The sequence below is a fragment of the Mastacembelus armatus genome, chromosome 5 (assembly GCF_900324485.2).
Source record: "Mastacembelus armatus chromosome 5, fMasArm1.2, whole genome shotgun sequence".
In the NCBI taxonomy this organism is placed as follows: Eukaryota; Metazoa; Chordata; class Actinopteri; order Synbranchiformes; family Mastacembelidae; genus Mastacembelus; species Mastacembelus armatus.
The window spans coordinates 10,910,477-11,018,478 of NC_046637.1; the positions used below are offsets into that span (position 1 = coordinate 10,910,477).

Below are 108,002 nucleotides of genomic sequence, written 5' to 3' on the forward strand. Positions count from 1 at the left end.
CACACACACACTACCAGTCAAAAGTTTGCACACACTATACAACTGGATTTAATGAGAAAGTGTATCGAAACCTTTGACTGGTACTGTGTATATACACACACACATATATTTATATATGTGTAGATAGATGCGTATTCTTGTGGCATTTTATCAGTGATTGTAAATTATCCAAGTAGCTCAAGGTTTTGTTTTTTTTTTTTTCTTTTTAGTTTATCGTGAGAGTTGGCAGTAGCAAAAATAATGAATTTCAACAGGCAATTTCATACTTCATCCCTGTTTCCTGTTTGGGAAGATAGTTTGCTGCTCTTTGTAGGTCTGCATCCACAGTATTCATACTACGAATTTTAGACATAACTGTAGTATCCACAATGTCAGTGACTCAGTAACTCTTTTAAACATTCAGTAATAGACTGGATCACATTTGGGAGTGACAAGTTATAGTCCATTCTGTAGTAACAGAGCATTTGTCAATGAAAACTTTAGTTCACTCAGGGATAAATAATACCTTTTTTTTTTTTTTTTTCTTTTAATGCTGTTACCAGATGTGTCATATTTTGAGTCTGTGAAGACAACAGATGGAAAGGAGAGGGTGTTGAGAGGGTGCAGTGGCTTCAGGATCACCTGCCCTCCCCACTTTATTTTTATTTTCCGTATTCATCTGGTTTGACAAAAAAAAGTGCGGGTAAAAAAAAAAAAAAGCTTTTTCTGCGTCAACTGAAAACAATAAACGGGTCGAAACATGATTTGTAAAATAGGAATTCTAATATCTCAGGTTTATGTTTTCTTTGACTGCTGAAAAATCCTCAAAGCTTGATCTAGCAGTTCAATTTTTCACTTTGCATTTTGCACTGATATGCTCTGGCTGCTAAGCACAAATTTGCTGATAGTTTATTTGCTTATAGTGTCTGTTTATAGTGTCACCATTATGTTTGGCCAGTTGTTAATGTTAATTTTTATGTTTTTGTTACAAGAATGTTTGATCATTACAAAAGTATAGGGTTTGGTGACAGTGTCATTGTTAGCTCACAGCAAGAAGGTTCAGGGTTTGAATCCTCTTCAACCCCAGGGCCTTTTCATGTGGAGTTTGTACATTGAGTCTGTGTGGGTTATCTCAAAGCAGTCCAGGTTCCTCCCATGGTCAAGAGATATGCAGGTTGGAGCTAAGTTAGCTGTGACCCTGAACAATGAGTGCTAAATAAGACTTAAAACAAGCTTTTGTTTTGCTTTATGATGATCTTTGGCTGGCTTATTTTTGATGTAGTTCATTTGCATACAAAATGATTGAGCCCCATCACTTCTCTAAAATGTCAAAGTTGTGGAGTAGTAGTACTGTTCACATTTCAACATTTACATTGTTGTTTTTTTTGTGTTAAATGTTGTACAATGTGCTGACCAGGTACCTGTAACATCCAACCAATTCAAAATGGATTGCTTTATTTGATTTATGGACTTTAACTGAAAAGCTAGAGTTGTAGCAAATGTAAATCCAGGTGACTTTCAGAAATTTGTGTGCCAACAAAAATTAATTTTAAACGTTACAACATATACCGCAGTTTTACCACCGGAACTGGCCCAAGTGCCGCGTAAAACAACTTTTAGCATCGGAGGGGGAAAAAATGCATACAAAAATTAACCTCTTTGTTGAAACTGTGACAGTCAAAATGTGCTATGGGTTGTATTTGCCTGAAGACAGCTTTCAATTTTGTACTTGCAATAGATTTTGTGACTTTATGTTCATTAGGAATTTAATTATCAGCTATTTTTAAATAAAGAACTGAATGCTGCAAGTTGAGTGACTTTTATCAGCCTTTTTGATTTGTATGTCTCTTTTTGATTTGTATGTAATGAAGATCTGCAGGATAAAAACAACCTACTGGCCAATAACTATAGTCTGATGGGAAGCCCAAACAGGCTATTGAATAACATGACAACGTTGGGCTGGGATTACTATTGCAACAACACATCATCAGTAGGGTAAAACTAACCTGTCTCACGACAGTCTAATCCCAGCTCAGGTTCCCTATTAGTGGGTGAACAATCCAACGCTTGGTGAATTCTGCTTCACAATGATAGGAAGAGCCGACATCGAAGGATGACAAAAGTGCCTGACTTTTGTGCAGAGTCCAGAGATTCAAACTTAGAAATGCAAATGAAAAATGAACTTTGCAGAACAAACTGTAATTCTGTTATTAATTTAACTTATTTACAAATAAAATAGTTCTGTACAGTATATACTTGTATTGTGCCTGAAAACTTCAGGAACATGTATTTTCTGAGCTGCTGACGATGTCTGAGGGGGCTGAGTGGTTCTGAGCAGAGGACAGGTTCAGGTAGCCCATCTCTGCTGATCGAGACAGGACCGCAGAGATTAAACAGTGAGGGGAAGAAGTCACATCTGTTTGCACCGTGCGATTGCCTTGAGTATCATCCATTAAGGTCTGACTTTTAAAAGGCTCAGGCATCATCAATCTGGGGACACAAAGTTAACATACATTTGTTTTTGTTTTTTTTATTGTTCCAAACAAATGGATTTTGATAAAGTTCAAGACTGTGATCAGACTTACTGTGAAGTTTGCGCAGAGGGAGGTGCAGAAATCTGAGGATTACAGATTTTTTTCAGTTCCTGATAAAACAAACAGTTCCGTTAGAAAAATACTACATGCCTAGACTCAGTCTTCTTAATCCATTCAACTATTTTGTTTTCTGGTGTCTATAAGGCATTACAGGGGCTACACGGCTTAAGAGATTTTAATTATGTCCTTAGTTAGGAAGGCTGTTGATCTAAACAATTGAAGCTACAATGACAAAAACAACAGGATCATAGCATGTATATAAAGATGAAGCAGGTTTTAATTGTGACCAGTACCTCAGCAAAGTGAAGTGACTGCATGTTCTGCAGGATTCGTTCCAGGACAGCTAGCTGATTGGACATCTGAAGTATTTTGTTTCCAAGTTTCTTGTTTTCTGTCTCCAGAAAATCCACCCTTAAGACCAAAGCAAACTTACCTTAAATACAGTAACTGTTAGCTCTAGAAATTACTTTTGCTATTTGTTTAAATGTGTGGACTCGTGCAAGCGAAGTGTTTAGGCCTAGTACCTGCATTTGGACAAAGAAGCTGTTCGATTACTGTCTTTCTTCTTGTGCTCCTCCTCATTTAGCTGTTGTAATAACCTTCTCCTCTCAACAAGTAGTTTATCATTTTCCACAGTTATACTTATGACAAGCTCTTTCTCCTGAAAGAGAAGAAAATTATCAAGTGAATCATTTTCTCATATTATTTTGTGAACATAATTTAATTTGTATTCCAATTGTGCTGACCCCAACTTTACTGTCCTTGCTATAGGACAAAGCTGCAGATTTACCTTTGTTAATGAATGGGAACACAAGGACAATTCTCGCTCCAGACTTCTTATCTTCTCATCACGCCATGTGATTTCATCAGCAAATTTCTCTTTTGCGTGGCACAGTTTGGCCTTGTGTTTTTCCTTCATCTCGTGGTATTTACTATATGCAGATGGACAACAATACATCCCCATTCATACAATCAGTTCTAAATATAAAATGCTGATTTCATCGTGGAAAGAGAAAAGCTATGCATTACGCACTGACTGTGTGTTCTGTAGTTTCTGAATAGTCTGAATATTGGATACAGTTTTTCAGCTGGCATTCACAGTGTGGAACGGTTACCTCCGCTCTTTGTCAAGGCGTTTCAGGGTTTCACAGATCTCCTCCGTAAGTGTCTTGCATTCATCCTGGCTGGACAACAAAGCTCTGACTGCTTCTTGATAATCAGGCCACTTCTGTAGTTCAAAATGCAAATATCTGCAGTGAGCACATTTTCTCTGACACAGCTATTTCTGGCCCTTACTAACTCATACTAAAAGGAGTAATGAGTTTTAATATTTCAGATCAGTTCTGATATATTACTGGCTTATTTAAATAATATACTGAGAAGTCAATACATTATAACCAGCATACTGTAGGCTCTCTTGGCCAGTCTGTATAAGCAGTTACCTTATGCAGTGTGATTTCCTTGTAAAGCTGGGTCTGTGGCTCTTTATCCTCTGTTTTGAAGGAGTGTTCCAGCTGCTGGACAGTGTTTCCACATTGTGAATATGCCTCTTTTTGCTTCCATAGCCTTTAAACACAAATGCCATTAAAACTCTGATAATATAATAGTACAACACTAAGTCCTCTGCATACAGTATTTGGAATAAAGGTACCATATCCTACTTTAGATCCTGAAGATTGTTCTGTTTGGTGAAGGAAGTAGTTATAAGGTTATCTGTATCATCCAGATGCTGCGTAAGGGAATGTATCTAGAAAGATAGTTAGGCAATAAGTAAAAGGAAACAGGCACAATCAGGCATGTTCTGAGCACAATTACATATCATGAGCTTTGGTTAATAAGATTCCCTAAAATTCTTAAGTCAGCAATAAATCCTGTTTGGTTAAAAAAATATATTTATATTCATACTATACCATAGTAACTCTTTTGTGCATGAAAAAGTATATTGTGGTGAGTTGTACTAGACAGAGTATATATAACAGTATATATATTGTTAGATATTGAAATAAAATGCTTTTCCAGTTATGATTGATTTAATCGTCTCAGGAATTTTCAAGAGTTTGTACAACGGGACTTACTTTTGCTAACTCATTAACTTGGTTGGCCTGAATGTGCACGGTCAGGAGCTGCTGCTCAGCCTGCTGCTGTTGTTGCTGCTCCTGTAGAGGTGACTCCACCTTCGTCTGCAGAGATACAACCTGAAAAGTATCAAATAAAAACACATGATCAAATAGACCATATACTGTATCTGTGTTTCTGAACAAGGTTCACTATCCAGAGAGTTGGTAGTTTGATCCCTGGTTTCTCTGGTCTACATATTTAGGTGTCCTTGCAAAACCACAAGCTGCTCTCTGTCTCTCCATCAATGTGTGTGTGGGACTGCCTGTTGACCACAGCTGCACTGGCATCAAATGGGTGAATGGGAAACCGTGTAATGTGCACTCTAGTTTAGAAAAGCAAAAAGTAAAACACCAAGATCATTTGCCATCTATTCTTTACAGTTTTTGTAACTCTTGTACAAGCTGTATTTTTGAATGGGATTATACCACTACTATGCATTATTGACAATAAATTGAGGTGTACGTAATATATATACACTGTGTTACAGTGTATATAATATACTGTAATGTTTGCTGTGGCTGTATTAGTGTTTTTAATCCCTGCAGTCAGGGGGTATAGGAGTAGGCACTGAGAAGAGGAGGAGAGGCTTTCCTGAGAATCAGACAGGGATATTAATATGTTTTTTGTGCAGTCTCTGTTCCTAATATGAGGCTTTGTCTTCCCAGTTTTATTCCTGTATTTGCCTAAATAAATGCCTAAATAAGTCTAAATGCAAAAATAACTTGAGAAATTAGTCACAAAAATTTAAAAAATACAATGGAAAGTGCTAAAAGTGAAGGGGTCTAATTACTTTCTGAAGTCACTGTATACTAAGTTCTGACTGCACAAACATGGCTCTAAGACTTTAAATGTTATTTTAATCAGTAGTGATTGAATTTCACTATAGCTCTTAAACCCTGGGCTCCTATTCTGAATGACAGAGTTTACACATATAGCAGCAATTTTGTTTCTATTGTTGAATTCTGGCAATGACATTTACTTTAGTGAGCTCCATAGCCTGTTCGGCCTGAACCTGCACAGTGAGAAGCTGCTGCTTAGCCTGCTGCTGCTGCTCCTGCAGTGCTGACTGCAGCTGCTCCACCGCCTCCTGCAGAGGTACAACCTGAGACAAACAAACCTACAGTAGTACAGTTGAATTGCAACAAATTGTTTTAATTACTGACTAATCTGACAATTATTTTTTTCATAGTTTTCCTTACAATTTCCAATAAGACATGTTTTTATATTCAAAGGTTTTCTTTTATACATCAGTTTAAAATTATCATTGAGAAAAAGAAAAACCCAGAAATTCAAAAAACTGAAACAATGAATTTTTGGTAAAGCATGTTTCTATCAACAAATTAACTGGCACAAATTATTAGGAGAAAGTATAGTAGTAAAAACTAAAATGGAATTTTTTTATAATGCACAGTTCACTTTCAAACATTTTGTTCCACAGAGGTGTGGAACAAATCAGTTCTATTTCCAGCTAATGTTTCACTAAACAGGAAGACTGGGGTCAGCAGAATTGGTTTTAAGTTCACACCGGTTTAACTGTCACTGTGGCAGGTTTCATATCTACTGAAAGAGTAACATTGACCTAATCGTAAAAAAAACACACATACACAAAACAAAGGTTACAGCACCTACCTATGAACGTCTTCAGGGTTAATTGTAAATGTACTTTACAATACGAAGATCATTCCAATTTTAATATTACTATACATTTTACATTTTTGACTACTCATAATTTATGACGTATGACTTACCAACTCAAAGCAACAATAAGAGTGAAGATCAGAACCTGTTTTGGGTACTGTATGAAGGTAAAATAACTTTAGTAATATACAACATTAATACACAATTACCAAGTGTACAGCTTTGACCAGTACTACAAATTTAAGCTTATTCCATTACTGAAAGTCTGCGCTGCAAAACAATGTGCAAAATAAAAAATAGCCATGTGTTATATTATCTCACAATCATTATATCTTACCATCTTCTCTAGAGAACTTCTCTCAGCATCCAGACAACGTACTCTGTTCCTCAAGGCTCTTATTTCGAGATCCAGACGATCATTTAGCTCTTTGGCCTTTCGCAATTCCACCAGTTCTTTTTAAATAAAAATCAGGTAATTGACTCATGTTAAAAGATTTCAATGTTAGGACTCATTCTTGTGTGTAATGACATTGTGAGGGTTGTTAAATATTGTTACTTAATGCAAACCAGACCATACAAATAGCAAATTTAAAACTGAGGATTAAAAAGCATTTTTTGAGGATTCTTTTTCTGATTTAAAGGACAGTCCGCAGTAAAAAATCTTACCATACTTCTTCAGTTTTCCTACTTTCTGTCTGAGCTGCTCTACCTCCTGCTGTGCTGCCTGAAGCTCCGGCTCTAAAAAAAAGCACAGGTGGTAGAATAAACACCAATGATTTTGTAATACTGTTAACAAAATTGCTGGCATGCAATCCTCTGCAATAAAGATAGATAAATGGAAGTATGTGGAAACTTCAGTTTTAGTTCAGGCACTGTTTGGGTAAAGTACGAGGATAAAATAAGGTGAACATTGTAATACATATTATTTATTGAGGACGTTTGTGCTGAAGTTTGTAATGTTTTATTTAATAACACCAATGGCTTCCTTGATTTTATGATAAAATTAAACAGAAGAAATACTAGGGTGTACTAAAGGATGTCATCACCATGTAACTCTCTCTATGAGAACAAAACAGTAATAGCAGCTGATTAATATCATTAACCATAAGCTCTTTGTGTCAAATGAGCAGACTCCAGCTCGTCAGTCAAACGACGGATCTCATTGTGGGCCATGGCCAGACGGCGGGAACCCTCCTCCACATCCCGCTCCAGACGGGAGCGCTCCTTCTCCACGCTGCTCACCTGGCCAGTCAAAAGTTGGGCCTCAACCTAAAGTGAGAGAGAGAGAGAGAGACCCAACTCACCAGATGACCAATATTAACAGTGATCACTCTGAAGGGAATTCGTGAATATACACAAGTATGTTTTGAAATACATGCATCAATAGACAAGTGACCTTCAGAAGTGCACTGGGTCAAGATCAGTGTTGTGGTATCTTGAAATTCTTCTGCCATGCAAACCTTCCTAGATTGTTGTGGTAAGACAACTTAAAAATGCTGAAACAAAATAAGGGTGCAGTTAATGTCAATGCTGCTGAACAGGAGGTTTGGAAAGACAACATGCAAAAAGATCCTCACATTCATACATCTGCCTCAGGATACACAAAAATGTCAGTGTCAATTCCAGCTGACCTGATTGCCGTTTTTAGTTTTTGTTAGTATTTAATTGAGATGCAAGAAAATTATTGTAGATACTATAAAATAACATACTGGAATAAAAGTATGTTTGCTCTGTGAAGTTTTGTGGAGTCCAAAGAGTCTCCTCCACGGACTTTGGCCATGACGTGGTGCCCCCTTGTGGGGAGACTGTGGAATAACATTAGATCACAGAATAAGTCACTTTCCCACAGATAATATTGCATGAAATGCATGCTGTTTTTAACAACTGGAAATAATCTCTTAAACATATCAGGATATGCAATTTGTCAGTGAATCGGACAGACCTTTGCTATAACCATACAAACAATGTTGCAAAAAAAAAGAAAGATCACATTTAAAAAGCAAAAACGAACAAAGAAAGTAACTCCCACTGAATTGTGCATTTCTAATAGTGATGAGAGCTTTGTGTATGTAAGTATAAAAGCTAAAATTTTCCACTTTAACGACAATACTTTCAGATCATATTTCCCACCTCTCTGAACTGTTAATTATGAAAACAGTTAATGTTCTTCTACTAACCTCATGAGCATTACTGTTTTTTACTTGTGTCTCTGTCCCGAGTGTGCTGGTTGTGTATCCATCACCCATCCGGCTGTCAGGATCCCCACTCAACTCAATTAGGGAGGCCCTCTCCACCAGCAGGTATGCCACCTGCTCACTGGGACTGCTGTGAATCAGTTCTGTGAGACCCTGCTGGTACAGCATTTTAGCCACCTCACTTATCTGGATATCTATCAAAATAACAAAGGGAACAGAAGTGAGAAGATTTTTTCTTTCTAATTCAGTAATGTTTTTTTTTAATACTGCTAAAAATGTGTGGTCCGGTGATAAGTGCTCCAAGAAGGAAGCCAGTGAGTTTAACTAAACCTACTGCACTAATAGCTTTACTTATACAAGTACTATACTTAAAAATTGTATCAAATCAGTCAGAGGAGCATGGTGGAGTGGTGGGTGGTGCCTCACAGCAAGAAAGTTCCAGGTTCAAGTCCCATTTTGACCAGGGGCCTTTCTGTGTTGTGTTTGCATGTTTTTCCCAGGTGGGTTGTGTAGGTTTTCTCTGGGTACTCTGGCACCTTCCCACAGTCCAAACACATGCAGGTTGGGGTTAGGCTAATTTGTGACTCTAAATTGCCCATAGAATGTTACTGTGAGTGTTTGTTTGTCCATATGTGCCAGTCCTGTGTTAGACTGTCCAGGGGTCCATGGACATGGACAGCTACCATGATTATGTATTACTGACATATACAATCAAGTAATTTTAATCAAGTGCCCTTTTGATTTATAAAATAATGAGGGAACCATCATGTCCTCAAATTATTTGAAAATATATAATATACTGTAATATTTGTCAATGGGCAAATACAAAACTTTGAAATAGTGTGCAGGTGACGTTTCAACATTTGTCATTACTACTCAAGCTTAGGGATAGTTCTTGTTTGTAGTAGTGTACTGATTAACATTTCTAACCTTGAATGGATATTAAGCGCCGCAGCTGGTCTTTGAGCTGATCATTTTCATCTTGTATCTCCTGAGCCAAATCATCCTTGTGCTCTGTAAGAATACGGATCTGCTCCAACGACTTACGTACCTTACAGGCAGACAAAAAGCCAACATTTTGGTGACAAACAGAAATAGGCTTTCATTTATTCTTTCTGAAAAATTCTGATGGGAATGGTAATTTAGCAATGACAACTTACCTCTGCCATCTCTGCTAAGTGCTGTGAGCGCTGGATGTCAAGATCCCGTGTCACGCTGCTTAGATGGTTTCTTGTGCGCTGGTGGGCACGCCATAGCAAACGCAACTGAGCATCCTTAGAGGAATCAGGAGCAAGTCCCTCCTGACTAAACCATGTGGCAATCTGCTCTAGCTCCTCCTATAGACAGTATGAGTGACATGTGGATATGGTGACCAACCACAATCGTATTTTTAAAGTAATCTGATGATACAGGGTGAAACAACAGTTCAAACATGGTTTTGTGGTGGAAATGGATTATTACACAGTTTTCCAGAGAGTGACAGTGCTTTCATGTTCCATCTGAAAAACTTTATGCGTGCATGTGTGCCTCCAACTCTGAATTACACTAACATATTCATCCTGGCAGTTACTAAAGTTGTTTACACATTTTGGGGAACAGCTGCTGGAGTGGAGACAGCTGCTTTGCCAATAAGGATCTATTGAGCTGCCTCTTCTGTGGTGGTCTAAAACCAGAAAAAACCACTGTGCAAAGAAATAAAAGACCTTATATTGTATGTACATTGATTAACCCCTCAAACCTGACTCATTATGACTACATTTTTTTTCACATACAATTGTGTTGCCACATTCAGAATTATTCTGGTGATACTGCAATTTTTGCATGTATCAGGAATGGACAGGAAGAGGAGTACAGAGGCCTGATAAAAGCCTTCAGGAACTTGAGTCACAAAAACACCCTCCTACTGAACACCTCTAAAACCAAAGAAATGGTAGTAGATTTTCGGAAGTCTAAACCCCCTCCTTATCCAGTCAACATCTGTGGTGATGAAATTGAAGCGGTCCCAGCCTACAAATATCTAGGCATGAACATGGACAATAAGTTGGACTGGTCACTCAACACACATGTACAATATAAAAAAACGCAGACATGACTTTTCCTACTAACACGGCTCAGGTCCTTAGATGTCTGCAAGATGCTGCACATGTTTTACCAAACTAGGGTAGCAAGTCTGCTGTCTGTCTGCTGGGAAGGCAGCATAAAGTACAAGGATGCAAGGCAGCCAGACAAACTGGTGCAAAAAGATGGTTCAGTGACTGGAATGAGGCTGGACTGACTGGAGGCTGTGGTGGAGAGATGCACACAGAAAAAGGTAGAGGCCATCCTAGAATACACTGATCTTCACTTTCACAACATCCTGATGGAGCAGAGAAGCAGCTGCAGTGGAAAACTTACCTCACTGTGCTGCAGGACTGAATGATACAGGAGATTCTTCATCTCCACTGCCATCAGGCTTTACAACACCTTAACCAATGGCAGATGACAGCTGACTACTGACTACTCTCAATACTGAACTACGGATTAACTAGCTACAAGTCTACCTGAATTTCCGCTTGGGTATGAATCCTTGGGCATAAATGAAGTTTATCTTATCTTATCTTATCTTATCTTATCTTATCTTGCCCACTTCATGAGGAACTGTAGCGACTGGGAAGTTCATTCAGCCACAGACTAATTCCTCCTAACGCCATGACCGAGATTCAGTGAATGTGTGTGTGTGTGTGTGTGTGTGTGTGTGTGTGTGCGCGCGCGCGCAGTACAGGAATAGATATTTCCATAAGAGGCGACAAAACTAAGACAGTGTTAAGGGACTGGGATGATTTCACCACCAGATCTACAGGAGTAGAACATAGTTAGCTGCATATACCAAACGTCACAGGATTTAACTAAAGGCTAGGTTTTAGCTAACGTTAGCCCTTTGGTAACGGTAAACTAACGTTAAGTTACACGAACAAAACGTACAGTGTGGCGTTACCTCTGTTTGATCCATTTTGTTGCGGTGATCAACAACTTTCGCCTGTAACGACCTCACAATCACAATTTACTTTTCGCTTTTTGTCTTTTCCCAAAAAAGAAACCGTCGTTGGCATGGAAACGGAACGTGCCCTCACGTCCCAGAACACCGCGATGTAAACACACGAGTACACCGCAGTTTTCTCCGTTCTCAAGTTTTAACGGTGCGTAACGTTACGTTTAAAAAAGTACGTACGTTGTTTTCTCGCGGTCGTTTAAAACGGTTATGACATAATAAACAAAGAAAGACGCACTCACACCTCACAAATTTGGGGATTTAATGAGCAGATACCCGAAACAGTCACGTCATAAACTAGCGACGTAGAATGAAAACATAATGTAGTACAGTGAAATATCGCTTATTGTGGGGTTTCCGAGGGACCTTGAAGGAGTCTTTTGCAACGAGTGAGTAGTTTAGATATCCTGGTCAACATTAGTAACAAAGTGACTTTAGGAATAACATTTTTATCTAATCTTTGGTATTTCGTTTAATATTCAAATGTTTCAGAGCAGCAGTCGCATGATATGTTTATTATTGAGTACTGCATTGTAACTAGGTTAATAGCGTTTGCTAAACTTTTTAACAGTAACTTAAAAAAATGGTTTTTACAACAACATATAAAATAGTTAGTTTTTAACACAGAAAATAGTAATATTACCACCACCCAGATGTGTAAAATGCTGTTTACACATTTATGCATTTATTCATGCATCCATGTATAATCTGTAATAGTATAACTTAGTGATAATTTCCTGCATTGTGTTCTTTACCTTAAGTATATTTTGCTATGGTACTTTTACTTCAGTGACATTTTAATGTTGAACTCAGTCTGGTATTGCTACTTTTACTGTGAAGTAAAGGATTTCAATTCCATCCCCACCACTTCTGTGTTAATGAATGAAATATTCCTTCATTGTTGGTGCAGCTATCAGTAAGAGTCTTACAGAAACCTAACATAGTTTGAATAAGTTGCACATTTTGCCTTTGATTTGCATTATGTGTTGTGCTTTAATGTTCTTAATTGCTTTTACTGTGTTCATTATCTTAGTTTTGACAGACACAAATAAATATTCTTTTTGTTTCTTTAACTTTGTGTGTTTGGTCTTGGGTGGTTGTAGATTTCCTGCACATTTATAATCAAGCAATCAGGGCTTATTTCCTGTCTCTCCATCATCACTGTACTATACTCCGGTGGTCCGCATGCTATACTACATAGCTGAACATCATGAATATGTAGCAACACTGGCAATAAAGTCTGGATTTAATAATACAAAATGATTCTTTGTCAGCACACACACCCAACACACTCTAAGACTCATCTCAAACAAATACAGTTCAACAGTCATTTCTCTTGCAGTAACATCTGGATAATGGATTGAGGCATGGCCTACCTCATATTTTGCTCCACATTTTAATGCAGAATGATTATCTGTTGTATACGTTTTGAGAAAATGTTGTGTGTTGTGCAGGTCCAAGGAAAGTTATTTTTGGTGCCGAGCTGGTCCAGACCATAGATTTGAGGGGGAGGGAAGGGAAAGTTTAGAGGAAATGGGTGTTGAGAACTCCTCCTACGTCAAACTCTACATTCCTCGTCTGTGCCCTTCTCTCCAAGTTTTGGATCTAAAACGTCTGTAGGGAAGAAGCACAGAGGGTGGATATCCAGAAACTGAGAAAAAAAAAAATCAGAGGATCACCGAAGGGTTCAGACTCCAAGACACTGAAACGAACAGGTAAGAATCTAATCAAAAATGTTAGTTTTGTTGAATTAAACTGAATAGATATGCGTAGATGTGCTTATGCTGGTTCCCAGTGATCAAATGCTAACAAAAGACTCATTAACATCAACATTTATTAAGAAACTCTTCTGTTCTTCCGCCTTGATATGTCTGTAGTTTATGTGCTTTCCTTCTGTCTGCGCCAGCTTCCTCAGACTTGTTAGGTAAGTCAAATTTATTAGTAGATAAACACAAGCCTCTCCTAACTGCCCACAGTGTCCTAGTAGTTTTCTCTCTATGAGCTGGATGGGAAGTGCCCACTCCTTAAAATCTTAATGCACAGTCAAAGGGAGCAATGAACAAAGATAAGTTTTTAAATGTAGCACTTTTTATTTCTAGTAGTTGCATTTTAAGACTCATCATATAATTTGTGAAACCAAGCAGCAGCCACAAAAACAAATGTGCCAAATTTTGGTATTTTACACTCAGCTTTTGCATTTAATTTGCATTTAATTTTTTATACCCTTTCTAATTCAATTACCCATAACAGAGGTTAAAAACATAGCAGGCAACACTTTGGTATTAATTACTTTGGTATTTCCTGCTGTAAGTGGGCAAATTCTGCATTTACTCATTTTACAAGTTAGATCTGGGTAAACAGAAATCTAAAACAAACAAATCTTATTTAAATTTAGTTTTTTATACTTGTTGAAATTCACATCTAATAGTAAGTTATGATCTTTTTTAGATACAAAGCTTCTTCCCAGGTTTATTTAGAAAAACAGTATGTCAGGCCATTGTTAGGTAGGCTACATGCTTGTTTACAAGGGTTATAGAGTACTGATGTTTTGATATATTCCTCAGAGACTAGATGTGCTCTGAAAATTGAGTGAATTCCCCCCTTGTCTGGCATGTTTGATAAATGAGGAGAGCTTGTTAGAGCTGATGTTGAAATGCATGATGAAAGTGTCAGAGTTTCCTTGCTGACCATTTTAAATGACGGTGGTCTTTAGCAGCGGCAAGTAGGGTTCCAAATGGATTTTATAGGTTTAGCACTCTTGTGAAAACTATAGTCAAAATAACAGCGTAGGATTGTTTGTTCACAGGACGTTAAAGTCTTCACTCATCTCCAAGCAGCCATGGTCTTTCTCCTTGTATCCCTAACTGTGCTACATCTGGTCACATTGTCCACGCTCCTCATCGCCACCCTGGAGAAGGTGAGATACACAGGATACAAATGGTGTGGTAATTCATGTTGCCTTTTTCTACCTGTAGATGTCACTGCTAATCCATGTATAATATTAAAAAAAAAAAACAATACAAAAATAGTGCATCAATATACTATATATAGCGGTTTTGCACACTGTGGCTTTCTGAGCAACTGTCTTTGAAATCTGATCTTTCAGTGCTTATAATTTATATGCCTGCTGAGTTTACCCAGTTTAGGCACAAAGTGATAACAACTGTCTTTATTTCCGTAGTCTTGGTGGATATGGGCGGATACAGAAATCACAGACCTTTGGTATAACTGTTTCCGTGATAATGACACAAACACATGGTTGTGTGCTACTGCCAATGAAAGTGGTAATGTATCATAGTATCTGTACCTGCGAGATGGTTTTACTCTGTAGCCATATTAGCCTTTCTGCATGATTGATTACATAACCTGAGGCTCTTAGTTTTACTTATGAGTTAGAGTCTTACACTCCTTCTCTGACCCGTCCTCCCAGATTGGCTGCAGTCTGTCCAGGCCCTGATGGCTCTGTCTGTGGTCTTCTCCTCAATCTCCTTCCTGGTTTTTATGGGCCAGCTGTTTACCATGGCCAAAGGGGGGATCTTCTACTTCACAGGGCTCTCTCAGGCCTTTGCAGGTGTTTTGAAGGCTTACTCCTTATTCCACATAAAACTGTATAAATGAAAACCCGACAAAAATCTAACAGTGTGTTAAGTTTTATTCTTTGTAGGAATGACAAAAAGCTTTTAATTTGTTTTGACAGTGTGACAAGTTAAATGCCTGTTATATTTTTATATTAGTTGTCAGCATGTGAGTAGATCAAGGCATAATGTGATGAACAAAAGTAGTCTATATTATGTGTTTAAGCTATTTTCTAGTTTTCATGAATCATAACTATATATATACTCATATGTTTTAACCCATATTTAGAATTTCAAAGATAAAGCTGCCAGTATTCAGGATACCATTTATTGTACCTTCCCATAAAAAATATCAAAATGAACAATGAACTTATTCTACTAACACTTAATATGTGTGTAAGTCCTGAAATGGCTTATTCCTCTGTACCATAGACCTCCATTGTTGCCCAGAAACTATTCAAATCAATGAGCCACAGCATGTGTCATGTTCTTTCATTCCCACAAACACTGTCCTATACTTGTAAATACTCAGTAGAGTATGAAACTGTGTTACTCCACAGCTACAGTGTTGTATCTTTTTTTTTTAAAAAAAATTAAACTATATATTTATGGTCCATTTTTGAAGATATACAGCCATAAAGAATTTATCCTTTTTGGGACATTATATAATATGAAATCCTAATAGGTACTTAAATATGACTGTGGAGAAATAAAATAACTTGAACTAAAACATTTACTATTATTATTACAGGTTTCACAGATTTTGCAGCCTGCCTCATCTTCACTTTCCACAGGAAAGAAATCTTAAGTGACTCCAGAGATCTGAGCAAAGGACACTTTGGCTACTGTTTTATCCTGGCATGGCTTTGTGTCCCTCTCCTCCTGGTCAGCGGAGTCCTATACATCCACCTGCGCAAAAAGCAGTGAGGCAATAAACTGGCAGGATAATATGGAAAGTGCAAAGTTCTTCATTCACTTCAGTCACTTCCCAGTTAACAGTAAGCACACCATAGCAAAAAAAGAAAAAAAATGGTGATACACTTCTGTTTGTTCGTTCACTGGATATCCACCCTACAACTCTTCACAGTATGCAGGACCTCACATCATCATAGTGGCATTGTTGTCTGTGAACACTCACTTATAAGCAGATGAAGAAATGCAAAAGTCATTGATGCTGTAAAAGCTCGAAGCTTATATTAAACATTTTAAATATTAGATAATAAATGCAGAATTTGTTGTGCTTAATGTATGATTGTGTTTATGGTGGGGCAATCCATCCATTTTCTATTCCCGCTTATTCCTTAACCAGTGTCACAGAGATCTGCTGGAGCCTATTCCAGCTCTCTTTCAGGTGGAAGGCAGGGGTACACCCTGGACAGGTCACCAGTCCATCACAGGACCACATATAGACACACAAAGACAAACAACCACACACACTCACTCCTATGAGTGATTTAGAGTCACCAATCAACCTAACATATATGTTTTTGGACTGTGAGAGGAAACCAGAGTACCCGGAGTAAACCTACACAAGCACGGGGAGAACATGCAAACTCCACATAGAAAGGCCGGGTTACAAACCCGCAACGTTCTTGCTGTGAGGCAACAGTGCTAACCACTCAGCCACCATGCTGCATGGTGGGGCAATATGGAGCTCAAATAACATGTTTTCGCATGTTGTACTTATGTTATTAAATCCACAATTCACTGACTTTCACTTTATTTAATAGTTTAACAGTTACCAAATGGCTTTACTAAAGAGCATTTCCATGGTTTACAGGGCTAAATCTATGTGAAGCCTGTTTTGTTTGAGGGCTTTATGTGTAAAAGTGCAGCTGCAATCATAACACAATCACATATCACTGCAGTTGTGAAGGGTGTGGTCTTTTTATTTAACCACTGATCATGTGTTTACTTTATTGAAGCATGCTCACTATTTTCTACAGAATGGAACTGACCTGTGATAATCAACAGATAACAAACCAGGATAATTCTATAGTATCAGGCTCTACAAATTCCTTTTCAAAAGGTATTTCCAAAGAAGTGAAAAAGAAACTACTGTGATTGCACTTGACACCTTTAGAGAAGAAATCTGATATCATATTGTGTGCTACGCTTCCCCACAAACCAACCTGTCAGGCTAGACTAGTCCAAAAACAAAACTGTTAGGTAAGCAGGAGCCTTTTTGAAAAAAGACTGACAGGCACGTTTTCAACACACACGTCACACAAATTATATGTACGCATATGCAGTGAAACCTGAATGTGAGACTCTGATTTCATTTAAATATCACAGTAAGGAACACCTAAGAGAGGAATAGCATACACCTAAGAGAGGTGTAGTAGGGTTGCGACTGTGTGTATGGGCAGCTAATCGATCACAAAGCTGCACAGAATCTTTGGAATCCTAAAACAATGTCAGCAACAAGGAGTGGAAGAGTTCAAAGCAAAGAGATGGTGCATCTGGGAGGGAACAAATCAAGAGCCATAGCCACAGAGCTTTAGAGTAATACCTGAGCGTGAGAGAGAAGACACTGCCCAGAAGGTGAGTTTCACATTATGTTGATTTTTGTGTGTTCAAACCAAGGATTTTTAAAGCTGACAGACACATTGACTACATGATCTTTTTCTCTTTTGTCAACATAAGCTTGACGGACAAGGCTGCTGTAGAACATGAAGTACTCAGGACTGAATTAAAGTCATCGTCAAGATTGCCAACATCATCGAGATATATCTGGTGTTCTGTTAAAGTGTTGCATGGAAATAGTATGACTTTTCACCAGACTGGTAAATTACATGATCGCTTTAGCTAGACCGAGTGTGACATGAGTTGACCTGGGGTAGTCGCGCTGTCACGCAACTGCAGTCAGAAGTGAGGAATTTGTTAATTGGCACATACATCCAGAGACACGTTAGGCTGCAGCATGTCGAAATACCAAGATCAGAGCCTCAATGAGGATGTAGTTTTCCTGCCTGTGAATGAGTCTTCTCCCAAGTTCCTCCACTGTGAGAAGGAGCGCCAAGCAGTAGAAAGACTCCTAAGTGCAGGACCAGAAGCCTTCTACAGCTCTATCAGCACAGAGCCCTCCAGCTGCTTCTTATCTTCTGAAGAGGTCAGCCAGATAACCAACTGGGCTCAGGAAAATCGTTTAACCCACGTACATGTGCAGAAGGAGGAGAATGGAGTGGAAAGTAGCTCAGACATGGAGGACGTCTGTTCTACTTACTTCCCTTGCCAATCAGATATACCACCACCAGACCTGGAGCTGGGTTGGCCAGAAAGAAACCCCTGGAGACAAATAGGAGGCATTAAAGTCTATACCAGTCCTCCTGCTGAGGGAGAACCTTCTGTAAGAGAGGTCATCAGATGGCACCTACAAATGGCCAGCCAAGTATGAAAATATGAAATGGATTTCAATTTGAAACAAATGCAATGCATTTTTTACTTCTGCATTTTACTTTCATGCTAATACATTTAAGAGCAAACTGTAGCTTTTGCTTCACTGTACATTTTTTTATTTGATGGTTCTACTTCAAACTTAAAATTTTATATTGAGATTTTACACTAAACATCGATATGATATTGTTATAATTTTATTTCAAATTAACATTACAGAGTGCCCAGACTTGTAGGATCCTCATAAATACAAGATTTAAAATCTTATTAACACTAAAACAAAGCATTCCTCCAAATAAGTGCTTTCAGTTTACTACATTTTGATTTCATTGTTACTTGTTCATTGTACATGATCACTGATTTTCCAAGTTAAATTTCATCCATACATAAAAAAGAAAAGTAGGTTTTGGGTTTCCATAAGTCTCTTTCTAAATTATACTGCCAATTACAGGTAATTGGTGTTGTGACAGACAGCTTGACGGATGGTGCAATAATTGGCGATTTACACAATGCTGCCTCCCGGGGTGTCCCTGTCTACATCATTTTTAATCAAAGGACCATCCAGGACAGTTTAACATTCGGCAGACTCAGACATCCGGTGAGTCACCTCCTACAAAAACCAGCACACACCTAGCAGCCATCCTCTTGTGTATGTTGACATGGTAATAAATGACACTGAGATTTGTATCTAGCCGAGCTCAATCATCACCAGTCTAGCTGATGAACACATTATGTAATGAGCTTATGTTAAACAAATGTCACATCTTTGCACATCAGTATCATTAAGACTTGCCATGCTGCATACGTACTTTTGAGATGTATCACATACACCCTGTGTGTTTTTTACTGTGACATCCTTGTGTGAGGAATTTAAAATGCAGCACAGCTAAACTGGTTACACACCGTTCAGCCATTCAGGATGGTCTGATTTTTTTTTTTTTTTCACAAGATGAAAGACCTGTCAACTGTTGAGAACAAAGTTAGAAAAAAATGTTATGCTACACATGACATTTATGAACATAGAGGATTAGTATTCAAATTAACTGAGCTGCAAATATTTAGAATTCACAATGTCTTAAGTTCATTTTCTTGGGATATATTTCATGGCGTTATTTATGTCCACTACAGTATGATTTGTAACAACTTTGGTGATCCCTTAACTTTTTATCTAGCGTTATCAGTTCAACTTGTAAAAATTTCTAGTACTTTGGTTAATGAATAAACAACTGCAAAACTAATTTCAATCCCTTTAAACATTAGTGTAGCAGGTTGAACTAAAATGGCGAACGTGTTAAAGATTACCTGCTAAACACCAACATATTAACATTGTCATTGTGTGCATGTTGGATTAGTGTTAGCATTTAGATCAAAGCATTGCTGTGTGTAACTACAGCCTGACAGAGCCACAGATATGGCTGCACACTCTTGTTTACATAAAAACCTAACAAGACCATTACACACAAAGTTGACCATCCACATTCTGTCACAGACAAACACCAAGCTTCAGTGTTATCTGGTCTTGATTTTCAACCTAAACTTGTGATCTGGCAGAACATGCGGGTCCGTCTCCTTGGAGGGAGAACTTTCTGTTCGAGGGCGGGAAAAACGGTGGTTGGTGAAATGAAAGACAGGTTCCTTTTGCTGGATTCAGAGATTGTGATTCATGGTAGCTACAGGTGAGCAATTATGTTTTTCAACTTATTGCTCTGCAGAGAAAAATCAGTGACTTGAATGTTATGTCACAAGCTGTCTGTATGCACTGCAGCCTCACATGGACAGATGCTCACCTGCACCGTCAGCTGATCACTGTCATAAGTGGTCCAGTTGTTGACTCATTTGATAAGGAGTTCAGGACCCTTTATGCTGCTTCGTTCCCAGTCCCAGACACATGGTGGGTTGCAGGTTCCCATGTAAACATGAGACATCACCAAACAGACTTCTCAGATGTCCCGTTCCAAAAACAACTCTCTTTGGAACCTGAAATTCCCAACCCTCCATCCCCTCCTGTTGATTCCAACCTGGACTGGGAAGCAATGGGTGTTCTCCCAAGAGACTCCTGTTTTCCAGACAGTCTCCTTGATCAGCATGAGGACATTGCCACCAAGGAAATGTCACTGCAGAACAACATGCCAATTGATAAAAATACACCTGCCATCGACAATTTTACTAGCAATGGAAACCAATTTTTGGATGCAAGAAGGTACAAAGACAATTTCAATGCTATATACATTACAGATATACATTACTGGTGGGTCTTTACTGATTTCTCTTGGTATTTGACAGGGTATGTGAAAACACCTCTTCAGTGACAGACCATGTACTATATAAATCAGCAACTTTCAAGTGAGTGTTGCTACAACCAGGTCTGACATTACACTGATTAATGTGTGATAGCCATCTCTGTATTTTTATCTGCTAACCTTTCCTTGGGATTTTGATAATTTACATAGCAACACACAGCCCTCGCCAACCAACCCAGTAACTCAAGAATCAACCACGAGGTAATACCCAGAAAATAAAGACATTGGATTAATTATTAGTCAAATGTTGAAAACAGAGTGTATTTTTTTCTCCTGCAGGGTAGAACATCTATTAGAGAAAGCTTTTTCCAGGCAAACATCCACAGTGAAGAACACCACTTTAGATGGTGATAAAGCAACAGAGTCAATGCACCATAAGGTTTCACTTTCCTCTGCTGGGAGAAAAGAGCACTTAAAAAGGGAGCCCATTTTGAAGGAGGAGAGCAGCACTAGCCCTAAAGTGGAGATCACACCTTCTAGAGTAAGTACCTGGTCTTCGCTGCCCATAACTGATACAAAAGCTCCTGGAGAAGCTGAGATGCATTTTTCTCCTCACAGAAACCTATAATCCTGAGGGTGTTGCAGTCTGAGAGCCTCAGTAACATTATGGAGAGGCTTCAGACTAAGCCAAGCACTTCAGGATTGTTGGAGAGCGGGTTGAATGCTGCTGTGCCAGAAGTGAGCCAGTCCATGATGGAGCTGAATATAAAGAAAACAGATACAAACTATGATGAGAGAGGAATCCCAGTGCCAATGTTTATGGTCAGTGTACATTTTTTGCATTTCTCTCTATAAGAAAGGGATGGTGGAGGAAAAAAGTTTCCAGCTAACAGAGATTGAAAGCAAAAACAAATGATTGATAAAAAAGTTGATTTAATAAGCGGTCAATTAAAAATAAAAACGCTAACTGCTTATTGTCTGCAAATAGTTTTATATCCATTTCCATATACTCCAAAACAGTGTAAGTAAATGGAATGTAATTTATGGTGTTCCGAGCATTGGTAAATATTATTTAATAATATCAAAAGCAATTGTTGTTGGCTATTTTCAGAAAAAGACCTTGTTAGCCTTGAAATCCATAGTACAGAGATCCAGTTTTAGCACTGAAATAGCTTCAGTATTAAGTTGTAAAATTATATGGGGCCTGTGGGCTAATGGGGATATTGATTACTGATTTGATCATATCGACTGTGCTTAAGTACTGTGAAGTCCACCAACAAAACTGAAGCTTTTTTTAACATGTGACCTCTTAAAAACAACCCAGTCTTCTAGATTAGGTTTAGGCTATTTAAGCACTTTGGTTAAGCTGAAGGAATGTATTTTAACATTTTGGTTAACTGTTAATAAACACGTCTCAAGTTAAACTAGATACTGATCTTCACATAAACTGAACCAAGTGCAGTGAGTGCCTAAACATTATTATAAAAAAATACTGCTATATACACTATAAACTATTGAATATTTTGGTGGAAAACAAAACAGTTGTGTTTTCAGAGAACATTTTTCCATTTTTTGTCATTTTCTCATTATGTTTAAGAGAAAATAACCTGGTCAGCATCACATTACCTTCAGTGTTGCAAATAAGTTGTGTCACGGTCATCTTAGTCCCCCTGGGCTGGGAACCACTCTTCTAGAGATTCATGTCAGAGCATTTATTAAAAATGCACTAACCTATAAGAAGTAATTTAATGCAGAAGGTAGTCTAGATGATCAAATAAAATTTCCTCGTATTCATGTTACTGTCAATCTCTGTGTCATTGGCAGTCATTTGACTCAACTCACGTGACACCTGCTTCTGCCCTGATGAAGAGGAGAAACAGTGGTTCGAAATCCTCATTTCTCAGAACTCCAAAGAACTTTATGGTCGGAGAGAGGCCTCGCAGCTCCAGTTATACTCTCAGTTTGGACTGGAGGAAGTCACTGACACACAGGGAAGAAGCGCAGGAATGATGAACAAAGACAAGTTTCCTTTAACGCTATGTGAGGACAGACAGCTGGAAGTGAATGGTTATCACTTCTGCAGTGTTAATTGCCAAAAACAGGCTCTGAAAATATGCATTATGTGACTAACCAAGAGTACGTAATGAATTACACAAACTGAAACATTCACATTTTACATTTTGTAATGTCTCATTAAACTCATCTGCAGGGTTGGGGTGGCTGCTTGGACATGCAATATCAGTATTCAAAGAATCTAAAGAGGCAAACTTACACCTGGTAATATAAATAAGAAGGGAGTGGAGCACTAAATTGAACAATGAGAAGTAAAAAAAGGTTTATTTACATGTCATTAGAAAATAGGTCTGATATGTTTATGAATGAGACTCTAAATTGCCCCATAGGAGTGAATGTATGTGTGTGGTTGTCTGTCTCTTTGTGGCCCTGTGATGGACTGGTGACTTTTCCAGGGTGTACCCCTGCCTTTCACCCAAAGCGAGCTGGGATAGGCTCCAGCAGATCCTTAGTTAGGAATAAGGTATAGATAATGGATGGATGGATGGATGGATTGATGTTTATGAATGATTTTCTTTAAACATTTCACAAGCTGAGGTGCATTTTCTATCAGATATATGGATCCTAACAATTTTCATGTTTTAAAAGCAGCATGTTCCTCAGAGTGCTACAGTGTAAATAAAAAGATATTAAACTGTTATATCTTGTTGTTTTGTCCACACTTGCAGCATGTCTGGAAGAATGAAGTCACTTGGTCCGTCAGTTCAACAAGTTTGGTCCAGACTGAAATACCTTAAAAACTATTAGATGAACTGCCATTAAATTTTCCAGAGACATTTATGGTTCACATGAGATGGCTCCTTATGGCTTTTCCTCTAATGCCACCAGCAGTGGAAGTTTTCACATCATTTTTTAAACATCTGCTTTATATAGTGGCAAAAAATTTGCTGTAGTCATTCATAGTTTCCAGATAATGTTCCCTAATCTCATTGGTGATCCTTTAACCTTTCTTTTAACCTTAAGTTAGAGGGGAATTTAAGAAAATGCATATCTACCAGGAACCAGTCCTCACTTCCCCAGAAAATAGATGAGGAGATCTAACACTATGCTTTATTTATTCCCAACAAGCAAATGTAGTGACAGTCCCATCAGCCTCATCTGTATGTTCCTTTAATTACAGAGGGTGACAGTGTAAATGTAAATCTACTTAACAAAAGCATGATTGTTTTTATTTTTAGTGTAAATCTGTTTAACATAATGTGTTTAGGTAATCAAAAAACACCTCTCTGCTCATTCATTTTATTGTTACCTAGTTGAATGGGCTATGCGTTGAACTACTGTATAAAGTTACTTTATAGACTCCCGTCCACTAGGTTGCGATATGCTTTGTAGCCCACCATCAAATTTAGAAAAGAAGAAGAAATTACGGAAGCGCATGGTTGTAAGTGCAGTAGAAATCTCAGTGTAACACAGTTGGATATTAAAGACAGTTTACAGTTTTTGTTTGGTTAGCAGTGTAACGTTTGTTAACGTGAAGCAAAGTTTAGTCCATTTCCATCATGGCTCGAGCGAAGAGGTGAGTTCAGCTAAAGTTATTTTGCTTGTTTTACTGCGAGTGTTTGCTACGTTAAATTAGCTTCACTGCTCTGTTTTCTTATTAATAACGTAATTAGCATGACCTCTTATAGTAAATTCAAGCTTTTAAAGTCAGCCCTGGTCAATGACCCTTATTATTAGGGCCAACAAATGGATAATTAGTATGACAGGGCCTTGATGAGCGCAAACTTGGACAATAAGCAGGCATAATGTGGTGGAAGTCATTCTTTCTTTCATGGTCAGAGGTAAACAGGCACAGAGGCCAAAGAAGACAGAGCAGTATGAAGAAGATGACCCTGAAGCCTATAAGGACATGCCTGTCCCTGATAAGGTAAGAGGATCCTCTCTCTTTGCTGTGCATGGCAATAAAACTGATTCTGATTCTGTGGTCTGCACAGGTTTTAGAACGTCTTCAAATTTTGACTTCAGTTTCCTTAAACAAAGGAAAAAATATTAAAACTGTTCAGTTTATTTTGCAAAAGTCTTGAATATTTTGTCCTGCCTGCTACATTCAGTAATGTGAGTTGTAAGATGTCTTTGTGTGTTGTTTGAAAAAGAAAAAAAAAAAACTTGGTAAAAATATATCCAAGACAACTGTGGCCCGTATCACCAGAATAAGAAATTATGCCACACTTAAAATTAAAATAGTTCATTTTATAAAAATGTATTTATTCATAAATATGATTTATTGTGTTTATCTCTGTAGTGGACCAAATCCAATACAACAGCAGCGCCAACAATTACAGACAGATCTTTAATAGTTGAGTATATAGACCAATGCCGATCGTCAGAAATCAGGACAGCCACTGGCCGATATGTGATGCTGATTTCATTTATTTATTTATTTTTCATTATCCATCCATTCATCCATCTCTATAGCAAATCTAGCATGCAGCTTGTTGAATTACAGTTCCAAAGTAGTCTAAAATTAACATTTCATATCTAACTAATTAAATATATAGGGCTTTGAAAAATAACAAGTTAAGCCTTACTGTTTTCTCCCATGATGTGCGTTTTACTCTCCCAAAAGTTAGCCAGCCTTCACTTAGAAACATGCCTTGAGATCTGGTGGAGCAGCAGTTTGATTGACCCAAAGGGCAGTGTCACAACAACAACACTGGGCTGTCAGCAGAGCCACCTACCATATTCGGCTGAATATGCTTAGCCATCAGCTAATGCCGGTTATTTTGAAAATGGCAAAAATCGTCCCAATTAATCACCCAACCAGTTAATCAGTTGATCTCTCGTTCAGTAAATTTGTGAATTGCTGTAGCAGAATATACACCTACAAATGACACTGAAGGACTAATCATTTAAAATCCACAGAAAGCAAGAGAAAGATGTTTATTCATCTTCATACAGCCCATAATTTGTTGCTCATAAGAAATATGCTGTAGAATCGTACCGTGGACATGAAGTCCTGTCAAATGATAATACTGTACATTCAGCAGTTTCTGCAACTTTTCACATTACTGTTACTTTCTTATATGAACCACATTGTCCATCAGTATCTAATCTCACTGTGTGATATTACATAAACCTTTGCCTCCCAATCAGATTTGACCATTGTCTCCTCTCCTCCTTTCAGAAATCATCACAGTACGTAAAGGACAAAATTGATGAGTTTCATGATGAGAAGATTGCAGTAAGTTTACTCCAGGTTGTTCTGTGGTTAGGGATTGTGCTGTTGCTGTGTTGTTTTAACCTTTTTTGCTGTTGTCCGTCTGCTGCAGAAACTTCTTGCCCGTGGTGTTCAAATGGAGAGCGATTCTGAGGAAGTGGATGATGAGGTGATGCAGTTTTTCAATTTCTGGGTTTGTTTGAACTTAGCCTCAGAAAATGAATCAAGCTTAGGGGTAAATTCAAGCTCATCTGAATTTCACAGGAGGAAGTGATGGCCCTGGATGATTCAGAGGAGGATGAGGAGGAGGAGGAGGAAGAAGACATGAACGAAGAGGATGAGGAAGAGGGGACAGATATGGGGAGTGATCTGGAGGAGAAAAAAGATGAAGGTAAACATAAAATTAGAAGTTTTGGCTCACGGTTTGATTATGTGGAACAAGCCTGTAATTTGTGTTATTTTTTCTTAGACCTTCCTAATGAAATGGCATGGGGCACCAAGAAGAAGATGTTCTATGATTCTGATTATGTGGCCAACAGTAAGTCTCTTCTATCTCCAGCAATATTATAATTTCTCATAGGTTTGTTGTCTGTGTGGTAAATTATTGCTTCAACTGTGTTATTACAGAAGGGAAATCGAAAGAAGATTTAGAAGCAGAGGAACAAGAGGAAGAAGAAGAGGCTAAAAATATCCAAAAACGTTTAGCGGCAAATCTGAGCGAGGAGGATTATGATTTAAACTTTTTTCAGGTATTTTTATTTTAAATCTTTCCTGTACACGATGTAAATTCCATTCAATAATCCATGCTAATGATGTCTTTTATTGTATTTCTGTGTGTCTAAATGCAGGAATTTGCTGTTGAGAAGGATGAAAAAAAGACGGCAGAAAAAGAGGAGAGGATTGTGAAAGACCTGCAGCAGATGTCTCAGAAGGAAAAAATGAAACTTTTAAAGAAGGAATCACCAGAGCTACTTGAACTCATTCAGGACTTCAAGGCAAAGGTGAAACACACAAGGACACACTATATTCATACTTAGACATGTAAAACAACCTCAGTCTAAATCTGTTTGAGTTACCACAAACAAACATATTAGAAATGGGAATTGTTTTTTTATTTTGCAGCTTTCTGAACTCAAGGATGAGCTTCAGCCCCTCGTACAGATGGTGAAGGATGGAAAGATCCCACCAGGAAAAGTGAGTGTATTTAGTTACATTTCTAACTGTGATTTTCTTAACTATAAATGTGCAAAAGTCCCTTGTTCACATCATGTAACAAGCCACTGAACAAGGAGAATCCTCTTTACTTTTATTGTTTTTTTATTCTTTCTTCTTCACTGAAGTAGAAAAGCAAACAGAACCATTTTTCTCTGGTGCATGATTATTTACTTTAAGGCAACCCAGGAAATTTAATGTTTAGTTAACACTGTCACACAGCCAGTACTGAATATGTATAAACTCCTGTGTCAGTTTTTTATAGCTGCATTTTTGTTCCTCTTCCATCTGGCAATGTTGAGCCTTTAAAAGTAGATATAAACATTTCAACCACCTACCTATAAGAACCATTGTTCTTGATTTTGGCATATGGATTATGTATGTGTGGGTAAATCAGCCATGACCATGATTAGGTTCTGTAAAATTACTGCAATCACGAGTTAGTTCATGGCCATGGGCATTTTATGGCTACTGTTAGATTCATTAATGATCAGTTGTTTTCTCTGTGTAGCTGCACGGGATAAATGTGGTGGTGCTGGAAGCTCTTAAAGCAGTGTACAATTCTGGGAGGACATATTTAATATTTTATCTGCATAGCTAAGGCAATAAAATGTGTGAATCTCTTTGTTCCTGTTTTCCAAAGGGTGCTGACTACCTTAAGACAAAACAGCAACTTTATCTAAAGTAAGATTTACATTGTTTTAACTTTAATATTGCAAATCCATGTCATTGTCTTTCATTAAATAATGACTAATCTTTGTCTCACACTACAGTTATTGCACAAATATCAGTTTCTACTTGGTGTTGAAAGCAAAACGAATCCCTGCTCATAACCATCCTGTGATTGAAAGATTGCTCACCTACAGAAATGTGAGTGTACACGTTGGTTTAGGCCTTAGGGAACGAGTTTTCACCCTATTGTCCAACAGTCAAGAAAACTGTACTGGTATTTGTTTTGGACAGCCTCCTTTAGTGTTTTTTTTTTTAAACTCCTGAACACCTGCCTGCAGCTCATCAATGATCTAGGGGTAGTGGATGCTCGGCTTACACCAGAGTTTCGCATGCTACTAGTTGGCGAGGAGAGTGGTAAGGTCACCAGCAAGCCTGCAGCGGGGAAGAAGACCAGAGTCTCCAGTAAGAAGGAAAAGGTGGGATTTTTGTGTATTTTCAGGGATCCTCCATTTACTGATATGAAGCACATCCTCAATTTCAATCTGCTGCTGATGTTTCAGATTAAGCATTACTAACGGATGCATGTGGGTTGCAGGATTCCAGAGAAGATATGCCTGAGTTTGAGGGGGACTCAGACTCCGACCTGGATGAGGAGGCGGCTTTGCGCTTCTACAGAGATGTGGAAGAGCGGGTGAAACTGAAGAGAAAGAGCAATTACCCAGAAGCTGAAGAGTAAGTGTGATTTGAGTCTTCAGCTGACACTTGGGACAAAACCACCTGGGGATCTGATAAAACGCCAATTTGTTGCAGGTTGCAGGTGAATGAAAATGAGGAAGAGCTAGATCCAGATGCTAAGAGAGGAATCACTTACCAGGTACTGCCTTACTGTCATTCACCCAGTTTAACAGTATTTGTAGTCATGACCAACAGTAACTTAAACATTTGCATATCAATCATAACAAGACACAGCCAGATGAGTCCTTACATTATACAAAGGTCTTTTCTTTATGTGGATCACTGCATTCCCACATCTGAGAGAAAGTGAAATGTATATGTACGCCACCTACTGGAGGGTCTCAGTAGTATGTCACATCCATATATTTATATAAGAATATGGATAAAAGTGTCTGTAGTTATTTCACCACTAAAACATCAAACAAACCGGGACTTTGCAGTTTATTTGGAAGCTGTGAATACATCAGCACAAAAAGAGTTTCTCTCACTTCTGCTCATATTTATTATTTATTCATTATTCTCTAGGGTCTTCTACCGCTTTGGTTTTGAGCCTTAAGGGAAATTTCTAGACAGATTAAAAAAATATTAACATTACATTTTAATACATGATACCCTTCATACTACACTCATGTCATACAAGCCACATCTTTTTTCAAACAGTTATTTTAATTATGTATCTGTACCATTTCCACAGATGGCCAAGAACAAGGGGCTGACACCAAAGAGGAAGAAAATTGATCGCAATCCAAGAGTCAAACACAGAGAGAAGTTCAGACGGGCCAAAATCCGCAGAAAGGGCCAGGTTTGTTTTCCACACATTTTTTTTACACTGTTGAAGTACAGATAAAATCTTCTAAGGGAAATGTCGGACACATTACCAACATCAATATTGAGACTGTTGTTCATATTCACCAGGTCCGTGAGGTGCGTCGGGAGGAGTCAAGATACAGCGGGGAGATGTCTGGTATTCGTGCTGGTGTCAAGAAGAGTATTAAACTAAAGTAACCAAGAGAGATTCCAAGATATGCTAACAAGTAGTGGATTGAAAAAGAAAAAACAAGCATGCTGTAGTTATTCATGAATCTTTTGGTAAAGTCCATCACTGAATTATTCAATCAGTCAGTTCTTGTCGAAAAGAAAAAGTTTTTCTGAATTCTGTATTATTGCACGATGGGAATAAATATTTTTAAAAACATCTGTAACTGGTATATTGTCCTTATACACAGAAAGCATTATATCCAAGGCCCCTTTCAGAACAAATAAAGTCTAGAAAAGGCATGGTGTGTTTACAGTCACACAGTAAGTTACTAAGGTTATGCAAATAAACAACATACTGACTATATAGTAAGCGTTCATCAGAACAGGCAGAATTTAAGCAGGGTCAGGTAAGAGCAGACACAATTTATAAAAATTGTTACTGTCAACCTGCTTGTTGATTTATAAACTTGTTGTGTGCTGACGTCAGGTTCCTTACTATTCTCTCCTCTATCTCCACCTCATTCTTCACATCCTCCTCTGTGAGGACAAGCTCGGCCTGAGTCTCAGAGGTCACCACCACCACATAACCCCGTCTGGAGTCCAGTACATTGGCTACCACCACCTGGTGCCTGTAGGTGTCAAGGGCCTGTCGAGCTTTGTCGATCAGGATGGTTGCATCTGTCTCGAGCTTAAAAGATATGACAAATGCCTTTGATGCCCAGTCCTTCACCAATGGAGACAGGATCTTGGGAACCATATTCAAGCTGAGCTGAAAGAGAGAAATGGGTAATACATTGTCCTTAATAACATTGAACTCCAACCAAAATGCTTCTGAAGCAAAAAATGTGTGTCTCAAACAAACCAATTCATGCAACAGATGTTAAACTTCTGAATTCAAAATTTCCAACTCATGGCGGCACTAGTGAAAGATTTTACAGGATCATCGATTCTTCTCCTATAGACAATGAAATCAGTCTATCACAGTCTGGCAACCTCTCCTGTAGTTGCTGTTGACATACAGTAGTTAAGTTTGGATCCAAGTGGTTGACTGACTTACAGAGCAGCATTATCATTCCTATACATTTATGCTGCTAGCATGGCTGAAAAAGTAAGTTTTGCATGTACGGTACCATTTGCTGGAAGTTTTAATTTTTTTTTTTCCCCTCACCTGAAGAGGTCCATTGGAAGACTGGATTTTGTGTTCAGGCATCTCAGATGCTGGGATATAGAAATCAGACACAGCTGCAGCCAAGTAAAACATAGCCTTGGATCCTAAATGCAGAAAAAGCATAACAAGTTAAGAACAATATGCCTGTGGCACAACTTTAACCAGTAGATTGTTATTTTACCTATTGTGCTGAGTGCCTGTGCTGCTGCTTTGAGCAAATGCAGATACTCTGAGAGAGTGCTAAACTCAACCGGCAGGAGAAGTCTGCTGTCTTTCACTTCCTGGTATCGCTTCAGTACTTTGGCAATGTTCGGAAGCACCTGCTGGTTAACCACCACTTCACCAGTGTTACCAGATGCCCCTTCTCCACTTCTGAACTGCAGGGTATCCAGCACGTTTATGGTTGAAAACGCACGAGTGTAGGGGTAAAGGGAGCGATGCCTGTGTAGGAAGATGACTGCGTAGCCGGAGTCTATAAAATACTCTGCTGAGGAGGCTCCTCGTCTGCCACTACTGAAGTTATCAAGAAAACGAACAGTGCGGGACTCTAGGGGTACTTTAGTGCCTCCTGATGTGATGAGAACCACTCTGCGACCTCTTGCTGCATGCTGCATGGCAAAAGCAGACATCTTCTCTTTGACCTCCTCAACCTGAGAGGGAACAGCAAATTCCTCAGCTAACTTCCCATCAATGGAAGATATTCTGGGTTCAGCCATTACCTGATGAAAGAGAGAGAGAGAAAATGACAGTTAAATTACAGGTATATATAAGAACTGTTGTAAAGGATTTAGACTCCAGACCTCTTTCAAGAGGGCTCTCAAAGAAAATACAATTTCAACATCATGTCTAGAAGCAATGATACCAGTCATCCCACAAAACAGGCAAAGATAAGGATAGCTGTGAGCAGACCACTTTAAATATTAAACAGATTAATTACATATGTCTATTACCTCAAAAAGATGAAACATATTCATAGGCAAATTAATAGATGAAAACCAAAGATGACTCACAAGCAGTTGTTAAATTTGAGAAAATAAAGAGAACTCTTCATATCAGAGCACAAAAGGAGAAACTACTGTTTTGGTGTGCACTAAAGTTCACTTATGCAGTCAAGCATAAACTTCTCCTGCCGGTTGAGGGGATTTTAAAACCAATAGTATAATGACTCATATTCAACAGTTAAAACAAGAGCCCCTTGCGAGAATAAAAAAAAAAAAAAAAAAAGGAAATTTGACTGATAAAATTTGGCTGCAGAGATCCACTAGACACACATGCTGTTCATCACCAGCCCTCTTGACCCAAATCAGAATCAAATCATGTATGGAAAGTAACTTGAGAATTATTTTGGCATTATACCAAGAATCATACCATAATGCCATGAATATCAAACACTCAACTAACTAGATAAAAGAGAAATGGAAGCAGAACCTTAATATTAAAATGACAGATGATTGCCAAATCATGTGTAAGACACATCACACACAACCTAATTCACATTAAGGGAATCCTCCTGGACAAATATGATGTGTATTTACAGTGAAGGGGAAAAGTAAGCTGTTACAGAGACTTCAGAAATGACTACGACTGTCAGTCATTCGACTGAGATGCTACATGCTACAACAAATACTGTGTTACTGTCCTTATGAGTTTTAAGGTACTTTATGTCTGAAAAAGTCTAAGGGGAAGTGACAGATTTTTTGTTTTGTTTGTAGCGATCAAAAAACTTTTCCAAAGAACTGGGGCAAGATAGAAGCACCAACAAATGATTAATGGTTTACAAATCTTTACACAAAAAAATGACACATATCTTGAGACTCCAAGAAACACATCTGGAAGAAAAATTTACATTATACAAGACTCAAAATGGCAAATAATCAAAACCCATCATCAGGACTGTAGGAATGATGGAAAAGTGAATGAACAGGTTAGGAGTTAGTTTGAAGTTTAGGTTCATATTATTAAAGTGATTGAAAACATATAGACATATACCAGTAAAGCAATTGTGCCAATAAAAAAAAGTAACCATGGCAAAGAACCTTGAATTCAAAATAAACACCTGGGGACAGATGATGAGCAATGTGGAGCTTGAGTTTGGAAACGGGGCATGAGTTTCAGACCGGGTGTGTCTGCTTTGAAACGCTGTCTGACACTGTTTTTAAATTTATCTGCTGAAAGAAAAAAAGTTTGTCCCTGCTCACCTAAAATCAGAGGAAATGTGCAGAATTTAACTCTTTCAAACCAGCTATTTTAACTTTATTATTGAAAAAAAAAAAGGACATCAGACACATATCATTAACGTCCACGACTGCTTCTGTTAAACTGTAACACTTATGGCATTTAATTATAAATACTTCTGAAATGTGAAGCCGTTTCAACATCCAAATATTTTACAATCACAATTTGTTAATAGACTCTTTTTAATCCTGACAATAGCCTTTTTTAGTATCACAGGAGGAACCTGAACGTCAGAGGTGAAGTTTGACCTCAGATCAATAAAACCTGATTTCTGGCAAGTTCTGCATAAACTACAATACCCAAACTCTTCAGACAGATAGATCGAGGACAACAAATGTTGAACATTTTCTGCATATATCCACAAACGAAGAAGGTCAACGCTTCTCATCTCTGGGTACTCATAACCGCGAAACGTCTCTCACAACACCCTGAACGCAATAAAATACAGACACGTATTTGTCAGAATAATAAAAGCAAAGTGCAAAACGCCATACCACGGTTTTTCTCAGCCAGGAGCTTTCACAACTTCTGCACTTCCTGAAACCACTGAGCTCAACTCTTTGGTGTTTATAAACACAGGAGAAAGCCGTCAGCGCCCCCAGCGGCCGAACATGTTGCTACTACTAACACGATGTTCTTGCGTCAGGTTGAAGAAGTAAGTGCGTCAATTACTTTCTCACTTTCATATGATGTGTCAGAGTGTATGCGACACTAGCATCACCAAGACAGACTCAGAGAGCACAAGGGGAATTTCCTAAAACGGGGATCTTTTGGACTGGGCTGTCCCACTGATTCAGCAAGCGTCATCAGAAACAACCTGAAGTTGGTCTCCTTTCTTTTCTTTTTGGTTTTATCAAATTAAAAGTGCTAGTTGGATCTTGGTGCACAAAGTGGATGTCTAATTATTGGTGAGTTTTATTAATTTATTTATTTATTGGAAGGGGGGAAAACTCAGATTATTATGCATTGAAATTTATATAAAACAGCATGTACAAAAATGAAATTCAGTAGGACAGTGAACAACTTATAAAAATGTTGGGGCTTTGTGTGTGGTTGCTTCAGAAAACTGCAAACAAAGTGAAAATAAACATTCAGAATATGATCTGCTTCACTCAGTTTACTTTAAAATATTTTTAGTTTTTTAATTCTTGAACTATTTATTATCTAATTAATTAATTGACATTTTTATTTTATTTTGCATATGATTTATATAATTAAAACTTATAGTTAAATTACAGTTTTTAAAGGAAAGCATGGGCTACATTGAATTTGAGAAACCAGTAGAGGAGTCTATTAAAAATCTTATGGTTTTAATAACTTTCTGGCATATTTTATAAACCTGTTTATCTTATAGTGTGTCAGATAATCAATAATATTGATGTCTCTGTTTCATTGGCACCTTAGAATAGAAGGGCAGGGTCAGTCATTATTGCTGTAAATGTTTTGATTTAAAATTATTGATCATTTCACCACACATTTTCAGGATTTATTAACAGCATTCTCCATTATTGACCTGCAAGGGGTGCTGTTGCACTGCTGATTAGATCACAAGAGGCACGCTGCTCTCTGTGATATATGTTCTGCATAGTTTGGCAATCTGCTTAGTAGTTTACACACATAATCTTACTACATATACTCACATTTGCAAAAAAAAAAAATCAAATGGCCACTTCAAATAGGACACCACCAGTTAAACAGATAAACAAAGATTTGGTTCTGGTCTTAATAAGCCAACTGGAGTCTTTTGTGTCATTTCAAGAATGAGTCAGGTTGCGTGCAACTGATGGAAAAGGTGCATAAAATCTAAAAGTCAAATTAGTTTCTACAACAAAGCTTTGAAATACAAAAGAGATGTGTGGGCTTTTTATATGGAACTTTTTTCTACAGGGGCCTGTTTTCCATTAGAGTGATTGATGTTGGCATTTTTCTGAATGCATATATTATGGGCCTACACACTGAACCTTGAACCCTCAGAGTGGAGGAAAGGAACTTGAGCTTGTAGTAAAACTGTAACGTTTTAGACGTTAGTAATATTGTGTTTCAAATACTTTGGAATAACAACTCATAAAACAATTAGATAAATCATCACTTGTCGTAACTTTTATTCTTTCTACATGTAAATTAGCATACTGATAATAAAACATACTACAACTCAAAAACAATTATATTGCAGGAGAAAAGAACACAAGGTTAAGAAAAGGTCATCGTGAACTCATTTGACGACTGTGTATCAGGGTTGTACATACCACAAAGGATAATGAGGGCATGTCCTTTGTAATTTTATGTAACCTTATGTTTAGTTCACATTATGCAGTGAAGGCTTAAACATGGTGTGATTTAAAGGGGAATACAAACATTTTTAAAAACTCATTATCTTTGATTAGATCAGTCAAAAATGATTCCAAATGAAGTTTAGAGTGGCTTATTTTTAAGTCGATTTTTCAATCACAGCATGTAACTAAAAACAACTCAAATTGTGCAGTAATACCCTATATTGTATGTATTCTATCTCTAGTGGAGTCAAGGACAGTAACACTATTAGGGCCTTGCTTTGATAGAATTTAAAAGTTAGAAATTCCACAATTTTTAAAAATATATATATTTTTAGTGGAGTGGGGCCTAATTTCTGCCTACACTTCTAAGAATATGTGCTGTCTATAGCCACCTTTTCCCAGCAGTTATGAAACATATGCTTCTTAAAGATGCATTTCCAAATGATGGACTAGGATATTTGACATCATCTTCTGTGTTCTTTGTTCATTTTTTGTGTTTGTGCCACATTAAAATAAAACTTTATAAAGGCTTTGTAAGTTGTAACTAATAACTTCAGTAATGGTTAATAAATCATTAACTAATGCTATATCAGTTATTATTCATTAATGAGAACATTTACTTTGGCAGGTTGTAAAAAATGCCTAAAGTAGGTGTTTAGCCACCAGCAGGGCCTTTAGTCTTTGTAGTTCCTTAAATTATCAGGACAACCTTTCCTCAAATAGAAAAACTTTGTTCCAAAATTTATTAACAGATTATTAACATGTAAACATGCAGATTAAAGGCTTTTAGTGTGAACCCCACAGGTATTTGTTATTTTAATATCATTATTTATTGTATAACTGCAAATAGAAACTAAAACAATAACACTCTTGGAAATAATAATTAAAATGTTTACACACTACCCCTACAAGATAAGCCCAAACACTTATTAGTCTATGACCCATCAACTGATTTTACACCGGAAACAGTACAATAGTAAATGAGTAACTGAAATCATTAGTCAATTGACAAAAAAATTAGCTGGCAAGTAGTTTAATAATTGTTTGACCGATTTTGTATGCAAAAAGATAAACATTTCATGGTTTAATAGATTTAAGTTTTCTGATTTGAACTACTGGTTGAACAATACCTATAAAACATTGCAAAGATGTCACTGTGGAATTTGGGAATTGCATTTCTAACTATATTCAAAATTGTTAGTCATACTGTACAGGATTTGCTTTTAATACTTATGCTAAGTATATAATCCTATATATAACATAGGAGTATATAATATCTATATTTCAATAAACGGCTTTATTAACACAGTACTTTTTACAGAGTACCATTAGTACTTCTACTTAAGAGTAAAGGCACTGAATACCTCATGCACTACTGCAAACACTGGAAAATGAGAGTAATAAGGACACTTTGTTTTGCTTATATTCCTTGATGTTAACTTCTTTTATTGTCATTTCAGTTTTTCATTTATTAATCACTAATCTAATATTAGAATGGACTTTAAGTGACCTAGAGCACTCTTTAAATAACGCCAGTTTTCCGATCAAGTAATAAGTGATCAAGTCGTAAGGTCACGTTTGGGTGCATCCACTGCGAGCTTGCGCGTTTGACCGCACTAGTTTCTGTGGCGGCAGGAATGGTGAGAGAGAAAAAAGCCTCCATGTGCGTCGTCTTATACGAAAGTAGTTCCGGGCACTTAACCCAGCGGGGAGAGTCCCGGATGTTGGCTCGGCCGCCGAGAGAAAGGCGAACGGGAGAAGGCGGAGAGACGCCGAGGAGGGACGCCACGGCACCGCGGTCACACCGGCGAAAGCTACAGCTACGGCGGCTCTTTGCACAGGACGACAGCGTCAAGAGCACGGGACAGTCCTGGGGTTCTTCCGCTAGTTGAAGAAGAGGAGGTGGAAGGAAGGGGAGGGGGCAGTTAGTCTGAAACTACCGTGAGGATTTACAGAGAGCCGCCGTTACAGCAGCCTTCACCCAGAGTAAGTGAGCTACACGGGCATGGAAGTTGAACTAAGGCCCACGAAATGGACGACTTTAACGGGGAAGTGAGCTGCACTGAAGTTCTGGGGATTGATCCCGGTGAACAGGCCCTGACACACAGCTTTCCGCTCGCCGTGGCGGGGCGTGCGGGGACACCTTTTTTCTCAGGGAGCCTGTCGGTGTCTTCTCCCCGTGGTCCGTGTTAGTACACCCCTGCCGTGTTGCTGCAACTCTCCAAGTTGACAGTTAGCCCGCTAGCACCACCGTGCAACCGGTGACAACTGACAGGGCAACTTTGACAGCTAGCTAGCCAGTTTTGGTAGCCAGCTAACTTTAGCTGAGCGTTATCGGTGCTCTCTCCTGGGCCAGGAAAAGGTGTGTGTGTTTTCCTCGCATTAGGTGGTGGTAATGACCCATCATAGCGCTATCGTTAGCTAGCTATGTGTCCAGCATGAAGTGTGTGAGCCCAGTGTCATTTGGCTTTCCTACGTGCTCTGATGGTATTTGACTCTCAGCTGTTGCAGTGTGTTTTCTCGTCTGTCAGTCGTCTCTTTCACAGACAGCTAGTAAATTCCTCCACAATATTGTGATCATCGTATGTAAAACTAGTTGACCCGCATGACAGGGGGCAAGTTTGTCACGTGGCTGGACAATCAACAAGTGCAAATCGTGTTTCATATGATTTTTATGCCATTGGATTTGGTCTGAGGGTTGTCTCTTGCCTTTGGTGGTGTACCCTTGTGAATTGCCCTGAGATGACACAGTCTGTTGCAGCTAAATGTTTGGTCCTGTGTTTTCGGGGTATGCTCCTCTTTGCTTTGATGTTTAACCAGTTGGTGTGAGATCGCATAGGGCAGATATTAACAGCTGTAGCATTTGCGTGCAGTTGTCCTTGATGGATGACTGAATGCTTGCTTTTTCCTCACCAGCTTGTGCAATTTTTTTTTTTTTTATGAATGAAACGTGTTATTTTATTTATTTTTTTAATGATTGAGCTGTGAATTATTAGCTTGTCATTACTGAATTTTGTGCTTAAATTTATTTTGTCATAAAGGCGTCATAGAAAGGTTGAAGTTATGACTTAAAGAAAAGATTATTAATTCTCCTGAACATCCTAACCCTGTTAGACCTTATGCTTCAACTAACAAAATGCCCATGGCATTAGTCAGCACCCACAATCAAAGGTCAGACCTGGTTTGCTTCTTAATCACCCATCCTTTAAATAGCAGGCCTACAGCAAGCTGTCTGGTTTGAGGCTATGTGTGCATGAAGCTGTAGGAGACACATGGTGTTCAAGTTGATGTTTCTCCATCCAGCTAAGCTGAGCCAGAGAAGTTTTGCAGCAGTTTAGAAGTGAGTTTTAACATTTGTCATGCAATCTTATTTTGTGAATTATCCTACTACTCCCACCAGAAATACACTAAATAGACTCCATGTACAGTGTATATTTGGTCACAGTTTACTGTAGTGTCCACATGCAGTATAATACTGAGAGACCTCTTAACTTCTGCATTATAAATACTTTGATCCCTTGCGTCAATAATGCAGTTCAACTTTAGAAATAGTGTTGCTGTTAGAAGTGGCAACTTAAGTGAACTGAAACTACTAAGTGATATAGAACAGTAAAATAATAGTGATGCACAACAGTAGTAACATTTACTGTTGTGTGTTGACTGGTTGTTAAAAAAATAAACCTTCCGTGCAGCAGATGCATGCTTTTTAAGAATTGTATGCAGAAATTCAAATCACAGTGCACATTTGCTAAATTTGCTCATTGGACCACTAATATTGCATCCATCAAATGCTGTCTGTAAGCAGTGTCTTGATCTCTGAGAATATTGTGCAGGCTCAGACTTAAATGCTTTTTTTATACACGTTTTTGGTGTTTCGTAAGTGCAGATATTCTTAGTAATATGACGACTCTTTATTTACACTCGTCTCATCATATTGAGCAAATGTGGTGACTTTTTTATTGATCACTTTTAAAGCAACCTTAAGGTTTTGATGAATGGTCTGTCTAGCGGTGAAGTTGGTCTAGAGAAGACATCATGTATGTTTATTCTCATGGTAAACATTTAAAAGTGTGAATGGAAGGATGTGATACAGCTTCTCCTTAATGGTGGTTTTAGGTTCTGCTCTTGGAAACCTCTGTTTAATGTTTTACTTCTGCAAGTTCTTCCTGCATTCTGTGTGTGGGCCACAGGTAGTATACTCATTTTCATCTTTGAAGAAAGATTTATTTTGTCACCATCTATAGAAGATGAGCAATATGGGATAACTACGTATAAACAAATATTAACATTTCATTGTTGTGTTAAGGTTAATGTTCAGCTTGACGGTGATAGTGTATAATTTATTAGATTAAATACAATAATGATATGATATGGGGTTAATTTGGATAGATGGTCAAGGGTCAGTAAGCTAGTATAGTAGATTGAACAGGTTCCTAGTTTTTGAATACCAGCACCTCATTTGGAATTCAGTATGTGGCCCTGTGCCTAGCCCTGTCTCACTGAGAGGCCTTTTAATTTCTCCCCTTGTTGAAGTGATTATTCAAATGGCTGTCCATGAGATGCAGTTATCAGACTCCTGGTGGTAGTTGAGCCTGTGGCAACATGAATGCCCATCACAGCCCCCCTCATACCTTGTGTAGTTGGACAGCACCCAACAGGTACCCTCTGTAGTAATCCCTGTTAGACTGCTACATTTTCCCCCTCAGGCTGAAAACCTATTGTTATGCGATTGGCAGATGGCAATTTATTTATGAGGATGGTTGATATATTTTTTTTGGCATGGTGCAGTGGGGATGCTGTTGGTCAAAGGCCTCTGTTTAGTATTTTAACAATGTCTTATTTTTATGACCTATTTTTGGTCTGAATCCAATTGTTTCATTATTTTGTGGAATGTAAAGTTATTTTAGGCTGGAGCCTCCTTTCTTTTCACTGGCCATCATCTTGTCCTTCAGCAGGTTTTTTCTTTGCAACAGCTGTTTACTCTGCGTGGTGGCTACGCTGTCCTGTGATGTGGCTCAGGCCAAATGACTGAATTATGTTTTTAGTAATTTCTTGTATTCTGCTTATAAATGTGAATGTGAAGGTTCGCTCTCACGGAAGCAGCGTTGTTGAGAAGGGACTGGCTCAGTCTTCATTAGCAACGCTGTGCATCACTAGAATGCAGATGAGCTATGAAGCCATTCATCTGCTAGAAATGCCTCCCTGATTCCAATTTGAATCTTGTTTGCAGTCACATTGTGTGAGCCCACTTCTCCACGTTAAAGAAGTCTCTTTATGTGAGAGATCAGAGGGGGATAATTGCACTTAAGTGAACCTCATTTAGTGCTGGCCAGAGCAATTACTGTAACTGCAGTTCTAGGCATTTTTGGGGGCCAGGAGCAGCTGTCATTGAGTCTCTGTAGCTGAGTTATCAACTGGTGAATAGAATGACATTGGCATGGCATCATGGGAATGGTGGATCCTTGGCTGGATTTTAATTAGTTTTTGCAGGTTTTTGCATAGCTCTTTTTTTCATCTGTAGAAAAGCGTAATTAAAAATGACAATTAGAAATGCATTATTTTAGTAATGATTGAAAATAAATTATTCTCAAGGTGCTGTAAGGTGAAAAAAGCCAGCAGTGTTTCTTCAGGCAAAACCCCCTGGGCTTGGAGGAGACGTTTTATCATTAATGTTATTCAGGAGCCAAATTTTGAGTTTTGCTCAGCTGGGTGCTTTAATCTATTTTTGCTGTAAATTAATGAATTTTTAAAGAGCCCCTCGCTGGATATGGGTGGATGTGGGAATGCAGCACTGGTTTAGTTTTCAAACGAGCCTCTACTCCACCGTCACCCCCACCCCTTCACCACCCTCCCTCCTCATGGGATGGAGAGAGTGAATTTACTGAAGCACTACACTTTCATTTTTTATTCATCCAGAAATATACTGCCTATTTCTCCTCATCCCACCTCCTTCCAATCTATTGGGTTGAACCTGTGTGTAAACTAGTCCTATATGTTCAAGTTCACGTCCTGGGTTGGAGTTGGATGTGGACCTGAATCTGCAAGGCAAGCAAGTGATGTTTAATTCAACTGGGTTGTTGCTTAATATTATCGGCACATTTGCTCAGAAACCTGTCTTATCTGGAAGTGTTTAGCCATTTCTCTCTACAGGGGAACTACAGTAACTACCCACACTAGAGCTTGCTGGGTAAGTTTAGAAAGTGTAGGAGAAAAGGGGTGGGGTGGGGGTTGCTGGCACCATGGCGGTTTCTGTGACTCATTCCAGTCTTGTGGTAGAAAAAAAGACCAATAATTTTTGTGGCAGGTTTTTTATAAATATTTGGTTTGATTTTATCTTTGCATTAAGTTCAAAAGAAGGAACCAGTTGAGGTATATAAACAGAAATCTTTATGTAAAAATAGAATATCCCATGGTGGTTATATTGCATTAAATGTGCAAAAGAAATCAGGGCCTACAAATCCACTCCATAAAAAGGGTGGTGGTGCTTAATGACATGTAAAACAAAAGTGTTCAAAATAAATGCAATGTATGTAGTAGCTGTGTCATTTGAGATTTTACTTGAGGGTACTGAATAGCCAAGTCCTAAATGAATAAGACTGGCTTGACCTTTCAGTACCTTGAAGGATTTAATATTTTATCATAGTGTATACTTTGTCCTTGAGTTTTCATAGATCCTTAGTATAAGTGTGTTTCTCTTAAGCTTTTGTGTTCTTTTCTCAGTAGAAGCAACTGATACGCTTATATGATTCACACTCTTAGGAGACTTTAGAGCTGTGTGCTGGAAGAAGAGTTTGCTAAGCTGACACAGATTAAGTAATAAGAACAGGGCTTTCATTGTAAAATTTTGTATCTGGTTTAATCATTACAGTGGCTCCTGTGGAAGATACAAATTCACTTCCAGATAAAATGGCAGAATAGAAGAGCAGAATAGATGAACTGCAGGCAGTTAATACATAAGAGATGGGGCCTTCTATCAGCTTTGAACAGGGAAATTTGAAGCTAAAAACAGTAGCACTAAAAACTGGCTAAACAATGCTGCTTTGTCTACATTTGACCAGACTTAGGACTGTCATCTATGACAGATCATACAAATGTGGGAAAGTGCTCCTGTACTAAAATCTCTTCAAGAAATGACAATTTAATAACATGATATTCCCAGATGTTACCTTCATCTCCCTCCTGTAGGCTACATGTGTGACATGGCAATTTAGAAGTAACACCATAGAAGTGACAAGTGTAGCACCCACCATAAACCAGACTTGATTGAATATGATAATCTCACTGTTCTGTGAGGCAGAGGTTGGTGCATGTGTACCGGAACAAGTGAACACTGCATGTTGTATGCATTACATCAGGATTCAGATTTACTGACTCTTTATTCAAAAAGATAGTATGGTTGGCCAACAAATTTACCACAGAGGGCTGGAGCATTACCAGATTGTAGGTGGTCAGTGATGTTTGGTGCAGTAATCCCTTCTCCAAAATCTACACATTTGTTTGTTGCATTAGTATAATGGTACTATCTCTAAAGGAAGTATGCCGTGCAAGTTGCAGTCATGTCAGCCCTTATGTTTTTTGGCTTATTACTGTGTGCTGAGTGTTGATTCTGCACCAACGTACAATCAAGAATATTTCATATTTCAATGTCATTCTGCAGAGAGTAATGTCAGGGACAGTTCTAATTAAGTCTATGATGCTATGCCTTCTTAGTAAGAGTAAATAGTGAAGTTTTGAGGATGTGGTTTTACTGCCACATCGCTCAAGTTCAATCTTCTGCTGACAGTCAAACTGCTGTGGGGCTGATCATTTCTCGTGCAATCACAACACAGGAACATTTCAGTGACATTGTGTTGGTTGATCAGACCTAAAGACTTGTGCATAGTTTCTCTATTTGTTTTGTGATTTCAGACAATGTTAATGCGGGCTGGTCCAGAAATAGCTTGGTGTAGAAGTTGGAGACTGTGTGTGTTGTGGTGTGTGAGGCTTATGATCTGTAGGGGCGAGTGCCAAGTTTTGCAGATGTGGTGTTGGTTGAGAATGAGCTGTGGTGGATGTGCTGGACGATTTATCATTTTTTCTTCATATCCCTTGCCTATGCCTCATTATCCTCTGCATGCTCAGCAGAATCATACGTCGAAACCCCTCTTTGTTGTCGTCATTTGTTGCTTTTTTCTGTGTGAAACCTGATGGATTAGCTTTAGATGTAGTACTTGGAGTCTCCATCCATGATTCAGAAAACCCCTAACAGAGGCCAAAGATTCTCTCCATGGAGTTGGAGGAAATGTTGATCTGTGAGCACCAGGAAACCCACACAAGTGATGACTCGCTCTTGCCCCATCATTCCCACCCCGTCTCTTTTTCTTGTTCTCACACGTAGTCTCTCTCCTGATTATTGTTTCATTTTTGTGTCCTCAATTCTTTTCCTTTATCTCTGTTTGCGCCCTACTCTCCAGTGCTCTTCACTCAGCAAACAACATGTCTGTAGAGAATTCAGAAGAATGCATCTTGTTACTAAGATGAGTCATACTTCCTCTGGCCTGCATGCCTCTCCCTCAGGGTGGATGAATGAGAGGGTGGAGAGGTTAGCTGGAGGAGGGGCTCAATGACTGAGGCGACATGGTTTGTGCCAGTTGCCCAGTGTAATTAAGAAAGTGTTGGTGTGTTGGTCACAGGGTCTGAGACGTGCACATCAGCACTGCCTCAAAATGTGGTTGTCCCTAGGTGGCTGTGTGACCGATGGCTTTGACCAGGCTGAGTCACTGCCTTCAAAAAGTAACTGTTTTGAAATCTCAGGCCTAGCTCTGACCACACAACTCAACCACTATGCCAAGGTGCTGTGGCCCTGGGAGGAAAGCCCGGTGCCTCGGCTCTGGAGACTGCACCTGCAACCTGAGAAATCTGCGTCTGCCTTACTGAGGAAAATTTATATGGTGGGATGAAAAGAGTGTAGAGGAGTTTGCATGCAGTTTACTAGACTTAAATGTTCCTCAGGAGGCCTGACTCAATATTATTTTGTATGTGTTAATTTATGGTACACTTAAGTGTGTAACACACTAGTTTTGTGGTTTTAATTCTCTAAATGCCTGTATCCAATTTAGTTTAATATCACATTGTATCTCAAAATGCACAGAGTTTTAAGTAAACCTGATTATCTTTATAATACTGATGAAATAGTATCAGTATACCATTAGGCCTTTCTCAGCTCGAGCTTTGTCTCTTCCATACAGTACCTGCTCTTCTTGGTCCCCCGCCAAAATCTATGACTCACGGGAGACTGAGTGACCTACTTTTTAAGTCAAGGAGTGCCAGAAGATCTTTTTTATTTGCAAGACAATACACTGGGTAAATATAAGTCAATTAAAATGCACTTAATGCACCCATTTTTGGATTTAAGCACCTAAAGGCTGTGTCAGCATGGCAGCCACCTCAGAGGATACCCTTTTATTATCACAAGGAAAGAAGATATATAGTAAACAGTTGAGCTTTGATATCTCATTACAGGCAAAATGAGTCTTAGGCCACACTGGCTCTCATCAAGCCAATTTAATATTACAACTCATTTAAGTGCTCTCCTAATCCTGCAGTAGCTGTGTGCTTTTTATATTTTACATTCCCAGTTTATCCAGGTAGGCAAGGGTTAGGGGTTCTTCTTCTAGGCAAAACATTTACTATATCTACATGAGTCAGTGAAAGTGGCTTCACAAGCCTCTTCAGTTTGTTTTAGTAATGATAGAGCTTTAGCTCTGATGTCGAGGTAAAATTTTAATAGCTGCTCTTAAATATGATATGGATTCAGATGGGAGATAAAACTTTGGGTGCAGAGAGAGTCTCCCCAATGGATGGTTTACAGTTTGCCTACCTCTGAGAAGAAAACAAGGATGGGATCAAAGGCTATAGGATCACTCAGATGGTTTGATGATTTGCACTGGTTTTTGATTGGAAAAAGATGCAGCTTTGCAGCAGATAGAATTTCCACTTTAATCACTAATTGCCTTTTTTTTGGTTGTTGTCTCCCATTGAAGCAGAAACAAGCTGTGTAGCTGAATGCGGTGCCTTGGCTGCTCCTTTCCCTTCTACAAGGCTTGGCTGCTTTGATATGTCAGTTTTGTTTTAGTCTGCCGCCTTCGTCTTGACACTATTGGCCCCGTTCACTTCGACCTCCTGGAAACCCCCCGGCATGCCCGCTCCAGGGTGTGTGTGTTCAGTCATTTATTCAGCTTCCTCTAAAAGACTGCCATGCCTTCACTTCCCTTCTAGTTTCCCTCCTCTTATTTAAGATTCAGAAGGCAGAGCAGCGTTTGGTCTGAAAGGCTTAGTGCTGTGGGGTTGGGGGTGGGTTTCTGATGTGTACAGTCGGAGGCTAAATAGGGGACTGTGAACATAGGGACTGTAATAACTTAATATGTCCCGTACACCACAGCAACACTCCCAAGCTAAGTTCTGTGGTACGTGGTCTGATTTCATACTTTTGTTGTCAGTCCAGTCAAAGTCAAAATGATTACAACGGTGACTCTAATTGGAGAGGAACAAATTATCAAGTCTTTGGTTAATGCTGACTGCTACTTGGGTTTATGCCTGATAATCCCCATTGAGTCATCTGAAATTACTGCCTTTTTGAAACTTGTTTTTTTTTTTTTTTTAAATATAGTCTGTTCTCAAATGAATTTTGTCATGGTATTTAGTGAAATTCTGCTGGTGCATTTAAAAAGCCCAGACATAAGTTTGGTCCAAGAGCACACCTACATTGTTGGCTGTATACTGTCTGCTCTGTGTGCTACACGAGACTGTTGTTCTGTTGTGTCTTCTACAAGATGAAGAGCTGGGGATACAGAAGTTATGAGACCACACATTATTTGCCACAGAGTATATGTACTTTTCAGTAACAGAACATTCAAATGAATTTTAAAGCTGGAATGAGCTACATCAAAATATTTTAAAGGTTCATTTTTAAGTGTGTGTAGAGATCACACACAGGCCTTAAATGCCCTGTTGTATTGCACAAGGTATACTTCACATAATTTAATATGACACGATACAGTATAACTTGTTACTTTTGCAACTTTTGCACCTTTTGCACCTTTTGACTAGAATCATCTCCGTGGCCAACAAGATTTTGGGTCCAGTTTTGTTTCATGCTTTGGAGACATGTTCGGCGAGGAAACTATATGGCCTATTGATTGTAAGCTGTTACTGTACACTTTACACTTTATGTAGGTTTAGCTTCTGGCTGTGATGAAACCTATCATGTACAATGTACATGTATACACTCTACCTCAGTCTTGCACAGACGGTGTTGTCCTATGCATCACTGCAGTGTCTGTGGGTGATATAGAGCAGAATATTTGACACATGCAAGATTTGCATCAAATGACAATTACTATAGACAGCTAGAATCCAGCCATATTAGTGGGACTAGTGAAGTGTTTTTTGGCACTTTTTTTGAATGTAATTCATGAAATACTTTGTATTAATAAAGACACCTTCAGTAGTCATTTATTTTTGTTGTGGAATAGGAAACAGTAAACAGACTTACTTCTTCAAAATCACAAAATTCCAACTAAAGCAAAATGTTATGGCATCCAATAAATTGATTCAACAAACCACTAGAAGAATAGATCAAGGGTATATGAACTCTTAAAACTGACACTATAAGCACTAATTCTACCATTACATCTTCTGATATCCATCAGAAAAATGTAGACTAATAGGAATATTCACCTTAAGAAAGTGAAGTTTCATTTGACTTTGTGGGAGTTACGTGTTAGCTTGTATACTTTGTTGTTGTGGTAACAGTAGGGTTCTTATGACATCAGCACCGCCATCACCACCTTTAATATGACGGTGCAACCTCTGCAACAAAAGCTTTCAAGACGAAACACTGAATATGATATTTCTGTCTGCGCAACAGATTGTGGTTTCACAATCGTCTTACCATGGCGTAGATTAAGCAGTGACGCAGTGTAGTTCCCTTAAGAGTCCCTGAACTATGGGCAGTCTAACTGTATAGTTACTTTTGTTATAAATATTTTGAGACAAGTAGTACAAATTAACATGGGGTCAGCTACCCTCTGTTTAGTGTTGGAACCTTAAATCAATCTTGGTTTTCTTTACTTCATTTGTTCAAATGCAGAAGTAAAAACTATTAATAATGAAAATTATCTATAAATGTACATATTCTCTCATTCTTCCTGAGAATATGGATCTTATGTCCAAGTTCTCATTTTTTAATTTCGCTTTATTTTATTTATGTGCATAGTAAGCCTTCATACTTATGAGTCAGAGACTGAGGGCTGAGTAGAATTTTCCTTGTCAATACAATGCAACAAATGCATTTTGAACTGCACAATGAGACTGTTTATAGCAGTATGCGTTTGTGTTTATTGATTTCTTTTAATAGTTAAATGAGCAGGATGTAAATTTAATTCATCAACTTTGACTTTTCAAATATTTCATTTTTTGACCTTTATGCTCCGTAGTTTACTGGTCATTAAGATTTATTGCTATTTTGCTCGAGAGGCTCGTGGTCAGTGGTTAACAATACAGATCAGGTCAGGAGTTTGCACAGTGTAGGTCTCTCAGCCCTTCTCTTTCACAGTGACTCATGTCGCATGGCACATGATGCACCGCTTTCACCAAGTGAGTCATCCTGAACAAAAGCACCTCATTTGACAGGGACCAAAAATGAAACATGGACTTTTTTCCCTTTTTCTGTGGTTTGCTGTATTTTTAGAAAAGTCTATGACATTTACTCATAGCTGACAAGACTGTGTGTCCTATTGGTTCATTTTGAAACAATGGTGGGCACTTGGTAGTGTCAATGTGTTTGTCTTTGCACGGTAGAATAGTATTCCATAAAATTATACTTAAAATGAAGACGTTTTGAATCACACATTTCATTTACTCTCTACTGTAAGTAAGAGAGAGACGGAAGTGTACACATTGCTGAAGTCCATAGAAATTGGGCATTTCAAGATATAAAAATCTTGTGATCAAAGATCACAAGATTTTGCTGTTCTAATTGTAGCCCTTCTCAGCACTCAGGACTGTAAAGGAGAGCTTTGGTCACATCTCCCTTTCAAATCATCCATGGGTCAATGTAGGCCGAGTTAATATCACAGTATTTATTTTGCCATTGTATCTAAAGATGTATTAATAACAAATAAGAATTACAAATAATTATTTTGGTATCAGTTAAACTGACGATTCTGTGTTTTTAGTCATCAGCTCGTTGTTGAGATTATGAAACACTGAATAAATGGTGAAAAAAAGATTTACCCTAAGGCCAAAGTCATGTTTTCATGTTGCTTGTTTTGTGCAACTAACTGTGCAAAAGATATTCATCTTACAATTATATAAAACAGAAAAAAGGAAAATCTCAAATTTGAAAATGTGGAGTTATTGGTTATTGGAATTTTCTGTTGATTGCCTAATCAGTTGGTCAACTAATTATTAGAGTAATATAAAAATCTACATATTGTTGAACAAATTAATTAACATCTCTAAAGCTCACACTGTGACAGATTTAGTTAATATTAAAGTTATCTTAATATGGCAGTTTTGTCATGATACAACTATAAATAAAGATGGCAGTCTATATTCTATTCGTAATTGTGACACAAATTGGCTGTAATAAAGTTGAGAGTACAGCTTGTGAGGCCATGACATACATGCAAAAAGATGGTCATTGTTCTGAAGTGTGTTATCTGTCACCATGAATGGAGATGGATGGCACAGTAATGTAACTTGTGGTCTCAACCTTCCCAGCTTGATTGGTAATGTGCAGGAAGGGAAGCAATATGCTGGAAGGTAGACCTCTGTTTTTCAATTTATTTGCTGCATATAGATATATTTATACTGAATACTGTGCAGCATAAATTCTTTCTGGGGGAGTATCTTTGTTTGTGTGTGTGTGTGTGTATGTGTGCATATGGCCCCTTTAAGAAGCATGCATTTGTTTGCTGGCTGTGTCTTGGGTCCAAAGTGGAGCTCTTTCTGTCAGATGAGTGAAGCTCTGCAGAGGCAGCCACTGGGAGTTCTGTTTCATCTCCTCTCATACTGCTCTGGAGCAGACATGCAAATGCGCTGTAATGAGCGCAGCCTGTGTGGTGGTGGTATTGAGGAGTGGGGATGGGGGGGGGTGAACTCTGGAATTTAAAGTGGAGAACGGGAAGGTGGAGGAAAAAGGTGAGAAGACGACTGCTGCGCCAGATAGCAGAGCACGAGAATTTAAGGGGTTTAGGAGAGGGTTGTGTCAGCACTGAAAGTGACAGGAAGTCTTCCCCTCTCAAATCAAACATTCATTAGCCCACTGTGGCTGCTCTCTTTGCTGTTGAAACACTGAAGTAAAGATGCAAATGTGCCACATTAATTAGCCTTATCTTTTAAACCAGCATGACGTGGCGTGAAAAAAAAAAACAGTGTATCATCATCATCACTGTTAGCACATGTAATGAGGCTTTTTTAGGATTCTGCTGAAAGTTTAGCATCCTAAAATGATTTGAGAGTATCTGGAGTTTTACAGTTTACTACATAGAAGCAACGCGTTAACCTGTTACTGCAACAAAACATTTTGAGTGATAGTATCTTGTGCAAAATTGCATCATTTAAAATTCTTAAAACAAGTTGATGTAGTTTTACTTCAGTAGATTCTGTAATAGTCCATAAACCCAGTGCTTCATCTAATTTATGAAGATGGCTAAGTACAGTGCAGTGGGTGAGCTGACTGACGGGCAGCAGGAATATTTTACCTGCCATCCAGGCTTCAGTTGGTGAAGTGTGTCATAAACCCCATTAGTCTGTGCTTGGCTGTCCAATAGCTGTGCGAATTTGATTTTATTCACTCATAAAGAATTAAATCCCCGGTCAATGTTGGGATGCTTTGCCCTCTGTCTCCATTCAATAATGTAAAGCACTCAAGACTTTTGATGAGCTCTGCAGATCGATATGAGGTTAACAGCCACTTCACACAAGCTGAGACCTACAATATGTCATAGGGTCTTTAACTATTCAGGGGGTATAGAAGTATAGTAGGGATTTTTGCCTATAAGCTCCATGATAAAAAAAAAAGTCACAACTAGGAAATAAAGTCGTCATCATGATTTTTTTTTTTTTGTTTTAATTATTTAGTTTTTTTTACCAGCCATAAAGATTAGGCAAATTAGACTGGATTACAAAGCTTTGTTTAAAACAACAGAGAGTCGTTGTGCTGATCCATGTAATACACTGCTGTTTTACACATTAGAGAGAAAGAGGCACAGAGGTTGTGCATCTGTCACTTTTTAAAAACTGCTCAGCTCCATAAATATTGATCAGTAACTTTAAAAGCACTTTGCATCTTTAGCCCGTAATATTGATGCACATGACAACTAATGCTGTCTTGCTGTCAGAATGAATGTTGTACACAGTTAGAAAACCTTACCTTGAATGGTGAATTCCACACTGTTTTTTTTTTTTTGTTGTTGTTGTTTTTCCCCTTCTTTTTCTTCTTCTTACTACTAGATGATTGTCATACCTTTAGAGCACCTTTGGGGTGTGGGGACTCGGAGGACTTTCCTGTTACTGATCTGCCGGCTTTCTTGGTGCTTTGTTTGTGTGACATAGAACTACAATGATTAGATTTGTTAAATGACATTGGACATTCCTGATAAACCTTTGATCCCAATGTTACAAACTATTGGTTGAAGCTTTTTTTGGGAGGCTATATTGGGGCTGCTGACCAATTATTGCCAGTATTATACTAGCAGAATAAAATGTCTGCTGCCCACACAGCTTCTTTACTTTCCTCCTCTGAAATTAGAGTTCCCTATTGGAAAAAGCCACAGGCAATTTCACAATAGCAATACAGCATCTCCTTCTGCTCTTGCCTCCTGTCTGACAACACTATCAGACTACTGCCCGACTGTGTCCTCATACTGAAGGGAGTTCCTGTGTTTCTGACAGACTGGGCTGGGTGGGTACGTCATTGTAGTTCCTCAGGGTGTCTGAAGCAGCTGTGACCTTTACCAGCCACTGACTGACTAACAGGTTGGCTATTGTTCATCTTTACTTAAAACCAGTGCAGAGTGGTTAATTGACAGGTTGAGTCTATATGTTTATAAATACAGTGTTATTGCGATGAATTTAATTTTAGACTGAGCTTGATGTGTGATATTTATAAATTAAAAATGCTAGATTTAGTGGACATTCAGTGCAGTTTAAGATAGTTTCAACACCCTAAAAACATTTCCTCCATAAAAATAGAAGATAACGGACATGTGTTGTGGCTTTGAATTCTTGTAATTGACACAATCTTCACTGTTTCTCTGCTGCATGTGCTGTACACCCAAATTATCCTAGTAACAAATCCAAAGCCTATAAGCGTTGTCACTATTTTGGAGTTACCACTAAATCTTAACTTGTCAGTTAAGCAGTGGAAGCCAAAAACTTTTGACTCTAGGCCTAACTCACGTGTCTGCTTTTTATTATGGCAAATCCTCTGGTTTTGTGATGACCTATTGTAGCTCTTGTAAGGCAGCAACCTCACAGTGATTAATCCATTTTTAGCCGGGAGGTATTTTGTCTGCAGAGCTTAAACCAGTGTTGACTGCTACTACTTTCCCCGCTCATCCACACCCAGATAAATAGCAACATTGTCTCCAGGAGACCAAATTAATTGAAATGATGTGGAACGGAGCAGGGTGAAGGGAACAGGTATAGACATTGACAGCTGTCTGTTCCAAAACAAATTTTTGGTCTGTCATGGGTGCTGTAGAGAGCCTTGATCTCATGTTTGACTGCTGCTCCTGTCCTTAATCAGCAGTAGACGAAAACCAAGCTGCCCCCAAATTACCATGGAAGTCATCTGGAGAATGCCCAAGGAATTTATTCGCTTATATAAACACAGACAATTCCTGGTGACGTAACACAGAGCTGGTTCAATTCAGCAGCTGATTGGAGTGTTTTCATACTGTATATTGCAGTACTGTTCGACTGTTTCTGTGGTAAATGCTTCCCATACATCTCTTCAGGTATGTGATGTATTTTGATCAAGCAGATGATTTATCTGTTGGGCTTTATTCCACTTGGCCTTGTGTTTGCTTGTACATGTGGGCTGTTGACGTGTGTACGTAACCTGTAAATTCTGTAGCTGAAAGAACAAAAACCTGACACAAAGAGTGTTTTCTCTTCAGCTACACGTGGCTACAATGTCTTATTAGAGCAGAACATGAAGGACTAAGAAATCATACAACTATTGACCTGTGACTTGTAATCCCTCTAATAGGTTCTGTGTGGTGTTGTGCAACTTCCGATGCAGACTGCTTTATCACTCAGGGGAAAGGGCACAAATTTATGGCGTGTAGCACCTCTTAGCATAGATTCCCTTTTATTTCCTGTGAAGCTCTTGTATCCAGTAGTCTTCATAAGCCTTACATTTGTCGTGTATATGTTTACTCATGTAGCTTTCAGTGTTTCATGTTAAAAGCCATGTCTCTGTAAGAGTGGAAGAATAGCCACCCTGCATGTTATCATTGGGCTGTGTTATTATCTGCAGGTACAGTATGACTCCAGGAGCATTTTAAAGAGCCTGTACGGAGGCGCAGTAAACCAGTGAGATGGGACATGAGGAGTCAAAGAGCACCGCTTCAACAGCTTAATGATGTAGAGGCATCCAGCTCTGTCAGGCAGTAAACTCTTTAATATGCTGTTAATTATTTCTGAGAGATTGAATATTGATTAAAAGGCAAAATGGTTTTAATTATAACTCCAGCTCTAGTGCCATCCTAAATGAAGATGATTTTTAGCTTTACGTGAGAGGAACATCTAACAAATCTACCAAACCTCAAGCTGTTTCAACTCTGTTTGAATTTTGTTTTTACTTTATATTTTTGGGGTTTGAAAGTGTCTGTCTCGGTGTAACTAGTGTTACAGCTCCTTCTCTCAGCTCCAGCTTCAGAGCTGCCAATGCTGATCCACGGTCTATATTTGAAATTCACAACTTGATTCCAGCTCTGTGTAGCACTCTCAGTACATGCACTGCCCACCTAGGTGATTCCTTAAAAACATGCTTGGGTAATTCAAGCATAGTTTCTTTTCATCACTTTGTGTTACACTTGAAAATATGCAGTTGTTTGAGAGGGATGACATGGACACATTTAACCATGCCACAGTATTTGTGAGCTGAAAGTGTGCTATGTATATATGTATATATGTATAGTTACATCAATATTTTGTTTATAAGCTCTGCCTCACTGTTTTATTTTGTCTGTTTAACTACAAAATGGAATTGGACTGAGTTTGCTAAGGGCAATTGAGTGAATAGCTGCTGATCCCGACAGACTGACTCAAGCTCTTGTTACCTCACAGCTCACCTCAGAGACCGACTCAATATTTAACATCGCTACTGAGCTAGAGCTAGAGACTGCAGATGAGGATAGACCCTCAAGATTGCCACCAAAATGCTTAGCCTGCCAGTGCCTTAAGTGGTCTATTTGTGATTCAGCAGCAGGATCTTGCTGGCTGCCAGGCTGGCATAGAGTCAACCTCCCAGGGGGGACTGTGTTAATGTGGGCCCCCAGGCCGTGGGACCGGGGTAATTGGGTTCGCATGGTCAGTGTCAGAGCACCCCTGCCACCTCCAACACAAAGGCCACCTCCTAGGCAAGCTGTTGGGGACAGAGAGACAAACCCCTCCTGATCGTGCCTCTGATTCACTGAAAAGGCTTATTCAATTACTGGAATGTTGTATGTGTTTTTTTTTTTTTTTTGTGTGTGTATTGACCTGCAGATTGCACAGTGATCTGAGGGCCTTCTGCCTGTGCATGCTCCTTTAATCTGCCTAGATCTCTCTGTGCCTTTATATAGATAAAGGCACAGGAACCAAACCCACATTAACATGGAAAGCGGTTGACTGCTGACAGCATCTCTCTAATATCTCTAATACCTTCCCCTGGTGGATTGATTCACACCTCTCTTTTGGTTTGGTGGTGTCTGCATTTAGGGGTCACAAACCCTACTGCTCGCTTTGTGGCCTCTCCAGACAGCCTGAAGCGATTCAGTTGATCCACAGCCAACTCCCAGATCTTCCACTGCTCTGATCTTCTGTCCCTCTGCATGCTCGGCCTGCCTGTCTTTCTGTATGTCTGCAGCAACTGGATGTTTTTTCTCTTTACCACATACTTAGAGACTCCCTTTGTTTTGCAGTGACTAATAAGACAAAGGTGTCTCTCTAGCCTTTTTAAGGTTCAGTGGGTTTAAAGAAACTCAGGGTTTAGCATTGCTTTGTTGACAACTCTCTCTCCTCAGCGTTTTAACTGCCCCACAGCCACAGTTGCGCTCCAGATTGATTGGCAGAATAATTATGGACTTGATTTGTTCAACCACAGGCGAAGTGGGATTGAGGGAGTAGGGGAGCAGAAAGAGCATGTGTACAATTTTTCTTTTTTAAGAGCGCAGCAGAGAGGTCTGCTTGCATGCATCTTAAAAACCAACTTTATTACAACATAGCCAACTAATAACACTGACACATAGATTGCACTTAAAAACATTGCAAATTCTGTAAGCAGCGAGAGGCCCCGGTTGGCACCCTGCTCTGCTGTAGGCTGCAATAAGCTGAACAATGTGCTCAGCCGCGTGAGTGTTGAAGTGATAATTGACACATCCTAAAAATGCAAGTAAGGACTGGGTTATTAATGCTTTCTTCCTGGGGGTGGTTTCAGCGGAACCATTAAGCCTTTAATTGAGAAGGAAGACTGACATTATAAGCGGTTGCCTTGGCATTGCCGTTACCTACTTTTTGTTTTTTAATGAAGATGAGACTTTAGGTAGTTCTCTGTATGACTGCAGAGCTCACGTGCAACCACAATACTCCGACGCACTGCTATTTTAGTTTGAGAACTCTCAAAAATAACTCCCTAAGATCTTTGCCTCTGGGCTGGAAAAAATGAGGAGTCTCCCTTTGACTGAAGGGCAGGTGAGCTGAGTTGCCACCTCTCCCTGTTTATCCCCCTTGCAATCGCTACAAAAACAAAGGCTTCTCCCACGTTGGATATACAGCTGTTGATATGGATGGTATGACCCAGGTTTCGGTCGAGAGTAAAGACGCCAAAGGCTTGTTACCAGGTTACATCACTGTTGTTGTTGTGAGTGCATGTGCCAAATCTTCAGGCATAACAGAGGGAGCACGCTTAGCAATTCCCCTCCCTTTTCACAAGTTACCATCACACTACAGTAAGATTCTTGTCATAATAAGCTCCATCTCTTTCTCTCTCTCTCCCTGTCTCGCTCCCTGCCTCTCTACACACAAACACGCACACACAAAAGGCTGAGCAGCATTTAACAATCAGTGGTGTAAATGTTTATTGTGGTCTAGTTGAATCCTAGTAACATTGCGTTTAATGTGGTATTCATCACATCTACATCTCTGAGGTAGCAAATACTGCGGTACAGTCATCACAGGCCGGAATGCTTCTGTGTGTAGTTGAACAGACACATGCTGTTGGAGTGCTACCCAGGACGGATACATGACTGCAGTAAAAGGGGATTAATCGTGGAAATTGCAGATAAGTGCAGGAGAGTACTAGTCTGGTACCTATCAACAGCCTTGTGTCTGCAAGTGGGAGTGAGAATATGAGCTGAATAGCCCACTCTTTCCTCAAAGAGGAAATGATGACAGTAGTGCGCAGGTATTTGAACAGAAGTTGTTCTAGGTAGGCAGTTATGTGTTCTAGTTAGAATTTAAAACAGGTTACCTGTGGTGGAGTGTTATATAATAATATAATACACTTTTTTCTGTGTGCGAGTGCAGTGTGTCTTTAGACAGAAACACAAGATGTCTTAACAAAAAAAAAAAACACGGATAACTCAACATGGAATTTAATATAAAAAACTAATGCTTTTATTTAATATGTTTCTACGTTTAAGAAGCTGTACATTGTTGCAGTTTATCCATAATACAATATTGAAAATATTAATTCTAGCTTAGCAAATTGAATTGCAAAAAAACCCCAAAAAACAACCAATGATATTGTTACATGTATCACAACATTGGGCATAGTGATATATTGCAGACACTCACTGATTCAGGGGTAGGGAATGTCTGAATAAAAAAGGACTGGTAAAAAATGACTCCATCACTGTTGAATATCTTGGATTTTATTCACTTCAAGATTTAGTAATTGAAATGAATCCCAGAGAAATGTAAATAGTTCTCTGTTGTGTTTTATGATTTGACTGAGCCACTGGTAGAAAAGACAACCCTTTACAACAGTGCCATTAACCTGAAATAATTATGCAAATGACTAAAATTTCACTGAAAGTTCTGGCTAAAAGTTTGAAGTAATGCTGAACACACTTAAATTAATGATCACACTAAGTTAGCAATGAACACCCTTACATTAAAACAATAATGTCTATAAACGTCTTAAAGGTTGCTGTTATGCCCTTTACATTCCTTTTCCATGAAACCATATGCATAGTATAATTTGGCATATTAAGCAGAAGTTCAACCCAGTCTTGACCATTGTTAACAGATACAAGGTCAGCAACTGCTTACTTATATGCCTCTGTTAAGCAATGCCGTACAGCTAGCAGTGTAGCTTTATTTTTTTTTACATAGATATGGTGGACAGTGCAGACAATGAAGGATTTATTTGCTTAGGTAATCTTTAAAGTTAATGTAAAAGTAAATGCACTTTCATCCAGCTGTTGGCCCAGAAATAGTTACAAAACATAATGTTCCCATAACCACAAATCTTCTCTATATTTCTGTTTTTTGTCTATGGATTAAAGAAACAAGGTACATGTTATTAATGATCTTCAGGGTGCCTGGGCAGACTTTTGAACTTAGGAGAAAGCCAGCCTAGTCATTTCCCACTCCTTCAGGCTTTTATGGTAAGCAAACAGCCATATATTCTGAAATCTTGAATTACTTCTTTAATTTTACAAGATATCTGTACCATATACAGAGAACTAAGCTTAAGCTTTATAGTTATGGTTAATCATCTTTCCACTCAAGATGAGTGGAAATTATAGCTCAGGGTAATGCAATATGCAGTTATCTGTTGTATAGAAAAGCTTTTGTGTTGTCAGTGGGCGCTGTAGTGAGTATAGGCACAGTGACAAATGCTCCTTTCAGATAGCTTCACCCCTTTAGGTTGAACAGTGTCAGACCTCCACCAAATGCTGGTCATGAGAGGGTCTCATGTCTAATATCCTATGATGACTCGTTCACACCAATGAGAAATATGGATTTCCTCCCCCACATACTGCTGTTGTCTGAAGTAAACACAACATATGATTTTGCCCTGTCCTTACTATCAGCTGGGTACTTTGCCCATGAATTTTCTGTTTCTCGACCCACCAAGCATGCAGGTAAACTGATGTGTATTTGGTTAGTCTAACCAGTACAAAAGAATTTAGTGGAGTTTATTGACCTTACATTATTAAACAGAAATGGTAGATGAAAACAGTAAGTGTGCATGCTGACTATTTCTGTTAGGGTACTTATCCTTGACTAATACTTCCTGTGGGGTGTCTGCTCCCTACTGGGATTGCACTACAACATGATTTCTGCCCATATGTTTTTCTTTTGACTGAGAAGATTTCAACTGTTATTCAACGACTAGAACAAGTTTTATTCACATTTTCAGTTTTACCTACTTCCTTTTAGTGTGCTTCCTTTACTTCTGCTTCAGTTAGTGGGTTCCTCTTTTTTTCATGTGAGTTTCATTCAGTAGAATTGGGAGGTTTGATATGCAAAGGTGAAGTAAGTTTATTATTGGATATTTTATATTTTTGAGTAATTAATCTTGGATCCTCAAATCTGTGGTTTTAAATTGCTTTTTATCACAGGTGTACTCGGCATTTGTTGTTTGATGTCTGAGGCATTGTAGCTGGAAGAATTTCTGGCACTCTACTGTATATTCAGTATTAAAGGCACATGCTGTGGGATGTGACAGTTTCTAATATTTCTAATGATTTTAGCTCTTTGAGATATAGAGTAATAACTTTCACATTGATTTTTGATGTCCAGACTCAGAGCGCTTCACAACAGATCATAAACAGTAGTGCAGTACTTTCAACTACTATGCACTATAACATAATTTTGATAAAAGTAAAATTGGACATATTTACCAAGATGGATTATCTACCTTAGTCAAGTCTTTGGGAAAAATCACCAATTTAGAACAGCACACTGCTTCTGCTCTAAAAAGCTCTGTAGTATTAAAACGGATAATAATACTTTGTTCTGTTGGGCCAGTCCTGGTAAACTAGATTAGGCTATACACTGTTATTTGTGACATTGGTGAATGGTGTTTATGTGCAAATAAATTTTGTTTATTTGCGGATGGAAAAGAGACTGTAGAAATACTAAACTACTACTTTCTACTACTACTCCCCACATCAAGAATGTTCAAAAAGAACTGATTCGTACAACATGTTGCTCAACCACATCTGAAGGAGAAAATATGAAGACGTGAAAACTGGCTTTATTATAGAAAGGAGCGAGACACGTTGATGCTTCAAACAGCATAGACTTTCTCACAGTCTTTCCTCGCACTTGTTTGCACACATGAGCAGTAACAGATAAGTTGCTTAGAAAACTCATTGGGCATTAGCCTGCGAATTGGCACGTTGGAAAGGACAGCAGGTCTCAGGTACTGTTCCATTGTGTGGCAAACACTTTTGAATTACATTATTTACATGCCATTATAGCTATTTACGACCTAACATACCCACGTTCAAATTCGGCCAAATTCAAATTAAGGAGCTGATTATTGTAATCATATAAGATGAAGCTGAAGACAGATAAGTGGCATTCATTGTAACAATATCGCATTTAAAATATTAAGCACATTCCGGGCAGTGAGTTGTTAGAGGTACTAAAATTTTAAGACCTTGCGAAGTACAGACATCAATTTTGCAATAGAAGAGATGGGAACAGCAGTAGTTTTATGACGCAGTTGCTGACTTGCATCTCGGCACACACTTGCCTAACATGACAAAGCTGACGTAATCTGCTATGTTTTAAGTAAGCCATGGTTGGTTACTCAGCTTGTTGCCTCATTGGGGATTCTTCAATAAAGAGAGCCTGGCACATGTATAATAACCATGCTGTCAGTATGATTGAACCACTTCAGATTTAGTAGCTGAGACACAAAACACAATCACTAAATTGCTGTCAGTGCTCTGTTGGCTGTAGGAATGTTGATAAATCCTGTCAAGAACTTGGTAAATTAAGACGTTTCAAAAACGCTTTCAATTTCTCATTCAAACCTAAATCTGCCATTAATCCCTGAAGGATAAAGAAACTTTGAGTGTTGAATAGAGAATGAATTTGACCATCCATTTCTCCCTCTCAGCCCTCAAATGCTCTGTGCTCCATTTGAAAAACAAATTAAAGTTGAGAGAGAGAACGAATTTGTCGTTTCTCTTTTTTTGGCAGTGACAGTGACGGAACCAAATTTTCTTAGAACCAGATCAAACAGCTCCACGTGTGTGGGTTTGCAGTAATCAGAGAGCCTGAACTCAGAGAACTCTTCAATGTAGATACTGTTGGCACTTCTGAACTCTTCCAGGCCCGATGCCAGCATGACTGAACCCTTCACACCCTCTCTTATTGCTCCATCTCCCCTGGCTCTTCGTCTCCTTAATACTTCTCTGTCTACCCCCAGACCCACTGTGAACATACTCAGACAGTCCTGTTTGACGTGGCAGCAGGCTCAGTCTTGTCCCTGCTCTGACTGTCCCACACCCTGGCAGCATAATGAAGGCAGCAGGGGGCCCATCTTACTGCCGGGATGTGTTGCGCTTCATCATTCCTGCCATGGCCTAAGGTTCTCTAATTAAGACACAACTTGGCCCTGCAGATTATGTAGCAGCTGGATCATTAGCGTGGAGGGTCAAATGGCATGTGTCTCTATGTAGCGGGTGGCATGCCTTTCATCAACTCTTGCCTCTGTCAACTCACCTTCAGCAACAACCAGAAGGCTATGCCTTCTTCCCCTTGCTACCTCCATTCATACTGAGAATCTGGTGTTAATGGAAACATTGACATTAAGCATTAACACATACAGTATGGCTACAGTGAGCACCTAGCTAAATCTATTACACTCCAGTGCAACAGAAACTCTACCAGTCTGTGATTGAATTGTCTTGGGTTGTTCCAACTAATCATTGTTTTCATTATTGATAACTAATTGATTGTTCAGAAGATGGGATGCCCAAAAAATGCACCCATCAGGCTTGCACCTACCCCATGGTGATGTTTTCAAATGTTGTGTTGTCCGATGAGCATACTGTCCAGCGATATTCAGTTTGCAATGAAATAAAAGAGGTAGAAGCTATAAGTACTGTATTTAAAGAAACTGAAACCAGATGTTTAGTATGTTTGCGTAACGAATGAAATCATCAAAACAGTTGTCTGTTAATATTCTTTTGATTCATTGTTTCAGCTCTTTTGGATATCATGTCTAATGGTGCAAGGGTTGGACAAAATATTAAATCTACAGATGATATTACACTCCATCAGTGAACAATATATCACTATATATTTTTTATAAAATGGTCTCATTTACTTAGTCTGTGTTTACAAAAAAGCTGTGTAATGTCATATGATCATTGCTTAATTATGGGTCAAAATTAAATGCTAGCTTTACACAGAAAGTTCCTTCTCATTGTGCTCGAAATATGTTCAGTTAGAACATGTTTAAAATACTATTAACTAAATTCACCTTCGATTAGTTAAATATTTAACACTCCAACATACACTTGTGCAGTTTATTAGTTACACTTAGCTAAACAGAAGCAACCTGTCTGGCAATACATTGTCTCTTCATGATATTGATAATGTTCAGCTTTTGTTCAGGCTGTTTTAGAAAGCTGTGTGGTCGTTTTAGAGGCTGTAGTTTGTGCTGTTGTAAAATTGTAGTGAACTTGTACACTGCACGTGTACATTAAAAACGTACAGAGTTTATGCTTTTTGAGTGATGTGGCAGAAGCTTAAAAGTGATGTAATATCTAGATATATAGGCCAATAAATCTACCTCTTTTTTTTAGGCTGCCATTTAAAGAGAAAATTACTGTCAGGAGCTACTTGTGAGTCATGTTCATTTGAGTTACAGGGTGGAAATTCCTTGTTTGATTTGTTTGTCATTTCAGAGATGAGGAACTGTTCTCCATTGTCAGTAGACAGTCAGCAAGTCTGCATCATCTATCAGTCTGATCATGACTGCAGAGGTTGCGAGAGTAACTTTAAATCCTTTGGTATTTTCCTCAAGGCCTCCAACCTGTGAACAAATGTGATGCAAGTTTTCCCCATTTAAAATTTCATTCAAGGTCCACAGCTACTGTTTCTCTGCATACCCGCTTTTCAACCCTAAAAGGAGAAAGCTCAGAGACAAGAAATCAGATAAATAAAAATGTAAATGCATATTCCTCAGAAAAACTTCACAGCAACTTATGTAGCCCAACACTGATTATAAGGGAAGATTTGAGACCAATGCTCCACTTCATTAATGATCTCCCCCAGCCATATTTGTTTTTTCCCTTCACAGAATTCTGTTTGGATGTATGAAAAAATATTTTCATCATCTGGCTCTGCCTGTCTACACTGATAGTGGATATTGAATTGGCTGCTGGGCACTAGCTAACCCCTGCTGTGAGAGATCAATTGAAAGGGACATCCATAAACTGTTTCTGACCGACTGCCGCCAAAACATTTTGCCCAATTTAGGAATTTCTTACTGTTGAGAGCAGAGGCCCATAAAATTATGTTTTAAAAATTGCTTGACACATACTGTATTTGATTTGCTGATGAAGTATGGCAAATGTAAACAAATTTGAGATTTTACATATTGTAAATTGTTTACTTATATACTAATATTGATACTAATACATTCTAAAGCAAACAATGCTGAACATGTTAAAGGCAAAGATTGTAATCCACAAAAAGAGAAACACAATTTGTAATTAATGTCATAATGATAAATTCTGTTTAGCAACAGTGTGAGAATAATCGTAGTGTTTGAACAAAAATTTGAAAATTGTTTCATTTGTGTACACTACACACGCACATGCTATTTCTAAATATATTTAACCTACCGTGTGTTGTCATAACCATATGTATTCTCATTCTGATAGCTGGAGTATCCTCTCAGGTTTACACAAAAACACACACACACGTGTGAGAGGATGTTTTGTGAAGAGAAAAATCCTGCATGTTGGTGAGGATTTCTTATTCTCCTGCCTATTTTGTTTTACCCCCCAGCGAGATTGCAGTGTCATCCTGTTCAGACTTTTACCCGCCCCCCCCCACAGATGCCCATGTTCACCTAAGTTTGTAACTTAAGGCCTTTCTACTCTGCCCCTCTATTTTAAGACAGGGAGGGCAGTATGCCGTGAGGGACAGGGAGACAAGCTGTTGCAAGCTGCACTCTACACAGCACGGCCGACACGCACAGAGCCGAGGGCAGTTTGCAAGACGACACTCTGTGGCTTGTTTACGGCAGAGGCTCCTTTAGGGGGGAGTAAGGAAAGGAGGCAGGCAAAGTGACAGGCAGGGAAGAAAGGAGAGGGGGTTTACTACCCTCAAGAGAGTCGGAATTCCTCCTGAGCCATTCCCCCATTTGGCTGGCAGTTGTGAAAACAATTGCCTGGCATTTACTCTCTCTCTGTGCAGATGGAGTCCCAGCAATGAGTCAGCTTTGAGAGCAGCAAGTGGTGGGCTTGTGATCTCCTGCACAGCGAATATAAGCATACTTTACAGAGACACTTTGTTTTCCTTTTTTTTTTTTTTTTCAGTTTTTTGCAGTATTCCTGATATGCATACCTTTTATTTCCTATGATCAGTTGTTCCTTATAACAAAGAGTAATTGACTAATAAAGGTGTGTCTGTGTCTTGTTTCTACAGAGTTTACCTGCAGAAGATGCAATGCTGATGTCCTGAGCAAAGGGAGTCCTGTCTTCATCCTCAACCTGCCACTTATTTGTTATTCCACACCTGATCAACTCTCAATCAGTCACTAGGCACCGACAGCAACCCCCACCACCTCCAAATCTTCCCCACCCCCCCTTGCCCAGCCTGCCGTCACCATGACGTCGGAGCTGGAGAGTAGCTTGACCTCCATGGATTGGCTTCCTCAGCTGACCATGCAGGCTGCCATCCGCAAGGCGGACGCCCAGAATGCGCACGGGCCAGGCATGGGCAAGAAGAGCACCCTACTGGATCCTAACACCACGTTGGACCAGGAGGAAGTGCAACAGCACAAGGATGGAAAACCGCCCTACAGCTATGCCAGCCTCATCACGTTTGCTATCAACAGCTCGCCAAAGAAAAAGATGACACTGAGCGAAATCTACCAGTGGATCTGTGATAACTTTCCTTATTACAGGGAGGCAGGGAGTGGCTGGAAGGTGAGTAAGAGATATAACCATAATAGTTTATTAACATGCAATAAAAATGATTTGGATTTTGTCGTAGCTGGGCTTTTAAATTCAACAACAGTCAAATTTGAAAATATTTAACCTTGTCATATTTACAGCTCTTTTAAATTAAACTTGGTTGACCTTTAACTTCTGTCAATGTATTCACTTGTGGAAATTCTTATTTGACCTTATAGTCTGTAGTCACTTGTTGGCAGCATTTGTAGAAGAGTTGGAATTGATATTCCTTAACTTGAATCATTGTTTTGTGGTCACTAGGCATCTTAAACAAAGTGAGATGCAGTTGGTAATCACCATTGTCACTTCTGAGAGAGCTTAGAGAAAAACTATGAGTGCACCAAATCACACAAAGTGCCTTACTGCTCCGTATGAAAAATGGTGCAGCCCTGAGAGAACCATATGAAGTGTAAAACCCTGGATTAATATTCAGAGAAGTGGCCCCTATCTGTGCGAACACAGACTAAATAGCCCATTCATGGGTGGTATTATTCATTGCAGATGCCTTGATAGGAGAAGGCCATTATGCAGAAGGAGAGAGCCAGTGCTGTGTCATCATCTCAAGGAGCCCATGATATACCGAGATGAAGCTATGCTGATTGGCTTTTAAAGGGCCCAGATGGAAATTGATATTAGAATGAGTTTTCCAATCAGTTGACGTTTATTGGAAATAGAATCTTAGGCACTGCTTTATTGCAGTCAGACAAGATGTATGAAGCCCATTTCCTGGGGCGACAAGATCTGGCATGTGTACAGGCTGTGTGGAGGTGTGTGTGTGTGGGTGAAGGGGAGATGAAAAAGCGGGTATTATTGTAGATTGATTTTAGCTTTTGTGGCAAGGCCTTTTGTAAGGAAATGAATTGTTTTATTTTACAACCTTTGTTCCATCTTTTACCTTCATCATTCCAAATTTAGTTGTCAGGAACACAGCAGCATATGTGTTGTCAGTTTGCATGTATGTAATCTACATTTTCACTCCACTCTGACCTCAGGTCTGTGTGTTGTATATCACCTGTCTTCTTTGACATTGAATTTTAACAACTAATTGTATATAAACGATTTTCTCTAGGCATTGGTACAAGGTTTCAGCAGTATTCTCTATTATCTTTGTTGCTGCATTTAAGGTTCAATTGTTGTGCATGTAGTAGTCAGTGGACAGTCTGTGGCCATTTACAAACTGTTAATATTTTTTTGTTTCCAGAGGACAGTCATAGGTAAATGGTAATTTAAGTGGTTTGAGGTGGACATATTGAACTTTTATGTACGTGACTTTACTGCTTAATAATATAAGAGTGTAACTGACTAACCAAACTAAAATGCCAGTAGATAAGACACATTTAGTTGACTCTTTTATCCAAAGCACTTGAATTCATTCACTTTTTATACATTTTAGAGTGGGTGGCCTCAGTGGAAATCAGGCTGGTACTGCTGGCAGGGTTAAAGCTTTGCTCTATATACTGAGTTACAGTCTCACTGTTGGTGCTGTTAAAAAGGACTACACAACATTAATTCACCAAAGGCTTGCTTTTGCATACGGTTGTTAATGCGGTTTCTGCTTTTTTGCTGTCAAATGTGGCTTTATCATGAAATCACATTGTCAGGAAAGTCAGGAAACTCTTACGACTGGATGGATGTAAAAGCTTGTTTCAAACTCCTTGCGATAACCATAAAAGTTTTGGAAATTATTTTAATTGATTTCAGGTTTTTAAAAATGTTTAAATCCTAGGGTGTGTTTTTTTTTTCAAATTGACAGTTAAGATGATTGGTAGCTAACCATGGAGTGGGTTCTGTTGGTACCTGTTCAAAATAAGTAAAGATGTGAAAATTTTGTTTAAAAGGATTTCTTTCAGGTTTTAAAATTGTGTGATAGAGTGTGATAATTCAGAGTTCTACTAAGGGGTTATGTGCATTTAGTGCTATTTTTACTTTGCATGTTGCACTTTATTTTATAAGGATAATCCACTCCTAATGTCTGAAAGTACTGCTTTCGAGCCAGGTCCTAAGTACATAATACATAGCAGTCATAGCAATGTTTATCCATTAATTACTTTGGGAAGGCTCTTATGTTTTTGGCTCTTTTTAGATCCTATGTATTTTGGTAAGTAGACCATTTTCGGATCAAGGAACAATTGATTACAGGATTTATGAGATTTCCAAGTATTTTTTTCAACAGCGGAGGTGGAACAGACACTATATAATGTTAAATATCAGGTGTAATATAGATTCTGGAATGGGTATAAAACCATGTTATAGAATTAGTCAGCGCCAGTGGAGATCGACGCTCTTCAAGCACTTTCTAGTCTAGTAAAGGCTTGCATAGATCAACACATTCTGGCCTAAATGTGGACTGCAACTGTAGAAATACCCTCTCATTTAAAAGTGTGAAAAACCACATCACTCTAACCAGGATGCTGTACAGCACAGGAAACGCAGAAAAAAAGCGGTTTTATGTGCTTATAGACTGAGTCTGCGTCACAATTTGTTTCTCAGTTCTTGTTAATAGGGTATTTTCCCTGCCATTGTATTTTCTGGGAATTAAAACAACTGAAATAATGTGTATAGAATAGATATAAAATCTTATTGCATAATAGACTTATGAATTAAATTCAATTTCCTTGCCCTGGGCATTTGATGAAGCTCCAGTAGCCTGAGGTTTGTTCCTAATGTTTTTGTCTTTCTGGGAATTCTCATAAGCCATACTCATACAAATTATATTTTCATTAAGCCTCAGCAAAAGTCTGGGAAAACATCAGCAGGTCACTGGGAGCTTTTACAGTTGAAGAGGTTATGATTTTTAAATCCTCAGACTTGTCTTTAGAAGTATCATAACACCTAATTAAAATTGTATAATTCATTAATTTGAATGCAGCAGTAGCAGTCTCCCTGTACTGCGACTGTTACTGTGATATGAGTCCACCTTTAGTATTACTGACAATGCATGTTTTTGTGTGTAATTAGCTGGAAGCAGGCCTGTCTGGGTGGGGTAAATCTAGGTTGGATGTTGTCATGGCTCCTCTGTTCCTCTCTGGAGATATCAGTCGCTGGAATTTGGGACTCAACACACGCATGCGTCTGTTCTTTATGATAATGCAAGCTGTGCCGGCGAGATGAGACAGGGCTAATCTGGGCACCGGCAACTCGTTTAATCATCTCAATAGAACTCCATTAGCCTGCGCTTTTAAGAAATATCAATAAGTGCTGTCAATAAAAACAGATAATTCATCAAGGTCAAAAAATGTGAACACCGCCTTCGAGAGTGCAGAATATGTGCTTGGCATCTATGAGCAAGCAATTAGATGGTGCTTTTCTCAACACCCTCTACAGCTCTCAGAAGCACTTTTGATTCATTTTTTGTAGGTTTGTCTAAGCAGCCTTGTGTACGATTCGGCTTGCATACTGTTGCTTCTGTGTCCTTCTGTTGCATGGCTTTTCGAAGATCTGCCAGATTGCTTAAGGATATTTCACATATTGGGATTCATAAGCAAGTATATCCAAAAAAGGTATAGAGTTTTGCATGTTGGACTTATAGTGCAGAATACTGTATCTATGTGCTTCTGATTTCTGTGTCCTCTGTGCCAAGATTCATATCTGGTGCTCAGTGCCTTCCATTTTAAAAGCCATATGGTCAATGTAAGATAGCCCATATGATTCCTGTGATATTAAAAGGTAAATGGGAACAGTCCTCTCCCACTTTACTATCATCGATCATTTCTTACCTGTCAAGAGCACTTAGCAAAGTTAAGACATTCTATACATATATATATATATATATATATATATATATATATATATATATATATCTTGGAATTTGGCATTGTACTCTAAAGAAAATATTTTATGTGGAAGTATTTAAATTAATGGAAAAGATAGTTTTCAAGTCTGTTGTCACAACTTCTCAAAACTGCTGTGTCTTTTTCACAGATGTTGTCTTGCGTGTCATGAATGGCAAATCAGCGTTCTCTCACTTTCGCTGCAACTGTTTGTGGGGCATTTATGATTTGCAGACACGTGGCTGCTGGGGAGTGGGTATTCCCCCAGTCAGCCTGTACCTGCCTATGTCATGATGGTTAGAAGGGCTGAATCTTAGCCAACTATAAAATGATTTGTCTCCCAAGTTTCTCTAACGTAAGTGTTGCTTTGTTCATCAATCATTGGCCCGTTTTCAGTGTTGCATTATCAGTGTCAAGTAATAATCTGTGTATATATTTTTTTAGAATGTTAAATCATGCAATTTTTATACAGGGACAATTGTAACTATTATATGAATAATAAAAACAAAGTAAAAAGTTTTGTTTTAAACAATAAATGAGTATTACATAAACAGTATGTGATAGAAACTCAGAACTTTAGGTTGCCTGAAGATGCATGAAACTCATGTGCTTGTACATTAAATAAGAAGGGTAAGGTATTCAGTGGTGACAGATCAATATTTGTTACAAAACACAATGTAGTAAAAGAAATGCATTTAAACATATATTATATTACAAATGATCCTTATCTTACTCACAAATGAATAATCAATATTTAGAGCTAAATTCAAATTCCTATTTCAAACATGATTTAAAATCACAGGTACATATACAGTATTGGCCTTATACTGGATGGCCTAATTAAAGCAAAGAGTCCTCTTAATTCATTTGGATGGATTTCGGAACCCTGTTTGTAGTCCTTCCAGCTCCAGCTCTGATCAGGTTTTGTAAAAATGTGAGACACTGCACACTTCAGCTCAGTCAAAGACAGAGTGACAGACTACATAATTTCTTTTCTGCTAAATTTTCAGTTAAAAAAACTGGTCAGGAACAGTACTGAATCGAGAAACTCCACTTACACTCTCAAACGTTGACCCCCATGCTCATCTCAAACCTTCTTCCTGTTCCCTGTAGGCTCACTTCAGGCAAAGTGTGTAAATTCCCCTCTGCTTTTCTTACAGGTGAAGAATGCCAAAGAAGATCTGGAGCAATTTTCAAACATTTTTAAAAATGCTTGAAATGTTTGCTCTTGAACTTTAACTGTTGAGTTTGTTGCTACTGGCATGATTTTATTTTATTTTTTTTCGTCTTTCACACCTGTGTACAGGAAAAGAAAATTAGCTGCAAGAGAATGCAGGCTACTGTTGATTGCCTAAAAACACTGAATCTCCCACTGCATTTTCACTGAGGTCCATAGCTCTTACATGATCTTGTTAGCAGGGAAATATAGCTGTGGACTGTAAATCGTCCGGTGTACAGAGATGGGGCACAGAGCTGCCCTGGACCTTGCTTTGATCTCATTATAAAATGCAAATACACAGTACCCTAAACAGATCAAAGGTTCAACTTCCCATTGGATCTTAGGCTTAATAATAGCAGCCTGGAGCAGTTTTCTATTTTTTAAGAACCGATTTGGATTGCTACTGGTCCTCCAGGATATTATTTACTCTGGAGATAATGTTCCTGCTTCTGACTAGTGACTAGCCACAGCTCAGAAAATCCCTGCTCCTATTGCTTATTTAAATAAGATTGGTCAGGTATAAGCATTTGCGTGTACTTCCCCTATCTCCAAACTCAAGCCTAGGTTTGTAGGGCCTGAAATCTGAAAGTGTAAAATTGCTTTGGTGCTAGACTCTCTGATACCTTCATCTAATTTCTTAGCCTGTATCATCATTACACTGTAAAGCAAGCATTTAAATTTTAAGCAGTGTGCTGAAATTAAACTTTTTTAGCAGAAACATATTTGAAGAGGTGCTCTGTGCAACTGCTGAGCGGTCCTAAAATCATAAATGCCTCCTTTCCAGTCTGGTGTAAAATGAGCTAAGATGAAGTCTGATCAGTGATGAGGTGATGCAGCAGTATTTTTAGCACTTTTGTCTCATCCTAGATTCCATGTTGATTGTGGAGACAGCAAAAGTGGCTTCATGCTGGCCCAGCGCTGACTTTGTCAGGTGGTGGGAGGGGTAGTGATTCACTCGGCAGCCAGTTTGATCCTGCTGTGAGGCGGGTTCCCGTGTCAGGAAGCTCCAGCCTGGCCATCCGCCCACCAGCCTCACCTTGCACCCGCCTACCGGCGCCCTACCGCTCACGCTCTGGCCCTTAGAGTGGGCGGGGAGAGCAGGCTGGCAGGCCTTGGCACAGATACATTTTGGCAGGAGCTGCTGTCCCCACACTCCGCCGAGTGAAGTGCTGACTGCAGTGCAGAACATAAAAGGCCTGAGGCTTCTATTGCTTCCTCTTGTGGCCTACAGGCCTATGTAGATATGCTGGCTTCAATGTTGCATGAAACTGTAGCTGCCTTTTTGACAATCATGGCCATGGCACAGTTCATCCCCTATATAAATATATATATACAGCTTTTGTTATCATTTTAATCAAACGCTATTAACCATTAACCGCTCCCTTCCATCTGCTCTTTTTGCTCAATGAGATGTGATGCAGCAGGCAGTTGTAAATGCAGTTGACAGTGGTTATCAATTGCTTCGGTGAACTTCCTCCTCTGTGATAATGAGATCTGTTAAAGTCGATACATGACTCACAGGCTGGGAGACAGCACTTGTGCTGCCATATTTTTTTAATTTTTTTTTTATTTCTAAGAATCATTTATAATGCAGATAACACTGGACAACAATGAGCTGTTGATCCCAGCTCACTTTCTTAGTCACAGCTTCAGGCCCTTGAAAAAACATTTAATCATTTGTACTGTTAGGGCATGCTCTTCAGTTGGTAATCCTGAAGAAATATGAGAGGCCAGTGATGTAGGATCCCTGTCTGTGTAGTCAGGGCTGTTGGGTAACTAGTTTTCCTCTTGTTGTGGAATGGGTTAAGGCTTGGCCTTTGTCTCATTTGGATGGGTTTGGGTATGAAAACCTATGGAGTAGCCTGAAGTATTTAACAGGCATTAATGAAACTTAAGACTTAACACTCTTTAATAAATGGGAAAAAGTTTAAACTCTGTATTTCTATTTTTTTGGAGAGCTGCACATTAATATGGAGAGTGAGATCATCACCTCCAGTTGGCTGTGCCCTTACTTTGTCACAGATCTGTAGCCTAAAGTGCATCTGGGCAAGACAAACCCAGTGTCACAATGAAAGTTATGAACTGTAAGGAATTTTAAGCACATTTCAGGACAACTCATAACTGGAAAAATCATTAGCTAGTTTGTAGATTGTTCAGAGAGGAAGGTGAAGGGCCACAGGGAACTGCTCATTGACTCTTTAGTCATCGTTCTGTGACTAGAAGGATTTAGACAGAAATATCTCTTTGCTTTCCCTATATTTTAACTAAGGTTTTAGTTATAATTTTTTGTCCCCTATTATTTTTCTTCTTGGTCAGCTGTCACCTTTGCACAATGCAGCATATGTACAGAAAGAGCTTAATGCTGGCTATGAATTCTACAATGGCAGCATGGATGTTTATTTTCATCAGAAAACATTAGTGAGCTTAGTTATCATCAAGTGTCAGTTTGATATTGTTTGATGCCATTTGTGGCCTTATGCAATAAATATCAATTAAATATGTTAATTACTTAGCCAACTAGTTTACAAATGTGACCCTTAGGTTGTGAAATGGGTAATACAGAAGCTGAAGAGATGTGCTTTCAAACAATCTTGACTGACTCATTTATTTGACTTGATTTAAGAGACACAATAAACTGTTTATGTAAGTGTTCATGTTTATGGTAGAGTGATAATGTACTGTTGTTATACAAGAAACTAATGGGTTTGGTGGTGGTATTATTTTCCAGTTGCCAGACATCTTACCACTTTTTTCACTAGGAAATAAACAGATATTGTGAGTGTTTACCTTATCCTAACTGTATGTGGCCGTACACCGTTAGGGGATCTGGAGGCTTTAGTTTGTGATTGATTGGGGGTAAACAGAATCTATAAAACCGCTAAGAAGACAATATTGAACTGAATAATGGACTAATGGGCAAAGACTGAATAATGGTGTAGTAACATAATGGCCTGAATATTATACTACCTTTTGTTTACATTAGGATCACAGATGGTGCCTTTTAACTCTCTTGTATGTGCAGTGATTCTTGCCCTGACGAGGAGGACGAGAAAGGAGAGGGGTACACTGAATTTGCCATGCTATAAATAGAGTACAGTTCTTGGAATCCGCCTTTAACACTAAATCCGCCCTGTTAAATTCATCTAAGTTCAGTTAGACTGGCTCCCACTCCCACTGCCACTGGCTCTGTCTGTATATGAAATCCTGTTCTGACGACTGTTCCAAATAAGTAAGGTGTAATAATTTCAACAAATATCTTTTAGTATGAGTGTGATTGATTGAATTTTTTTTTCTTCTGGTCTGTTTTTTAATGTAATTAATAATATTCATAATTAAAGTAGCCTGTTCTCCCTGAAGAACAGTTGCTCCTGTGAAGCTTGCAGCTAATTTATCTGCCAGCACTGTAGCGTGCACAAGTTTCCTTTTTGGAAATGAAAGGGAAAGAGGCTGCAGGACTAATTAGCAGAGGCTGGCAAAGAATCCTTTTAAAAGTCTACAGCAACCTGAGACTGCTTATATGGTCAAAGGTCTGTAGCCAGACTGAGGTAAACCCTCCAGTGAATATCACCTTAGAGCAACAGGGAGCTCAGCCATGCTGCCTTACATCCACAGTGTAGGTCATTCATATCTGATAGTCATTTTAAAGGGAGTAGACTGACCCTGATGATTGGCATGTTGATAAAATCTGCATGGCAACTAATTATCATGGGAATGCATTTTTTATTTGTTTCATTTCATCTTTGTTTTAATCCTCTCCTCTCACATCTCTTGCAATTATTTAACCCCTGTCACCTTGTGTGTCAGTCTCCCACAGCTAATGGCTTCAGTCTGCGCTTCACAGTTCCTGCTTTTTTGGAACGAAAGGCGTGCAGCCCCCGTGTCTTTACACGACTTTGCTGCTGCATGGCATTAAATGCTGCTTATTGATAAAGATGTCACTGTACTGGAGGATACGAATAAAAAGGGATTTTTAAAATTTTTTTTTTTTACTCTACTGGAGTAGGGTGGCTGTCTCTTATCCCACAGAGATATTTGATCATCCTGGTGGTGCGTCCTCAGTAGGGTCAGCAGTCTGAGAGGGGGACAGTGACACAGCTGTGGCAGCCAAGTGGAACCAGTGATGGATGACATGCCAGAATGGGCCACGCTGCCTTCCCAGGCGCCTGTATTGACAGGCGCAGCTCTTGCATCTCACATTCACCATCAGCAGGGCTAATCGCAGGTCATGCCGGTCGCAGATGTGACACATGAATATCGCTCCTGTAATTGCTCATTTGTCAACGTCACATTCTGAAAGAGCAGGTTTCTGCAGACACATTATGGAATGAAAGAGGTTGTAATGGAGAAACATTAAAAAGAAACTGATGAAATTAAATCTCAAAATGGACCAGTGTAAGCATTTCACACCTTTATAGATTCACTCTGCGAATGGTTCTCGTGGGATAAAAGAAGTTTTTAGAGCAGTTATAATAATTATTTTTATAATAGCAATCGCATGACTGTATATTAATGGGATCACTTTTAGTGATGAATCCTCAGATTAACATCTAGCTCTGCGGTTCTTCTTAGCTTTATAGAGCAACATTTATGTCATTGCTTTGGTTTTTGCAGTTAAACTGTTTTTATTTGCTCTTGAAGTTTTCAGGACAGTATACAACCATATCAAGCTGCAGTTGTCAAATTTTTTTTTTTTTTTTTTTTTTGCTGAGGAGTTGGAAAAGAACGAAATTGAACTAAAAGGACAGTGATTTAGGGATATGCATATTCACCATTTCAGTATAAATGAACTGTTATTCCATACTTGGCAACTGTTCCATGTAAATATTAAAGATGATGGGTCAGGGTTTTCATAACTTGTTTCCACTGCCCCAAAGAGGCCATAGAAATCAGTTATCTCAGCTTTACTTGGACAGTATTGTAGCAAAATGGGTTTAAACAGTAATTCAGCCAAGGGCCTCTTAAAATCAGCAGTTTAAGGGATAAATATGGTGACGTGTAAATGATTTTCTACATTCTCTGTTACTACAAATGTGTTGGCTCCGTTTTAGTAGTATGTAAATTGTGCGTGCGTGCGCCACATAAACCTTGGCTCTAAGCCATTCAGCCCCTGCTCCACCAGCCGCAAGGCCACAGCCTCTCCCCACCAGTTAATTGCATCTGAATTAGTCCATTAATGTGGCCATGTAGAGGGATGAAGGGGTGCATGGAGGTGTCTAGCCTCTTTTGACCACTGCAATGTATTATTAATGGGTCAGCAAGTCTGGCAGCTCTGCATTAACTTGGCTAATGGACTGTACGGTGGGTCTGTGATTCCCTTTCAGAAGGAAATCAAAGCTAGAACATGTTACTGAAAAAAAGGTTTTCTTAGGGTTTTTTTCCCCCAAGAGTTTGTTGGGGAGAGGAGAGCAATGATTTTTTTTTTTTTATTATTATTATTAAATTAAGCTTCTTTATGGATTTTCCCTATGCTGTGGGGAATCCAAGGTTACCCTGTGTCATAGACATGTACAATAATGTAGTTTAAGGAAAAGCTATGTATCAGACCAGGTTAACATGAATGATGGTAAATAATTTTTGTCCCTACTAGTTTAGTAATCTTTGTTCTGTGTGTTTTCAAGAATTGGGGGATAATTGTAGTTAGCATGTGTGTAAGAGTGATTGTGAACATGACTGTTTAAAAAAAAAAAAAAAAAAAAAAAAAAATTAAGTCCTTCACATAGTTAATCCTCAAAATTTGCTACTAGACACCCGCACAATGTTTTCTTTTGTTTTCCATCTGCACAGAAGTAATAGTTGTATATAGCTGTAGTTGCTATTGTGTAGTGTATTGTGTATGAGCAGTCACCAGTCAACAGGATGTGACTATGCAAAGATAGAAGGTTAATGAGTGCATGTGACTGGTTTGTTTATTTTCAGTCTGATGGTAATGTGCATATCAAGTAGTAGCATAAGCTCTGTAATGTTTATGTAAACTTGCAGGAAATATAAAAGGTCAAAATGTCTGTTTATCTTTTGTGTGATCGACTGTTTTCAATAGGACCAGTTTTGCTTTGTATTTTATTTTCCAAATATCATTTTTTGCAGTCTTGCTATTTAGATGTGAAAAGAATATACACTGAAGTAGCACAAACAGAATTTGATGCCATTTCTTAATTTGAGTAACTCTTAAATGGACAGTTGGCACAGCGCCGTCACCATTAGTAGCTACAGTCAGTTCTTCATTGTTAGTGGGCACTGTAGTCAGCAGGCTGCTGTGAGCCATTGTCAGAGGATAGCATCAGAGGCTCTTCTTCTGGCTGATAATTAAGTGGCGTACTGACAAACGGCTTTCATCAGATCCCTCATGTGGAACTGAGAGCATGCGAAGGCTTTCAGGGAGGATAAACTGGAGGACGTCACTTTGCCTCCAATCTTTCATGGCCTCGTGCTTCCTCTGCAGTGGAGAGAAAAGGCACCCTGTGTAACAGGACAAAAGTGTGAGCCTGTGACGCTCAGAGAACCAGGCTCAATTTATAGAACTGTGCAAGGGAGCACACCTTGCTGATATTGTTAGTCTGTACCAGTTTCCCAGTTTGTCTTGAGTGACCAAGCATACTGTATGTGCTGTTTTTTCCCCATTTAGAAATATGTCAATTATTTTTTTGTTTCCTAAAGGCTAACATAGCTTGTGATGACTTTAGACACTGAATGCATGCGTGGATAGACAAACATTATTTGAGTCTTACCATGCTATTGTGTCAGTGACATAAAATGTGCTGTTAGTACAACTTTTCTACAATTAGTTTCCCCATATAAATAAAAGGGCAGGCTCAGTGCCAATAGCAGCCTTCTCTTTTTTAGGTTTGCATTTGAGATTTTCAACAATTATTTTGCAAGTTTGTCCAATCTGAAAAATGTTGGTGTCTTTATGCTCAACTTAAGACAGTTTATTAGCTGATGTTACCTCATGAGATAAAGGGGAGACTGAGTGCAGTCAACAAGATTAATTTGCTATCGATATCTTCAGATAAATTGTGATATACAATATACTTACAAGCTGTTACCATAAGTATATAACTACAGAGCAGTTGCCATTAAATTACTTTCTGCATTGATTTAAGTTTTGAAAAGTTAATTTTAACATTTGAATTGATATATTTGTTATCCCTAAAGAAGTATTTGACTTAAAAAAAAAAAAGTTAATTTCACGCAAGGTGGTAATTATTGGTAAGGCACAGTTAAGCCCTGTTTAAACAAGGGGTCTGTTTTCTCATGTATTTTTGGTTATTGATTTTATAATTTTAAGTTTTTCATTCTGATTAAAACTTTAATAATTTAAAATATAATGTAAATTAATATAAATTCTTAAACACCATTAATGTTTTTAGTACCAACTGGGTGTACAACTTTCAGGCTGATGTTTATTTTTCTTAATGAATGGAGTAGTGACCTGGCAGATTTTGCATAATTTTATTTTCTTCACTTAACTCTAATCTTGCCATGTCTCAACCTTTTCTTGCCAGGCTAATCTACTAAGTTCTACTGTCTGTTTTACTGGTAGGTAGTGTTGGCACTTCATATTGTGCCAATTTCCAAAGAGGTCCATGTCTCATCATTATTTCTCCTCAGTTCTTCCTGATTCATTACTAATGACAACCCTGTCAAAGGTCAGAGATGTTCTGAAATCTTCCACTTAATGGAATCATGCTGGACTTCTGCACTGTGCCAATGTGTAGCAGCACCAGAGGTTGTACAAAATGCTTTGACTATGTGTGGTGTGGCTCTAAGCGAGAGAGTGAGACAGAGTGGGAAAGGCACAAATATCTGCAAAAGAGAGACAAAGACAGATAGCTCTCTGAAGGACTGCGATCAAATAGGCCTCATATGAGTGGCTCAGGGCTTTTGTTGTAGTGTGACCTGCCATTCACTGTTGCATTAAGTGAATTTTTCCCCCACAGCTTTTCAAATCTGCAGTGACTGTCTCCTAATTTATGAGGGGAATGCTCGAATTTCAAACGCAGTATTCAAGCCAGGGCTGTAACCTTGAGTGCACCTAGAAAATAATGCAGAAGTTTTTTTTTTTTTTTCCCTTGAATTTCTGCAGGTCCATTCCAAGGTTGGCCTTACAGCAACAAAGCAGCTAGAGGAGGGAATGTGGGTGCATGTGCCTGAGTGAGATTGAGTTCAGAACATTTATTTTGGAGCTTTTAGTCTCTAACCCTACTGCTTCTGTTGAAAAGGGAACATCCTTGGTGCAGCATTCATAAACTTCTTATATGCCACTAGAGAACTATGGGGGTTTTGTGTTGGCTCAGCCTATTGTCTGAGCTCTATAGTATGCAGTATCCTTGGATTACCCTCAGCAAAATTACTTGGCAGATAAAGTTGGATTGCTTTGTTTACTTGGTGTTGTGCAGGATTCCACACTATCACAATAGGCAGGTAAGCTGTTCTTTTATTATATGTTTTTTAGATTTCTTTGGTTGATGTGTATCGAAGAGTGTATATGTAGATAGCTTCATTCCTTATAGCTCACAGAAGTTATAAGAAATATTCGAATTTTGTTGTAGACATTTGTTTAACTTGCTTACAATTGTCTCGAATAAATGTCCCTCCTTACACCTTTGTCTGAGGTAACTTTCTTACAATGACAATGCACACTTGTACCTGCAGCTGCACATGCTCTCTGTACCTTTGCTGCAGTTTAAATATATATAACTGGCCTCTGCCTCTGTGAAGGCTGATGCAAGCAAATCACCAGAGTTGTGTTTTGTGTAGATATACAGTGGGTACGGAAAGTATTCAGACCCCTTTAAATTTTTCACTCTTTGTGTCATTGCAGCCATTTGCCAAAATCAAAAAAGTTCATTTTATTTCTCATTAATGTACACTCAGCACCCCATCTTGACAGAAAAAAACAGAAATGTAGAAATTTTTGCAAATTTATTAAAAAAGAAAAACTGAAATATCACATGGTCATAAGTATTCAGACCCTTTGCAGTGACACTCATATTTAACTCACATGCTGTCCATTTCTTCTGATCCTCCTTGAGATGGTTCTGCTCCTTCATTGGAGTCCAGCTGTGTTTAATTAAACTGATTGGACTTGATTAGGAAAGGCACACACCTGTCTATATAAGACCTTACAGCTCACAGTGCATGTCAGAGCAAATGAGAATCATGAGGTCGAAGGAAAGCTCAGAGACAGAATTGTGGCAAGGCACAGATCTGGCCAAGGTTACAAAAGAATTTCTGCAGCACTCAAGGTTCCTAAGAGCACAGTGGCCTCCATAATCCTCAATGGAAAAATTTTGGGACGACCAGAACTCTTCCTAGACCTGGCCCTCCAGCCAAACTGAGCAATCGTGGGAGAAGAGCCTTGGTGAGAGAGGTAAAGAAGAACCCAAAGATCACTGTGGCTGAGCTCCAGAGATGCAGTAAGGAGATGGGAGAAAGTTCCACAAAGTCAACTATCACTGCAGCCCTCCACCAGTCAGGGCTTTATGGCAGAGTGGCCCGATGGAAGCCTCTCCTCAGTGCAACACACATGAAAGCCCGCATAGAGTTTGCCAAAAAACACATGAAGGACTCCCAGACTGAGAAATAAGATTCTCTGGTCTGATGAGACCAAGATTGAACTTTTTGGCGTTAATTCTAAGCGGTATGTGTGGAGAAAACCAGGCACTGCTCATCACCTGCCCAATACAATCCCTACAGTGAAACATGGTGGTGGGAGCATCATGTTGTGGGGGTGTTTTTCAGCTGCAGGGACAGGACGACTGGTTGCAATTGAAGGAAAGATGAATGCGGCCAAGTACAGAGATATCCTGGAAGAAAACCTCTTCCAGAGTGCTCAGGACCTCAAGCTGGGCCGAAGGTTCACCTTTCAACAGGACAATGACCCTAAGCACACCGCTAAAATAACAAAGGAGTGGCTTCGGAACAACTCTGTGACCGTTCTTGACTGGCCCAGCCAGAGCCCAGACCTAAACCCAATTGAGCATCTCTGGAGAGACCTGAAAATGGCTGTCCACCAACGTTCACCGTCCAACCTGAAAGAACTGGAGAGGATCTGCGAGGAAGAATGGCAGAGGATCCCCAAATCCAGGTATGAAATACTTGTTGCATCATTCCCAAGAAGACTCATGGCTGTACTAGCTCAAAAGGTGCTTCTACTCAACACTGAGCACAGGGTCTGAATACTTATGACCATGTGATATTTCAGTTTTTCTTTTTTAATAAATTTGCAAAAATTTCTACATTTCTGGTTTTTTCTGTCAAGATGGGGTGCTGAGTGTACATTAATGAGAAATAAAATGAACTTTTTTGATTTTGGCAAATGGCTGCAATGACACAAAGAGTGAAAAATTTAAAGGGGTCTGAATACTTTCCGTACCCACTGTAGTCAGACCTTGACAAGTTTCTTTTTCGTTTTTTTTTAGATTTTTTTTTTTTATTAATTGCACCGTGTATATGGAGCCAGAGCAGTGATAGTTAAACTTTGGCACTGAAAACAAAATTAGAACTGAAAAATAAAACATTGTCATTGAAGTGTTTGTATTTTGGAGGGGTGGTACTTTGGCATTAAAAAGTATTAATATTTAGTTTTTGTTGATAGTCTTTCTTAATGCCAAAGTTGTTTTTTTTTTTTTTTTTTTTTCTCTGCTGGTAACAATGGTATTGTGGGATATCTTTACCATTCTGACTACGGAGAATACAAAATTGACTAGGAGTAATATCATGGATATGTAAAATGCAACTACAAACAGTTGTGGGGGTCCCATTAAATGTTAAAAGGGGTTGCCATGGACGAGTCTCTCTGCCTGGTCATAGACCAAAAATGGTCATAGACCAGCCCGAATTTAGCTGGAGTTTCCAAACTACAAGTAAGTCTGCCTTGATACCGTTTTACTCAGTGATGAAGTCCAAGCATCTCACTGTTGAAGATGTTCTGAGAAGGTTTTTATTTGTTGCCGTCACTGTTCTCACCTCTCCTGATAACATGTTCTTTTTGAATCTACACTTGTAATCGCCTACCAAGCTAATTTTTTCTTGCATGTATTGTCCTCATTATATGAGTCTGCCAGTGGAAAAATGGGTTTAATTTAGCCAAATGCTCATTGTTAGTGGGGTGAAGGGGGGGGGATACAATTTCCCCATAGTGTCATCTCCTGTAGCTGTTGAGTTTTAATTACTATAATACCTCAGCGTGCTACACCAGATGACCTGGGTATAGATAGCAAAAGTTTGCAATCATTTTTGATTTTGTGGTTGGCCCTTTTTATTTTGTTTTTGCATCATGGACATAGAAACAGAGCTGTCTGACCACACAGTAACAGGTTATGTTTTTGACAGATTCACCTTGCATGTATTTTTTTCTGCAGCAGGCAACTGTTCATGTTTTATTAAAACTACATACAAGTGAGTAAAGATCAGAGACTAAGGGTTTTAAAATCTAGCATGCCAACAGGTTACTACTAGATGCCAAGGGAGGCAGATCAAATGCCTTTGAAGATGGAAAAAAAATCAAGCTGAAAATCATTATAGTTGACTTCATTGGTATTTCAGTGTGGGCTTTAGGTCTCAGTAGCTTTGCTAGATGCAAGTGTGCTCTGCGGTGTGTTAGGCGGTGTGCGTTGGCAGACTTCTTGAGTCTGAAAGTATAGTGTCAGTAGGGGAGGGGTCACTGTATTCAACAGTGCATACAAGCATACATAGAGCTAAATAGAATTAAATATCCTTTTATAGGTGCTTCATGTAATTTTTTGAAGCTCAGGAAACTTAGTGTAGTCAGTCTATAAGCTTTTTTTTTTAATCAAGTTTGTGTGTGATTGGTGTGATTGTATGTGGTAAAACAGGAGGTCACAGTGACTTTAAGTGTTAAAAATGTTGAAAATGAAGTATACAGCAACCAGCCACACTTTTTGCCACGGCAGGTTTTTATTGAATCAGAAGAGGCTCGTTCCAATGGCCTTGGGGTCACAGCTCTTCTCGCAACCAACAAAATTAAATCATCTGATGATCGCACCTGGACAGACCTACCTTTCTCTACCTGCTTGTGTGTGTGTCCAGGCATGCTTTTTTTTTTTTTTTTTTTCCTTTCTTAAATGCAGTGCCTTGCTGAGCAAATGCAGTGGCATCCCACATGCCTTCCCACACCCACTACAAATAGACAGCGAAGGTGCTACATTCCGTGGCCTCGGTGCAGATCCCCGAGGCTGAGGAGTATGTTATGTGTTGGTGGGCATGTCACAGGGTCCATATGAAATAACAAAGGCCTAAAAATACAGTAATCTGTGTGTGTGTGTGTGTGTGAGTGAGTGAGAGAGAGTTACTGTATCTGTACTGATTCACTTCCCTCTCCCTTCATTGTTGTCTTGCTTGCTGCTCTCAGTTCTTACCTCTCCGTACTGTCACTGAGATGTGCTTCTTTTCTTTGTTTCTTTCCTTTTCTTTCTGCCTTTCAGCATGTCTCTTAGCCAAGGTTGGCATAGATTTTATTGTTGGGGAAATTGTCAATTGGAGGGAGAATGTGTTTTTAAGTCAAAATTAATAAGTTTCCTATTGCCAAAATCTGTCACTGTGGTTTCAGTGCTTCAGAACATATTTTGAATCCATGGAATAAACATTATTTTAACTCTTGTCATTTTGAATACTCCATAGGAGATATAACAGTCTGTTTTGTAGCCTGCAACCAATGATTTTCATTATCAATTGAACTGCACATTTTTTTTAAGCATTGTTTTTTTTAAAAATTAAAATATCAGAAAATAGTAACAATTTACCACTATAATTACCAAAAGTTAAGGTATCAAATTTAAATGGGTTGTTTTTTTTGTTTTTTTTTACCAGCAGTCTTAAATTCAAAAATATCCAGTTTACTGAAGTGTACATTTCACAAAAGAAAGAAACAAGTCACTTTTTAAAGGTTGGAAATCATATCTGAGAAGCTGGAACCAGGAAATATTTAGCTTTTTTTAGATTAAAAAAACTCTGATATTAAAATATTTCACAGTTTTATGTTAACTAATCATTTCAGATGTAATGTTGTGATAGTCATTGCAGTAATTAGTTTTGTGTTTTCATTGTCTAGGTCTTTTTTTTTTTAACGATTACGATTCCAGTTTTACTTCAGCTTATTGATCATGATTTCTGCTGAACTGTGTTTATCATTCTTGTCTGATTCTTGGTTATTAAACAAACAAGACAAAGCTAAATATTTTGAAAGCAAAAAACACACTTTTTCTTTTGTTCTGTAAAATTGGGCTCTCATTAATCACTTGTGCTGTCATCCTTGATGACTGGGGACATCAAAAACGCGACTTGCTTATTGCACGGAAGCAGGAAATGCTTTGTCTTGTTAGACAGACTTCCTCTCTAGCATGAAAACAATGTTCACACAATCATTAAATTGTATTGTATCACTGCTGTCCACTGTAACATTGGCCACTAAGCAAGTGATCTGGTCTACCATGTTGTAAACACAATTCATTAAAATGTGGCACTCTATTAGGTAAATCGAGTCTAATACAGCAGTCCTATAATAAATACACCTGTTAGTATAATGCAATGCAGTGCTAGCGTGCTTAGCTGAGTATACCTAGTAAAAAGACTACGCAGCCCTGAGGCCTTTCTGCTGATCTGTTTTTCTCTCTTTTTGTCTTGTTGGTCTTATTTGACTCTCATTCACTCACCCACTCAGTGATTAATTCATTCCTTCCCTCTATTCATTTGTTTATTCAAGAGATCTTATTTTGGCTTTTTTTTTTTTTGAAAGATTTGAAGGATCTATCTTAGTGGTGGCTCAGGTCCTTTATATCCATCCACCATTCAGACTTGACTTGCTGACAGGTCAATTAGAGGTTGAGGTCCTATTTTCCAAGCGATGGTACTTGCAAGAATGATTGCTTTGGATTGTCTGATTTGTCATCCTCCCCTCCTCCATACAGACACTCCATACAAGATATCAGATGTGGCAACACAGGCTTGTAGATTATTTCTACATGGCTGTTTTTTTTCTGCTCTAAAAGTCCAGTGGTGCATTTACTGTTCTGTTTCACTGTTAATTTGAAAAGACATGATGATTTCATACAAAATGGGATAAAACCTAAAATGGGAGGGTCACTGAATGGGTGCACAGTGTCTCCTTAACCAACCTTGTCTTAATCTGAGCTCAGAACTGTGTACACTTTGCTTTTACTGCCCAGTTCTGCTCTTTACTGGAAATGTAAATTAAATGAAGGGATAATTTTTTGCTTGGAATGTTGGCCTTTATGAACAGTTTTTGTCGTGGAAGTTATTGTAATGTTTCACTATTGCTTCCTGATACTGTTTACCACCACCTATTTTCCCACACACTGCAGTGCTAGGGAGAACACTTTGATCACAAAGGCAGCAAATCCTGCAGCATTTAAGTTCCCCTCAATTTAGAGTTTAACCTTAACACTTTTAGAGCACCTCTAGGTCATCCCGGACACTCACTTGGTCTCAGGGATTCTTAAAGTAAATTCACAGTTGGACTAATACCTCTTGTTTCTTTTTGTTACTTGTGGGAAATATGAGTTGGCAAAGCCAGTTGGTGGTTAGAGCCCCTGTACACTTTATCTTTTTTTTTTTTTTTTTAACTTAAAAGTATAAAGTTGCCAGAAGATGGTGTAAATGTGGGAAGGCCAGAAACCTATGAGGACATGAATTCCCTCCTGCCCACCCCCGCCCACAACAAGCCACAGTGTGACTTCTCCTCCCCCTTGGTACCTGGTGTTCATCTCTATGTCATAACTGGTACGTGTGCATACATGCCTCTGTCCCAGCATACCGAGTGTGCCCCCTTGGGTTCTTGACCGTGTGCACAGGGTGCATCCTCTTCCCCAGCTGTGAGGTGCAGGGCTCTGACATGGCCTGTCCCTTTAGCTCACTATGAACGTTTGACACACCAAGCGCAGAGGTCAGCCTGACCTACTTTCCCCTGGCGGCCCTTCTGCTGAGCTGCAGCACTCCTCAGCGGGGGGGCAGCGAAGGCGGAGCTACTTACGCCTCCACTGCTGTCCTGGTGTGTTAAATCACCGTCATTTGTTAGGAGACACGTTCCAGTGTGTGCATGCTTTTTTCTTTCTTTTTTTTTTTTTTTTTTTTAGGTGTGTAGGAGGCATCCCACATATACAGACACACAGAGGTTTGTGCTGAGGTTGGATATGAAGTGCTCTGTGGGGGTTGCAGGTAGATGCTGGGCAGCACTTGGGTAGGACCCCTGCAGTGAGCTCTGTCTGACTCACTTTGTGTACCACTGTTCACACCCTCTGACCTTCTCCACCCACTTTACTTCCCTCCATACTGTAGATCCAACTTACAGCCTATTGTCTTTAAGCAAATAGTTTGTACTCACACAGACTAAATGGTAAATCTAAGGAGCTGCTAAAATGCTGACATTGTTTATATATGCAGCAGTAATTGGCCTTAATTTTTCATCAGCCTATAGTTGTCTTGCTATTTCATTTCTCTCCTACTCAGCAAATACACATGATCTATCAAATACTGCAACTGTCGCTGTCATCACATTTTCTTTTTTTTTTTTTCTTCTGCTGCTACTGTAATTTTTTAATGTTCCTCTTTTGTTCTGGTTCACCTCTTCGCCTACAAATAACCCACAGCTTGTAAGATTCACACCACAAAATGTGTCTAAAGCAGTGGAAAGAGTTTGTCTCACACAATATGGAGGCACAGGGCCTGTCAGGAGAAGAAGAGAGCAGGCAGGGTTCATTAAAAAGTAAACTTCTGATGTAGTAGCAGGCCTAGGCTGCTTGACTGTATCAATGATTTAGGCCCAGCAGAAGGTCCTTAATGGATAGAGTCACCTCTCTGTGCAAGTTCAGCTGCTTCTGTCTTCATGGCACCAAGTGGCACAGTCACACAGAGGCTGTGAAGAGGAAATGTTTTGAAGTATTTAAGTATGTATAGCATTGCACGGTACAGATTGCACCACACACCGTCTCACTCAGACACTCCCCTGTTAGACATGTCTCAGAGTTCTAAAGTGGCGTAGCCTGGCTAAATTGAGAGCCTCATATCTGTTTTGTAAACCATCCACTATGCATGATCAAACCCTTTATTCATGTTGTTTTATATATTGGAACTAATGTCTAACAGCAGCAAGGAAAGGGACAGAGTGTGGCTAAAAGGACAAGGCCTGTATAACTGTGCTATCACTGCAGCTTGGCATGAGCACCTATTGCCTGAGAGCTGGCAGGCTATCTAATCATGTTGTATTCAACGTTTCAGTCAGTCATTAAAATCTGTACTCCTATTTCTGCCAGATCGCTGTAACTTTGTAAATGCCTCACAGTTTAAATAAATATGTTTGGTCTTTGCTGATTCTACACATTGGCTTTTTCTGCATAGTAGCAATGCAGGTTCTGGCTTGGAAAGTAAGTGGCTGTTGTGGCCATATTACAGTTAGGAAGGAGACCCAGAGTTTTGAAGATCTGATAATGGTGAGTTGAGATCTTTCCAAATGTATTCTGGTGTGTACCAAAGACTGTAATACATGACAATGTTCCAATGCCAGTGTTTTTACAGTTGTTCATTCAGGCAAATTTTCAAGTTCAAGCTTCACAAATGTATGAATTTATTTGTTCAGACTTGAGCTGATATGGTTTTGATTTCTTTGTCTTAGCTACAGCAATGACATTGACAACCAGATATTACAGTATATAACAATGTAATATCTATTGTATTCTCTTCTATTGTCACTAAATGGATTCAAGTTCCTTAGCCCAGCTATCTCGTTGATACTCTATCAAACTCCTCTTACCTGTCAAACACTTAGCCCTGTGGGCTTTAAAAGCGACTTAAAATTGAACTCCTTTACATAGAACATTAGCTGTGGTTGGCTTGAATATGGGTCAGTTATGTTGGATTACAATGTTGGCAGGATAAGGTGTCAAAATATCCTACAGCATTTTCCGGTTCTCTACTGTCCATTGTCATGCTCGGTGTATTTCAAAATAAGGCTGTTTATACTTGTGACATGGAAGGATCCTCTTGAGCAATATTTTGTTGAAACAATGACTGGAATGTCAGGCTTAGAGAGGTACAGCACTGCAGTGGATTAAATTTCAGGTGTGCCACTGTCTGTCCTAACAACTTCTCATTTTTACATTAGATTAATTTCTTGCATTTTTCCAAATCATCTTACTATAAATGCCTCCAGCCTTGATAGGAAATGATTATCACACCAAAAATTTGACGTGCAAACAACTCAAACTTTTAGTGTTGCAATAGAGCTGCTTAGAACAACTTTTTTTATGTTTGTAAGAAATAAGACATAAATTGGTATGTCAAGGATTAGATGAAAAGTTATGTTTATGTTGTGAACAAAAGCTTGAAGATCCTTTGTTGCATGATATTTTTGTAAAGGAGAAAACTTTATATAGCCTCCTTTAAAGCCTATGGGGGTACGCAGTAGGTTTCGAGTTGAGCTTCCCTTTCAGAAAATATTCCTTTCTGGCTAAAGAACTGAGTTATTTTGACCATGGCAGTAGTTTCTCTCTGACAGAGAATGGTGTTAGACTTCTGGATTGCATTGGCATTTCAGAGTGATTTACACAGCAAGATTGACAGCATTACAATGATGCCGTCATTATCATCTGTTCTGTGGTATAATTACCTATAGTGTTGAACAAGCAGCTCCCATCTTTTGCACTTGGAGGTCTCCCCCCCATTTCTCTTTCTCCCTCTCTCTCTTTCTAACTGCCACTCTCTGCTTATCTCCTGCATCCGTTAAGCTCATCAGTGAATCCTACAGCTTTTTAGTGTGGCCATCTGTCAGTACCACTCCATAAAGTGGAGTGGAGAAATGTGTGCATCTATTGGCTCTTGTAAGCCCTCAGCTGGCCTTCCTCCAGCTGGTTCTGAGGGCTTTGCGGTGGCTGGTTAACCCAGGCCTGGAGCATCGCTCTCCAGCCCTTGTGGCTACTTCAGCCTACCTCGCCTCCCCAATCAGCTGGATGAACCTCCCTCTTCACCAATGTGAAGTACTGTAGTTTGTAACACTGTAATGAGTTAACATCAGACTGACTAATTTATTTCCTGCCCCCACAGGAGCCCACTGAAGCATTAATTACTATCAGGACGTGGTATCTACAACCACCCCAGTGTGGGATTCCTCTTGGCTCCAATTTTTGGCAACTGTAGAATTCAGTATAATGTGCGACCAGAATGCAGTTTGTTGGACATTGATGAAAGATATGGCTTACTGTTGGCTTTGTAAACACATTTGGCTTCTGTACTGTACAGTATATGTGTGTGGAGTGAAAGCTGGACACAGTTGTAGGGCAGCTTTCATGCCCCCAAAACAAGCTGACCTCGATGACAGGAGTCTATGACTAAACCTAAATGATATATGCCAACAAGTTGTGTGCACTAGTTCCTCCAGGCAATGATGTTCTCCACACTCAAGGCATGAAAGACTTTGTGATTTCTGATGTGTTCTCTCAACACCTTTCTCTATATCTCTCTCTATTTTCCCCCACAGAACTCAATACGGCACAATCTGTCATTGAACAAGTGTTTTCTCAAAGTGCCTCGCTCCAAAGATGATCCAGGAAAGGTGAGACATTTTAACATTCACTTTATCATAAACATAGAAGAATGCTTATGATTAAAAACAGAATAGTAGAATAATATATTTTGATTGCGTACCTACTGTTAGCAGAATTCACATTTAAAACATTTTTTGGTGTGTATCATGCTGTCTCTGGTAGAAAAATGTTACGTTTGAGTGGCTGCCAGGACTTTGGCAGTCTGGAAATGCATGCTATGCTCGTAATCTATTATGAACCTCCCACCCACACAGAATTGCGTTTCAAATGTAAGGTGAGACTAGTTTTTTGGACCATCACAGACAGTTGTGGAGGGGGGAGTCAAAGATTGGTAGAGATGGGACTGTAACTGGGTGGAAGTTGGGCCGCTTCCAGAGTATGGCATCCCTGAAGTATTTACTCAAGGTGATGAACCTACTTAGAAAAAAGTCAGACCTCATTTGCTTTCTGCTCGGCTCTGTCTCCCATTTTTATTTTCTCTGTTAAAGGATATGTAGTCCAACATGTAAATTTGACATTTGAATCTCAGTTGGACCACCTAGAGTTTCTTTAGCAGCACAATTTACTTCACAATCTCAACAACATCAACCTAAGGGGGTAGCTTAAAAAAAAAAAAAAAAAAAAAGAAGGCTTTATTTAGTATGAAGGTATCCATAGGTCTAACCATATGGGCCTAACCCAGATTTCATTCCGGCACTGTCAGAGCATACGCTACATATGCTGGGGGAACTGCACAAATAATTACCCAGACGCACACACACACCACCACATGCATGAAGAGCTACGCCTAGCTGTGTAGAGGATGGGGACTGAATGCTAATTTCATGTTTTGCTGTAATCCTCTGATATTGACACTCCTGGGAGCTGCTCCACTAAATACAAAATAATCTATTGCTGTATGGATCCCATTCCAAATGCATGGCCAACATGCTTGCATCCTTAATGTTTAATTTGGAATTTTCCTCACTCCCTTCCCCCGAAGACAACTTCAAAGAGGCGCTAGCCGCTCTTGATATGTTGCATCAATATTGTAATGTGGCAGGAATATGAGAACTGCTGGTTGGATGAGATAGGAGAGTCATGTCGCTTTCTTTCTCTGTCTGTCTCTCTCTCTGAGATGGTGTAAGAGATGACAATTGGCATTGTACATACACACACCTGGTCTACCTAGGAGCTAGAAATACAGCCTATTACATCCTTATTTTAACTGGTCTTGTGTCTTGACCTGAAGTTGCCAGGATATCAGCATACTTTTTATGTTTTCCTGTTCTATTTTACACATAAAAACGGGAACTAGATGACATTATTTATGTTGGTGTATGAAAATGAGCTTTGTCATTTATGGGAAGAGAACAGGTAGAGTGCTGTTGTTAGGATTTGTTTTTAAAAAAATCTGTACAATGACCTTTGTTTTATGACTACAGAGAGCTTTGCTAAATTGTTTCCCCAGATTTCACTCCATCCTTTTCATGGCAACGATACTGAAAATTGTGGTATATTTGTGAACAATTTAATGACTATATATTTTTTATTTTTTCCTGCCAACTGTCTGGTGTTTGCCCCCTATTTCTGGAACATCTATATCCCTGCAACCCTGCATTTAACTCCTGTATCTTAGGAAAGAGATAGATTAGATGTTGATGCAGTGTGTCTTACCTTTTCATATTGTTGTTCAGTCAAGCTACTGTACAGAACATGGGTGGTGTAATGAGGTTTCTGCTGCATTTTACTGTAGGTCCACTTCAATAGGAGATGTTTCTTCATCTCTGGTTGATTGTACTGTGAGTTTTTCTTCCCTCTGAGGAAAATGTTAATTGACCCCAAAGCCTTGCACTTATTAAAACCTATAATTTTAACCCCCTGACGAATATAGGCCAACCCTGGTATTTTCATTTAAGAACTGCAGCAGTGGTGTATGTGAGCTGTGAAAATAACAGATTTGCTTGGTTAACAAGAGTAGGTCATTGTGTATGCAGCAGTTATTGTATATATACTTGAGATACAGCTTGTTTTTTGGCCTCTCCTGTTCAGAGAATTTATGAAAATATCAATTATTCTTTCTGCTAAGGAAGTAATTTTAAAGGCCCTGATCTCACTTTTTCTTTACAATTGAGATTCCATTTCGGGGGGCGTTACATGAAGTATTAAAAATAAATTCAGAACTTGCAAGGCCTTAGGGTAAAAATCTCATTTTTAACAGCTGTAAGTTCCTTTTGGCTTCAAGGAGGAACACCATTGAAAAATAAATTAAATGGGGCCGACTGAAAAGATAAATAATGCAGCTTAGTTTCGGAATTGCTAGCTGCAGCCTCAGAGCCAGCCCCAAATGTTCTCTCCTTGATTAGCCTTGCTCAGACCTAGGAGAAAGCCACACAGCAGGTCTAATGCTGCCTCAATTCTTGGGCTGAGAGTGTAGTGCCTTCTTTCTTGGCAACACTGCCCTGACTCAGTACCTGAGGCTGAGGAAGTACAGCTTCAGGAAAGGCTTAGCATTTCACTACCACCAGCTGCCCTCACCACTTTCTCATTGAGGAGCCGCCGCAGAGGAGGAAAAGCCAAGCCTTTCTTACTCAAAGCCCACCCACACACCATACAAACTCACAGCCCAGATGAGACCTCTGAGTTTTAAATAATATTCTACTAAAACAGGTAAATAGCGCTGCCAAAGAAAGATCTGATGCTTGCGTCCTGTTGTGCCGGGGAGGAATTGTCTCAGTCCAATGCAAACATCCCAGGGATGTCAGCTGAGAAAGCAATCTGTTGTGTTTTATCAGCTCACAGATCTTTTTTTCTGTCTGCAGGGCTCTTACTGGGCCATCGACACCAACCCAAAAGAGGACGCCTTGCCTACGCGGCCGAAGAAGAGGCCGCGGTCTGGAGAGCGGGTGAGTCCGATGACAGAAACACTGTTTATTCCCAAGAAAACACATTTTTCTTCATATGCTGTGCTGCTAAATCTTCTGCCTATGTCTCTGCAGTATTTTCTGTGCCTCAGAATCTCTACTTCTGCCTCAGTTTTCTTTTTCTTTTGCCCTCCTTTCTCTCCCACTTTCTCTCACTCTTCTTCTACCACATGCAGACACACATGCAAACACACACACTGGCTCAGTAGGAGTTCATATCGAGACTTTATGTAACTGCCTCTCCATGCTGCTTCACTAGCCTGTCATGAAGTGGGCTCCTTATTAATAAACTGTGCCCCAGGCAGCCATTACATACATTACGTTCTGCACTCACTTTTTTTTAACAAACATCAATTAATGTAGATCCGTGCACGGCGGCTATTCTGAGCGGGAGCTTTTTTCTTTAATTATGGATGAGTTTGTCCAGCCTTATGTACAGCTGTACAGGTTTTAGTGAGCTGCTCAGATTGACCTGGCCCAGGGGCATCTCGACTCAGTGAGCTCTTGTCTCCTCCCTTCCCACAATGTGGCTGGCCACAGGCTACAAGGAAGGGAGGATTCTGTTAAGCTGGGGAGGCATATTCTCTATCACACGCCATTGTCTCTAAGACACATGCACATAAGCACAGAGAACACATGAAACTTAACATGCTGCTCATGAATCCTCCCTACAGCATTGAGATAATATCACATTCATTCAACAGTCTGCTTCACTTTGCTGGTGCGAGATTTTCGAGATTTTATATACAAGAAATGGTACAAGAGAAGTACAAAATTTTTTAATATGTGGCTCTGGCAACGGTTTCAGCTAGAGCTCTCGTGATGCAGCTCTGTTCGTTTGAGCATGACATAAAAGAACACACCAAGTGAATGTTTTTTCTGTAGGACACATGCGCCATGCTCACCCTTCCCCCGCTAGACACTGTCTGCCTATAAGGCATTCCATTAAGAGTCTCAGACATTGAAATTGAGAGTTTGTGAAATCTCATTTATGTTTATCATGAATTAAAAATGGTATTGTTGGCAGCCAATCCTCTTACAGTAAGCAGTTTTGGGAGACAGGCATGGCAGAGTTATCTCTCACAACAGTGAGCCTATACAGCAAGAAGAGGCAATGCATGTGTGTCAGTTCATACAGTATGTGTGCAAGGTGAAAGTGGGGATGGGGTCTGTCTCCATCTCCTCAGAATGCACAGTTCAAATGTGACCTAAATAAAGGTGTTTCTCATATGACAATATTGTTTTTGCGTCTTGCAGATAGACGTGCATCCAGATTTGTCACAAACTTAATATAGGTCTTTTCATGCAGTGCGCAGTGGGAATCTAATGTTTTTGATAATTGAATTATGTTGAATTTTTTTTGTCTGCCTCCACACCTTGCCCCCAACCCCCACAGGCTTCTACACCGTACAGCCTGGAGTCTGAGTCTTTGGGGATGGAGTGTATGATCCCTGGAAGTGCCTCTCCAACGCTGGCAATCAACACTGTGACTAACAAGGTACTACTGCCAGCCATCCAGCCTCCAGCTCCAACACACACCTGGCTACATGGCTGCACCCTGACCCCACCCACTTCTCCAGCCACCTACAGCACTATTCCCCACAGAGAGAGGAGCACTCTAGTGGAGGGGAGAGACACAGGCGTGCACACAGTCTTTCTATAGTTGTGAGGACATTCATTGGCACAGTGCATTCCCTAAACCTTTACAGTAACCTCAACTAACACAATTAAAGGCCTAGCCTCAACCCTTCCTCTAGCCTTAACGTAAACACATTCCAAATTCCAAGCTTTACTCTCAGACAACCCGTTTAAGTTCTGAGGACTAGCCAAAAATCCTCAATAATTTAGAATTTGCCCACACAACTATAGGAAGTCATGTATGCACACATACACATAAGCCTGAAGCCTCTTTGCTATGCAACCCATACCAAAATACACAGCTATCTGCACTGCAGTACCTTTTTTTTCTACAACAGGCAGCAGGCTCTTGTTATCTTGGGCATAGAAATATGATATACTGATACTTGGAACTTTGCAACTTGATAGACCATACACAGTCCTGTGCACACTTGTAATAGGATACTTCGTGTTGTAGTCACACCTGTACTAGAAGTTGATGCCCAGAGTTGTTTCTCATTCTGTGTCCACATGATGAGGGCTGCCACACTACAGGTGACCACCCCTAACTGCTGGCTCCATCTGCTCTTTGTAGTTTTTTTTTTTTTTTTTTTTTACTATGTGTAAAAGCTTGGAAACACTTGTACATCACAGAGCAAAGCTGCTGGGACTGCTGGCTGTTAGATGTAAGTGTGCCGCTCACTCTGAAATTTAAATAGGCTTTTTAACCTTAAGCTCTCATCCTCTGGGCCCAGTGGGGGCAGCTCTCAGGAGTACTTTTAAAAAGCCTACAAGAGTCGCTTATTCATTTGCTGCAAGCATTATAAAAATGGTTTAATGTGAACAGGGGTGTTCATAGGAAAGAGGAGATTGTGTGTGAAAGAGGGAGAGAGACAGAGGCTCAAAAGTCTGAGTGAGCATATGTCGGTGTGTGTTGTGACTTGTGTATACATGCGTGTTAAGTATATTACAGAGTTTCTGATTGTTTTAACAAGCGTTTTGGTGACAGGAGCTATTTCTGTGAGGAACGTGCAGTTTTTCATGTTCCTGGAACAGACATTTTCATGGGTCTAAGTGTGGAGAAAGATGACCCTTTTTCCCCTGTGACTGCTGCAAACAAGCAGTTAGCCACTTACTGGTCTTCATCAACAGTGACTGTATAATGAGGCTCTAATATAAAGAGCTGACAGTTAAGAGTTTGGATTCATGCCATCAAATACCTCCAGTAAAATAACTCAGAAGAGAAACTAGCAGAGAGCATTAAAACAACACAAAACACTGCTACTGTATGATTTGGATTCAAAATCTGATGAAAGGATAGTTTGATTAGTCTCTGTGTTCACTTGATTGTGACAAAAACTGCTGCGGTGGTGAAATGAACAGAAGACAAAGTGGAATAGCAACAGATCTGAAGACCTAAATCCTCAGAGAGAGCTTGTTTCTCACTGTTTTACACTGTAAACACATGACAGGCCACGCCTCTTTCGGTGCAGTGTGCCAAGCCACAGGAATTCCCTCTCTGTTTTTCTCTCTCTCTCTCTCCCTTTCTATTCCAGTCTCTCTCCCTCCTTCCCGCCTTCTCACATAGGCCAATGGGAGACGCTGGCAAAATGACTACTGAACAAGCAAGAATTTATTTTTTTCTTTCTTTCTTCTGTTGGACATCCCTGCAAGATTGTCCTACTTCTTCTCTTTTTCTTGTGTATTTTCCATGTAGATCTTTCTTCCTCACCCCAAAATGTGGTGTCCTGAGGAGAACTTAAACAATTGGTGTGAATGTAAATCTGCCACTAAAGTGTGATGATGAAGGAAAGGAGGGGATTGTGTGCAGATGAATATGGTGGACTGTTTTCCCTCTTCCCTCTGTCTGTCAGTCAGGAATGAGCTGAACATTGACTGGAATTGTTTGGAGACACCTGGGCCAATCTTGCTTTGATTTCATAATCCATGTCTCATGCTCCAGATTAGGCAGCCATGTAAAAGACACCTCTGGCTTTTTACTTAATTCACTGCTAAGAATAGAACTCTGACTCGCTTGCCTGCTAGGTAACGTCGTGCACAGTATTTACTGAGGAGTTGCTCCTGCCTGTATAAGCATGCTTTCCTTTGCCTCTGTGTTTTGGCCCATGTGTCATGTGTTTGCGCATGCTTTAACATATGTAGGTGAAATGGAACTGGACATTTTGTCTGTGACAGTGTGTGCTTGAGTGGACGTCTTCACTCAGGGGACCTACGGGTCTGCGTAAACCACAGACTGAGAGTGAGGTTTTGAAATGATCGCACTTTATGGGTGAGTAGGGTAAAAATAGGTTGCGGTGAGAGACTTCAGGCTAAAAGCCTGTTTTATGACTTCATTACACATAACATTTATATTTCTGTGGTGCACTGTTTTTGATTAGCATTGTAGGGCTGATTTTGTAGACATACTTAAGCCCTCAGTCTTAGCTGCTCATTGAGTTCCCCTTCACACTAATGAATACTGGAGCCAAGCCCACACTGAGTGGAGGAAGGCTAGAGTTGCCTAATGAGCTTGTCTTACAACCCCTCTATCCTCCTTTCCCTCATTCTCATCCCTTTTCCATGAACAGTTGTTTGGATTCAGGATTAGTGCTCTCAATGTTTTTTGAATCCATGTTTTTTTCTCTCTTATTTTACCAGTGCAGATATGGCTACTGCACTGGTAAAATGACCAGTCGGGCGCCTCAATCTGCATGTGTGTGTCCTGGATTTCAGCCAGCATTTTATTCAGCCGGTCAATCAGTCAGAGCAGAGCAGAGAAGGCTGTTGGGGCTGCCTGGGTTTCCTTGCCTCCTTGTGGCCTCTGTGGTTGCTTGCTGTGGCTCAGCAGAAAGACAAGACGATTCTGTCCGCTGCTGCTGCTGAGAGGCAGGGTTCTGGGCATGGTCAGGCCAATCTCCCTGCCTGAAGGTTGCTGCTACTACTGTCTCATTGTGCTGAGCACAGAGCCCACTCTGTTCCACTCAGTGATGAGCAAAAACCACCATGCTGGACTCATCCATGGCCATGCATGCACACACACACGCCCCACTGCAACACCATGAGTGCATTTCTGCCATTCCTTTCTCACAAACCAAACTCAACATGAGGGCTATTCTCTGTGGGTATCATTATATTCATTATTTGCATCATTCTTCTTACTATTGTCCTAATTGTCTGATGGTGCACTTTATTTAGGAAGGGTGGGAGAGGGTGGGCGGGCTAAACCTTGTTAGACGATAATTAAGATTGTCGTCCTGAAGTGCTTCAGCTAGTTTCACTGCATATATTGAAAGGTCAGTGTCTCAGCTGCACTGAAATCCTTTGTGAGCTGTCCCAAACGGATTTGCGCTTGGTGAGCAGATGTGGCTGACATCGCCAGTAGTGTGACCTTTAGTGATGGGAATGTCTCAGCTGTCTCCAGACCCCTTCACACATCCAGCATAAACCCCCTAGTGACTGTTGTGGGTGTTCAGCCGCAGCACCCTGTCTCTCCTACACACACTGACAATAAAGTACTCTACTATTGTGACATGTCATTGCAAGCAGTACACACACACACACTCCTGAACTGTAGGCCATTAATTAAACATTAAACATTAATTTTCATACCCATTATCACTGAGGAATGCTGACATGCTCTGCCATCAGCAAGAATGAAGATGACATTCGTAACGATTCTGTCTGTGTGTCTGTGTGTGTTTTGTTTCAGGTGGCGTTGTACAACACAGACCAGGAAGGGAGCGATAGTCCAAGAAGCAGCCTTAACAACAGCCTGTCTGATCAGAGTCTGGCCTCTGTCAATCTCAACAGTGTCGGCAGTGTGCACAGCTATACACCGGTAAGACCGCTCTTCACATGGATACTACTGTACATTATGAGATTTATTTCAGGGGTCTTCACATATCCAACAATCTGGATATCATGCAAAATGCACCCTTGGAATTCATTTTCCAGCAAAACACCCAATGCAAAAGACCCCTGAGGGCAGTCAGACCTGGTCCCAAAAAGCCCTGAGGATAATTAGGCATAATCCTAAATTTGATTATGATATAGAATTCAGTAACAGCTGATAGGGAGGCCAGGACCCTATCTAACACGATGCATCTGGGTAACGCTGAACTAAAGTAATATGCATTATGCACTGGAAATGGTAGACGAAACAACAAATATGCCAGAGCACTATCTTGGTTGCCAAATACTCTGTGCCCCTGTAATTCTGTAAAGGTTAAACAGAGAGTAGGATGGTGGTATTTTCAGTTATTGTAGATGTTGCACCTCATGACCAGTTGGATATTTATAACAGGGTATTTATATAAATGTGGTGTAAGTGATGTTTTTTGAGCACTAAGCACTAAGGCCAAATGATAAATTGTCATTTTACTTACATTTTTCAAGCTGTGGGGGAGTCACCATCGCTAAATGAAACACTGCCACACTTAGAAAGTGTACAGTATCCTATATTTCATCTGATCAGAACGCCCCAGGAGACTTTCTTCAGAGGAGCCAGCAGTAGACAGCAATAGACAGAGGTTCAAGGTGGACATGCACTAGAGTAAAACATCAGGAAGGGGGTTAAGGGAAACAGAGAAAAATGAGCACACTCCTGGAAATCAGACAAAGAGAAGCGCTTCCTCTGATGTCCTCCCACCAGAGCTGCCCCTTCTTTGGTGTGGTCCTCCCGCATCCTCGAGTGCTCCCCGCTCCAGGCGCTGGGCATCGATCGACTTAGCCTGATGGATGTGCTCTCTCTCACAGCCAAAGCAGCAGCTCACAGTAAACACTCTGGCTTTATTATCACCTCTTCACTCTTACCCAAGCCAGACTGTGAGCCATGCACTTCAGCAGTCTGCCCACATCTTGGAAGAGGAAGATGTTATGATCAGAAATTGGACGTGACCTCTCTTGTAATGCTTAACCCACAGTGGACACAGGTCAGGTCCTGCTTTGTGAAATAGCGATGGTTTTGCATCGCTGCCCTTGCTGTGATGAATCTCTTAGACAAACTCGTTGCTGGAGGGAGCACTGCTTGCTGTCTCACACCCAGGGGCAGTGCATAACATTGACTGCCCACACAAATACATGGATAAAATGGCTGCTTATTTGTACAAGGTATTGCTATTGATTTTGTTTTAAATACATTTTGCTTGGCCACCTGAGTATTGGCTTTGTGTCCATTTGAGTTGCTCTCTTAATGTTGTGTTAGCCAAGGCAGTAAGCACTGACCTAAATTGTTGTGGTCTGTGTAATTGTTCTTTACATGCTGTGTGGCTGACACCTCTACAGACAGAAATAAGCATTGTTTCAGTGGCTCCTCAGAAGATTCAAACATTATCATATTTGACTTTAGCGTGTTTGCAGCATTCATTCACGTAACCCACCACTTTACATGGTGGGTATCTTTTGCAAAATATTGGTGTGTATGTTTAAACACTCTAGATTGTGTCTCTTATCATCAGCCAGCCCTCATGTCTGTGGTGTAGATGACACATAACTGAGTGTTTCTTTCACATATATGTGCTTCTTTTTTTTTTAACTCAACATTGTTCCCTTTTCAAAATCTTTCTTAATCTCTTGATTTCCCCCCACCCCCCTCCAGGTAACCAGTCACCCAGAGCCCGTGTCTCAGTCCATGAGCCTCCAGCAGCCCCCACAGTCCCAGTACAACATGCCAGACAGGGACAAGCAGCTCCTGTTCTCCGAATTTGAAGATCTTAGTGCCTCCTTCCGCAGCCTTTACAAGTCTGTTTTTGAGCAGTCCTTCAGCCAACAAGGTGAGTGGCCTCACAGGAGCATCAAGTGGAAAGCTGATAGAGAGTTTAAGCTTCACTTATCAAGGAACAGGGTGATTTTCCTGTTTCTACTGCAAGTTTGTTCTTAACAGCTGGGGCTATAAAACGTCTTTAGCCAGTAATTAGGTTTACTGAGAAGTGAGCATGTATTCAACAAGCTATATACAGAGCATTTTCATGGTGTTTTGCCAGAGAAATGTGGAAAACACTTAATTTCATATTCGAAAGCAGAATCTGAGAGTTGATTTCAATATTTCATTAAGGGTTGTAAAGAGATGTTACTAGATTTATTTTATGGTTAGTTAAGAAATAATACACCATCCTTCCTGCTTCAATTCTGTGATTTTGTTTTTTTGTTTTTTGTTTTTTTCTCTGCATCATGTCATGTTTTTTCATGTGTTGTGTATCATTAGGGGAGTGGAAGAGGTTACAGGCAGTCCAAGTCCTCAGTAAAACTGTTGGATTTTAGGTTGATTTGTCATAATGATGGAGAGTTTGTACAGTTTAATACATAGTGGAGGATAGAGCACAGCTTTCTAAAAGCCTGTGAGTCCCTGTAGGACAAAATACATTTTTCCTTGTAATCTGATTGACCGATAAACAAAGAGCACTTGACAAGCGGGTTATGTGCAAAGTAGACAGAGCTTTCTGTGTATAACCTACTTTCACAAATCAAATGCATTTCATACTAATGTTTTCAAAGAGTTCCTCTCCTTTAATCTATCATCTATGTTTCATTAGTTGAAAGTTGTTACCTTTTTTTATATGCATAAAAGTGAAATCTCTTACTCAGACAAGCTCTAGCAATTAAAAAGCGTAAATAATCGAGCTAGAGGATTTCACACTCTGCCGCTGTAGACAGTGAGCTAATTCACTGGCTTTGATAATAGGTAATGAGCTCGCATTATTATTCTGGTGCCGCGTTAATTGCTTTCTGTATTTCCCTCGTTGGACAATGGGCTTTCTGTGCCGATAAGAGATGCACCTTTGTCACCCCTGCAGTGAGTGTTACATGCCGATTGTGGAGGTGCAGGGCTAGAGTCAGCTCTAAAAGCACTCCAGTGAAATAGGTTTACTGTGCCAAAGCTGTGAAGGACAGGGCCTCTTAAGACCACTCCCCGCCACTCAGATGATTGTAGTCGGGTGTGCAGATGTTCATACTTCAGTCATGTCTGTTAAAGAGCCATGCAGCAACACATTGAATTTGTCAAAGACAATGCAGAACAGTGCAATTGGAGTGGCGAGGTGACGGCAGCTCGGGCTCACGAACCTCAGAGACACAAGTGATGCTGACTCATTCCCAGATACAACAAAATGGCAGCTGGTCTGTCTCAAGTGCATAACTACTTAAACAGAGAAGGCCCACATCCCATTACTGTAAGATGTTAAGATACATGACATAGAGTAGCTGATCCTACATGGCTCTTTCTTTCTTTGTGCCAAAGTGTATTATACTAATTCACCTCAGCCTCAAAACCTGTGACTGACGTTTGTGTTGGATTTAGTCGCATTTCACCGGCTGGGGCCACAGATTAAATACAAATTTTAGCATCAGTTATTTTGTCAGCTATTTTTAGTGATTCCCAGAGTGAAGTGTGTCTTCTACAAATTGCCTGAGAAGCTGTAACAAGCAAGTGTGAAAATGTTATACACTGTTTAAGCTGTTCATTTTTATTATACTGTTTTAATTTAATGTTAATGATTAAATGAGCAAGGGAAAAATCAGAAAACCTTTTATGATTGATTGTTTAATGTATCGCTTTAAATTTGGGGGATTTGAGCTTCTGTCTAGACAAAACAAGTTGATTAAAGCCGTCACCTTGGGCTCCGAGAAAATTATTACATTTATATATATTACATTTTATAGACAAAACAACTAATTGATTAATATAGAAAATAATTAGAAGATTCATCCATAATGATAATAATCATTTGTTATTTTCTGTCAGTTGACAGATATTTAATTACAATTAAATGTTTGTTACACCACTCTTACAGTGTTGGTGTGTTTTGTTTCCCAGGTCTCATGGGCATGCCGTCAGATTCCTCCCAGCAGACCCACACCTCCTGCTCCTATCAGCACTCCCCCAGTGGCACCATTAGTACCCAAAACAACCTATCAAACAACCAACCCAACAGCCACCCAAACAGCCACTCTACCAACAGTGGCCAGGTGCCCCTGTCTCATCCTGCCCAAGCCCAACCCAGCCATGGCTCACCTCACGCACAGCACATCCCGCAGCACGGCGGACCCCATAACCAACACAACCAACACAACCAACACAACCAACACAACCAACACAGCCAACACACCCAGCACAGCCAACATAGTCAGCACCAACAGCACCCCCAGCATGCTGGGCACTCCCAGCACGGGCAGCACCCACCACAGCATCCGTCCCATGGCCAGCACCCACAGCAACACACACCCCACCCCTCCCAACACACGCAGCACAGCCAGCACCCTTCTCAACACGGACAGCAGCATCAGAGCCTCTCCCACCAGCCCCATCCTACCCAGCAACAGATGGCCTGCAACACAGGTAAGACCCTCTGTCTGTCATTGTTTTCCTTTGAAGCAGTGTTACTGTTTTGCTTTCCCTTGCTCACCACACTGACACGACTACAGTAAAGACATGTTTACAGCTGGCTTTCATTTTTGTATCAGTCCTTATTTTTTGTCATAAAGCTCTAAGCAGTTGGTTTAGGTACTAACAGTATATCATCATCTGATTTATTATCTGTGCAGCGAGAACAAAGCAGTGCTGCATCCAGTGACTTCAGCAGCCTTTATAGAGATGACTGGCTCCTCCTAGTGGCTACATAAAAGTACTGAGCTGATTTAAAAAAAAAAAAAAATCCTGATAAACATATTTGGTGTTACCTTCTCATTCATTTGGCACTACAAGATTGCCTGCACAGCTATAAAAATGCAAATACAATGAAAATGCATCATTTGGCCTTATTACTGAACCCATCATAAATAACAATCACAGCAGCAATTATTGTGCAGTTGTCCGTAAATTATGTAATTAGGACTAAATTTGTATCTGTCCCACGAGTGAACTTGGTGTTGGAGCCAAAATTATCTGTATACTTCACATCTTCTGTAATGTAATGTTACAGATAATATACTGTGTGTTTGTGTGTGTGTGTGCGTGTGTGTGTGTATACAGGATTACTATCTGACTGGTACCCTAATCTGGATGCACTGAAAGAAAGCTGTCGTATTGCTAGCAGCTATAACTGGGCTGATGTTGACCTTTCACCTTTCCAAGGTGCGGATTGGAATCCAAAAATGGAATTTCTTTCATTTCTATTTTTGAAATAATGATATTTCACATTACAGTTTTCTGTGTTAGATTTACATCTCTGCAGTTGCATATGCTCGGAAGAAAAAAGGAGCTGATAGTACAGTACTGCCCGAGCTTTTGATTGAGTGCTGAAGTGTTGACACTGTGGAGTTGATTAGGACTTTAATTAAACTGAGCTCTTCAATTAAATAACACTGCCTTCATTTTTAATTACCAAAACACCGTGCTCAGCAGGTCAGTTTATCCAATTACAGTATAGGATTGCAAGGTAGGGTGTTTTTAAATATCACCCACTGAAGGTTACTGACATAATGAATATATATTGTAACCAAAGTTTTTGCTTCGTGTTTGTAAATTAGGTTCTCTTTTGCTAAATTTATTTTCTTTAGACCACTGACTGGTGTAATTTATACATTTCACTGTCTCAAAAGCAGAAGATGCTGTCTGGTTCTGATAATACCTCTGGTTTCCATGTGTTGAGATGTGTGTGTTTTATGTTCCGAAGGGTTAAGAGAGAGTATGCGGCAAGCAGAATTAAACAACTGGTCCTTAGAACCAACCCAGATTGCGGACCTCTGCTCGTCCATCAACCAGTTTTTTGCCCGCACCGGTGTGATCCAGCCACAAGGGACAGTGCAGCCTCCTGTTTGTCATGGCTCCATGCACCCCAACAAACCCAGCCAGCACATCAGCACAGGTTGGTCAACCACTCATTAGTTCTCCAAACCTTATTCAGATTATCAGTGTTTGATCAGTGAATTTGTGTAGATGTTGGTAGTTTGTGTTTTGAAATGACAATCATTTCTGGGCTAGAACCACTAAAATTGTAAAGTGATGTTTATCATAGAGGCTAAAACTGTATCTTTGTCTCTGTGATGGTAGGATAATAATATAAATATCTTTTAAAGTTTTAGTCATTTCTACTTTGAAGTGGTTATCTTTTTTTCATTTATTTCCCAGAAAAAAATATCATAGTACACTGTATACTGTAAATATTTAACTGAAAATGTCTTCTGCATTCTCTGGGGTTTGACATTGTTACTAAACTCTGAGTCCTCTAAAAAAAATTTCATAAGCCCTGAGGTCTGATGTATGCATCTTGCTGAAAGTGAAAAGCTCTACTTGCTTAGTGTGCCAGTGGGTCCTAGCCTGTTTGGCTTGTGACCCCTTTAAAAGTAACAACATCTAGCTGAAACCTGTATTTTTCAAACAGTTTGACCACTCCAACCAAACAAGGATTTATTTCTTTGATTTGTTCTGAATAAAGTCCTCTGAACTTTTTTTGATCTGAATCCACAGGTTGGGATTAGGTTCTGTGCTGTATGATATTTCACTTGAAGAACGCAATAGAAACATACATAAGAATTAATGCTGCTCCCATGTTTTTGAAAAGCCATCAGCAACATGATAGTACAGTGCAGTTCTCACCACATAAGTGTCCAGTCACAATGTAAATGAAAGCGAAGATTATGATGTGGGTTGAAACAATTTAAAGGAAATTACAGATACAATTACTCCTGTAGAATGTCAGCCCATGCAACTTTACCTTACAGGGCCTCCTTATAAAGCAGATTTTGTTTTCATGCATCACCCGAATTGTGGTTCATGTGAGATTTATAAATAGTTTTATTCTGATTCTCTCTTCAGGAAATCTCTACATGGACTCCAGACAGAGCATGTCCATGATGGCTCATCCAGGATATCCTCACATGCCACCCATGAGCAGCGCAGGACCCACTATGACAGGTGCCATAAAGTTACATGTGGCCTATTATGTAAAACATGCTATGACCTGTTTTAATGCAGAGACCCAGCAAATTCAGTTTTTGTGACTTGCCTAACAGGAGGAAACAACCTGACCGATGTGACTCTTCCTTTTGCTCTGTTTTCTCTAGGACACCATGCACAGATGAACCAGCAGCACATGATACCTACCAGAAACTTCCAGATGCATCGCATGCCAGCTGATGACATCCAGGATGACTTTGATTGGGACTCCATTGTCTAACCCCTAGACATCCTTTGTTTTTTTTTGTTTTTTTGTTTTGTTTTGTTTTTTTGCAAATATAAGGGAGCGAGGAAAGGAGGTGGAAGCCAGAGGATGCCAGGCTGGGCTGAAAGGCCACAGGAGGAGGCAGAGGCGTAGGCCACTGTGGGTGGGATGCAGAAGAACATTTAACAAGCTTTGGAGAAAGACTTCAGAGTCCTGACATTTTTACAAGAGCAAAGTGTTACTTTGAAGACAATCATAATTAGCCGGACATGTTAAAGTGATTGCTTACGTGCTTGTCTAGAGACAAGTAGAACACATTCATATCTAAACCACGTGCTCCTAAGCTCCTGAGTCAGCCCTCTCCCCATCCCTAGCCAGCAGCCTTCCAAAGTCTGAACCCCTCTCCCCCCCAACCCTCAGCTCCGTAACCGTTATGTGATTTGAGCGACGTGTTCAGCTTGTAATTCGTGTTGACATTGGCCTCAGCTGCCTCTTGGATGAGTTTATCTCTTTTTAAATTTTATTTTGTTTTTAAGAAACACAGGCCGTCTCTGTGAGTAATGTGATGGTGCTCGTTGGTCACTTATGGGAGAAAGTGGGCCCCACTGTGGCGGGTTTGGTGGTAAAGTTAGGTTTACAATAACAAGGTTTTGAACAGGGTGTTAAATATTTAAGCCTTGATGTTAAACAAAGCAAAGGAGAGACAGAGTGAGAGCTCACCAAAAGTATCCTGATCTGTTCTCATAGCCAACCAACTGGATCAGGCTCACTGCAACAGACTAGTTATGGGAATTTTCCTAGTTCTTCGTCTAACTTCAAGATGAGTCAGTATGATGAGTATGAGTAGATAAATAGCAGGGGAGTCAGATTTATTTGGTCTTTTATAAATTACTTTCAATCCACAGTATCCTGAGGCTTATGTTTTCTATTTGTGTCATCTTGGTTAATATTTGCTCCACCGTCAGAAGCTGTTGTAATATTAAAAAGTACATTTTGTTGGTAAAGTTTATCAGTTTTAGATGAGTAGCCTATTGATCAGTAAACAAGTTAGTAGGATTTTAAAACAAACAATTAGAAACCACTATATTAGCAAGGTGGTATTTTTGATTGATCTAAATTTTCTTTATCTGGTCCTTAGAACCCAATGATGTATCAGAGTTGGCATACGTCTGCCAATAAGTAACTATACAGTGGTGTGAAAAAGTGTTGGCCCCCTTCCTGATTTCTTATTTTTTTGCATGTTTGTCACACTTTGTTTCAGATCATCAAACAAATTGAAATATTAGTCAAAGATAACACAAGTAAACACATCATGCAGTTTTTAAATGAAGGTTTTTATTATTAAGGGAAAACAAAATCCAAAACAACATGGCCCCGTGTGAAAAAAATGTTTGCCCCCCCCCCATTAAAACATAACTTAACTGTGGTTTATCACACTTGAGTTCAGTTCCTCTAGCCACACCCAGGCCTGATTACTGCCACACCTGTTCGCAATCAAGAAATCACTTAAATAGGACCTGCCTGACAAAGTGAAGTAGACCAAAAGATCCTCAAAAGCTGGACATTATGCCAAGATCCAAAGAAATTCAAAAACAAATGAGAAAGAAAGTAATTGAGATCTATCAGTTTGGAAAAGGTTATAAAGCCATTTCTAAAGCTTTGGGACTGCAGCAAACCACAGTGAGAGCCATTATCTACAAATGGTGAAAACATGGAACAGTGGAGAACCTTCCCAGGAGTGGCCGGCCGACCAAAATTACCCCAAGAGCACAGCGACGACTCATCCAAGAGGTCACAAAAGACCCCACAACAACATCCAAAGAACTGCAGGCCTCACTTGCCTCAGTTAAGGTCACTGTTCATGACTTCACCATAAGAAAGAGACTGGGCAAAAATGGTCTGCATGGCAGAGTTCCAAGACGAAAACTGCTGCTGAGCAAAAAGAACATAAAGGCTCGTCTCAGTTTTGCAAGAAAACATCTTTTTGGTAAAATACTCTGTGGACTGACGAGACAAAAGTTGAACTTTTTTGGAAGGTGTGTGTCCCATTACGTCTGGTGTAAAAGTAACGCTGCATTTCAGAAAAAGAACATCATACCAACAGTAAAATATGGTGGTGGTAGTGTGATGGTCTGGGGCTGTTTTGCTGCTTCAGGACCTGGACGACTTGCTGTGATAAATGGAACCATGAATTCTGCTTTCTACCAAAAAATCCTGAAGGAGAATGTCTGGCCATCTGTTCATGACCTCAAGCTGAAGCAAACTTGGGTTCTGCAGTAGGACAATGATCCAAAACACACCAGCAATCCACCACTGTATGGCTGAAGAAAAACAAAATGAAGACTTTGTAGTGGCCTTGTCAAAGTCCTGACCTGGATCCGATTGAGATGCTGTGGCATGACCTTAAAAGGTGGTTCATGCTCAAAAACCCTCCAATGTGGCTGAATTACAACAATTCTGCAAAGATGAGTGGGCCAAAATTCCTCCACAGCGCAGTAACAGACTCATTGCAAGTTATCACAAACGCTTGATTGCAGTTGTTGCTGCTAAGAGTGGCCATATTAGGTTAAGGGGGCATACACTCTTTCACACAGGGCCATGTATTTTTGGATTTTGTTTTCCCTTAATAATAAAAACCTTCATTTAAAAACTGCATGATGTGTTTACTTATTATCTTTGACTAATATTTAAATTTGTTTGCTCTGAAACAAAGTGTGACAAACATGCAAAATAAATAAAATCAGGAAGGGGGCCAACACTTTTTCACACCACTGTAAGCGTGGAAGATATTATTGAGGTCATTTACATTGACAGGCATATTTTCAAACTGTAAAGTCAATGGGGGTAGGTTTTTCTTAAAGGAATATTTCTGCATTTTTTGGGGGAATCAAGCTTGTTTGCATTTTTGCTAAGATCTAGATGAGAATGTTTTGTACTTAATATGAAGCTACAGCTACTGTAGATGGTTTCTTGGACAAGATGCAGTGACTTCCTGGAGACATAACTGCTAACTGATGATCTTCAGAGGTGCTGCTAGGTGGATTTTACTGCCACTGGACAGAAGTAAACTGTTTCTTCCTATTTCCAGTCTTTATGCTAAGCTAAGCTAACTGGCTGCTGGCTGTAGCTTCATATTTCTCATGCAAACATGAGAAGAAATGTAATTGCCTCATCTAACTCTTCCAAGAAAGGTTATGAGCATAAAGTATTCTTTTAAACGTGTACACTTTAAATTATATGCAACCCATATTGTAATCATTTATACTAGTTATGGTAAAAACTAAAATGTACAAGATGCAGTTTTTAGAGTAATGGTTTTAAGTCTCAGTGACTTAAAATGTAGCTACAAGACAAGTGTGAAAGCTGCTTCTTTAACTCATCAATGATCAATAGGATATGCATCAGATGAACCTTAATACCAGGCAAAAAAGCATGAGTGTCATGGCATTTCTTTAATTTGTAAAAGAGTTGGGAGTTAGATTCAAGCCTTTTCTCCACCTACTATACAGTTTTTCAGGCTGCACTGTGTTTGTTAATTTTGGCATTTAAATTCTGGCGATATGCCCAATGTTTAGTAGTGATATTTAGATAGCGTAAAATTTTGCTATTATACAATCATAACGGAATGAGAATTGTGACTCATTTTACAGTACATACAGTGTGTTTGTTCGTTAAATGTGTGTGCGTGCGTGTGTTTTATTGTAATTTTAGGGCTATGATTGATTGCTGCAATCATCTCTATGCTATCTATGAGCACAAAAGCAGATGCACACAGTGATTAAAAACTCGATTCGAGATTTTACGTTTTCATGAGAAGGGTTTTCTCAAGCACAGACCGGGGTGATCAGTGGTTCTGGAAACCTGTCCTCTGTGTCCGCTAACAAGTGGCTCCTCAATCAGACAGGTGCTGAACTTTAGAGACACTATGTTAGGAAAAAAAAAAAAAAAAAATCCCTTTGCACACTTTCACTTTTTTGTTGATCTTAGCCGTTTTTAACATGCAAAGCACTTCCTGGATCTATAAAGCTATTCACTCAAATTTGTACTCATTCGTTTGTTCATCTATTAATTACGGCTTGGTTATGAAGCAGATTATTTCTCCTCCCTGCAGATGCTTTGCATCTATGACAGTGTGTCTTTGTTTAAAGAAATAGTTTAACATTTTAGAAAATACAGTTGTTTTTCTTATGAACATTGAGATAAGCAGATCGATGCCACTCCCATGTCATTACAATTAAATATAAAACTACAGTCTGCAGCTGGTCAGCTTAGCTGAGCATAAAGCTTGGAAAAGCTGAAGCTTGTTAATTAACACAATATCTTTTACTTGTTTGCCTGTAAAAATAGGTATATTAATTAATGAGCTCTTTTTTGGCAGAGGTGTTTAAACTTTGGATGGAGATACGCTAGCTGTTCTCCCTGTTTTCACTCTTTATGCTAAGATAAGCTATCTAGCTGCAGGCTTTAGCTTAATTACAGTATAGTCAAGAATGTGGTAATATTCTCATCTAATTCTGAGCAAGAGAGAAAAACGGTTGACTTCTATGGACTCTAGTAGTGATCATAGTTGGTTTTATATTTGGATGACAATCATTTTTTTTTATGATATTCCATATGGTTTTTGTTATTGTGAGGAAAAGGCACTTTTATGTCTCACATGATTGTTTTATTTGACATTGTAGAACCATGTTTAAACATATAGGTTATTTCAAACTAGCCCAGTTTTATCCTGTTCAGATGAAGATAAGTTCTCCTTTTTTTTTTTTTTTTCAACTGATACTGCCATTTATTTTTATATTTTCTGCTAATGGTTTTGTTGCCTGCCAGTCATATCTGTCCACTCTTGCTTCTTTCTTGCTTTTTATTTGTCTTTGTATTATCAAATGTCCTCTGTATGTGCAAGACTGCCTCGTCTGTGAATTTCAACAAGTTTTTAAGTTTTGTTGCCAGGATTTCATAATTAGTGCTCAGACTTGATACTACCCAGAATCATGACTCTTTGAGGTGAGTGTGGGCCAAAGGACTGCAACTGAAGACAGCAGTGAAAAGGAGCATCAGTGTGTATTCATTAGGACTCAGTGTACTTGAAATAATCAGCATCTTGTGAGTCCTTTGTTAGTGTGAAGGTGAAGTGTGTTTCA

At 39.3% G+C, this 108,002-nt stretch overlaps 6 protein-coding genes across 12 annotated transcripts; 4 read left to right on the plus strand and 2 right to left on the minus strand.

Moving 5' to 3' along the window:
- Window positions 1–1,941: 1,941 nt before the first annotated feature.
- On the minus strand, window positions 1,942–11,715 carry LOC113130570 (coiled-coil domain-containing protein 30). 4 transcript variants are annotated; one of them, XM_026307313.2, is made up of 18 exons: window positions 11,499–11,715; window positions 9,685–9,861; window positions 9,455–9,575; window positions 8,507–8,718; window positions 8,039–8,134; window positions 7,433–7,598; window positions 6,996–7,067; window positions 6,667–6,782; window positions 5,671–5,793; window positions 4,649–4,768; window positions 4,235–4,320; window positions 4,016–4,139; window positions 3,689–3,801; window positions 3,364–3,505; window positions 3,098–3,234; window positions 2,867–2,984; window positions 2,565–2,623; window positions 1,942–2,469 (listed from the first exon to the last, which is right to left on the minus strand). In XM_026307313.2, the coding sequence occupies exons 1-18, from the start codon at window positions 11,511–11,513 to the stop codon at window positions 2,256–2,258; spliced, it is 2,211 nt and encodes a 736-aa protein (XP_026163098.1). In that variant the 5' UTR covers window positions 11,514–11,715; the 3' UTR covers window positions 1,942–2,255. The 4 variants fall into 4 exon arrangements, with proteins under 4 accessions (XP_026163098.1, XP_026163097.1, XP_026163100.1 ...); XM_026307312.2 differs by having other exon boundaries at window positions 5,671–5,808; XM_026307315.2 differs by having other exon boundaries at window positions 5,671–5,808; window positions 11,486–11,715.
- Window positions 11,716–11,815: 100 nt separating this feature from the next.
- On the plus strand, window positions 11,816–16,351 carry emp3a (epithelial membrane protein 3a (MAM blood group)). Its single transcript, XM_026307317.1, has 6 exons — window positions 11,816–11,941; window positions 13,150–13,267; window positions 14,359–14,469; window positions 14,734–14,836; window positions 14,983–15,123; window positions 15,879–16,351. Exons 3-6 carry the CDS (start codon window positions 14,392–14,394, stop codon window positions 16,052–16,054), a joined length of 498 nt encoding a protein of 165 aa, XP_026163102.1. The 5' UTR covers window positions 11,816–11,941; window positions 13,150–13,267; window positions 14,359–14,391; the 3' UTR covers window positions 16,055–16,351.
- A 1,032-nt stretch (window positions 16,352–17,383) lies between these two features.
- On the plus strand, window positions 17,384–23,225 carry fam83e (family with sequence similarity 83 member E). The gene is made up of 10 exons (XM_026307308.1): window positions 17,384–17,671; window positions 17,774–18,518; window positions 18,975–19,121; window positions 20,075–20,199; window positions 20,289–20,723; window positions 20,807–20,866; window positions 20,974–21,024; window positions 21,103–21,304; window positions 21,382–21,585; window positions 22,588–23,225. The coding sequence occupies exons 2-10, from the start codon at window positions 18,051–18,053 to the stop codon at window positions 22,771–22,773; spliced, it is 1,878 nt and encodes a 625-aa protein (XP_026163093.1). The 5' UTR covers window positions 17,384–17,671; window positions 17,774–18,050; the 3' UTR covers window positions 22,774–23,225.
- A 976-nt stretch (window positions 23,226–24,201) lies between these two features.
- utp3 (UTP3 small subunit processome component) lies at window positions 24,202–29,809 on the plus strand. Of its 2 annotated transcripts, XM_026307969.2 has the most exons (16): window positions 24,202–24,352; window positions 24,616–24,703; window positions 25,961–26,017; window positions 26,106–26,162; window positions 26,258–26,384; window positions 26,463–26,531; window positions 26,621–26,742; window positions 26,842–26,994; window positions 27,116–27,187; window positions 27,849–27,889; window positions 27,979–28,075; window positions 28,216–28,353; window positions 28,473–28,609; window positions 28,688–28,751; window positions 29,307–29,414; window positions 29,528–29,809. In XM_026307969.2, exons 1-16 carry the CDS (start codon window positions 24,336–24,338, stop codon window positions 29,615–29,617), a joined length of 1,437 nt encoding a protein of 478 aa, XP_026163754.1. In that variant the 5' UTR covers window positions 24,202–24,335; the 3' UTR covers window positions 29,618–29,809. The 2 variants fall into 2 exon arrangements, with proteins under 2 accessions (XP_026163754.1, XP_026163753.1); XM_026307968.2 differs by having other exon boundaries at window positions 26,258–26,531.
- Window positions 29,039–33,544, minus strand: ppcs (phosphopantothenoylcysteine synthetase). The gene is made up of 4 exons (XM_026307970.2): window positions 33,488–33,544; window positions 30,940–31,477; window positions 30,759–30,862; window positions 29,039–30,359 (listed from the first exon to the last, which is right to left on the minus strand). The coding sequence occupies exons 2-4, from the start codon at window positions 31,472–31,474 to the stop codon at window positions 30,033–30,035; spliced, it is 966 nt and encodes a 321-aa protein (XP_026163755.1). The 5' UTR covers window positions 31,475–31,477; window positions 33,488–33,544; the 3' UTR covers window positions 29,039–30,032.
- A 255-nt stretch (window positions 33,545–33,799) lies between these two features.
- Window positions 33,800–104,152, plus strand: foxj3 (forkhead box J3). Of its 3 annotated transcripts, none has more exons than XM_026307655.2 (12): window positions 33,800–33,901; window positions 63,152–63,654; window positions 87,179–87,253; window positions 90,047–90,130; window positions 91,545–91,646; window positions 95,475–95,603; window positions 97,362–97,536; window positions 99,576–100,097; window positions 100,731–100,832; window positions 101,374–101,565; window positions 102,516–102,614; window positions 102,764–104,152. In XM_026307655.2, exons 2-12 carry the CDS (start codon window positions 63,334–63,336, stop codon window positions 102,874–102,876), a joined length of 1,914 nt encoding a protein of 637 aa, XP_026163440.1. In that variant the 5' UTR covers window positions 33,800–33,901; window positions 63,152–63,333; the 3' UTR covers window positions 102,877–104,152. The 3 variants fall into 3 exon arrangements, with proteins under 3 accessions (XP_026163440.1, XP_026163439.1, XP_026163441.1); XM_026307654.2 differs by lacking the exon at window positions 33,800–33,901 and adding an exon at window positions 37,014–37,252; XM_026307656.2 differs by lacking the exons at window positions 33,800–33,901; window positions 100,731–100,832 and adding an exon at window positions 37,014–37,252.
- Window positions 104,153–108,002: the final 3,850 nt, after the last annotated feature.

Excerpts from the sequence above, each read along its gene's own strand:
- LOC113130570 (XM_026307312.2), bottom strand. Across the intron at positions 9,576-9,684 it reads ACTTAGCAGAGATGGCAGAG|GTACGTAAGTCGTTGGAGCA; the intron begins GTAAGTTGTCAT and ends TCTGCCTGTAAG. Across the intron at positions 8,135-8,506 it reads AAAACAGTAATGCTCATGAG|TCTCCCCACAAGGGGGCACC; the intron begins GTTAGTAGAAGA and ends GTTATTCCACAG.
- emp3a (XM_026307317.1), top strand. The coding sequence starts at position 14,392 with ATGGTCTTTCTCCTTGTATCCCTAACTGTGCTACATCTGGTCACATTG. Across the intron at positions 14,470-14,733 it reads TCATCGCCACCCTGGAGAAG|TCTTGGTGGATATGGGCGGA; the intron begins GTGAGATACACA and ends TTATTTCCGTAG. Across the intron at positions 15,124-15,878 it reads GCTCTCTCAGGCCTTTGCAG|GTTTCACAGATTTTGCAGCC; the intron begins GTGTTTTGAAGG and ends TTATTATTACAG.
- fam83e (XM_026307308.1), top strand. The coding sequence starts at position 18,051 with ATGTCGAAATACCAAGATCAGAGCCTCAATGAGGATGTAGTTTTCCTG. Across the intron at positions 19,122-20,074 it reads TCGGCAGACTCAGACATCCG|AACATGCGGGTCCGTCTCCT; the intron begins GTGAGTCACCTC and ends GTGATCTGGCAG. Across the intron at positions 21,025-21,102 it reads ACTCAAGAATCAACCACGAG|GGTAGAACATCTATTAGAGA; the intron begins GTAATACCCAGA and ends TTTCTCCTGCAG.
- utp3 (XM_026307968.2), top strand. Across the intron at positions 26,532-26,620 it reads TTCTGATTATGTGGCCAACA|AAGGGAAATCGAAAGAAGAT; the intron begins GTAAGTCTCTTC and ends GTGTTATTACAG. Across the intron at positions 28,076-28,215 it reads GATTGCTCACCTACAGAAAT|CTCATCAATGATCTAGGGGT; the intron begins GTGAGTGTACAC and ends ACCTGCCTGCAG.
- ppcs (XM_026307970.2), bottom strand. The coding sequence starts at position 31,474 with ATGGCTGAACCCAGAATATCTTCCATTGATGGGAAGTTAGCTGAGGAA. Across the intron at positions 30,863-30,939 it reads ACAGGCACTCAGCACAATAG|GATCCAAGGCTATGTTTTAC; the intron begins GTAAAATAACAA and ends TTCTGCATTTAG. Across the intron at positions 30,360-30,758 it reads CTTCCAATGGACCTCTTCAG|CTCAGCTTGAATATGGTTCC; the intron begins GTGAGGGGAAAA and ends TCTCTCTTTCAG.
- foxj3 (XM_026307655.2), top strand. The coding sequence starts at position 63,334 with ATGACGTCGGAGCTGGAGAGTAGCTTGACCTCCATGGATTGGCTTCCT. Across the intron at positions 97,537-99,575 it reads GCAGTCCTTCAGCCAACAAG|GTCTCATGGGCATGCCGTCA; the intron begins GTGAGTGGCCTC and ends TTTGTTTCCCAG. Across the intron at positions 101,566-102,515 it reads CAGCCAGCACATCAGCACAG|GAAATCTCTACATGGACTCC; the intron begins GTTGGTCAACCA and ends TTCTCTCTTCAG.